The sequence below is a fragment of the Peromyscus maniculatus genome, chromosome 21 (assembly GCF_049852395.1).
Source record: "Peromyscus maniculatus bairdii isolate BWxNUB_F1_BW_parent chromosome 21, HU_Pman_BW_mat_3.1, whole genome shotgun sequence".
Classification (NCBI taxonomy): Eukaryota; Metazoa; Chordata; class Mammalia; order Rodentia; family Cricetidae; genus Peromyscus; species Peromyscus maniculatus.
The window spans coordinates 54,688,640-54,810,002 of NC_134872.1; the positions used below are offsets into that span (position 1 = coordinate 54,688,640).

Consider the following 121,363-nt stretch of genomic DNA (forward strand, 5'->3'; position numbering starts at 1 on the left):
TTTTTTTCTTTAGTCCCTGTTCACGGCGCCATTCTGTGGGGCGTTTACCCACCACCCCCACAGCTTCCCAGAGTTTTCTTGAGTGCGATCAGCAGGAAATATTAGATAGAAGGATTTATAGTGGAGAATGTTGCGGAGATAAACAGATAGAAAATAAAGGATAGCCTCGAGAGGGCCTGGAACCTATTCCAACAGGCCCTGACTGTCTCTGGTCCAGGGTTTTTATAGAGACGCCAAGGGGTGGAGCAAAAGACCTCCTCCCCCAGCACAGCCAAGTGCATGCCATCTCAGACACCTGCACTCAGGCCCGTGGTCCTGATCATCCTCTATTCGGACCTGCTGGGTAAAGCCACGAGGAACCCCAGAACGGGCTCCCACACTCTGCCAAGTTGAAAAAACTCAAGCAAAGTAGAAAGTAAATATGTCATGGAAAAATCACTGTCTAAAAATTGGGCACAAGATGCAGACCATAACAAATTCAAATGGCAAGGGCTCACCATCAAAAGCTTTATGGGAAGCAATACCAGACTATGAATCCTTCATCTGCTTTGAGGACTTTATGCTATAAGAGTGTCAAGGAGATCCATTCTCTGAGGAAGACCCCCAACATTTTCAAAGCTTTCCTTTAAGTGTTCTACCAGGTATGCACAGTGAAGATTTCAGGGGCATATAACCCTACCAGGCCTCCAGGAGAAGGTGGTGGTGATGCAGGAGCAGCCGTTTGTAATGTATGAGTGAAGGCTGTTCTACTTACAAAGGCCAGTCTTCAAAAACAAGCCCATTTCCAGTCCCTTATCTGAGGTTTGTAAGAACCTAACTGACTTGAGTGGATATGAACATCCAGCTCAGACTTAAGACCTCCCCATGATCGCCTACGTGCGCGCGCACGTTCTTTCCTGTTCTTCTCTGGTTATCCAGTGTACTCGTTGCTCGCACATGCGCTGCTCTTGGCTTCCCCCGGAGGCTCGTTTCCTGGTTGGGTCCATCCCATCCCCAGTAAGAAAAAGTGTCTTCTCTAGTGATCCGAGGTAGGGGCGTGTTTTTGCGTCCTCGTTGGGGTTCCCTCCCGCATGTCCCCCTCCCCCGCCCTGCCCCAACTGCCCGCCCCGACCGTCCAATGTAGCTTTGGCCGGTGTACCACGCCCGTCTTCGGAGGAACCCGAGTGTCTGTGTTCCTGGCCTACCGCAGCCAGTGCTTCCCAGGAGGGATCACGCGGGGCAAGAGCAGTCATCATGGAGCGTGCTTGGAGCCCCAGGGGGTTCTCGTGGTTTAGGGGAGGAGGGGCCTGCGTGTACGCTCGCGTGCCGATTTTTCTTTTCCACATGGAGAAAGGGACATAGGATTGCAGGAACAGGGCCTGAACAAGACTGGGCTTGTCAACATTCAGTCATAGATGGGGGACGGTCTCATAGGCCCTAGGCCCTTTCTAGGAAGGTATTGGCAGTTGGTGGCTTCTGGAACAGGGGGAGTCATTATCTTCAGAGATTTAGCCATTGGTGATTTGTCTTTGCCCCGGGGATCACTATACACATGACCATATGTGTACCTCAGATCAAACCCAGTGGTTCACTACCAACCGAACAAAAAGACATGAAGCAGGAGAGTGAGTTATTGGGAAAAGAGTTTATAATTCATGGGAGTTGGAGGGAAATAAGAGATTCTGAGATTGATTGTCATTAAAATCTATCAGATACTTGTATGAACTTATCAAAAAGGAACTTAAAGGGAAAAATCATGATAGTTAATAATTTATAAGCACAAAAGTTCAAAGTCTGAAGCATAAAACGTTTCCACTCACTTATGATTAGACAACTGTGAGGAAAAGTGAGTGGCCCATGATGATTTTACTGGGAATCCTGCCATGAAATAACATGTTCCTTTAAAGAAAGAACAAGGTTGGGCCATTAGTTGTGAAGTGATGCTAATTACTAGCTGCCTGCTTCTTCCATAGCAGGTTAAGAACACGTTCTCGGCTGCCTCTGACCATTTTTAGCATCTTACTGGAAGGAAGAGAGATTGGTTTACTAATTTTATTGTATTTATTTAGAGTCTCTATTATCCTTATTCTTTCTTACAGGACTAGAAAGAGAGCCTAATAAGAGGCACAGGTAGGACACCAGGGGGCTCCTAGTTAAATTCCATGGGAAACCAAGACTTTGCTCACTAAGTCCAAGAATCTGTCCAGCATGATGACGTATTTCTGTGTGGAATCGTCTTGTTGGTCCCCAGATCCAGGCCCTTCAGGCCTGTGGGCCATGCTACTGATGTTTGCTGGCTCCACTTGTTGCTTGTGAGCACAACATGTTCTCAGGGAAGTCAAGACTGTAGACAGGTTTAACATGTTTTGATCAGCATTGGCCAGGTCTCCAAATGATGTATCAACTTGATGGGAGGCACAGAGCATCTTCTCCAAGGCTTCTACAATATTTTCTTCACCTTGGCAGTCAATCTTGTCCAAAACAGCCTTGATGTTTGCTTTGTAACCAGCAGATGTGGTGGATTCTTTCTGTGTCTGAGTCAGAGTTTGAGGTAGAGATAATTTTTTTTATAACAAGGTTTACAGTAAGAAACATAAGACTTATCTATTTATATTTGTGCAAAATGTAATGAAATGGGAAGAGGGATTGAGCTTGCGACTTATCCTAGGCCACAAATGGAGCACAGGCTCCTTGTCATCTGTAGTTACAGAGAGTTTGGCTCAGCGCATGAGCCATAGTCCCACTGTACTCCATCAGGATTATTTCACAGGTTTGGAGCACATTCTCCTGGGCTGCTTAACATACAGCTTTCAGATAGTAACACACACACACACACACACACACACACACACACACACACAAAACAAAACACCCCAAAAAACTCCCAGACAATTTGGGGACAGTAAATTGATCATTGATTGACTGAAGGGACTGTTTCTCAAGTTTGTTCAAGTTAGTGGTAGAAATGCAACTGATGAGCTATTAGCACTGGTTCAAATTGGCACATTATCGCTTAGATGTGTATATGTGAGAATCAAGTGTAGGTGTAGAACAATGCTTGTGAATTATCTGACCAAGGTCTAAGGATGATTTTCCACAACAGTGTGGGGTCTTATGGGTAAGAGAAATATTTTAAGCATATGTGAACATAGCGTCATTATATATTTTCTCTAGTATTTCAAGGTTTATTCACTCCTCCATAACCAAAGAATGATTTTCTTTTAGCGTATTAGAGTTCTTTTCTTCACAGACCTTACCATATAGTATGGTAATTGTCTACTCTATGTCTATGTGCAGTGGGTAGCTGTTCCAGCTTTGACCTGAAAGTACTAACTCCCACTGAGGCTTCTGGTAACTGTCATGCCTATGAGGCAGGGTCGAGAGAGGAGCCCTTAAGACCCGAGATCCAGAAGTGCTGGTTCTCTTGGTTCCTGGATCCTGGACGCTGGAGGCAGACTGAGCAGAATTCTCCAGGGAACACTGCTGGACTGCTCTACAACTTTCCCGGACCCTGTAACCGACCCCTTTACTTGTAAGTTACCCCACAAAATAAACCTCCCTTTTAACTATGTAGGGTTGCCTTAATACTTCTACCAATATCTATGTCTATCTCCTGTTTTACATTTCCATGAACATGAGCCATTAGTGAGTGCTTAAACCAATAGACTAAACACACTTACCAATTCCTGGTAGAAAGAAAGCACTTGCTAGGCATCTGTAATACTGAATCACTGCATTTTTTAAAACTCAAAATCAAGTACAAAACAAGTTTATATCAAAACTCAAAATGAGTTTTCTTAGAGAAAAATAGTAATTTTCTACCTCTTATGCTATGCTTTTATTTGTATAAAATTCTTCTGAAGAGATGTGTTTTCCAATGAGTATCAGTGGAGTTTTTATTAGGAGGGCAGAAATTTAAAACATTTTTCACAATTATGTATAAACTATAGCAACTTTCCAGACTTCATTTTGATTGAACCATATGTAATCAAATGGTTAGCAACCATCTATATGACACAGAGGAAGGAGGGGTTATACATATCTCTTGAGATTGCAGGAAACTTCACATGCTATAGAGTTTAAAGGATAATTTTGGCTGTTGGTACGCAGATTCAACTTTATTTGAGACAAGGTCCTTTTTTTGGCTGCTGGATTCTTCTGCCTGTGGGAGTATTGCCATTGAAAACAAGCTTTCTGTCTAAACTCAAGTTTTAATGCTTTACTGACTGACAGGCATCTCAAGCCTCTTGCTGTGCATCTTTGATGTCTGATAAGGACCATGCATTTGTAGTGCATTTCACTTTTCAAGTGTCCAGTTCCCATATGGTACTGATGAGTACTTTACCTGCCAGTGTTAGAGAGTGCATCCTTATTCTCTTATCTAGAAAGACTTTTAAGTGCTTCAAGACCCCAATGAGAATGCAGCACTCAACAGATCCTCTGGATTCCTATACTCTCCAAGCAGTGTACCATTTCATAAAGTTGTTTGGTAGATCTGAGATAATTGTGCATTTTAAACTTACCTCTCTCCCTTAGTGAGAATAGATGACAGCAACAGAGTTGTGAGAAACAGCATCGCTGGGAAAGAAGCCATGACTGAAACTCATCAACAAAAAAGTTCCGGTTAATTAAGCAGTGGGTGGGACACAGAACTAACCAACACACTGACCGAAATATTGCCAAAGCAAGTATGTATGGCTGACAAATTCATAACAATATAAGGGAAGAATTGTCATGTGGGGTCCTGTAGTTTCATTGTGCTCACCTTGCCTCTACTAGGCACAATACATAAACTAAAGGACTTGACTGATGTCCCTGTTGTGAACTTGCAAAGGCTAGAGAATTCTTTCTTTCTGCACAGATCTATTCCTCTGTTCTTAAAAGGAAATGTAGAAAACAGATCCAGTTTCAATTTTCTTTTCACTTTGTACCACAGCAAGTTTTGCAATTTCCTGTGTATATTGGACACAAATCAAAATACCAGGGTTGTGATTATGCAGCTATAAACATACAAACATCTCAGAAGTGTCATCTGTGAAGAACCATTGAAAGTTATGCCAGTTTTGACTTATATTCATATCAATTTCCACTATTTTCCTTCAATTTGAAAATATGAACACCAATAATAATTGTATATCTATTCCATTTAATCTCACTTAATCCATGTTTTGTTAGGTGGGCTGTTTCATATTTTCATTAAGTTTTAAACACACTGCACTCATTGTACAAAACGTCCCTTCTCAATGAGTCACAAAATTGTACATCCTGAACGTGCTGTGAAAAGACCATTAGTGTGGGATGCGCTCACCTTCCTTCTGGAACTCATACAAATGGCTTACATGGTAAATTAAAGGTGTGGTGTCTCACTTTGTATACTTTGTGTACTTTCAAAGTCCTCAAAATCTTTTCTTTTTTTTAAAGTATGTAATTTGCTCAATCACAAGGAAGATCCATTATCGTCAAAGATCTAGTACACTTTACATTTTTATACCATTTCTCCTTCCCCTTCTTCTGTTCAAGCCCTCCCATATACTCCTTAATGCACTCTTTCAAACTCATTGCCTGCATTTCATTGCAATTCATGACTAAAATTTTAGTCAAAATGCCCCCACAGAAATCTGTTATGTCTTTTTCCTTGATCTTCCCTCATAGACACCAACAACTGCCCAGGATCTAGAAAACATTCCAGGTTACCCTGGATCTTCACACACTCAGTGTCCAGACCTTCCAGAATGACAGCCTTGATTCTTCTTCCTGGTAGACCAGTAGGAGTCAATTGCAAGGAATGCTTCTGCTCCCTAGGACACTTACTTTAGGGCCCAGAGTTTAGGCAAAATGTGGCCTCACTCTTCTTAATCATGGGCAGATGAGGAAGTTCATTTGAATTGACCTTTCTAGTCATGAGCATGGTGTGTTGCTCTGTATGACTCCTCAACTGCCCAGCTGGACAGTCCCTCCATTTCCCTGTCTGTTTCAAAGATGGAAGCTCTGATGTATCACTAACGCCACAATCTTAACCGGGTAAATAATGTCATCTTACCAGGGAACTTCTTTTCCTGGGCCACAGTCTTGGATCAGATTGCTTGTTCCAAAGGCTTTCAGTCAGGTCAGCTCCTGTTGCAGGCTCCTGTGCTTCTGTGGTTGTCTAGGTCTCCTCTTTTATTGGGTAGAGGGCAGGTCTTTAGAGATTTGTTTTCTGATGTGGCCATGCTGAATTGGCTGCTGATCCCAGCAAATCAATTTAATTGCAGATTTCTCTTGGTTTTTGCTTCTTTCTCATTAAATATTTAAGAGAGTGACCTTGGACAGCAGCCCTGAGTAATTTCCCATTACATTGGCTGTCTTTGCTCCAGAGGATCTTTCTTAGCTCGTTTTAAAAAACAAGATAAGGGGAGAGGAGTTTCACACTCTTCTCTACCCTTTGTGTCTAGACTTGAGGTACCACTTTGCTTTCCCCATTATAAATGAATACCCAATGCTTGTGTATTTATCTAGTATTTCTTAGTCTGTAAAGTAGTTTTTGTTATTCTTCCCTCATAGAAACCAATAATTGCTCAGAATCTGAAGAAAAAAATCCAGTTCACTCTGGATCTTTACACACTCTGTGCCCATACCTTCCAGAGTGACAGCTTTTATTCCAGTTTCTGGTGGATCAGTAAAGAATGAGTTATGAATAGTGTTCCTGTTCCCTATGACATTTACTTTAGGGTCTATGTTAGACAAATGTTAGACAAACTGTGGCCCCACTCTTCTCAATCATAAGGAAATTCATTTGAATCGAGTTTTATTGTCATGTACTAGGTGTGTTGCTCTATTATGTCTCACCTGACAAGTTTCATTTCTCAAGATTGCTGGGTATTTCACAGACTGAGGCTCTGACGTGTCATTGGACACTATACTCTTAATCTTAACATTGTAAATACTGCCCTTTTATTATGAAACTTGCTTTCACCCTCCACAATCTTAGCTTGAATGGCTTGTTCCATAGACTTTCAGTCAGGTCAGCTCCTGGTGTAGGCTCCTGTGGGTCTCTGGGTCTCTCTTTCACTGGGTAGAGGGCAGGTCTTTAGAGTTTGAGGCCACACATGGTTGTGCTGCACTGGCTGCTCTTCCCAGCAGGCTGGCTGGTGAGATTGCAGAGTTTCTCTTGGGTTCTGCTTCTTGCTCATCAGAATATGTGAGAGAGTGACATGGGACAGTGGCCCTAGGTAATTTCCCAGCATCTGTTAGGTGGGTCAGTGATCCACTATTTTACTTTTGTAGTCTTTGCTCCAGGGGATTTTCCTTTACTCCTTTTAAAGCAAGATATGGGGAGAGAAGAATCTCCCTCATCTTTATCCTTTTTATTTAGCTTGTTGGGTCCCAGTTTGCTTTTCCCATTATAAATGTATTATTCAGTGTTTGTGTTTGTTTATAGTCTTTCCTATACTGCTATTTAATGCACCATTACCTTGTCTTTCAATGATTCTCACATGTGTGATTACATTGTTTTCTTTTTCAGATTTGTGAGGATTTAGTAGGATATTGGTTGACTCTATTCTACCATCTTTATCAACAAATGTTTGTTGAAGGGAGGAATTATTTATCCTTGCCATTATTAGAGAATCCTGATACTGCATAGACACACAATTTATATTTGACAGTTCATTGTTGTAATATGAATGGTCCACAGGAAAAGAAAACAAAATAAAACAATTCAATTGAGATATTTGGAGCTTATGGAGAAATTCTGGGACATAATTAAAAAATATTTTGCAGAAAATAAAGGAATTATTCTCATTGAACTAAGAAATATATTCTTCCTATCGTCCATTTCAAAAAATCATGATCATTTTAGAGTTTTCCTAGATTTTAAGGTAATTTGGCAAGACATTCCATCAAAATTCCAGATACTCTTCATTCACTGTTTGCTTATTCAGTTATATGATTTTACTTAGCTTGTTGTGTTTGTTAAGACTAATGCTCCAATACTTGAACTCACACAATTTTACATTTCCTATGTATTTTATCAATTCTCCCACATCCTCTTTTTTCTTCCACAATCTGATTAAAAAATGCCTTGTTACATTCAATTGTCGTAACTTAGTCTCTAGTTGCCTACAACTGTTTCTCAGATTTCTTTATTTTTCATAAGTTTCAGTGTTTTTGCAATGCCCAGTCACTTTAGTAGTATTTTGAAGAAAATCCCACAATTTGAGGATGACTTACATTTTTAGCTTATAGTTAGACCCACAGTACCACAGTCTCTGAAGTCCTTGGAATTATAGCCCAAGTAAACTTTACAAAACATTTATTAATGAAGCTTTCTATACTATCTCCTACATGGACTTCAGGTCTTTGTTTAAAACACTTGCTGTACTGTAGAGGACAAATGATGAACTCATGCAACTGAATGGAAGTATAAACAAGCCAGTACAAAAAGCATTGGAAGAATAGATTAGAATAAAGTGTTGGAAAACCTGGTAAAGCTTAAGGATCTAAAAAGCCAGATGTTTCAAACCATTATCTGTAAAGTTAAATAAACAGAATTAAAAGCAGATTTCACTGTCTTCTACTGCATATTAAATCATGGTATTTGATACCCTGCCCTGCTAAGTTGAGAAATCTCAAGCAAACTAGAAAGTATACATCATGGCAAATTACTGTCTAAGAATTGGGCACAAGATACAGATCATGACAAATCCAAATGTCCAGGATCCACCATCAAAACCTCCTTGGGAAGCAATACCAGGATATGCATCCTTCATCTGCTTTGAGGGCTTTATGCTATGTGAGTATCAAGGAGATCCACTTTTTATGAAGACCCCTATACTTTCAAAGCTTTTTTTCAAGTGCTCTACTAGGTACACACAGTAAGATTTAGGAGGAATATAATCTTACCAGGCTTTCAGGAGAAGTTGGTGGTGCAGCAGGAGCAGTCATTTGAAGTGTAAGTGTGAAGTCTGTTCTGTTTACAAAGGCCTGTCTTAAACACTTTACTAGCCCCTTATCTGAGGTTTGTAAGAACCTAACTGACTTGGATGAATATGAACATCCAACTCAGACTTATTTTTCTTTTCCACATGGAGGAAGGGACATTGGATTGCAGGAACAGTTCCTGGACAAGACTGAGCTGATCAATATTCAGTCATAGATGGGATAGGGTCTCAGAGGACCTAGGTCTTGTCCAGAGAGGCATTGGCAGTTATTGCTGCTGGAGTAGGGAAGTCATTATCTTCAGTGGCTTAGTACCTGGTGATTTGTCTTTGTCCCAGGGATCACTTCATACATATGTGTGGTAGTCCAGGTTAAACCCAGTGAGCTCCAAAACATGAGACATGAAGCAGGAAAGTGTTATAACAGTATTATGCATGTGTTATACATAAAGCAGGAGAATAGGAAGTGAGTTTATAGTTCATGGGAGATGGAGGGAGGTAACAGTCTGAGATCTGAGTGTGATCAGAATTTACCATATGCTTGTATGCAGTTATCGAAACAGAAGTTAAAGAGAAAACATCATGATAGTAAATATTTTATAACCATAAAAGTTTTTAGTTTGAAGCACAACAGGTTTCCATTCATTTTTTTCCGTTTATAATTAGGTTTTTTTATTTTTATTTTACAACACCATTCAGTTCCACATAATAGCCACAGATTCCCCTGTTCTCCCCCTCTCGCCCCCCTCCCCCTCTCCCCAGCCCACCCCCCATTCCCACCTCCTCCATTCATTTTTGATCAGACAACAGTGAGGAAGTGTGAGTTACTCATGATGAGTCGACTGGGAGTCTTGAAATGAAACAGTGTGTGCATTTAAATAAAGGAGAATTAGGCGATTAGTTCTGAAATAATGCTAATTACTAGCTGCCTGCTCCTTCCACACCTAGTTCAGAAGACTTTCTTTGCTGGCTCTGGCCATTTTTATCATCTTACTGGAAGGAGAAGAGAGGAAGTTTTTGTGTGTCTTTATAGACTCCACTCTCCTTGTATTTGGGCAGTTCACTAAAGAGGATGTATGACATAAAAGAGATCCTAATAAGAGGTACAGCAGGAAGGACACTAGGATGCCCGTGGTTAACTTTAACGGAGAAGAAGCATAGTTATTGCTAAGTTTATGCATTCTTCCAAAGGGTAGAATAACAAATTTTCTTGTTGGTCTCTGTTCCTGTGGAGCTTATGGCCTTTGTTATTGAAGTTAATTGAGTTCCTTTGGTTCATGTAATCACAACATTTTCTCAGGGAATTCAAGAGTGTAGACCGATCTAACTTGTGTAGGTTAGCATTGGTCAGGTCTTCAAATGCTGTTCTGTATTGATGGTGTGCACAAAGATTACTCTCCAAGGTATCTTTGATATTTAGTTCACATGGGCAGTCAACCTTGTACAAGCCAGTCTTGACATTTGTCTTGTGATCAGTAGATATGATGAATTCATTCTGAGTTTGTGTCAGGACCTGAGGTAGAGACAATTTTTTATAACATAGTTTATAGTAAGAAACATAAGACCTATCTGTTTGTTTTGGTGCAAGATACAGTAAGAGGGAAAAAGGCCATGAGCTCATAACTCATCATAGAACACAAAGGAAACACTGTCTCCTTGTCATCTGCAGTTAGAGAGGATTTGGCTTAGTGTAGGAGCAGGCATCCCACTCAATAATCTACTATGACTGTTTCACAGATTTGGAGCACATTCTCCATGGCTGCTCAACACCCAGCTTTCAGATATGAACACACATGCACACGCACGCGTACACGTACACGTACACACACACACACACACACACACACACACACACCCTCCTCTATTTGGGGAGAGTGATTTAGTGAAGTGAGTGTTTCTCCATTTGTTCAGGTTAGTGGTAGAAATGCAACTGATGAGCTATTAGCACTGGTTCAAATTCACACATTATCTTGGAGATGTGTCTATGTGGGGATCAAATGCTATGGTAGTACAATGCTTGTGAATTGTCTAAACAAGGTCTAAAATTGTTTCTCCACAAAAATTGGTGGCCTATGGGTAAAAGCAATGCTTTAAGCACATGTAAACAGACAGTGTCGTTATGTATTTTCTGTTATTTCAAGGTGAAGGAATTGCAGAAAAAACAGATCCAGTTCAATTTTTCTTTCTTATTTTGCTATTCCATGTTTATAGCTTTTGTCTATACTGGATATAATTCAGGGCATCAGCATTGTTATTTTGCAGACATAAATACACAGACACCTTAGAAGTGGCATTTTGTGAATGGGGATTGCATGTTATTCTATTGTTTCTTATACTTAAATCAATTTTTATTTTTCTTCAATAAGAAAAATATAGGAACAATTAATGAATTGTATATTTAGTATATTTAAGTTTAATCAGTTCATCATTTGTTAGATGAATTGTTGCATATTTTCATTAAGTTTTTAAGCCACTCCACTAATTGCACAGAATGTCCCTTCTGTATGTGTCACCAAGTCCTAAATCCTTTAGATGATTCTAAAGACCACTTGGTGTAGGATGAACTCGCCTTCCTCTAAATTAAAGTGTGATGTCTCATTTTATATACTGTGCATACGTTTTAAATCTTCAAAATCTTACTTTTTAAGTATATACTTGGCTTCAAATTGTTATTTGGCTGAATGACAATGGAGAGCCATTATCAGCAAAGATGTAGTTTATTTTTTCTTTTTTTCGATTCATCTATTTCTCATGTATACAGTGTTCTGCCTGCATGTCAGAAGAAGGCAACATTTCTCATTATCACCGGCTGTGAGCTACCATGTGGTTGCTGGGAATTGAACTCAGGACCTCTGGAAGAGCAGAGCCTTTGCTCTTAATTTCTGAGCCATCTCTTCAGCCCCAATTATATATATTTTAAATACCATTTACCCTTCCCCTTCGATTCCTCAATCCCTCCCATGCACTCCATAGTGTTCTGTTTGAAATTCACTCCCTGTTTTTTCATTCTGATTCATGACTAAAATTTGACTCAAATGTCACTACAGAGATCTGTAATGTCTTTTTTGTTGGTCTTCCCTCATAGACACCAATAACTCCTCAGGATCTAGAAAACATTCCAGTTCACTCTGGGTCTTCTTACACTCAGTGCCCATACCTTCCAAATGATAGCCTTATTCTTGTTCTTGGTGGATCAGCAAAGAATGAATTATAAGTAATGCTCCTGTTCCCTATGAAATTGCTTTAGGGTCTAAATGTTAGGCAAAATATGGCCCCACTCTTCTCAATCAGGAGTACATAGGAAATTCATTTGAATTGAGTTTTATTGTCATCTGCTTGGTATGTTGCTCTATATTACTTCTCATTAGACCAGTTTCATTTTTCAAGATTGCTGGACAGTCCCTCAATTCTCCTGTATATTTCACAGACTGAGGCTCTAATGTGTCACTGGCCACTGTAATCCTAACATTGTAAATACGTTACTTTTACCATGGAGCTTGCTTTCATCCTCCACAGTCTTAGCTTGAATTACTTGTTCCATAGACCTTCAGTTCAGGTCAGCTTCTGTTGCAGGCTCTTGTGCTGCTGTGGGTCTCTGGGTCTCTCTTTCACTGGGCAGAGGGAGGGTCTTTAGAGTTTGAGGCCACACATGGTTGTGCTTCACTGGCTGTTACCCATGATGATTTGACTAGGGATCTTGCAATGAAGCAATGCGTGCATTTAAGCAATGAAACAATGTGTGCATTTGAATAAAGGAAGGTTAGACCATTAGTTCTGTAGTGACTAATTACTAGCTGCCTGCTCCTTCCATTCCTGGTCCAGAACACTCTTTCCTGCTTCTGGCCCTTTTAAGAGGAGAGGAGTTTATTGTGTTTAATACGGTTTTCACTCTCTTTGTATTTGGGTGGCTAACTAAAGAGGACATATGACTTGAAAGAGAGCCCACTAAAAGGCACAGCAGGAAGGACACCAGGAGGCTCCAGGTTAACATTATTGGGAAATAAACACACCTTTCAGTAAGTCCAATATAGTTTCTAAAATATAGAGATTTTTGCATGTGAAATTTTCTTGTTGGTGCCTAACTGTATTCTCTAGAGCCCTATGGACCATGCTCGTGAAGTTTACTGGGTCCACTTATTGCTTCTGTTCACAGGATTTTCTCAGGACTATCAAAACAGTACACAGGTCTAATGTGCTCTTATTTTCATTGGCTAGGTCTTCAGTCTATGTTTGATTTTGAATGGAGTCACACAGCATCCTCTCCAAGGCCTCTATGATATTTCCTTCACTTTGACAGTCACTCTTTTCCAAGACAGCTTTGACATTTGTCTTGTGATCAGCTGATATAATGGGCTCTTTCTGAGTCTGAGTCAGAACCTTTGGTAGAAGTAAATTTTTATAACAAGATTTATAGTAAGAAACATGAGACCTATCCATGTGTATTTGTTCAAGATACAGTAAGATGGGAAGAGGCTGTGATGACTCACCCTAGAGCACAAAGGAAAGAAACACTGGCTCCTTGTCACCTGCCCTTGGAGAGGATGTGGCTCAGTGAAAGAGCAGGGGCCCCACTAAGTACTCTACCAGGACTGTTTCTCAGATTTGGAGCATATTTTCCCGGCTTGGTTAACTCCCAGCTTTCACATCTTAACACAAATTTTTACAGGCTACTTAGGGATAGTAAACTGATCTAGAGAAATGACTATTTCTTGGGTTGTTCAGGTGAATGACAGAATTGCAGCTGATGAGCTACTAGCCCTGGTTCAAATTGACACAAATTATCTTGTAGATGTATGTATGTGAGGATCAGGTGTAGGTGTAGAAAAATGTGAATTGTTGGAACAAGATCTAAGGTTGATTTTCAGCAAGGATGTAGTGAGCTATGGGCAAGAGCAATACTTTAAACATATGTAAACAATCAGAGTGCACAGTGTCACTATATAATTTCTGATATTTTGAGTTGAGTTAGTCATTACAACATGACTTAAGATTGATTTTTTTAGAGTCTCAGAGTTCTGTCCTCACAGACCTCACCATACAGTATGGCAATTATCTACTCTGTGTCTATGTCTATCTCCTGTTTTATGTTCCCATGAACAAGGACCATTAGTGAGTGCTGGAACAAACACAATTACCAATTCCTGGTAGAAAGTATGCACTTGCCAGACATCTGTAACAGTGATTCACTGCATTTTATTTAAGCCAAAGTTCTCATCCCCATACAATTCCTACTAAACTTGAAATCAAGTATAAAGCAAATTCACTTCAAAACTCAAAATGAATTTACCTAGGAGAAAAGATAATAGTAATTTTCTACTTCATATGCTATCTTGTTTTATATATGAAAAATTCTTCTGAAGAGATGTGTTTTTAGGAGGTCCAAAAATTTAAAAATTATTGAGAATAATATACAAAATATATATCTTAAGAGTTTGTTTTGGGGCCAGGCGGTGGTGGCACATGCCTTTAATCCCAGCACTTGGGAGTCAGAGCCAGGCAGATCTCTGTGAGTTCGAGGCCAGCCTGGTCTACAGAGTGAGATCCAGGACAGGCACCAAAACTACATGGAGAAATTCTGTCTTGAAAAAAACAAAAACAAAAAAAAGTTTGTTTTGAATGAACAGTATATCCTCAAACTCAATTAGGAACCAAGTGTATGATGCAGGGGAAGGAGGGATTATTTATCTCTTGTGATTGAGGCAGATTTCACATCGTATAGAAGTTAATAGATAATTTTTGTTGTTTGTCCTCAGATACATCTATATTTGAGACAAAGTCCTTTGCTGGCTTTTGGATTCTTCTGTCCATTTCACAGTGGTAGCACTGCAGTTGATGACAAGCTGTTAATGCTCTACTGACTGACCTGTATCTTAAACACTTCAATGTGCATCTTTGATGTCTGGTAAGTACCCTACATTTGTTGTGCATTTCCTTTTTAAGTGTCCTGTTCCCATATGTCACTGGTGGGTACTATAGTTGCCAGTGTCGGAGTCTGCAATCTTATTCTCTCATCTCCATAGCCCTGTTAACTGCTCCTAGACCCTATGACAATGCTGTCACCTATCAGACCCTCTGGATTTCTGAACTACCAAGTAGTGTACCATCTCACATAGTTGCCAGATAGATCAGAAATGATTATCATTTTAAACTTACCCTTCCTTCAGTGAGCATTGATGACATCAGCAGAGTAATGAGAAACGACATCATTGGAGAAGAGGCCATGGCTGAAACTAATCAAAGAAAAATTCCTGGTTGAATTAAGCAGTGTGGGGGATACAGAACTAGACAAGACATTGATAGAAGGTATGGCAAAGCAACTCTACCTGACAAATTCATTAAGGATATAACAAGCGAAGACTTACCATGTGTGGCTGCTGTTGTTTCATTGTGCCTACCTTGCCTTTCATAGATCTAACACATAACCTAAAGAAGTTTACGGGTATCTGGGATGTCTACTTGCAAAGGCTGGGCATTCCTAGTTTCTTTCTGCATGTGTCTGTTCCTCTGTCCTCAAAAGGGAAATGTGGAAAAAAAAACCAGATCCAGTTTTTTTTTTATTTCTGTGTACCATCTCTTCTTTTGCTACATCCTGTTTATAGGTGTCATCTGCACTGGTTATGAATCAGGGTGACATGGTGCAGACATAAATGTACAAACACCTTAGAAGTTACAAAATGTGAAGAGCAATTTCAATCATGCCATTTTTCTTCAACTTGAATTAATTTTCATTTTTTTCACTAAAAACATACAAACACAATTAATGAATTGCCTATTGAGTCTATTAAAGCTCACTCAATCCATAATTTGTTAGATGGGTTGTTTCATATTTTCATTAAGTTTTAAATACATTGTTCATTGCACAAAATATCTCCTTTCAATGAATCCTCATGTCCTACATTCTTTGAATACTGCTAAAAACTTTTAGTGTGGGATGCATTCATTCACCATCCCTTTGGAGCACATAAAATTGGCTTACATTATAAATTAAAGGTATGGTGTCCCATTTTATATACTGTATGTACATTGAAAATTTTCAAAATACCTTTTAAATATATATTTTGCTTCAATTTTTCCTGCTTAATGGTACTGGGGAGATATTATCAGCAAATATCTAATACAATTTACATTTTTGTATGAATTCCCTTCACTTTCCTCCCTTCAACCCTCCCATGTAATCTGTAACTTAAATGTGTGACAGAATGTAGCCTCACTCTTCATTATGGGATGATGAGAAAACTCATTTCATTTGAGTTTTCTTATCATCAGTGTAATGTGCTGCTGTATATGACTTCTCACCTGACCAGATTCATATTTCAAGATTGCTGGACAGTCTCTCAGTGTTCTCATATATTTCACAGACTAAGGCTCTGATGTGTACTGGCCACTGTAATCCTAACATTGTAAATACTGTCATCTTACCTTGGAACTTGCTTTCACCCTCCACAGTCTTAGCTTGAATTGCTTGTTCCAGAGACCTTCAGTCAGGTCAGCTCCTGGTGCAGGCTCCTGTGCGGCTGTGGGTCTCTGGGTTTCTCTTTCACTGGGTAGAGGGAGGGTCTTTAGAGTTTGAGGCCACACATGGTTGTGCTGCACTGGCTGCTCTTCCCAGCAGGCTGGTTTGATTGCAAAGTTTGTCTTGGGTTCTATGTCTTCCTCATCAGAATATTTAAGACAGTGACATTGGACAGCAGCCCTGAATAATTTCCCAGTATCTTCTTGGTGTGTCAATTGTCTGCTATTTTACTTTAGCTATCTTTGTTCCAGCAGATTTTTCTTTTCTCCTTTTTGAAGCAAGATATGAGGAGAGGAGAGTCTCGCTCATCTCCAGGCCTTTTATCTGGCACTTTTTGTCACAGTGTGCTTTTCTCATTTTAACTGTACTACCCAATGTTTGTGTTTTATCTAGTCTTGATTATTCTGCTATTTACTCAATGCTCTCTTGCCTTTCAGTGATTCTCACATTTTGTTACTACATGTTTAATGTTTTCTTTTTTTTTTTTAGATTTGTGAGGATTTAGTAGAATATTGCTTACATCTATTCTATTACCATTATCAACAAATATTTGTTGAAAGAAAGAATTATTGATCCATCAGATAGGCTTACTCCAGTAGAAGATGGAATAAAATACAAAGACCCATAGCCAGATATTATGCAGAAAGTGAGACCTTGCAACAAACCACTTAAAATGAGATATCTCCGTCAACTCTCTCCCCTCAGAGCTCAGGAAAATGCATGGAAGAGGAGGGAGAATGAGCTCTGGGGACAGAGAACATGGAGGACACAAGGCCTTTTAAAATACCTCAACAAAGCTCATATGAACTCAGAGATGGATACAGTAATCACAGTGCCTACACTTGTCTCTTTCTCCGCATACATACCATAGCTTTCAGTTGAGTGCTTTTTTGAGACTCCTGAATATGTAGATGAGTAAGTTTCTGATTCTTGTGCCTTCACTTTGGGCTCTTTTATTTTTCTGTTGTCTTGTCTTGTCTAATTTTAATATGTGGGTTTTCATTTTATCTTATTATATTTTATGTTGTTAAAACTACAACATTCAGAAATATGATCTAATATGTTTTTTTAAAAAAAATTTATTTTATAATTAATTTAATTTTACATATTAGCCACGGATTTCCCTATCCTCCCTCCTCCCACCCCCAGCCTCCCTCCTCAATCCACCCTCCATTCCTATCTCTTCCAAGGCAAGGTCTCCCATGTGGAGTCAGCCCAGCCTGGTAGATTCAGTTGAGGCAGGTCCAGTTCCCTCCTCCCTACACCAAGTCTGAGCAAAGTGTCTAACCATAGGCCCTTGGTTCCAAAAAGCCAGCTCATGCACTAAGGACAGGTCCCAGTCCCACTGCCTGGGGGCCTCCTAAATAATTCAAGCTAATCAACTGTCTCACTTATCCAGAGGGCCCGGTCCAGTTCCATCGGGGCTCCTCAGTATTGTTTCATAGTTCATGTGTTTCCACTAGTTTGGCTACTTGTCCCTGTGCTTTTTCCAATCATGGTCTCCACGTCTCTTGCTCATGTAATCCCTCTCCTCTCTCGCTTATTAAACTCCTGGAGTTCCATCTGGGGCCTGGCTGTGGATCTCTGCATCTGCTTTCATCAGTCACTGGAAAAGAGTTCTATCATGACAGTTAGGGTGTTCAGCCATCCGGTCACCAGAGTAGGTCAGCTCAGGCATTCTCTCGACCATTGCCAGTAGTCTATAGTGGAGATATCTTTTTGGATTTCTGGGGACCTCTCTAGCACTCTGCTTCTTCTAATTCCCATGGGGTCTTCATTTATCATGGTATCTCCTTTCTTGTTCTCCCACTCTGTTCCTGATCCAGGTGGGACCTCCTGCTCCCCTAAGCTGTCTTTCCCCAGACCCTTGCCCTCCATTACCCCCCTCACTCCCAGTTTGCGCATGTAGATCTGATCCATTTCTCTGTCGTTGGGTGATCCCTGTGTCTTTCTTAGGGCCATCTTAACTAGGTAGCCCCCCTGAAGTTGTGAGTTGCAGTCTGGTTATCCTTTGCTTTACATGTATCCATGCTATGTTTGTCTTTCTGAGTCTGGGTTACCTCATTCAGGATGATATTTTCCAGTTTCATCCATTTGCCTGCAAACTTTATGATGTCATTGTTTTTCTCTGCTGAGTAGTACTCCATTGTGTATATGTACCACATTTTTATTTATATATTCTTCAGTTGAAGGGCAACTAGGTTGTTTTCAGTTTCTGGCTATTACAAATAATGCTGCATTGTTGAGCATGTGTCCTTGTGGTATGATTGAGCATTCCTTAGGTATATGCCCAAGAGTGGTATAGCTGGGTCTTGAGGGAGGTTGATTCCCAACTTTCTAAGACTGCACCATATCGATTTCCAAAGTGGCTTTACAAGTTTGCATTTCCACCAACAGTGGAAGAGTGTTCCCCTTGCTCCACATCCTATCCAACATAGGCTGTCTTCAGTGTTTTTGATCTTAGCCATTCTGACAGGTGTAAGATGGTATCTCAATTATTTTGATTTGCATTTCCCTGATGATTAAGGATGTTGAGCAATTCCTTAAATGTCTTTCAGCCATTTGAGCTTCTTCTGTTGAGAGTTCTCTGTTTAGCTCTATAGCCCATTTTTTAATTGGACTGTTGGGTATTTTGATGTCTAATTTCTTGATTTCTTTATATGTTCTGGATATCAGCCCTCTGTCAGATGTGGGGTTGGTGAAGATCTTTTCCTATTCTGTAGGTTGTCATTTTGTATTGTTGACTGTGCCCTTTGCCCTACAAAAGCTTCTCAGTTTCAAGAGGTCCCATTTATTAATTGTTTCTCTCAGTGTCTGTGCTACTGGTGTTATATTTAGGAAGTGATCTCCAGTGCCAATGCGTTCAAGACTACTTCCTACTTTCTCTTCTATCAGGTTCAGAATAACTGGACTTATGTTGAAGTCTTTGATCCACTTGGACTTAAGTTTTGTGCACAGTGACAGATAAAGATCTATTCACAGCCTTCTACATGACATCCAGTTATGCCAGCACCATTTGTTGAAGATGCTTTCTTTTTTCCATTATATAGTTTTGACTTCTTTGTCAAAAATCATACATTCATAGGTGTGCAGATTAATGTCAGGGTCTTCAGTTCAGTTGCATTGGTCCACACGTCAGGTTTTATACCAGTACCAAGCTGTTTTAATTACTGAAGTTCTATAGTAGACTTTGAAGTCAGGGATTGTGATGCCTCCAGAGGTTGTTTTATTGTACAGGATTCTTTTGGCTATTCTGGGTTTTTTGTTTTTCCATAAGAAGTTGAGTATTGTGAGTATTATTCTTTCCAGGTCTGTGAAGAATTGTGTTGGTATTTTGATGGGGATTGCATTGAATCTATAGATTGCTTTTGGTAAGATTGCCATTTTTTTTTTTTTGGTTTTTTTTTTTTTGTTTTTTCGAGACAGGGTTTCTCTGTGTAGCTTTGCGCCTTTCCTGGAACTCACTTGGTAGCCCAGGCTGGCAGATTGCCATTTTTATTATGTTAATCCTACCTATCCATGAGCATAGGAGATCTTTCTATTTTCTGACATCTTCTTCAATTTCTTTCTTCAGGGACTTAAAGTTCATAACATACATTTCCTTTGCTTTTTTAGTTAGAGTTACCCCAAGGTATTTTATATCATTTGTGGCTATTGTAAAGGGTGATGCATCTCTGATTTCTTTCTCAGCCTATTTGTCATTTGTATATAGGAGGGCTACTGATTTTTTTGAGTTAATCTTGTATCCTGCTACATTGCTGAAAGTGTTTATTAGCTGTATGAGTTCCTTGATCAAATTTTTGGGGTCACTTATATATACTATCATGTCATCTGCAAGTAGTGAAAGCTTGATTCTGGTACAGACATGTAGCATCAGTAGCTAAGGATGACACTCACAACCCTACAATATAACACAAACTCTAGGGATAAATAATTACCCAGTGTACAGTGTATTCAGAAAGTTCAATTTTGACTCACTGATAATAATAAATACAGTTTAAATTTGATTTTTCAGAAAATAGACTAGTTTTTGTTTCCTGTAACATTCCAGGGTAGACAAATCCTGAGGTCCTTCATGTTCTATGTTTTATGAAACACTGAAGTTAACTAGTGCCATCTGTGTGACTGCCAGTTTGGAACTGCCCATTAGAGCCTGTTGGCTTCATATATAGTTCTTCTACTGAAGACAATGACCACTCCTACCTCAGACTACATCAGCATGCAATAGTTTAGCATGGCGGGTCAGTGGTATTGTGAGCCATTCTTGATTTATCAGTGGCACGTGTCCAACCCATTCTGATACAGGCCGACCAAAAATGACCTCAAGTATCTTTAGTCAAGATTACAATGACTGTGTCATGCCAAGAAGATAGCATTTTGAGTCCTTCTCATGATTTCTGGTTCTTACAGTGCTTTTCTGCTCTTTTCCCAATGTTCCATGAGTCTTGGAGGACATGGCATAAATGCCTTCTTTAGGGCTGTGCATTCATCCATTACTTATCATCAACACTAACAACTATAGGTCTTTTCATTCACTGGTGTTTTTTTGTAAAGATAAACTTCTCTGATGGGAAGAGCATGTGCTGACACATTTATCTATGGCATCAACTTACATATTTAGAAAGCTCTAGGACCATGTCAACCTATTTACACAGCAATAGTAAGTCCCAAATGAGAATCTAAGACTTCCTCAAGCATGGTTATTTGACTGAACTTACAGCAGCAGGCATGAACTGCCTTTCATGGAGTAGGCCTCAAATACCACTAGAGAGCAGCTAGTTACACTATAGCAATCATACTATTTGTGCACAGGTGGGCACATCTTGCCTGACAGTATGGCATAATACAGTTCACTGCTGGTTAAGACTAAGGTGACATCTGTAATATTTTGCTACCAGATTATCAGCCTGAAGCAGGAAGCAAATGAAATACAATTTGTTCTTGAAATCAGGAGTTGTAGATTTACTTTCATTTATTCTAGTGATTGTTAGCTGTGAGACAGTCCTGTTTTATGAGAGATACTTAAAAATGTTTTCTCTCTAGTTAGATAGCTTATACACAATAAATGAAAAGAGAATCTATTACCAAAATGTTTAGAGGGAAATGATGTTTCTGACCTCTGACTCTGGACATCAAAGTCTGAATGTATCCTTCCTATGCATAGAAATCAGTTTGCCAAGCAGCAAGAAGGTGATATCTCTGTGGGTATGCTCCCCAATAGCTCCCATATTTTCCTTCTCACACAGCCTGCTCCAACCTCAAGACCCCTGCAGCCACCTAAGTTCCTCCTCAGTCCTCTGCAAACACCAAGCCCCATGACTGGTGGGCTCTAATGACCTCAGACAAGAAATCTGTCTCTGCAAGTTAGCAACTTCTGTCCTTCTATATCCAACAATTCCAAGGAAGACCTAAGCTTATAGATCTTCTATGAAAGGAAGCTCACCTTTCTTGGCAGCTCCTTTCAATCTAGGAACCCAATAAAGCTTGTAGCAATCACTCCATCAATTGTCACATTATCTCCACACTCCTTCAGGAGGAATAAAAAGTATCTGAATTAAAGTTGCCATTTCCCTTTCTTATTGGAGGCCACTATTTTCCTCCTATTCTAGGTTCCCACACTTTAGTTTGTCATCCTATCTATATGTTACTCCACCCACTGTCTTCAGCCAATACCCCTTAGGGTCTCAAGTTTTACACAATGTCCTTGGAATATCCTCAGAAACTGAATTATTTATGTGGCCAATTTAAGTCCATTGTGTTGATACACATCATACCATGTGCTATAGTTGACCATACATTTGGTACAGTTTATCCAAGCCTAAAAAGCTTCTCCAGGCTTCAGGTTCTTTTCCATGAACTACATACCTGCCTTAACCTCAGCCTGGGTGATCATCTCTGTATAATTTTCTGTGAAATTTACTCCACTCCTTTCCTGCATCACAGAAATCACCATTGATCTAGGAACACAGAACATGAAGATCAGATAGAAGAAAAAGACTAGTATTACAAGAAGTATTTATATGGAGGATGACATGACATGTGCATGCCATAAAGCATGACCTTGGGACACGTACGCATTTCTGCCTTGGCCCTCTAGAGGCATGCTAAGCAGAAGATCCAGAGGGGAACACACGGAGGGTTGATGGTCCACAATCTCTGGTCCCCTTTTCTCCAGTCTCTGCTAGCAGTATGTCAGGCATCTTATATGCCGTCCCTGGCAGGGCATAAAATGTTTTGATTGGCATGTCCTCTCCTCAGAGCCCAGGATGTCCACTGAAGTGGCCTTTTCTTCCCTGTGAACTGGAAAATTTTTCTCTAGGCAGTCAAAAGGACAAGTGAAGGCTCACATTTATTTCTTCTCTGTCTGTTTATGTTTCACAAATTCCAGTTATCTTTCAGTTGTTTTTAGGACAGTTTCTACCTTGTCCTTAAAATTCCTTGTTAATCTGAAGTGAAAATTCAAAGGGTTTTTAAACTTTTGACATTAATATTTTCTGAGAAACATTTAAGTTATAGATATTTTCATTTGGCGTTTAATTGTATTTTTTTCAAATATTTTTGCAGAACAATAATTTTAAAAGGGTCTCTTTGTGTGTATGTATGTGTAAATTGTGTGTGTGTGTGTGTGTGTGTGTGTGTGTGTGTGTGTGTGTGTGTGTCTGGGCACAATGCAGTGTTTCACAGCACATATCCATAAATCATAAGACAACCTTTGCATACCCATTACCTGTCTTTTTTCTTAAAATAGTGATTTAAGTAGGTTTTATTATTAGAGAATTTGAGATGCATTAAAAATTCATAATATAAGCATTCCCATATGCTCTTACCCACCAATATATACTCTCAATTTATCATCAATATTCTTCACCAAATTCTAAAATTGATGTAATCAGTGAGCCTATATTCTCTGTTGACATCTAAAGTCCTTATCTTGTGTATTAGAGTTCACTCCTTGTGTCATATTGTCTACTGTTTTTTTTGAGACAGGTTTCTCTGTGTAGTTTTAGTGCCTGTCCTGGATCTCGCTCTGTAGACCAGGCTGGCCTTGAACTCACAGAGATCTGCCTGGCTCTCTGTCTATGTTTTTGACCTGTGTTTTAATTGTGTCCGCCATTCAAATATCATGGTGTGTATTTTCATTGCCTTTAAGGCCTCACAAGTTGTGCCTTTTTTTTTCTCTCCTTTCCCCATAGCCCCTACTCCCCTCATTCTTGTCACAATTTCCACAGGTTTTCCCTATCCAGAATAGCATGCAGAATGTCAGCTCTGCAGACTGGAATCTTCCATTTAATAATATGCACGTAATACTCTCCTATATTTTTAAAACAAACCTGAGCACTCAATTTGTTTTAGCACTTAATAGGATTCTGTTGTTTAGACTAGCAGCAGTTCATTAAACCATTTGCTCATTGAAAGACATCCGAACTACTTCCAGGTTTTGTCAGTTATTAGGTAAGATATTACTAATAACTATAGAGAGGCTTTGTTGTAGAGATGATATGAAAATTTCTTGCTTGTATTCCAAGAGGCATGCTTACTGGATCATATGTTAAGACTTCCTTGATAAGTTCCATTAGAGATTGCCAAACTAAATTCCAAATGGCCTTATGTTTCACAATACCATCGTAAATGAATTAGCTTTCCTGTTCCACTATGTCCGTCACGGCATTTAGTGGGGCTGTACCTGGAATTTATTATCCAAACCTGTATACTGTTTCATTTTATACTTTCAATTTCCTATGGCATTTTCTCTGAGAAATATTCTCTGAGCCTTAGGCATGGGACTGTGTTCCTCAAAGCTTCATTTGATTGGTTGTGGTTTTCTGTAGTGGACTCTGTGAAATGAGAAGTTTCATTGATGAAGAGTGAACACCATTCTTATCTGTAATTATAAGAACTGATGTTTATATATTGTTTTTAGGGATTATGTTGTTCTGTCCTTGGATCGATCTTTCTCTCTCTCTCTCTCTCTCTCTCTCTCTCTCTCTCTCTCTCTCTCTCTCTCTCTCTCTCTCTCTCCCTCCCTCCCTCCCTCCCTCTCGCTCTCTCCCTTCTCTGCATGTTCTTGTGTCTGGGTGCAAATTTCTATGTGCCATGGCATATTTATGGAAATCAGAGCACAACCTTTGGGTGCCAGCTCTAGAACTTCCACTGTGTTTGAGACAGAGTCTCCTCCTGTTGTCTTTACAAATCTAGTGGACCAGCTAATTTCTAGAGCTTCCTGTGTCCCCCTCCATCACCCAGGGGGTCACACTGGGCTCATGGATGCTCCTGTTTTTCAGTCTGGCCTTTCTGGGGGTTCTGGTGATCCAAACTCAGGTTGACAGACTTAGACAGAGACAAACACTCTTATCCACTGAGCTATCTACCCTGTCTTCATTCCCTTACTATGTTTGGAGTTATTGCCTGTTTGGGATAGCAGTATTTTATCAAAATATATATTAGACATAGTTTCCGGAAATGTAGAGTGCCTTTTCTATCCTTTTGAACTAGTGTTTTACACAAGAGGTTTAGTTTGGTGAAGACCAGACAATCAATTACATTTTTGTGAGATGATACCTTCTGTTTGAATCAAGTAAGCAAGATCATTCTGGCTTCCTCTCATGCCTTATTAAAGCTCTTTTATACTGTTACAGTTGGTAATTATGATTTGATTTGAATTAACTTTTGTGGAGGATATGATGTCTAAGTCTAAATTCATCTTGTAATGCACATGTACACACAGTTATTCCAGTATCACTTGTTGAGAAGACTCCATCCATTACAATAAATGGCTTTTGTTCTTTTACTTAGGCATCAGTCTTTGTTAGTGAGTCTTTGTACCTGGGCTATTTGCTTTGTGTTTATTAACTTCTTTATAAATGCACAGTAGCAAAGAGTTCACTCCAGTCACACGTTTTTCCAATGTAGAAAACTAAAAGGGTGCTTCTGGGTGTTTTATTTCACCAGGTAAGATTGACGTTTTAAACATCTAATATACCAAGCTCTATTTTTTTTAAAAATCCTTTTAGAAACATACTCCTTAAGTTGAAAAAAAAAGCCTGCAAAATCCTGGACAAAACATACCCACTAAGATGAAACAGGGAAATACAAAGGTGAGCATGTGATCAGCTTGATTTCTCTACTTCATGTAGTCCAGGATCCCATGCTCATGGAACAGTCTTGCCCATAGTCAAAATGTGTTTTCCCTCATCAATGAACATAGCTAAAATAGCTTTACCCAGACATGCCCAGAGGCTTATCAACTGGTGACTCTAGAGTCTGTCAAATTGACATTTAGTTTTGACATGTTGAAACTTTTGTCCTTCTTTGGAATGAATCCAAGCGGATCACAGTGTATACTCTTTGAAATGTACCATTCAAGTTGGTTTGCAAGCTTTTTATTCTGGATAATCCTTCCAAAATCTGTGAGTGGATTGGACTGTTCCTTTTGTTGTTGTAAAATATTTTTGAGAACTTCATACACAACTTCCCTGGTGTCCCCATCCTTTTCCTAAATTCATACCCTGTCTTTGTTTCAGTGAATATACAATTGAGTCCATTTAACATTGGTTCTATTGACATGTGTCCAGGCCTGACCACTTAAAAGTAAATAACCTTTCTGGAGGACACTGACTCTCTCTCAGCCACCATTAACCACATGTAGCTTTTCATTTTCATTCCCTTCATCCTTTTTCACAAGGTTGGACCTTGTGGAAATTCCCCAATCCTTGTCAGCATGCCAGCTGGTAGTATCTTTATGTTGTGCTTATTTGGGCAATCATATTGTTGAGATTTTGTGGCTGCAGATCTTCTCTCATGTCTGGAAGCAGGAGATGCTCTGGTGTTCTGTCTCTTGCAGTCTTTCTGCGCTCTTTCTGGGATTTCCTTTGAGCTTTATGTTTAATCTGAGGCCATATTAAACATGTGTCAATTGGTGTTAGGTTCCTCATGGTTAGTTCTATGCATTCTAAACTGTTGTGGATCTCTGTAATAGTCTTAATCTGTTGCAGTAAGATTCTTCTTTGTCCATGGGTGATGCTATACTTACAAGTGAGTATAAAGATAAATATTTAAAATATAATTGCATTATGTTAGGAAAGGGTAGTTCTAGGTATTCTTCTAGGGTCTATCAACTCTAGATTCATAAAAAGGTGACTAGCTTACACTATAAGATGTGAATGTCCTCTTATTTCTTGTGCCTTATGTCCAATTAGACAGCTGTTGGTTGATCCCAAGATAAAAGTGTCACTATTGGATTGTTGGGTATATCTTGATGAACCAATTTTTATTGTGGTTTATGAGCTGTCCAGCTGGGAAGGACAGTTGGTTTGTTTTCCCCACTTGGTAGCTTGCATAACACCTTCATATGCTTGAAGAGATAGTCATCAGAGAAGAGGCTACCAGGTTTAGTTCCAGATCAGTTCTTTTGAGTTCTGTGTACAAAGAACATAATGTCTTCAGAAATACTTGTCCCTTTAAGTATTTGAAAGTCATCCATGCAATGACAATAGCCTGTAGCTTGAGTTTTCCTGCCTGGCCCACAGTCAGGACAAATCTCTCTCACCTGCCAGTCCCACAGCCACTCAGACCCAACCAAACAAACACAGAGACTTATTTTGTTTACAAACTCTATTACCATGGCAGGCTTCTTGCTAACTGTTCTTATATCTTAAATTAGTCCATTTCTATAACTCTATACTTTGCCACATGGCTCATGGCTTACCGGTACTTTACATCTTCCTTGTCCTGGAGGCGGCGGCTCCAGGCAGTCTCCTTCTGCCTTCCTATTCTTTTATTTCTCTTCTCTGTTAGTCCCACCTATACTTCCTGCCTAGCCACGGCCAATCAGGTTTTATTTATTGACCAATCAGAGCAACTTGACATACAGACCATCCCCCAGCACAATAGCCCATATTGTTTTGGGAGACAACTGTATTCTTCCAATCAAGAACCTGAGTAAAAGTTTCCCATGACTGACACTGGCATTTTCAGTAATTAGCCCATGGCCTTTGGTGAGAGTACCTTATGAAATGTAACTCCATTATATATACATATATATGTATATATATGCATGCATATGTCCATATGTTATCATTATTGTTTGTCTACACCATGTGAGAGTTTGAATGATAATTTCCTCCACATGCACTGGCATCTGAACACTTACTTTCCAGTTGCTGGTGTTCACTGGGTAGGTCCACGAGATGTTGCAGTGATGAAAGAAATAAGGTCCTCGGTTTAGGATTTGAGGCTTCAAAGACTTTCATCATTCCCAGTGAGCTTTCTCTGCTTCCTGCTTCAGTTCCATCTTCCATGACTCTTGCCTCTGCTCTGCCATCATGGACTCTTGCTGTGTGCCTTTGTAATTATGAACCCGAATGAACCCTTTTTATATCTGTTGCCTTGATTGTGGCATTTCATTATCAAGATAGAAATGTCAAGGTACATATCCTTGTGTTATTTATCTCTCCTCTCACCCTGCATTTCCCTTCATTCCCTTCCCTGTTAAAGTCTCCTCATTTTCCCCATTATCCTCTTCATTGCACCTGTATCATCCCATCCCCTTATTCTCTCTAGATCTCCTCCTCCCTTCTTGTCCTCATGGTCCTTTCTACTTTTCTAGATTCTTCTGTTACTTCAATTTATATACTTAAATCTAAAGATTAGAATTAGTATCTACAAATAAGCAAGAATATTTTGGCATTGGTCTTTCTGTGTCTGCATTATTCTCACCTGGTACAATATTTTCTAGTTCCATCCATTTACCTGTAAATTTTATGATTTCAATTGTCTTTACAGTTAAATATTAATTACATTACTTGTAAATAACATATTTAATGTCATTTTGATGTCTTCAGTGACCAACTGATCATTTCAAAAGATACTGCTTTATTTCTGTGTGTTCACATATTTTATACAATTTCTCTTATTAACTTATAGTTTCATTCATTGTAATTTGCTTTCTGTCAAAAAGATTTTCTGTTTTGGAGACAGTTCTGTGTTTCTGATGGATGTATTCTGCTGTTGCTGGGTAAAATATTAAGCCAATACTTACTGGCTAAGGTATTTTTATGGTTAATTATGACTGTGTGGTGGTTCTCACATCTAGTACTATGTGTTCTGTGGCACTGGTTGGACCACCATTCATTGCTTTCCTACCCTATCCCCAATCTCCCCTCAGCTCCTTGTCATGTGATCCCAGCACTCAGCTCCAGTGGAATTGTTTGCTTTGTTTTGTTTCTTTTGTTGTTGCCTTAAAAGAGAACTTCACACAAGAGCACTGTATTTATGTTGTTCCTGCCCCTCCTCCTCCCCCTCCCCTCCTTTCTAATTGATACACTCTTTCAGCAATGAATATACAACTTACTGAGTCCATTTATCATTGATTCTATGAACATGTGTCCAGGGCTGACCACTTGAAAGTGAATAACTTGTGCAGGAGATCATCTTTGGAGGACACTGATTCTTTCTCAGCAGCCACTGACCACCTGTAGATTTTCACCTAGGGTTTGGAACTTGTGGAAATCCTGAAATCTGTGTCAGCATGTCAACTGGTGGTACCATTAAGTAGGTCTTGTTCATGCAATCATAATGTTGAGAGTTTGTGGCTGGAGTTTTTGTCATGTCTAGAAGCCAGAGATGTTCTGGTCCTCTGGCTCTTAAAGTATTTCTGTTCCCTTTCTGTGATTTTCCCCAAGCCCTGGGTTTAGTGAAGTGTTATATTAAAGATTCACCACCTGGGGTTAGACATTTTACGGTTAGTTCTCTGCATTCTGACCAGTTGTGGCTCTCTTTAATAGTCCCCATCTCTTGCAGTAAGATTCTTCTTTGATCAAGAGTGATGTTACACTCATCAGTGTGTATAGAAATGAATATTTATCGTTCAATTATATTCTGTTAGGAAGGTAGTAGTTCTAGTTTCTCTTCTAGGGTCTATGACTTCTAGAACTATGAGGAGTTGGCTATGTTACACTACCAGATGTGAATTCCCTCCCACCAATTGTGACTTGTATACATTAGACAGCTGTTGCCTAGTCCCAAGATAAAAGTGTTACTGTTGGTTTGCAGGTATATTTGCTGAACCAATTGTTATTGTGGTTTATGAGCTATCAAGCTAGGTAGGACAACTGATTTGTTTTCCTCACATGGCAGCTTGCATAAAACCTTCCTACACTGTGAGAGATAGTCCTCAGAGAGAAGGCTACCAGGTTTAGTTACAGATCAATTCCTCCCAGTTCTGTGTGCAAAGAACGTGATGACTTTAGAAATACCAGTCATTTTCCAACATCTGAAAGGCTCCATGCAATGACAATAGCCCATATTGTTTTGGCAGACAACTGTATCCTCTAATAAAGAACTTGAGTGACAGTTTCCTATGACTGACTCTGGCATTTTCATTAGCTAGTTCATGGCTCGTGGTGGGAGTATCATGACCTCATGTAATGTATCTCCATTAAATACATATGCACACATGTGTATGTACTTATATTACCAGTATTTTTTGCCTGCACCCTGTGCTAGTTTGAATGATAATTTCCTACACAGGTTCTGGCATTTAAATCCTCGGTTTCCAGTCATTGGTACTGACTGGGGAAGTGCTGTAGTGGGAAGGAGTCACGCCATACAACAGGGCCCATGTGGGAGGTTTATTGATGGGAGGGGAGTGAAGGGGCAGAGAAGGGGCCAGAGACTGGTCCCTGTGGATGAAAGCAAAGGAAGAGAAAGAGAAAGAGATGGGAGGTGTACAAGGCCCACCTTATAAGGAAACATAACTAATGTGCACAGGGGGGTGCTTTTAGTGGCTGCCGCTGAGGTTTTTAATCCTATCAGGGCTCTAACAGCAGGTCAGTACAGATGCCCAAATGCTAACATGAAGTCTAGGAAATATGGCATTGATGGAAAAAATAAGGGAGTGGGGTCAGGGTCTGAAGTTGCTGAGATTCAAATCATCCTTTTTCTGCTTCCTACTTGAATTCCTTCTCCATGCCTTTTGCTTCTGCTCTGCCTTCATGGGTTGTGCCGTTGGAATTACAAGCCCTAATAAACCTTTTCTTCTAAGTTGCTTTGGTTGTGTCATGAAATAGAAAGGTAAAGGATGCACATCCTTACAGTTATTTATCTCTCCTCCCTCTTTACTCCTCTTCATTACCCTCCTGTCACCCCCCCAGTTAAATTGTCCACATTTCCCCATTATCCTTTTCTTAGCACCTGTATCATCCTTTCCCATTACCATTGCTAGAGTTCCATCTCCTTCTTGTCCTTGTGGTCCCGTTTTTCTTCCCTACCTTCTTCTATTACTTCAAGTTATATACCAAAATCTAAAGACTTGGAATTAATATTTACAAGTAAGAGAATATACTGGTAGTTGTCTTTCTGGGTCTGGATATATTCATTCAGTATATTATTTTCCAGTTTCATCCATTTATCTATAAATTTCATGATTTCAATGGTTCTCACAACTGAGTATAATTCCATTGCATGTACGTATCAAACTTAATGCCCCTTTGTTGTCTTTTAAAATCACTTTAAAAAGTCATTGTTTTATTCTATGTTTATATATTTTCTATAATTTCTCTTGTTAATTTGTGGTTTCATTATTTTTTTCTTATAACTTGCTTTCTATTTAAAACATATTCTAATTTGGAGAAAGTTCTAAGTGTCTGATAGATGTATTCTTCTGTTGCTGGGTGGAATAATGTTTCTATACTTACTTGATAAAACCATTTGATTTATAGTGTCGTTTCACCCTGAAATGTCCTTTTCAATTTTTTGGTGTCACTACTAAGGTATTTACATGATTAATTATAGTTCTGTGGTGGTGTTCACATCTAGAACTGTTTGTCCTGTGGCGTTGGTCATACCACTATTCATTGCACACCTTTTTACTCTCATTCTTCTTGATGTGTGTTCTTTCTAATGAAGTATAATGGCCTCTAGCTTTGCTCTGCTGCTTATGAGTAAAGCTGCTTCTGCTTGCTTCTGCTTTCCAGTTGCTTAGAAGGCATTGTCCTTCATGTTCTCTGTGTGTCCCAGTGAATGGTGCTTATTATAGAAAGTAAATAAAGCAGAGTCTCCTGTTGGTCAGCACAGCTTCCAACTCACTTTGTAACTAAGGCAGTCCTCGAATTTCTCATTCTCCTGCTTCTATCTTCCACCCACAACTTCTACAACTCCTCTGCTCCACCAGTGTCCAAGCAGGCAATTAGAATCCCAAGTAAGCCTTCCTTCTGTATACAGCCAACACTCCTTCAATGCCTGCCCAGCCTACCTCTATAAGTACCCTGGCCCACAACTCTGGAGAAAGCCTCCTGTTCCATCAGAGGCCATGCCAATTGCCAGAACCCCAGGTAGGCTGGTTGCATGTAGACTGGCCTGACTTTCTCAGTATTTCTACAGCCTACCCCCAACTGGCTACCCTCTCTTTGTCACCATATCCAGCAGAGGCACCCTGCTGGATCAGAGTGTAGTTCAGTCACTAGAAATGCAGGTAGCTAGTAAGTACTAAAACTGTCCCCACTCAGGTCTGGTCAGCATACCCCCAGTTACTCCACCCCTCACCATCGCCATATCCTGTCCTCCAACTCTTGTGGAGGCCTCAGCTAGAACAGAGGCCATGCCAGCCACAAGAACTTCAGCTCCCAACTCAGGTAGAGACCCTATACTCAACCACAGAACACTCCAACGAAAGAATCAGAGAGGAAACAGAAAACAAAACAAAACAAAAAACCCACCCATGTAACAAAAACAAACTTAGAATTCAGACCTTAGCCCTATAATTACTCCAAAACCCAGAGGCCTAGATGCCAGTGTAAGAACACAGTAAACAACAGCCAGGGCAATATGTCATCATCAGAGCCCAGCTATCCTACTACAGCAAGTCCTGAATATTCCAACAAAGCCGTAACACAAGAAAATGACCTTAAAACAAACTTTATGAAGATGATAGAGGTCATTAAAAGGGAAAACAATAATTCCATTAAAGAAATCAAGGAAAAGACAAACAAAAAAATCAGAAGAAATGAATTAATCCATTAAAGAAAGTCAAGAAACCCAAGGGGGAAAAAAAAGAAACACTTGAAGGAAATGAATAAAATTGTTCAAGACCCAAAAATGGAAATAGAAACAATAGAGAAAATACAAACTGAGGAAAACTGGAAATGGTTAACGTAGGGAGGGGAATAGGAACAGACACAGGCATCCTCAACAGAATATAAGAGATGGAAGAGAGAATCTCAGGTGTTGACAAAGCAATAGAAAAAATATTACACATTGGTCCAAGAAAAATGTTAAATCTAAAAACTTCCTGACACAAAACATCCAGGAAATCTGGGTCACTATGAAAATACCAAACCTAAGAATAGTAGGAACAAAGGAGAAGAATCCCAGCTCAAAAGCCCAGAAAATATTTTTAACAAGAAAGAGGAGGAGGAGGAGGAGGAGGAGGAGGAGGAGGAGGAGGAGGAAGAGGAGGAGGAGGAAATTTCCTAACCTAAAGAAGGGCATACCTATAAATGTACAAAAAGCTTACAGAACACCAAATAGATTGGACCACAAAAGAACGTTTCCTCACCATATAATAATCAAAACACTAAACATACAGAACAAAGAAAGAATATTAAAAACTTTAAGGATGAAGGTCAAGGCCAAGTAACATATTAAAGCACACCTATTAGAATTATATCTGGCTTTTCTATGGAGACTTTAAAAGTCAGAATAGTCTAGACAGATGTTTTACAGTGTCTAAGAGACCACAGATGCCAACCCAGGCTACTATATTCAGCAAATCTTTCGATCACCATAGATGGAGAAAACAAGATATTCCATGATAAAGTCAAATTTAAACAATCTGTCTTTACAAATCCAACCCTACAGAAAGTAATAGAAGGAAAACTCCAAGTAAAGGAGATATATCATATTAGTGAAAACACAGGAAATAAAAAAAAAACTACTCACACCAGCAAAACCAAAAGAAGGACCACACACACACACACCCAACATATTACCAAAACAACAACAACAAAATAACAGGAATTATCGATCATTGGTCATTGATATCTCTAAGTATAACAGGATTCATTTCTTAATAAAAAGACACAGATTGGCAGAATTGATGAAAACAGGATCCATCCTTCAGCTGTGTACAAGAAACATACCTCAACGTCAGAGATAGACATTGCCTCACAATAAATGGTTGAAAAAGATATTTCAAGCAAATGAATCTAAGAAACAAGGTGATGTAATAGCTGGGGATGTCTTTCTGTACACTTAATATATGTTGTTCCCATTGGTTAATAAATAAGCTGCTTTGGCCTATGGGAAGGCAGCTTAGAGGCAGGCAGGAAATTGAAGGAGAAAGACAGGAAAGAGAAAGGTGGAATGGAAGAGATGCTAGCCTGCTACTCAAGGAACAACATGCCAGCAGACCGGTAAAGCCACGGAACACATGGCAAAACATATATTAATAGAAATGGGTCAATTAATAGAAATGAGTTAGTTTAAGACATAAGAGCTAACTAGCAAGAGGCCTGCTGAAGGCCATACAGTTTGCAAATAACAGAAGCCTCTGTGTGTTTACTTGGGTAGGAGCACCTACAAGACTACAGGTGAGAGAGATTTGTCTGGACCATGGGGTTCAGGTGGGACCTAAGAAACTTTTGACTACATGTAATCATTCTAATATCTAACAAAATACACTTCAAGCCAAAATTAATCAAAAGTGACAGAGGAAACTTGATACTTCAAAGTTCACGAAGATGATCTTCCAATTCTTAACACCTATGCCTCAAAGGCAAGGTCATTCACATTTGTAGAGGAAACACTACTAAAGCTTAAATCACACATTGACCCTCACACATTGAGAGGGGAAGACTTCAATACCCCACTTTCACCAATAGGTACGCCATTCAGACAAACACTAAATAGAGATATACAGATATATAACAGATATCTACAGAACATCTCACTGAAACACAAAAGAATACACCTTTTTCCTCAGCACCTCACAGAACTTTTTTCAAAACTGACCACATACTGGGTCACAAATCAAGTCTCAAGAGATATAATAAAATTGAAATAACCTTCTACATCCTATCAGACTACCACAAATTAAATCTGGATTTCAACAACAGCAGGAACAGCAGAAAGCCTACAAACCCATGGAAACTGAAGAACCCTCTAATGAATGACTACTGGGTCAAGATAGGAATAAAGAAAGTAATAAAAGACTTCCTAGAACTCAATGAAAATGAATGCACAACACACCCAAACTTTTGCAACCCTATGAAAACAGTGCTAAGAGGAAGGGCCATAGCTCTAAGTACTTGCATAAGGAAAATGGAGAGATCTCATACTAACAACTTAACAGTGCACCTGAAAGGAACAAAAAGAAGCTAGCACACCCAAGACTAGGAGACAGGAGGAAATAATGAAACTGAGGGATGAAATCATTAAAATGGAAACAATAAGAATAATACAAAGAGTCATTAAAACAAAGAGTTGGTTTTTTGAAAAAAAAAATCAGCAAGATAGACAAAGCTTATCCAAACCAACTAAAAGACAGAGAAGGAATATCCAAAATAACAAAATCACAAGTGAAAATGGGACATAACAACAGACACCAAGGAAATCCAAAGAAATATTATGTCATACTTTAAAAATATGTACTCCAGAAAATTGGAAAATCTGAAAGAAAGAGGTAATTTTCTACATACATACCACTTACCAAAGTTAAATCAAGATCAGATAAACAGTTTAAATAGACCTATAGCCCTAAGGAAATAAAAGCAGACATTAAAAGTCTCACAAGCAAGGAAAAAAAAAATCCCAGGGCCAGACTGGTTTAGTACAGAATCCTGCCAGACTTCAAAAAAGAGATAATACCAATACTACTCAAATTATTCTACAAAATAGAAACAGAAGGAACATTGAGGAATTCCTTTTATGAGGCCACAGTCACCCTGATACACAAACCACACAATGATTCAACAAAAGAAAGAGAATTACAGACTAATTTCCCTCATAAACGTAGATATATAAAAATTCAATAAAGTACTCACAAATCTAATCCAAGAAAACATAAAGAAGATCATCCATCATGATCAAGTAGACTAAAACCCAGAGATGCAGGGGTGGTTCAACACAGGAAAACAGTAAATGTAAACGCACAAACAAACTGAAAGAAAACAACAACAAAACCCCCCGAAACAAAACACATCTCATTGGACGCTAAAAAAGCCTCTGACAAAACCCCATGTCACTTCATTATGGTGATTCTCCTGTAGGCTTTACAGTAGGTAGGGAAAAAATAATCAGAGTGAGGTAATAATGAGTCTGTGCTCAGCCCAATTTTATTGTAACTAGTAGTGGACTAGGACTTCTAGTCTGGCTCAGATCATTTTACTTTAGCCATATTCAAGCATAGCACAATTTTGGAAAAAGTATTCAGGTCCTAATTAATTTAGCCCCATGAGTAGAGCAAAGCTTAAGGCATGTTTACATTGAAGCTCTTAGCAAAGTACATATGACTTCTTTCATACAAATGGGAACTATTAACTCAGAGATAGTGCCCAAGATTTACGGTCTAGGGAGATTGACTGAGGCAAATATAATGCCTATGGGAGTCAGGATTTGCCTGGCCCTAAGATAATATAGAAAACACTTAGACTGTTTTTAAGTGCAATCCCATCTCTGATAGGGATTTATGGTCTAAAAGCAATGTACAAGATTTGGGAGGAATGGGTCTGAGATAAGAAAATACAAAAATTCTGGAAGATATAGACAGAGCCTGTCTCATCAGACAGTAAAGGATCAGCAGGATGTAAACTACATCATTCCTGGCATTCCTGGCTGAGCACCTCATTTCACTGAAGAGGTAAACTGTGTGTTTGACTTTCCAGGTTTCTCTGGTGCTTATCTGTGCACATAAGGCCTTTTGGCCCTTTACACTAAACGATGTAAGTCTTGGAAAGCTTAGGAATACAAAGGCCATGCCTAAATGTAGTAAAGGCACTTTACAGCAAACTGATAGCCAACATCAAATTAAATGGAGAGAAACATAGAGCAATTCCACTAAAATCAGGAACAAGACAAACCTGTCCACTCTCTCCATGTCTATTCAACATAACTGAAGTTCTAGCTGGAACAATAAGGCAACTGAAGGAGATGTACCAGATACAAATTGGAAAGGGGGAAGTCAAAGTATAGTTATTTGCAGATAATAGGAATGTATAGATAGATGATGCCAAAATTTCCATCAGAGAACCCCTACAGCTGATAAACACCTTCAGCAAAGTGGCTAGATACAAGATTAACAACAACAACAATAGCAACAACAACAGTACCCCTTCTATACATTTATGACAAACAGGGTGAATAAGAAATTAGGGGAAAACATTCTTCACAATTAATGTAATATGTGTTGGAGTAACTCTAACTCAGCAAGTTAAAGACTTGTACAACTAACACTTCAAATCTTATGAAGAAAGAAATTCAGAGGATATCGGGGTTAAAAGGTCTCCCAAGCTCATAGGTTGATAAGATTGACAACAAAAACAGCCATCCAAACAAAAATAATCTACATATTTGACTTAATCCCCATAAAAATTCCAACACAATTCTTCATATACCTTGAAGGGAAAATATTTAATTTCATATGCAAAATCAAACCAAAACAAAAATAACAGGACAACTAAAATGATTCTGAACAATAAAGGAACATCTGGAGGTATCTCCTTTCTTGATTTCAAGCTGTACCACAGAGTTATAGTATAAAAACCATATGGTATTGGCATAAAAACAGACAGGTTGATCAATGAAATTGAATCAAAGATCCAGAAATAAATCCACACAACTATGGAGACATGATTTTTGATAAGGAAGTCAGAAAGAAACAATGGAAAAAGAAAGCATCTTCAACATTATACTGAACTTGAAATCAGCATGTTGAATAATTTTGTGGAAAACTGACCCATATCTATCACCCTGCACAAAACTCAAGTGCAAGTGGACCAAAGACCTCAATATACAACCAGGAACACTGAACCTAATAGAAGAGAAAGTGGGGAATAGCCTCGAACACTTTGGTGTGACAGTGTGGGGAATAACAGAGAAAGAATATGGGAAGGATCACAAATCATCTCTCTGCTTCTTCCCTTCAATAGAAGAACGCAGTTCCCTCTGCAATTGTAACACAACTGGATTGAAGCTCCTAAATCCTGGAGCCCTGATAAAGATTTATTTATTTCTTTTAAAATGTTTTGTGTTTTTCTCCTGGTGAGAAAAAAAATATGACTAATACTCTTTGATTAACAATTTAAAAGAATTAATCTCAAAAACTGAAAACCCAAGGACACAAACAAACCCAGTGGGTTAGAATTTTACTAAAACATGAACTTTAGTTTTAAGCAACACAGAATTTATACAGGAAAAGATAGTGATATATTGTCATGTGAAAACAATGATGCAACTAATACTGTCAGAGAAAACAGGAAAAATCACAGTTTCATCAAAAATAGTACTACAAATTAGCCTGATGTTACTGATCTGGAAGGTTGTGGGCCTGTGTTGCATTTAGGTAAAAGTTGAAAAAAATCTCACATTCTGAACAGTGTGAGTTACATTTTAGAATAAGAAGTACTTCCTGGGTAATTTAGTCCTACTGATAAAATGAGTATTGATCCTATTTATTTGAAGAAAACCACTGTTAGCAGATTTAAAATCCTTGATTTCTACTTTCCCAATTTATTGCCTGTCATAATATAATATGTGAATGTCTATCTTCAGAATTAAAAAATGTGTTTAAAGCTAGAATTTAAAATACAAAATTAAACCAGGTTTCACTGTATTCTACTGCATACTAATAAAGCTTGGTAGTTGATATTCTGCCCTGCCAAGTAGAAAAACCTCAAACAATCTGAAAAAATCATTACATCATGACAAATCACTGTCTAAGAATTGGGCCCAAGATATAGACAATAAACAAATTTAAATGGCAAGGGTCCACCATCAAAAGTTCAATGGGAAGTGGTACCAGACTAAGAATCCTTCATCTGCTTTGAGGACTTTATGCTATGAGAGTGTCAAGGAGATCTGTTCTTTGAGGAAGACACCAACACTCTCAAAGCTTTCCTTTAAGTGTTCTGCATAGTATTCACAAGTAAGATTTAGGGGGAAATAACCCTACCAGGCCTCCAGGAGAGGTTGGTGATGCAGGAGCAGCCATTTGTGCTGTAGAGTGAAGGCTGTTCTACTTGCAAAGGCCAATCTTCAAGAACAAATACTTTGCCAGCCCCTTGTCTGAGGTTTGTAAGAACCTAACTGACTTCAGTGAGTTTGAGCATCCAGTTCAGACTTACTTTTCCAAATTGAGAAAGGGATATAGGTGTGCCTCAAGAGAGCCCGAGCTTGTCAACATTCAGTCATAGATGATGGAGGTTCTCACAGGACCTAGGCCCTCTCTAGGAAGGCATTGGCAGTTGAGAGCTGCTGGATCAGGTGGAGTCAATGTCTTCAGTAGCTTAGCCCCTGATGATTTGCTTTGGTCTATGGATCATACACACAACCATATGTGCAGTCTTGGTTAATTAAACCAGTGAGCTCCAAAGCAACAAAGCAAAAAGACATGAAGCTGGAGAGTGACTTACTGTGAAGTGAGTTATAGTTCATGGGACATAAAGGGAAATAGGAGAGTGTGAGATGTGAGTGTGATCAAAATGTATCATATACTTGTATGAAATTATCTTAAAGAAAAAGGGGAAAACATGATCATATTTTGTAACCACAAATGTTCATAGTTTGAAGCATAAAACATTTCCATTCACATTAGATCATACTACAGTGAGGAGGAAGATTAGACAGTGAGCAGCCCATGATGATTTTACTGGGAGCCCTGCCATGAAATTACATGTGCATTTATGGAAGGGAAGGTTCAACTAATAGTTTTGAAGGGATGCTAATTACAAGCTGCATGCTCTTTCCATAACTGTTTCTGAACACTTTCTTTGCTGCCTCTGGCCATTTTTAGCATCTTACTGGAAGGAGATGAGACTAGCTTACTGTGTTTATTTACAGTCTATACTCCCTTTGTATTTGAGTGGATGTATTGAGTCCTAAGGAGGATATAGGAGTTGAGAGACTGATAAGAGACACAGCAGGTAGGACATCAGGAGGTTCTAGGTTAACTTTATTGGGAAATAAATACACTTTCCTGTGGTGGTAATCTAATTGTACTGAAATATTATTTTGATTGTATGTTAATAAATAAAGTTGTCCGGGGGTCAGAGCTATTAGAGCCATAGCAAGAGTGTGGCGGTGGTGGCACACGCCTTTAATCCCATAGATGTCTGTGTGTTCAGGGATATAGCCAGCATTGGAGACATATGCCTTTAAGACCTAGGGGGCTGTACATTCAGACAGTGACGAGGCAGTCATGTGTTTGGGTTTACAACCAATGAGAAGGCAGAACAACATACTATAAAAAAAAACGAACAGACAGGAAGTAGGTCTCTTTCGCGAAGCTGGGACAGCAGGAGGAAGGGTGAGATTTTAGCTCTGAGCTCTGAGCTCTCGGCTTTCTCCTTTACATTGTTTCTGTGTTTCTTATTTAATAAGACGGTTAGTTACATTAATACTTTCCACCAGGTTCAAGAATTCATCCACAGTGTAGTTTTGGCATATGAAATTGTCTTGTTGCTGCCTAACTCTGGTCTCTTGAAGCCTAAGAGCCATGTGACTGACGTTTATTGGTTCACTGGATGTTTGTGTACACAACATTTACTCTAGGCTGTCAAGAAAGTACGTAAGTCTAACATGTGTTAATTATCATTGATCAGGTATTCACAAATATTGGGTCTTGATGGAATGCACAGAGCATCCTCTCCAAGTCCTCTATGGCATTTCCTTCTTCTTGGCAGTAAATCTGGAAAATGATAGCCTTGAAATTTGCCTTCTGCTCTTCAGATATGGTAAGTTCTCTGAGTCTGTGTCAGAACATGAGGAAGAGGTGATTTTTTTCCTTTTATTTTATTTTACAATATCATTCAGTTCAACATATCAGCCATGGATTCCCTTGTTCTCCTCCCTCCTGCCCCCCCTCCTCCCAGCCCACTTCCCATCCCCACCTCCTCCAGGGCAAAGCCTCCCCTGAGGACTGAGATCAACCTGGTAGACTCAGTCCAGGCAGGTCCCGTCCCGGAAGAGGTAATTTTTTTACAACAAGGTTTATAGTAGGAAACATAAGACCTATCCACTTGCATTTATGGAAGGCGCAGTGTGATGTGAAGAGGCTGTGAGCTCATGACTCATCCTAGAGCACAAAGGGAACACTGGCTCCTTGTCATCTGCCCTTAGAGAGGTCTGGCTTAATGTAAGAAGAGGCTTCTGAATCTCACCTACAAGGACTATTTCACAGACTTGGAGCACATTTTCCAGGACTGTTCAACACCTACCTTTCACGCACACAAATTAACACACACAAAAATGAATCTTATAGTCTATTTGGGGAGAGTAAATTGATTTAGGGAAGTGAATGTTTCTTAGTTTGTTCAGGTTAGTGGTAGAAATACAATCGATGAGCCTATTAGCACTGGCCCTAATTCACACATTATCGTGTAGATGTGTGTATGTGAGGAGCAAGTGCAGGGGTAGAAAATGCTTGGGAATTGTTGGAACAAGATCTAAGGTTGATTTTCCAAAATAATATAGGGACCCACAGGCAATATTTTAAGTGCATGTGAACAACCACAGTGCCATTATGTATTTTCTATGATATTTCTAGGTGAGTTATTCACTCTACCACGACCAAAGAATGATTATTTTAGAATCTCAAAGTTCCGTCCTCATTGACCTCACCATACAATATGGCAATTGTCTAATCTCTGTATATGTCTATCTCTTGTGATCTCAGGAGCAAGGACCAATAGTGAGTGCTTGAACAAATAGACCAAACACACTTACCAATTCTTGATAGAAAACATGCACTTGTTAGACATCTGTAATACTGACTTCTGCATTTTATCTAAGAAAAGGTTGTCCTCCCCACAATATTCCTACTAAACTCAAAACCAAGTATAAAGCAATTCAGTTCTTAACTGAAAAATAAGTTTTCTTAGAAAAGGTAGTATTTCCTACTTTATATGCAACCTTGTTTCATATATGAAAATTCTGCTGAAGAGATGTGTTTTTTGGAGGACCAAAGTTTCAAAAATTATAGAGAATTATATATAAAATATAGCATCTTAAGAGTTTGTTATGAATGAACAATATGTCATGAAACTTGATTAGGAACCATCTGTATGATACAGAGGAAGGGGGGTTATTGATCTCTTGAGATTGAGGCGGATTTCACATGCTGTAGAGGTTAAAGGATGATATTGGATACTGGTTCTCAGATATAGCTATATTTGAGAGAAGGTCTTCTGTTGTGTGCTGGATTCTTCCGCCCCAGACTCACATATCACAGTGGTAGCATTGCAATTGAAGACAAGTTTGTATCTAAACTTAACAATTAGTGCTTTACTGACTGACATGTATCTCGAGCACTTTAATGTGCATCTTTGATGTCTGGTAAGTACCCTGTATTTGTTGTGCATCTCCCCTTTCAGCTGTCCGGTGTCTACATGTCACTGGTGGATAGTATAGGTGCCAGTGGTGAGGAGTGCAATTTTACTCTCTTATCTCCATATCCCTTTTAAGTGCTCGAAGATTCCTTGAGAATACTGTCACCTATAAGACCCTCTGGATCCCTGTATTATCAAGTAGTATACCATTTCACAAAGTTGTCAGGTAGATCTGAGATAATTATCAATTTAAACTTACCCTTCCTTCAGTGAACGTAGATGGCAGCAGCAGAGTTATGAAAAACAACATCATTGAGGAAGAAGCCATGGCTGAAACTAATCAAAGAAAAGTCCTGGTTGAAGTAAGCAGTGCATGTCAGTGCAAGTAAGCAGGACACAGGGTAACCAACACATTGATAGAAGATATGCCAAAGCAACCCTACCTGACAAATTCATTAAGGATATAACAAGGGAAGAGTTGCTGTAGTTTCATTGTGCCCACCTCACCTCTAACAGGAACAGTACATAAACTCCACTGGTATCCCTGATGTGTACTTGCAAAGGCCAGGTAGGGAATTTCTGGTTTCTTTCTGCACATATCTATTCCTCTGTGCTTAAAAGGGAAATGTGGAAGAACAGATATAATTCAATTTTTTTTCTGTGTACCATCTCTTATTTTGCTATTCCTTGTTTATAGCTTTCATCTGTACTGGACATGAATCAGGGTGACAGGGTTGTGCTTATGCAGACATAACCATACAAACACCTTAGAAATGACAAATTTTGAAAAGAAATGGCAAGTTATGCCATTTTTTCATATACTCATATCAATTTTCACTTATTTTAAATAAGAAAATATAAACACAGTTAATGAATTACATACTTCATCTATTTAATCTCACTCAGTCCATCATTTGTTAAATGGGTTATTTCATATTTTCATTAAGTTTTAAACATACTGCTCATTGCACACAATGTCCTTTCTCAATGAGTCACCAGGTCTTACATCCTGTAGATGCTGCTAAAGACCACTTAGTGTGAAATGTACTCACTCACCATCCTTCTGGAACTCATAGAAATGGCTTATCTTGTAAATTAGATGTGGTATCTCACTTTCTATACTTTATGTAAATTTTAAATTCTCAAAGTCTTTTTTAAGTTTATAACTTTCTTGAAATTTTTACCTAGGTGAATGAAAATGGAGAAACTTTATCAGCAAAGATCTGATACATTTTACATTTTTTATGCTGTTCCCCATACTTTCCCTCATCAAGTCCTCCTATGTACTCTGTAATTCTCTTTCAGATTCACTCCCTGTTTTTTCATTGTAATTTATGTCAAAATTTGAGGTAAAAAATGTCCTCACAGAGATCTGTAATGTCTTTTTCCTTGGTCTTCCCTCTTAAACACCAATAACTGCTCAGGATCCAGAAAACATTCCAGGTCACCCTAGATCTTCACTCAGTGCCCACACCTTCCAGAATTACAGCCTTTTTTCTTGTTTGTAGTGGATCAGCAAGGAATAAATTGTAATTAATGCTTCTGCTCCCTATGATACTTACCTTCGGGTTTAAATGTTAGACAGAATGTGGCCTCATTCTTCTTAATTATGGGAAGATGAGGAAATGCATTTGATTTGAATTTTATCATCAGTGTAGTATGTTGCTCTATATTACTTCTCACCTGACCAGATTCATAATTAAAGAGTGCTGGGCAGTCCCTCAATGTCCTCATATATTTCACAGACCGAGGCTCTGACGTGTCACTGGCCACTGTAATCTTAACATTGTAAATACTGCCCTTTTACCATGGAGCTTGCTTTCATCCTCCACAGTCTTAGCTTGAATTGCTTATTCCATAGACTTTCAGTCAGGTCAGCTCCTGGTGCAGGCTCCTGTGCGGCTCTGGGTCTCTGGGTCTCTCTTTCAATGGGTAGAGGGAGGGTCTTTAGAGTTCGAGGCCACACGTGGTGCTGCTCTTCCCAGCAGGCTGGTGAGATTGCAGAGTTTTTCTTGGGTTCTGCTTCTTGCCCATCAGAATATGGGAGAGAGTGACATGGGACAGCAGCCCTGGGTAATTCCCCAGCATCTGTTAGGTGGGTCGGTGATCCACTATTTTACTTTTGTTGTCTTTGCTCCAGGGGATTTTCCTTTACTCCTTTCAAAGCTAGATATGGCGGGGGGGGGGGGGGGGTGGGGTGGGGGTGGGAAGAGTCTCCCTTCTCTCTATGCCTTTTATCTAGCATGTTAGGTTCCCGTTTGCTTTTCCCATTATAAGTGTATTACTCAATATTTGTCTTTGTTTCTGTTCTTTCTTATTCTGCTATTTAATACACCGTTTCCTTGTCTTTCAATGATTCTCACATGTGTGATTACATTGTTTTTCTTTTTTTCAGATTTGTGAGGATTTAGTAGGATATTGCTTGCCTCTATTCTTGGAATATCTTCAGAAACTGAATTATTCATCATGGCCAATTTGAGTCCAGTGTGTTGATACACATCATACCATGTGTTAAGTTGACCATACATTTGGCACAGTTTATCCAAGCCTGAAAAGCTTCCCCAGGCTGCAGGTTCTTTCCCATGAACTGCATAACTGCATTGACCCCAGCCTGGGTGATCATCTCTGTACAATTTCCTGTGAAATTTACTTCACTCCTTTCCTGTATCATAGAAATCACCATTGTTCTCAGAACACAGAACTTGAAGATCAGATAGAAGAAAAAGACTATCATTACAAGAAGTATTTATATGGAGGAGAACATGACATGTTCATGCCATAAATGACCTTGTGACACAGGCATTTGTGCCTTGGCCCTCTAGAGGCATGCTAAGTAGAAGATCCAGAGGGGAACGCACAGAGGGTTGATGGTCCACAATCTTGGGTTCCTCACCTCCAATCTCTGCTGGCAGCACATCAGGCATCTTACATGCTGTCCCCGGCAGATCATAAAGTCTACTGATGATACTGATACTTCTAGAACTAACTAGAGTCCTGAATAAATGTCTACATTTTTTATAGGTGTTGGTGTTAGCAAGCCAAGGTCAAAGAGTTCATCTCACCCCAAAGATAAATTCTACTCCAAAGAAGGGCTACAGGATCAGATATGGAGGGACCAATAGGTGAGTGGATGATTGACATCTCTACTAGGCCATGTCAACCATGGGGGCTGATATGAGCTAGGGTGATGGACTTTAGTTTTAAACAACAAAGAATTTATACTGGAATAGATAATGATATATATTCATGTGAGAAAATTGATGTAGCTCATTCACTCAGAGAAGACAGGAAAATCATATAATTTCAGTAAAAACGGGGCTACTGGTTAGCTTGATGTTATTGAACTGGAAAGTTGTATGGCTGAAGTGTATTTAGAAAAAAGTCAAAAGATGTTTACATTCTGAATAGAGTATGAGTCATGTTTTAGAATGAGAAGTGTTTCCTGTGTAATTTAGTGTTACTGATAAGATATGTATTGAGCCATAGTTATTTGAAGAAAGCCAATGTTAGCAGGTATAAAATATCTGATTTTTCACAATGCTAATATATTTCCTGTCATAATATGACATATGTATATCTATGTTAAGAATTTATAAATGCATTTGAGTCTACAATTTAAAATACAAAATTAAATCAGAGCTCAGTCATCGGCTGTATAATAAAGCTTAGTAGTTGATATTCTGCCTTGCCATGTAAAAAATTTCAAACAAACTAAAAGAAAAATCAAGGCAAATCACTGTCTAAGAATTGGACACAAGATACATACAATAACAAATTCAAATGGCAAGGGCCCACCATCAAAACCTCCACAGAAAGCAGTAGCAGACTATGAATCCTTCATCTGCTTTGAGGACTTCTGTGATAAGAGTGTCAAGGAGATTCATTCTCTGAGGAAGACCTCAACACTTTCAAAGCTTTCCTTCAAGTGCTCTACCTGGTATGCACAGTGAAGATTTAGGGGGAAATAACCCTACCAGGCCTCCAGGAGAAGTTGGTGGTGGTGCAGGAGTAGCCATTTGTACTGCAAGAGTGAAGGCTATTTTAAAAAACCTAATCTTCAAGAACAAATACTTCACCAGCCCCTGATCTGAGGTTTATAAGAACCTAACTGACTTGAAGGAATTCAGACTTACTTTTCTTTTCCACTTGGGCAAATGGACATAGGACTGCATGAACAGTGCCTAGGTAAGATTGGGCTTGTCAACATTCAGTCATCGATGATAGAGGGTCTCACAGGAACTAGGCCCTCCTTAGGAAGGCATCAGCAGTTGAGGGCTACTGGGACTGGGGGAATCATTATCTTCAGTAGCTTAGTCCCTGGTGATTTGCCTGAGTTTATGAATCATATACATGACAGTATGTGTAGTTTTGGTTAAATCCAGTGAGCTCCAGAACAACAAAGCAAAAAGACATGAAGCACGAGAGTGACTTATTGGGAAGTGATTTATAGTTCATGGGAGACAGAGGGAAATAGAGTCTGCAGTGTGAGTGTGTTCAAAATGTATCATAACTTGTATGAAATGATCAAAGATGTTAAAGGGAAAAACTATGATGTTTATATATTATAAACAAAAATGTTCTTAGTTTGAAGCATAGAACATTTCCATTCACTTTTGATTAGACTACAGTGAGGAAAAGTGAGTAGCCCATGATGATTTTACCAGAAATTCTGCTATGAAATAACATGTGCATTTAAGGAAGGGAAGGTTATGCCAACAGTTATGAAGTGATGCTAATTACTAGCTACCTGCTCCTCCTACACCTGGTTCAGAACATGTTCTTGGCTGCCTTTGGCCATTTTTAGCATTTGACTAGAAGGAGGAGAGACTAGTTTGTTGTGTTTATTTACAGTCTCTACTCTCCTTGTGTTTGGGTGGTTATCTAAAGAGGATGTAGGAATTAAAAGAGAGGCCAATAAGACACATAGCAGGTAGGACACCAGGAGGCCCAAGGTTAACTATATTTAGAATTCAACACATTTTCTGATAAATTCAAGAATTTGTCAACATTGTAGAGGACTTGATCTATAAAATTGTTTTGTTAGTGCGTAGCTATGCTCCCTTGATGCCTATCAGCCATGCTACTGAAGTTTAGTGGAGCCACACGATACAACATTTTCTCAGGGCAGTCAATACTGCAGACATGAGGTCTAACATGTGGTTATTAGCATTGGCCAAGTCTTCAGACAATGTTTGATATTGATGGGAGGCAAGGCGAATTCTCTCCAAGGCTTCTGTATTTCCTGTACCTTGGCCATCAACCTTGTCCAAGCCAGTCTTGGCATTTGTCTTCTGATCAGCAGATACGGCTGGTTCTTTCTGAGTCTGAGTCAGGACCTGAGTTAGAAGTAATTTATTATAACAAGATTTATAGTAAGGAACATAAGACCTATCCATATGTATGTACACAAGATGCAGTAAGATGGAAAGAGGTTGTGAGCCCATGACTCATCCAACATCACAAAGATAACATTGGCTCCTTGTTAACTGCAGTTAGAGAGAATTTGGCTGAGTGCAAATGCAGACATCCCACTCCGCATTTACCATGACAGTTTTGCAGATTTGGATCACATTCTCTAGGTCTGCTTAACACATAGTTTTCTGATACTAACACAAAAAGTCTTCCAGGCTGCTTGAGGATAGTAACTTGATCTAGTGAAGTGACTGTGTCTCAGTTTGTTCAGGTTAATGATAGAAATGCAACTGATGAGCTATAAGCACTGGTTCAAATTGACACATTATCTTGGAGATGTGTCTATGTGGGGATCAAATGCAGGGGTGGAAAAATGTTTGTGATTTTTCTGACCAAGATCGAAGGTTGATTTTCCACAACAGTGGGGGCCTATGAGTAAGAACAATGCTTTAAGCATAAGTAAACAGTCAGTGTAATTATATATTTTCTTTGATATTTGGAGTTGAATTATTAAATTCATCATGAATAAAGATTGATTTTTTATAATCTCAGAGTTTTGTCCTCTTATACTTCACCATAGAATATCACTGTTATCTACTCTATGTGTGTGTTTATCACCTGTTTTATGTTCCCATGAATAGTTCCCATTAATAGTGCTTGAACAAATAGATCAAGTAGACTTATCACTTCTTGGTAGGAAAAATATAATTGCTAGACATCTTTAATAATGAATCACTTTATTTTATCTAAGCCAAAGTTGTCATCCCATAGTATTCCTATTACACCCAAAACCAAGTATAAAACAAATTCACTTCAAAACTCAAAATGAGTTCACCTAGCAGAAAAAGCAATGTAATTTTCTACTTCTTATTCTATCTTTTTTTTTTTTTTTTTTGATTTTTCTAAGATAGGGTTTCACTGTGTAGCTTTGTGCCTTTCTTAGATCTCGCTCAGTAGACCAAGCTGGCCTCGAACTCACAGAGATCCGCCTGGCTCTGCCTCCCGAGTGCTGGGATTAAAGGTGTGCGCCACCACCGCCCGACATTCTATCTTGTTTTGCATAGGAAAACTCTTCTCAAGAGATATGTTTTTTGGAGGGATGACATTTAAAAATTATTAACATGAATATATAAAATATAGCAACTTTTAAGAGTTCATTTTGAATGAACAACATGTCCTCAGACCTGATTAGGAACCATTTGTATGATGAAGAAGAAGGAGGCGTTATTTATCTCTTGTGTTTGAGGCAGATTTCACATGATATAGAAGTTAATAGATAATTTTGTCTGTTTGTCCTCAGGTTTAGCTATATTTGACACAAGATCCTTTGTTGGCTGTTGGCTTCGTCTTCTGCTTCCTTAAATTTTACAGTGGTAGTACTGCAATTGAAGACAAGCTTTATGTCTAAACTCAACTGTTAATGCTGTTGTGACTGACAAGTATCTCAATCCCCTTAATCTTTGATGTCTGTTACACACCATATACTTGTAGTGCCGCTCTCTTAGTGTCCAGTGTCTGCATGTCACTGGTGGGTAAGTATAGCTGCCAGTGTTGACGAGTGCAAACTTACTCTCTCATCTCCATAGCCCTGTGATCCGAGAGCCCTTGAGAATGCTGTCATCTATCAGATGCTCTGGATTCCTGTACTCTCAAATAGTGCACCATCTCACATAGTTGTCAGGTAGATCTGAGATGATGATCATTTTAAACTTACCCTTCCTTCAGTGAGCATTGATGACATCAGCAGAGTAATGAGAAGCAACATCATTGGGGAAGAAGCCATGACTGAAAGTAATCAAAGAAGTCCTGGTTGAATTAAGCAGTGCATGGGACACAAAGACAAACAACACATTGATAGAAGATATGCCAAAGCAATTCTCCCTGACAAATTCATTAAGGATATAGCAAGGGAAGAGTGGCCGTGGGGGGTTGCTGTAGTTTCGTTGTTTCCACGTTGTCTCTAGAAAGCCTAACACATAAGCTGAAGAATTTTACTGGTATCCTGGATGTGTATTTGCAAAGGCTAGAGAATTCTTAGTTTCTTTCTATATATATCTATTCCTCTATCCTCAAAAAGGAAATATGGAAAAACAGATCCAGCTCAATTTTTTTTTCTTTTTCTTTTTTGCTGTGTACCATCTGTTATTTTGCTATTTCCTGCTTATAGCTTTTATGTATGTTGGACATGAATTAGGGTAACAGAATTGTGACTATGTAGAAATAAGCACACGAACACCCCAGAAGTTACAAAATGTAGAGCAGTTTCACTATGCCATTTTTTCTTCAAATCAATTTTCACATTTTTTCAATAAGAAAATACAAACACAATAATGAATTATATACCTGGTCTACTTAGCTCACTCAATCTATCATTTGTTAGATGCTTCGTTTCGTATTTTCAGTAAGTTTTCAACACACTGCTCCTTGCACAAAACATCGTTTCTTGAGGAGTCACCAAGTTCTACATTCTTTAGATACCTCAAAAAGCACTTAATGTGGTATGCGCTCACTCATCATCATTTTGGAACACATAGAAATGGCCTATATTGTAAAATAAATGTGTGGTAGCTCATTTTGTATACTGTGTATACATTTGAGTTCTCAAAATCTTTTTTTAAACATATAATTTGTTTCAATTTTTTCTGGCTTACTGATAATGGGAAGACATTATCAGCAATGGTCTAGTATAGTTTACATTTTAAAAAATCATTCCCTTTCTGTTTCCTCCCTTCAAACCATCCCATGTATTCTGTAAGTCTCTCTTTCAACTTCACTCCCTGTTTTTTTTTTTTTTTTTTTTTTTTTTAAATTGTGATTCAGTACTAAATTTGAGTCAAAATATCCCCACACAGGTCAGTAATGTCTTTTTCCTTCATCTTCCCTCATAGACACCAAAACTGTCCAGGATCTAGAAAATATTTCAGGTCACTCAGGATTTTCATACACTCTGTGTCCAGACTTTCCAAAGTAGCAGCCTTTACTCTTGTTTCAGTGGGCTTGTAGGGAGTGGATTGCAAATATTACTTCTGCTATCTGTAACACTTACTTTTAGGCCTGAAGTTTAGGTAATTGTGACCTCACTCTTCTTAATCATGGGCACATGTGGGAATTCATTTGAACTGACTTTTCTAGTCATCAGCATGGTGCATTTTTCTGTATTATTTCTCACTTGACCAGTTTCTTTTTCAAGATTGCTGGAAGTCCCTCAGTGTCCCTGTATATTTCACAGCCTGAGGCTCTGATCTGTCACTGGCCCTAGTAATCTTAGCAATGTAAATACTGTCATCTTACCATGGAACTTACTTTCACCCTTCACAGGCTTAGCATGAATTGCTTGTTCCACAGACTCCCAGTTCATGTCAGCTCCTGTTGCAGGCTCCTGGGCTTCTGTGGATCTTTGTTAGTGGGCTATTTATTTTGTGCTCATTAATTTCTTTAGGAAGTGCAGACTAGTAAAGTGACTCCAGTCACATGTTTGCCTTTTCGATGTAGAGAAATAAAACAGACTGAATGGGGTATTTCACTTCACCAGGTAAGATTAACTCTTTAAATGTCTAATATGCCTGGTTATGTTTTTTTTTTTTAAATTCTTCTTAAAAATGTGGGTCGCTTGGCAATGATACGAGGAATTATCCCAGCTATAGGAACTGACTTTCTTCTTCTTTTTTTATTAAGAGATTTCCTATTTATTTTACATACCAGCCACAGATTCCCCTGTCCTCCCTCCTCCCACCCACCAGCATTGTCCCTCAGCCCTCAGCCCCCCCCCCCTGCCATTCCTACCTCCTCCAAGGCAAGGTCTTCCATGAGGAGTCAGCAGAGCCTGGTACATTCAGATGAGGCAGGTCCAAGCCCCTCCTTCCTGCACCACGGCTGTGCAAAGTGTCCCACCATAGGCACTAGGCTCCAAAAAGCCAGCTCACGTACTAGGGACAGGCCCTAATCCCACTGCCTATGGGCCCCCCAAACAGTTCAAGCTGAACAACTGTCTCGCTTATCCAGAGGGTCTAGTCCAGTACCATGGAGGCTCCTCAGGTATTGGCTCACAGTTCATGTGTTTCTACTAGTTTGCCTAGTTGTCCCTGTACTTTTTCCAATCATGGTCTCGATGTCTCCTGCTCATAGAATCACTCCTCTCTCTCCTTGATTGGACTCCTGGAGCTCTGCCTGGGACCTGGCCATGGATTTCTGCATCTGCTTCCTTCAGTCACTAGCAGAATTCTACCAGAATTTCAAAGAAGAGCTAATTTCAATACTCTGCAAAGTGCTCCACACAATAGAAACAGAAGGAACATTACAAAACTCTTTTTATGAGGCTACAGTTACCCTGATACCCAAACCACACAAAGATGCAACAAAGAAAGAGAACTACAGACCAGTGTCCCTCATGAACATTGATGCAAAAATACTCAATAAAATATTGGCAGACTGAATCCAAGAACACATCAAAAAATTATCCACCAGGAACTGGGTTTTTAGAACCCATTCCCTATGGTGCAATGCCTTACTCAGCCATGACGTAAGGGGGAGGGGCTTGTTCCTGCCCCAGTTTGGTATGCCAGCCTGTGTTGACTACTCACTATGAAGAGGGCCTAGGGATGGGATGGGGGAGAGGTGGGGGGAGTAGGAGAAGGGGAGGGGGGGGAACAGGGGTTGGTGTGTAAAATGAAAAAAAAATAAATAAAACAAAAAACAAAACTTCTTAAGTAGAAGAAAAACCTTCAAAATACTGGATACAACACACCCACTAAGAGGAAACAGGGAAGTACAAAGACGAGCATGTGATTAGCTTGATTTCTCTACCTTTATGCAGTCCAGGGTCTTATGCTCATGGAACAGTCCTACCCATAGTCAAAATGTATCCCCCATCAATTAACATAGCTAAAATAAGTTCACATAGTCGTGCCCGGAGGCCCATTACCTGGGTGATTTTAGAGTCCATCAAGTTGATAATTAACACTAACTATTACAGCTTTATTGCATCCATTAGTTTTGACATGTTCAAACACTCTTGCTTCTTTGTAATGAAACCAAGTGAATCATAGAGTATAATTTTTAAAAAATGTGTTGTTGAATTTAGTTTGCAAACATTTTGTTCAGTATAACCCTACTATGACCTTCTACTTCATAGGAATATTACTTTTGTTGTTGCTTTAAACTATATTTTGAGAACTTCACACATGAGCAATGCATCTTTATCATTCCTGCACCTTCAACTTCCCCCCTTTATCCCTCCCTCTCCCAAATTTATAGCCTTTCCTTTCTTCAATTGCAGAGGGCTGTGGAAGTATACAGCAGGTGACAACTAGCATTTAACAGGTCGACCCACCAGACAGGGAGCCCCACTTGATAAAGCCGTGAGGTTACTGACTGTAAATGACCAATTGCTTCTGTTTGTAATTTCTCTCATGTGCCACTGCATTTCTTTCCTAAAAACAGCTATGAGCATTCTCTCCACTGCTTGTATATTTATCTAGTGATAATATTCCATCTATTGGGCACACTTATAGCTATGGATGGTTAGGAAGATGATTTCTATTTAAGCTGTATATTTTCTGATAAATAGAAATAATACTAGAATATTTTTCTTAACTGACACAGGAAAGGAACAGTATTCTCAGTCACAGAGATAGCTAATTTTAGACTTCAGAATCAATTCAAAAACAGACTAGCTGCCCTTGCAGAGAATACACAAAGATAAGTTCCCAGATGTTTATTGCTGAATCGAAGTCAAACATGAAGCAACTTTGGTAGAAATAACTCCCTGCAGTAATTCTCTTTCTGCGCGTATCCCAACCACTCAAGGTTCAGTCAACAAACTGTTATTGTGAAGTCATGAATTTCAATGTCATTCTCTGTCTGGGAATGCTAACCACTCAGGCTACCTGCTTGGCCAAACATTACTCACTGACAGGTCAATGTGACCTTCCTAGCCTGAGAGAAACTGTGTGATTCCTTCCGTATATCAGTTTGGCTCTGTCTCTGATTGTTTACTCACGAAATGCTTTGTGACCCTGAAAATATAACTTATATTTGGGCAGAGTTTGGCTGTGAGGGGACTTGTGTAGAGGTATGTGGGGAGCTGCTGTGTAAGGAAGAGTCAGTGTGTGTTAGAGTGCGTGTGTGGGTGTACAGAGGGAGCTGAGGAGAGAGAGCAAGGGAGATTTTCAGAGACGATTGTTTTAAGATAAAGTAAAAGAGAAAGTTACCATCAGAAAGTGTGTTTCCTTATTTTCCCCCAGATAGGAAAGGTCCAGCCCTCGCTGCATTTGTGGATTTTTATTTTTATTTATTTATTTATTTTACTACTACTACTACTATTATTATTATTATTATTATTATTATTATTATTATTATTATTATTATCATACCCTGGGTGCTGTCTTGGAGCTGGCTCTCCTAAAGAATGCTTTATTCAATGAATATACAACTTATTTATTCTACTTATCATTGATTGTAAGAACATGTGTCCTGTTCCGAACACTTGAAACTGAATAATCTATGCAGGAGCTCCTCTCTGGAGGACACTGGTTCTCTTTCAGCACCCATTGATCACCTATAACTTTTCATCTAGGGGTTGCACCTTGTGGACATTTCCCAATCTCAGCGTGTCTACTGGTGGTATCATCATGTAGGTCCTGTTCAGGCAACCATATCATTGAGATTTTGTGGCTAATGTTCCTGTCATGTCTAGAAGCAGGAGATGTTCTGGTCCTCTGGCTCTCACAGTCTTTCTGTTCCCTTTCTGTGATTTTCCCTGAGCCTTGGGTTTAGTTAGGGGTTATATTAAAGATGCACTAACTGGTGTTAGGCATCTTAGGGTTAGTTCTCTGCATTCTGATCAGTTGTGGATCTCTGTAATAGTCTCATCTTTTACAGTAAAATTCTTCTTTGATCAAGGGTGAAACTATACTTATAAGTGAGTATAAAGATGAATATTTAGTATACAATTTTATTATGTTAGGAAAATGGTAGTTCTAGGCGCTCCTCTAGGGTCTATGACCTCTTCAATCATCATCAGGGCTTTGCTAGGTTTCACTGCCAAATGTGAATTCCCTCTCTTCAACTGTGCTTTATGTCTAATTAGACAGCTGTTGGTTAATCCCAAGAAGAGAGTGTCACTATTGGATTGTTGGGTATATCTTGCTGAACCAGTTGTTATTGTGGTTTATGAGCTGTCCATCTGGGTAGGACAACTGACTTGTTTTCCTCACTTGACAACTTGCATAATACCTTCCTACACTCTGAGTGATAGTTCTCAGAGAGAAGGCTACCAGATTTAGTTCCAGATCAATTTGTTCAAGTTCTGTATACAAAGAACATGATGTCTTCAGAAATACCAGTCTTTTTCCAACATCTGAAAGTCATCCCTGTAATGACAATAGCCCATATTGTTCCAACCAAAAACTTGAGTGAAGATTTCCCATGACTGATGCTGGTATTTTTATTAGCTAGTTCATGGCTCTTGGTGGATGTACCATGACTTGTGTAATGTAACTCTATTAAATACATATGTGCACATACACATATATGTATATACACATACACACATACATGTATTATATGTATTATTTGTCTAAACCCTGTGGCGGTTTGAATGGTAATTTCCTCCACAGGCTCTGGCGTCTGAACATTCAGTTTGCAGTTGGTGGTTCTGATTGTGTAGGTCTAAGAGATGTGGTGTTGATGAAAGAAATATGTCACTGGGGTAAGGATTTGAGGTTTCAAAGACTTGTGTCATTCCCAATGAGCTTTCTTTGCTTCCTGCCTGAGTTCCATCCCCTGTGACTCTTAGCTCTGCTCCACCATCAGCAACTGTTTTGCCTTTTGAATTAGAAACCCTAATAAACCCCTCTTCTATAAGCTGCCTTGGTTATGGAATTTCATCACTAAGATTGGAATGTTAAGAATATACTTTCTTAGTGTTATTTATCTCTTCTCCCTTCCTCTCTCCCCATGTTTCCCTTCTCTCTCCTCCCAGTTAAAGTCTCCTAATTTCCCCATTATGCTTTTCAGAGCACCTGTATCATCCTATTCCCCTATCCTCTCTGGAGCTCCCTCTCCTGTCTTGTCCCCAATGTCCCTTTTTCTGTTCTTCTTCTGTTACTTCAAGTTATATACTAAAACCTAAAGATCTGAAATTAATATCTTCAAATAAGAGAGAACATGTTGGTATTTGTCTTTATGGATCTGGATTACTCACACTCAGTATAATATTTTCCAGTTCTTCCATTTACCTGCTAATTTCATTTCTTTTTACCTGTGAGCATTAATTCCACTATGTGTGCATACCATATTTAATGCCCCTTTGATGTCTTAAGTGACCTACTGATCATTTCAAAAGTCACTGTTTTACCTCTATATGTTCAAATACTTCCTATAATTTCTAGTTCCATTCTTTGTGGTTTTTTTTTTTGTTTTTGGCTTTCTGTCTAAAATGTGTTCCATTTTAGAGAAATCTCTGTATTTCTGATAGGTGTATTCTGCTGTTGTTGGTTGTCATATTATCTCCATACTTACCTAGCAAGGGTCATTTGGTTCATAATGCAGTTTAATTCTGAAATAGCATTGTCAATGTTTTGATATCAACGGTAAGGAATCCATATGATTGATTGTATTTGTGTGGTGCTGTTCACATATAAGACTGTTGTTCTGTGGAATTGGTTGCACCACCATTCATTGCATACCTATTTGCTATCATTTTTCTTCTTAATGTGCTGTTGCTTTTTTCAATATATAATGGCACTTGACTTTGCTCTGAAGGTTATGAGTAAAGCTGCTCCTGCTTTCTTCTGCTTTCCAATTGCTCAGAAGACAATGTCTTCATTTCCTGTGTGTGCCCACGAATGGTGCTTCTTACAAGCTACAAATAAAGCAGGGTCTTCTATTGGTCAGCACAGCTTCCAACTCACTTTGTAGCTAAGGCAGTTGTTGAATTTCTCATCTTACTGCTTCTGTCTGCCAGGTATTGGGATGATAGGTGTGTTCCACCATGCTTGGCTTCATTTTGATGTTTTCTAATCAAGGTTTTTCCCAATTCTCATTTGCTTATCATCCCCATGGTTTGTTATCTTCCTTTTTTTTTTCTGCTGAGAATTCATTTAATTGTATTTGAATGCTGTATAGTTATCCTGACTTCATTGAATTTATTTTGAGCTTGATAATTTTTAATTTCTCCTTTAATTCAAAAAGATAGATTTCTTGGATATGGTAATCTTGATTAGTAGTTGTTTTCATTCAATGATGTTCTGACTTTGAGTTTCTATTGAGATGTCTGCTGTCATTCTGATTGGTTTGCATTATAGGTCAAGGTACATGTCTTGAATTCTTCAATATTCTTTGTTTCCTCAGTCCTCTTGGAATTTTAACTGTATTGCAGCATGGGTAGGTACTTTACTGGTTATATATTTTTTGGGTTCCAGATGTCTCCTTTACCTGAGTAAACATCCAAATCTTCTGAAAGAAGGGGAAAATTTTGTATTTTTCCCAAATAAGTCTTCATTTTTTAATTTATATTCATTCTTATATAAGTATATTTGGTTCATACATTGAATATGCCTTTAGTTTATATTTCCACAGCATCTCCTACACCAATTTTATGTAATCTTGGTCCCTTTGCCATGTTCAGAAGATTTATATTTTCTATTCATAATTTCTTTGATCTTTCTTTCCTGCTGTTTGAATGCTGCAATTAATCAATAATATCTTTAAACACCAAAATTTACCTTTTGTTTGATCTGATTTATTGATAAAGCTTTCCCATGGATAGTTTCTGAATTGCAGAACCTTTAATTTCCATTTTTTAAAAATCTCTGTTTACCAAACTTCTAACACATATCTGGCATGCTTTTTTCTTAATTCATATAGTTGTTTTTGTATTTAAGAAAATACAAAAAGAAAAGTTCATCATCATATGATCAAAATAATTGTATGAAAAAATTTTAAATAAAAAACATCTTATTGAAAGTCATTTTTATATTTATTTTTTATTTTGTATGCTTATTTTTTACTACTTCAGTATCTATGGATATTTGTCAACTTTTAAGGGAGTCATGTTGTCTGTTCTGTCATTATTTGTATGTTCCTATTTTTATATTTATGCACAGGTTGTAGTAGATAGCCCTTCAACTTTCATGTGAAACTCACTGTAGGTAACAGACTGCTTTTAGTAATGTGCCCTAGGGCATCCCGGCATTATGAAGTGTTGAATAAACCTCCAATAGATGTTTTTAAAATTATTTTAACAATATTTAAAATTGTACTCTCTTTAATGGGGAGGAGTATGTTTTGATACCATTTAAGCTCTGTTGTGGGCAGATGAGTTCCAGGAATTGAGTTTTCTTCTTCTTCTTCTTCTTTTTTTCTCTTATTCTTTTATTTACAGCAGTCACTGAAATTTAAGCAGGATGAGTTGTATGTAGATCAAGGTATGATGACTCTAACTGGTCTGGGATTATAGTTTAGTGTCAGAGCATCTCCATGACATGGTCATGTGCTGAGATCACCAGCATCATTTCAAAAGGAGGAAACAAAGAGCTGCAATTGAAACAAACAGCAGTGAGGCAGACAGGGAAATAAAGGAGTCTACGAAGTGACTATGGCAGCGATGCCTCTAGCAGCAGCCACAACATGAGTGGCGAGGACAGAGAGGACACAAACCAGAAAATATTCAAAAGGAGTCAAAAATGAGAAGCAAAGAAACCTATGAGAATAAAGTCAGAAGTAGAAAGGCAAGGATACAATATTGAAAAAGTAAAAGGGAGAAATGAAGGCCATGATTGTGTGTGTGTGTGTGTGTGTGTGTGTGTGTGTGTGTGTGTGTGTGAGAGAGAGAGAGAGAGAGAGAGAGAGAGAGAGAGAGAGAGAGAGAGAGAGAGAGAGAGGACTTCCTTATTAGAATAGGAAGAAACAACAAAAGAATAATAAAGAAAAATTCTAACAAAAATTATATTAAAAGGAAATCACACACACAGACAAACACCGTGAAGTAATCAGCCAATCAGCAAATATTTCAAAATGGTTTTTAATAAAAGATGCTTTTTCCACTTGTTTGTTTGCTTGTTTGAATGATTTAGGAAGCACTGTCTTCATTGGCCTGACCATTTAGGGAAGAGAGTGCGTTACCTAGCTCTGCCAACATCCCCCCTTTCTGTCTCTGTGTTGGGAGGCTCTCCTTGAAGAGAACATAGCCTGGGAGCAGAGGCCCTGCCTCCTACTGTAATGCTGCATGCCATTCAGGTCTATGAATGTGAGTGTCTGAGAGCAGAGTTGGCTGGGAATTGGTTTCTTGGTACAAGGTAGCCCAGAACCAAACTTCCTTGGGTAGTGTTTACTGCATGTCAGCTCGGTGGTGTATTTTCAGTGCAGGGCTGATGCAAACTCCTGTCAGGCCTGCCTGTGTGAAGGGTGGGGCAACAAACTTAATTGAGCCCCAAAGGTTGAGCTGATCCTGTGCATTCCTCTCCAACACCCGTGCCTGCGGAGTCCCGGGACCAGTCCCTGCATGTAGCTTTGCATTTCTTTGTGTGTGTGTGTGTGTGTGTGTGTGTGTGTGTGTGTGTGTGTTTGGTGATAGGCATTCTAACTGGTATATGATAACATCTCATTGTAGTTCTGGTTTCCATTTCTTTCTTTTTTCTTTTTTTTTTCCTTTTTTTTTTTTTTTTAAATTTTACAATACCATTCAGTTCTACATATCAGCCATGGATTCCCTTGTTCTACCCGCTCCTGCCCCGCTCCCCTTCCCCCCAGCACACCCCTCATTCCCACCTCCTCCAGGGCAAAGCCTCCCCCGAGGACTGAGATCAACCTGGTAGACTCAGTCCAGGCAGGTCCAGTCCCCTCCTCCCAGACTGAGCCAAGCGTCCCTGCATAAGTCCCAGGTTCTAAACAGCCAACTCATGCACTGAGCACAGGACTACAGCCCTCTTTAGTGGTTTCTTAAAGAGAAAGCCTCACTCACCACTTCTGGCCCAACTCTCACTGCATATAGTTTTCAACAAGTTTGCTTCATCCATATTTAACTGAGGCTACCCTGGGTCCCAGGGAAAATGGTGGCTTGGATTACATGACAAGACCTGTGAATTTTAAGGAAATGGAAGATAAAGTTTTAACTCTTTCTAAAGTACAAGATAGTATGAGCTGTTTTCAAGATGGCTCCCTGTCACAGTACCAAACTTTTACAAAGAAAAACCAGAGACATCATTTACACTTTACGATGCCATTCTTCCAGCTCAGCTATTTTAAATTCAGACTGCTGTGTTATTCTGCATATTTCAGCATGAGATTCCCTCCCCCATACATCTGTGTTTACCTTTCTGCTTGCTCTCCCTCCCGCTGCACTGCCACTAGCTCTGCATCTCCCCCCCCCCTTTTATTAAATACAAGGGTCACACATGAAGCTTGGAGGAAACAGCCATGTCTTGGAGCCTTAAGGTGTAAGTCATTCCAAGGACCTGCAGGGTGGAGCTACATTGTGGATGCATCCAGGTGTGCAAGATGTCATGATGTAAGTATAGTAATAATGGATGTGATTCTTAAAAATAAAAGGAAGTTTTTTTTTAAAGTAATTTACCCCAAGATCCTTGTCATTCTTTCCAAGGCTTATCATTATTTTTGGCAATTTTCAAAACTTTTTTTTCTTTTATTTATTCTTCTCTCATACGGTACATTCTGACCATAGTCTTCTCTCCTCCCACTACTCCTGGTTCACCCCACCACCTACCCTCTCCATCAGACCCACTCCTCCATTTCCCTTCAGAAAAGGGCAGGCCTCCCAGGGATATCAGCCAAAATATATGGTATAACTAGATGCCATAAGACTAGGTACAAACCCTCATAGGAGGGCTGGGCTAGGCATGTCTAGGTAGGTTAGCTCTGTAATTAAACACACACACACACACACACACACACACACACACACACACACACACACATTAAACCAAATGAGGCTAATAGGCTTAGAGATTCTTAGACTGAACTACCCTTACTACTTTCATTCACTGAAAATTCCGTAATTAAAATTAATGAGTAATTACAATTATTCCATGATTAGAAGAATCTTGATTTCCCCTTTGTGCTCTTTTATGGATTCCACATGTACTTTCATTTGAATAAAAACAAATTATACAAAGAGATTTTTCTGATTATAAAAATAATCCATGTTTATTTCTCAAACATGAGATGGGCATGATATAACAACAACATGATACTAATTAAACAGGTCTTATTTAACAAGAAATGGTTTAGAAGATAAACAGGGTCAAATGCCACTCTGCTGTGTCTCTGATTCTGCTCTTCTATTCAGTTGTACTGTGATTTGGAATAGTATCTGTGAAAATCAGTGCTCTTCAATTCCTTGATGCATACATAGGATCCAATTGTCTCGAAAATCATGAAGGCTGAAACTGTAAGATGCCTCATGCTCTGGGACAGTCTCAGTTACATGTAGGTTGAATGGCGAACAGATGATTTCCACTGGTGTCTGTGTGTGTTGATTCCTGTGTGTAAAGCATCAAATGACACTGGGTCCTTTCTGTTGGTTTTAAATAGTTAAGTCACTTACACAGAAAGTATTCCTCAGCATCTAATAGTTCTAGTTGGAATCACATGTATGTTATCTCTGAATTCCTTTCCAGAATGCTAAAGGGAGAGTGTCCCAAAATTGTGATAAGAAGAATACACTTTTCTAGTAGGACTGAGCAACATCAGAATTGGCATGAGACGTTATTTCTCTTAATTCTAAGTCTCGGTAGAGAGTAGAGGATTGGCCAGAGAGCAGTGAAGAAGTTACAGGGTAAAGTCTCTGTGGAGTGTGGAATCATTGATCATTCCTCTGTTATCAGGAGTCCTATTGATCATGCGTACTGGGAGTGGACTGAGAATGCCACACTAGGTATTATACTGGTGCTAGGCACATACTGGGTACTGGTACTCTTGGGTGAGGACCCTACACTCCAAATTCAATTTTTATATAAGAAAATTCAGGAGTAAGATCTACCTTTCAGCAATGTACAGAAAGAAAAGTTAACACATTCTCATTCAAAAAAATCATAAAGACGCAAAAAATATGTCAAGTAAGTCCAATTGCAAGAAATTTCTAGAGTTTGTTGATTATCATGAAGGGGCATGAAAGATCGAGGTTGCTTTGCAAATAAGATATTTACTACTCCTTTAGGCTTTGACATGGGATGTAACTGGAGTGAAATGCGTCTCACACTGAGACTTTGCTGTTTTGTTTCTTTTTTTTTTTTTTTTTTTTTTTTTTTTTTTTTTTTTTTTTTTTTTTTGGTTTTTTCGAGACAGGGTTTCTCTGTGTAGCTTTGCGCCTTTCCTGGAGCTCACTTGGTAGCCCAGGCTGGCCTCGAACTCACAGCGATCCGCCTGGCTCTGCCTCCCGAGTGCTGGGATTAAAGGCGTGCGCCACCACCGCCCGGCGCTGTTTTGTTTCTTCTAGGTGTAGGTAAAATCACTGTGCAACCATGGTGCTTTCTAAGAATTCTCACCGGAGGCGAGCTGGAACCTCAGAAGAAAAGTGCTAAAAGCCAGCACAACCAATCAAAGGTACCAAATAAAAGAAATAATGCTACATCAGTGAAATTTATTATGGAAATCTCAAGAAGAAGAAATTATATGTAATATATTATCTGTATATATTATTCTTTGATTGCTCTTATGTATACAGTGAACTTTAGTTGTTTCCTCCCCGTTTCTTTTTCTCATCCCTCCTCCTTCTGAAACCCTTCTTCCCCTGAAGTCATCTTCCTGCTTCTGTGTGTGTGTGATAGAGAGATAGAGATATATAGAGATGAGAGAGAGAGAGAGAGAGAGAGAGAGAGAGAGAGAGAGAGAGAGAGAGGAAGAGAAAGAGAATGTGTTAATTATGCTTGCATACATGAGCATGGATCAGAGGTGATTTTTCAAGCATGGCTACTTTTTAGTGGCTACACCTCTGAAGAAACTGGCATTCCCTCCTCCAGCATTCCTCAATTAACAATAGTACCTCACAGAGGGGAAGGCCCTTTTCCCATCAAAATGAATGTTGTGGGCGTCCAATCCTATGGAAAGCTTGTACTGGTAACCATAGCTACCATGAGTTTATGAATTCAATTGCCATGTCATACTCAGAACACATCCTTTTGCCAAACACACATATACTTGTATTCCATTAAATTCATATTTTATGCATTAGATTTCTGCAAGAATATCATTATTAAGCCTGTAAAACAATAATGATAATGACAAAGGCTTAGTGGTGCGGGCTGGCGGGGATGCATAGATATTCTCTCTGCTTTGGTTTCTGGAGTTCCATCTGCAGAACAGATGGATGTATACAGCAATAACATCCTTGTTCCACTGAACACTTTCATGCCTAGGGTCACGAAGGCCCCTGAAATGGTTAATTTCTGTCAGGTGCTCTTGCAGTAAATACAGACTGGGTTCCCAAAACCCACATTATGGCTCACAACCATCTGTTAACTCCAGCTCCAGGAGATATGGCATCCACCTCTGGCTTCTGCAGATACCAGACACACATGGCAAACAATATGTTCAGGCAAAAGAACCATACACATTAAAACAAAAATAATAAATCTTGAAAAAATTAGTCTTTACTAAAAACAAAAACAAAATACATCTGACAATTTCAATGTTAAAATGCCTTGCAAATGCACCCAAAATGATACTTATTAACAATGTCTCCCAATTGGAAGCTGCTGCTTGCTTAAGTTTCTAAGCATGCATTTGTAAAACATGACCAGAATACAACAGAATAAAATCAGTGAAGCAGCTAGCTGTGTTTTCTGCAATATAGCTCAGCAAAAGAATGGAATGCTGCAACCAGAGTTTTCATTACACCACGTGAAAATTACCAGTATAGTTAATGAAGGTGAATTCAGGCATAAATGAGCAATTAAGATATAAATTACTTATTAATGTTGTGGCTCAGGCTGTGGATTTATTGCAAAATGGCTTAGTCACCACCAGATGGCTGCACTTTTATATGTGTTTTCACATATGTGCAATGATTGTAATACATATGAATTGCAATATTGCTAATACTACGAGACCTGTGAAGTGTAGTGTTTCTGCCTTCAGTTCTTGCTCCCTCTATTTACAGTCCCGGCTTCCCTTTTCTCTGAAATCATCTGTACTTGGTCTTCCTTTTTTCCTCTCGAGAAACATTTGTTCTTTCTTTCTTAACTGTCCATAGCAGGATGGATTCTGTCTCCCTATCATAGAAATATATTATCAAAATTCATGGTAATGGAATGGACTGAATCACATACAGATGGTATTTAAAAGCAATGGATAAGCCGGGCGGTGGTGGCGCACACCTTTAATCCCAGCACTGGGGAGGCAGAGGCAGGTGGATCTCTGTGAATTCAAGGCCAGCCTGGTCTACAGAGCAAGATCTAGGACATGCACCAAAACTACACAGAGAAACCCTGTCTTGAAAAACAAACAAACAAACAAACAAACAACAAAAAAAACACAAAAAAGGAAAAGCTATGGATGCTTTAAAAAATGAACAAACTTTATTTAAATATAATGTATTATACATTTGAAATAACTGTGCTTTAGCCCAAATTTGGACCTATTTAATTATTGGAGTATTCAGTACAAGTAATAGTAATTTTGTGAGTTTATTTTTCTGTAAGTCACTGAAACAATAGTTTCACATTCTAAAATGTTATAAAATATTGAAGATTTATTTTAATTCTAACTTTTTTTTTGAGACAAGGTTTCTCTGTGTAGTTTTAGTGCCTGTCCTGGATCTCACTCTGTAGACCAGGCTAGCCTCGAACTCACAGAGATCTGCCTGGCTTTGCCTCCTGAGCGCTGGGATTAAAGGTGTGCACCACTGCTGCCCTAAATCTAACTTCTAAAATAATTGCTTCTTATTGTAGCGTAAAGTTAAATATACTTATATATATATATATATATATATATATATATATATTTAAACCTATTGTAGAATCTGAGAAATACACTAAAGTGCCTTTTTCTGCCCATTTAATAATTAACTTTTTTATTTTAATCATGCTATTTTTTAAATTAATTTTGTGCAAACGTGAAAATAGAAATAAATTTTGTCTAGATTGCAAGTAAAAATTATGGAAGCAAATTTGTGGACAATAAATGTTAATCAAAAACCTTATATATGTGGAATAGTTATGAAAAATGTATGTTTGATATTTCTGAACAGTTAACTAACTTTCTACATTCCAATTAACCAAAACAACATTCAGTATGAAAAAAATAGAATAATTAATGGACTGTGTATTATGCTGGTAATGAACCCACATGTTTATGTCTGGTTTTGAAACTTTCTAACAATCATGTAGAAAGTTATTTTTCTTTACGTTGAGGAACATGAATACAAAGCAGTAAGATCTTATTTATGGCTAGAACTACTTTTTAAAAAAATGTTATGATACAAAATAGGCTCATGTAAATGTTTTTCATAGTTTCTATAAGTGTAAAATAAAATTTAATTTGGACCTTTTGTGTTAAAAGGACAATTTTATATATAAGCAATACTTCACATATGCAGAGTAATCTAAGTTTTACAATTTTTAGAACACATCACAGAAAATAAATCATCCAATTTTGAAATAGTAATATAGTTCTAATTTTTCCTATATGAGATTGATATATATATATATATATATATATATATATATATATGCCCACAGAATGAATATAGTGGCAAGGTTCTTTCAGAAATGTGGGAAATTCAAATATACAATATATGTGAATTTAGTTTGCAAGCCATAAGGTACTAAGAAAATGTGAAAAGTGTAAATGGCATTTAAATTTCTAGCTTTCTGTTTTCATTCATATATTCCCAGTATTGGAGCATTATTCCATTTCCTCACATGCAAAATGTTTAATGTCAGAATCACCCAGTCATTTGCACTAGAATTCTTTCTTACAAAGAGCTGTGAGGGTTAATTTTAATTGTCAATTTGATTGAGTTAAAGGACATCTAGGAAATTAATAAACCATAGAACTGTGAATTGCTGTGAGGATGTGTTTAGAGATACACAAAATGGTTAAACTCTACCTTAAATGCAGTACCATTCTATAATCTAAAATAAATGATGGAGAAGGAAGAAGGTAGTGTAGTACATGAATGTTTCTCTTTCCTTGGGCACCATAAAATGAGCAATTTGTGCCAAAATGACTTTCAACCATTTGTGAAGCAGTGTGATTGAAACAACTTCTTTAGGGATGGGAGGTTTGATTCACCTAGGCAATATAACATGCTTGGTGGTATTGTGTTCCCCAAAATATTGTACACCCTAATAAATTTATCTGGGGTCAGAGACAGAAGAGCGACTAGATACAAAGACTAGAAAATGGTGGCACTCACACCTTTAATCCTAGCACTCCAGAGGTGAAAATCCCTCTGGATCTCTGTGAGTTCAAGGCCACATTGGAAACGACCAGGCATGGTGACACACTCCTTTAATCCCAGAAAACAAGCCTTTAATCCCAGGGAGAGATGGCAGATAGCAGAAAGGTATATACGGCGTGAAGACCAGGAACTAGCAGCATTTGGCCTGGTTAAGCATTTGGCCTGGTCAAGCATTCAGGCTTTTAAGCAGCAGTTCAGCTGAGACCCATTCTGGATGAGGACTCAGAGGCTTCCAGTCTGAGGAAACAAGACCAGCTGAGGATCCAGCAAGGTGAGGTAGCTGTGGCTTGTTCTGGTTCTCTGACCCTCCAGTTCACCCCAATACCTGACTCAGGTTTGATTTTATTAATAAGAATTTTTAAGATTCATGCTACAACGTGCTGTTAGTGGAAGAAACATTTCTGAGGAGTAGATATGCCACAAAGAACAAAATAAAATAAAAAACCAAAAACCAGGTTGAGGCATAAAATGAAGGGCATCAGTGCAAGAGTTGAAAACTCAGTTAGAACTAATGTAAAGAGAAGTCTATATAGGAGTATTTCCTTTCAAGAGACTCCTTAGGCTGAGAATCATTCTTTAAATGATAGAAACACATGACAAAATAGCCAGGAGTATGTAGACACCTAGCTGAAGATAAAATTTTGAGGCCAGGGAGAAAGGAAGTGGACATTATTACCCTAGGAAGCCCTATAGTCAAAAGAAATTCCATTTTTTCCTAAGAGACATTTGCAAAAGGCATTACTTGAGTGTGTAACATTATTTGACTTCACACAAAAGGATAACATGTAAACATCTTTAATCACAAACTGTGATCTAATGCAGGCAGGCCAGCATTTTTTTTTTTAAAGATTACAATGTACTTTAAGACTACAAATGTAACTACAATTACAGTCGGTGGGTTACTTCCCCTTTTTTTGTGAACATTGGAATAAATAACAAATTTCCAAGGTAAGTTGAGAATTGGATGAGGGATATTTTTTCTCACCATGACTACAAGTATTTCAGAGATAATTTTTCATGTTAAAATTTGTAAGTAAACAACTATAGTTAATCTATAGGCTTTGTGTTGAAGACTAAAGAGATTTCTTCTTGGATGAGGGTTAAGCAATAGTTTCTTAGCTACAAGGATTGGCTTTTAATGAGTCACAGATGACCTTTAGACATTTGTGAGTTATTAAGAAAACACAATGATGTGTCAATCAGGTACCAGAACCAGATAAATCTATCAAATGTTTCTTTATTGTGTGAACCTTTATTTAATAAAAGTTAACAATTGTAGGAAGAAACTGTAGAAGGTAAGGCCAAAATGAGTGCCAAAGCAGTCATGGGTTGACCTTTATGAGACCAGGAAGACACCAGCACAAGGAGATTAGTGAGAACACAGTGGGGATTTATATCTTTTTGTCATACTGTGGCTTGGAACCAAGCCCAGCAAAAACAAACTGCCAGTTGTAAGAAATTCAAGTTTTATGTCAGGCATAGGAAGACAGGGATTTAGTGTTTCCAGGAGCATTGCTCTAAGTTCCTCATACTGGGATAAAATAATAAACAGTACAAAATAATTCTCTTCCTTCTTTCTAATTTACTTACTAACCAAATATTGTGATTGCCTAATGGCTAGTGTGGTTATTATTGTCCTGTGTTTGACTTTATTCCTAACCTTTTGAAAATGAGAATCAAGCTCATAAATTCTGTCTTACAAACTATCGCGTTCAACATAAAACATGTTACATTCATTAATTCTATCTAAACATTCTTAACCAAGCATTATTTTTCAATGATACACCTTTCCAAATAAATGTTTTTTGTTAAGTTAATTGATATATTTTTAAATAGAACACTGTCTTAGTTAGGGTTTCTATTGCTGCTATAAAACGCTGTGACCAAAAAGCAAGTTGGAGAGGAAAATGTTTATTTGGCTTAATTTCCGCATTGCTGTTCATTACTGAAAGAAGTCAGGAAAGGAACTCAAACAGGCCAGGATCCTTGTGGCAGGAGCTGATGCAGAGGCCATGGAGAGATGTTGCTTTTGGACTTGCTTCTCATGGCTTGCTCAGCCTGCTTTTTTATAGAACCCAGGACCACCAGCTCAGGGATGACACTATACTCCATGGGCTGTGCCCTCCCCCATTGATCACTGATTGAGAAAAATAACCTTACAGCTGGATCTCACAGAGGCATTTCCTCAACTGAGACTCCTTACTTTCTGATGACTCTAGCTTGTGTCAAGTTGACACACAAAACCATCTAGTACAATCACTAAGACCAGGAATAAATATATGAAAAGAGGTCTACCAAGAAATCAAGAATATGACCATAGATTAGAAGGGAGATAGATCTATGATAAGAAGTCATGTTTAAAAAATACTAAATTTGGCTGGGCGGTGGTGGCGCACGCATTTAATCCCAGCACTCGGGAGGCAGAGGCAGGCGGATCTCTGTGAGTTTGAGGCCAGCCTGGGCTACCAAGTGAGTTCCAGGAAAGGCGCAAAGCCACACAGAGAAACCCTGTCTCGAAAAACCAAAAAAAAAAAAAATACTAAATTTGGAGCCAGAGTTATGGCAATTTCAAGTGTTTACTGTACTTGCAAAGGACCTTAGTTCCCAGCACCCATATGGTTGCTCACATTCACCTGTAATTCCAATTCCAGGAGATCTGATGCCCTCTTCTGGCCTCTGTGAGCTTCTTCATGCTCGTGGAGCAGGTAAATTCATTCGAGCATCCATAAATAATAAATGGATCTTAAAAAAAACTAATGAGTTAGAGATACCTGTAGAATAAAATGCAAACCAGGTTAGATATTCAAATCTTCTATGGGAGCTGGACAAGTCTCTCATGAATAAAAACAGCTATAAGTTAGTTTGAATGAGAAACAGTGAATGAGAATTTAGGGGAAAGAAAAATAGGAGTGAGAGAGTGGTTCCCTCCTTACAAACATAAAGAGGTTTGATAGAGGAGAATAAAAGGTATGGGCCACAGCATGGATAAGTTTATAAGGAGCCAGACCATGGAGAAGTTATCTTACTCTAAGGACAGATTTAGAGCCTCAAGACACCGGTGACTGTGAGGTACATGAGCCCAAATGATACATCTACAAGGGAAACCATACACTACAGGCTCAGTAGACATCTCAGAGAAGAAGGCAGAGAGACTTCAAAAGCCAGATTACTGTGAGATTCTGTTTCTAACCAGAAGGAAAGATGAATCCATGACATCTTAATAATATTCTTGCAGAGAACCTAGGTTTGGCTCCCAGCACTGAAATGGTGACTCACAACTATCTATAACTAAAGCTCCAGGGCATCTGAAACCCTCTTTCAGCCTCTGAGGACACCTCACATATGTGACTCACAGACATACATGCAGGCAAAACACTCATACACATATAAATAAATCTTAAAAACAATTGTTGACAGAGCAGTACCAGCATAATGCTATCACCAGTCAACATGCCAATGTAGATGTGGAAAATTCAAGGCCCCACGCCTAGATGAAGAGCTACAGGCAATCAGAGGCTGATGAGAGAGGGAGAACAATCTTATCTAGGGATGAGTCCTCTGATAGGTTATCCAGTCTCAAGTAATCAGCTCTAAGTACATGTACATAAGGGTAACACTCAATAGACTCAGCAGGGTGTGTGTGTGTGTGTGTGTGTGTGTGTGTGTGTGTGTATGATAAAACAATAATTAAAGAAGAAGAAGTTATGAATTTGAGAGAGATAGTGGTGAAAGAGGAACATGGGAGTATCTGGAATGAGGAAAGGAGAGGTGCAAATGAGCAAATACGGTATTTATGTATATAATTATCAAGACTACTTATTTTAAATGTTTTAAGCCAAAAATCAGAACAAAAGGAGATTTGTTCTTAGTGAATATATCCCAAATATTCCATACTTAGTACTACATGAACACTGGTGATTAGAATACTTTTGGCTTATTTTTATTAATCTCTGTCTAGGAAGACATTACTAAGTCAAATGTAGATTAACTGTGGCTAGTAGAGGGAAAACCCATGAAGGTCATGAAACATGGCCCAGAGTGCTGCAAAGCAGGTGACAGCTATGTGAAAAGTTAAGGACAGCAAAAATTGGCCAACTGCTACTGAACAAGGGGAGCAAAATATTGATATTTCTAATAAAGTATGTAGTAATAAATAAAAGTGATAGACATCAGAGATGAGGCAGAGGACAAGGTGTTCTCATAGAAAATATGGAGCAGGATTTTTTAGTGTTCTTAAGATAGCCTTAGCATGTATGAACATTAAGAAGGTCATCACAAACTCTCTGGTTGCAGCCTGACACTAGATCTCAACCTAGGATTCTAGCCTATAAGACTTGTAATTCGTAGAATTTAGGAGGGTGAATTGAGGATAAACAGTGAAGCTTTTCATGCCAAAATAGAGAGAATGAGAAAAGATCTCAATCATGATTTTATATTATTTTAGTATTAGCAATGAGAGAAAAATACTTTGACAAAGTATTACTTGATAAAATATGCTTTAGATACCCCACATTTACTTTTAACTTTAAACTTGACTATGATTTTTGTTCTTAGTGGGGAAGTTTCTTCAAATGTAACTTTCTTCAGATATTTCAACATCATCATCTTTTAGAGTTCTTTTTACTTTTTACTTTTTGTTTATTCTTCTCTCATACAATGCGTCCTGACCTCAGCCTCCCCTCCCTCCACTCCTCCCAGTCACCCCACCACCCCATCACCACCTCTCCTCTGTTTCCCTTCAGAAAAGAGCAGTCCTCTTAGGGACATGAATCAAACACCAAATAACAAGATACAGTAAGATTAGGCACAAACCCTCATTTCAGCATTGCCTTTTTTGATGCTACATTATTTTTTTTTTTTTTTTTTGGTTTTTCGAGACAGGGTTTCTCTGTGTAGCTTTGCGCCTTTCCTGGAGCTCACTTGGTAGCCCAGGCTGGCCTCGAACTCACAGAGATCCGCCTAGCTCTGCCTCCCGAGTGCTGGGATTAAAGGCGTGCGCCACCACCGCCCGGCGATGCTACATTATTTTAAAAGACACTGCTTTCAAACATTTTTCTTGGCTTTACAATACCTTGTGCATTTAATAATGTTACTAATGTAATTAATAAAATAATTGTTGTTTTAAGCATCAAATGTACTCATTCTCAGTACGTCTCTGCCGTCCATGCTGTACTAGTTGATCTCCAATAAAATTATTCTATTTTTATTTTTTATTCTTCTCTCATATATTACATCCTGACTACAGTTTCTCCTCGATCCTCTCTGCCTAGTCCCTCCCCTAGCATCTTCTCTCTCTTCCAGATCTCTTCCTCCTCCTTTTCCCTTCAGAAAAGGGTAGCATTCCCAGGGATATCAGTCAAACATGGCATACAAAATAGCAGTAAAATGAGGCATATCCCCTCATATTAAGGATGGATGAGGCAACCCAGTAGGAGGAAAAGCATCCCCAAAGCAAGCAAAAGAGTCAGACACAACCCCTGCTTCCACTGTTAGGAGTCCCAAAAGAAGACCAAGCTATGCAAACCATAACATATATACAGAAGGCCTAGATCAATCCTGTGCAGTCTTCTTGGTTGTCAGTTCAGACTCTATGAGCCCCTATGAGCCCAGATTAGTTGATTCTGTGGGATTTCTTGAGATGTCCTTGACCCTCTGGCTCCTACACCCCTTCTTCCCCATCTTCTGCAGGACTCCTTGAGCTTTGCTTAATGTTTGACTATGGGTCTCTGCATCTGTTTCCATCAGTTACTGGATTGTAGCCTTTCTGATGACAATTGGGCTAGACTTAAATCTATGAGTATAGCAGAATTTCATTATGAATCATTTCATTGACTTTTTTTGCCAGTCATGTTTGGCCCTGTCCTAGGTCTCTGAATTATCTAGCCTCCAGTTCCTGACCCTCTAGGCAGTGTTGGGCATGGTCTCCCTCTCATGGCATGGCTCTCAAGTTAGACCAGTCATTCGTTGGCCACTCCCACAATATTGGCACTACCTTTACCCCAGTATATCTTGTAGGCAGGGCAAATTGTAGGTGGAAATTTTTGTATCTGGGTTGGTGTCCCAATCCCTTCACTGGAAGCCTTGCCTGGTTCACAAGATGGCTGGTTCTGGCTCCATATCTCCCATTATTAAAGGTCTTCACTAGGATCACTCTTGTAGATTCCTGGGACTTTCCACTGCACTAGGTTTCTACCTCTCCAAAAATGCTCCCTCAATTCTAGTAGTCTCTTACAGTACTTGCTCTCTCTATCCTCCCCCAACCTGATCACTCCTATTCCCATCCCCACCCACTCCCAGTCTACACAGGAAATCTATTCTATTTCCTCTTCCCAAGGATATTCATGCATCGCCCCCCTTGAGCCCTCCTTGTTACTTAGCCTCTCTGAGTCTGTGGGTTATAGCATGATTATCCTTTACTTTACAGCTAATATCCACAGCTAATGTTTTTCTCATCATGTTATTCTTAACTCAAACTACCTTCTATGGATCACTGCTTTCTTTGTGACATTTGAGTATAAAAGTACATTGCAAGTGAAGTAAGGTTGTCTATGGTGTTAGACTGTAGTCTGTCCCATTCTTTGAGGTCCTCAGATCTCAGGTCCAGCAGACAAGATCTGAATAGGTCAGCAAAAAGTCAACAGTTTTGTATCAGAAATATTTTAGATTTAATGTTTTCTTTGACTGATGAATCAATGTCTTCTATCATATCTTCTACTCCCAGGATTTTCTCTTCCATCTTTTGTATTCTGTTGGTGATGCTTGTGTCCATAGTTTCTGTTCAGTTACCTAAATTTTCCATCTCCTGGATTTCCACAGTTTGTGTGTTCTTTATTGCTTCTATTTCTGTTTTCAGGTCTTGAACAATTGTATTCATTTCCTTCACTTGTTTGTTTTTTTCCCTGGCTTTCTTTCAGGGATTTATTTATTTCCTCCCATTGTCTGTGTTTTCCTGGAATTTCTTTAAGGGATTTACTTATTTCCTCCAATTGTTTGTGCTTCCTAAATTTTCCTCTTTAAGGACCTCAGTCATCTTTATAAATTTGGTTTTAAGGTAATTTTTCTTGTTCTTTAACTGTGTTGGTATATTCAGATCTTGCTACAGTAGGATAGCTGAGCTCCACTGGTGACATATTGCCCTGGTTATTGTTGATGTTCTTATGCTAGCCTCTATGCACCTGGGTGTGGGGCAATTATTTTTTCCCTGAGTTTCTATTTTCTTTCTGGTGCTCTGGCTTTAGTAGCCTGTGGTTCTGGTGACTGGCATGCCCTCTAGTTCAGTAGATTACCTCTTTTGGGGTTTTGGCATCCTATGTGGCATCTGAGCTTCTGGATGCTGGTATTGCCTCTGGGGTTCTGGGAACTGGTGTGGCCTCTGGTAGATCAGGGGGCTTCTGCCAGAGTTTTGAGGTGGAATTCTGGGTACCAGCATGGCTTCTGCTGGATTTGTGGTCCAGATACAGAGACAAGAACACAGCTGCTGGGGAAAAGCTGGCCAGGCTCTTGTGAAGTGTTGGCCTCTTGAAGAAGGGGCTGGAGATTATTTCCAAATATGGATTTTTGTTAACTTTGAGAATTTCATATGTTGTATTTTGATAATATTTATCCTTCTCTAGCATTTTCCCAGATCACTCCCATTTTATATCCACCCAACTCTATGTCTATTTAAACTCATCAAGTCTTACTAGTTGCTTATATATTAATGGGTGTGTGGCCATATGCTGAAGCACTATAGGCCTAACAGTAGCCACATCTTTTTTACATACTTTGCTCACTCACAGAAGAATGTCAAACAGATGATTTCCAGCATCTATAAATCAACACGTTACCTATTCTAAGCCCCATTAATGTTTTCTGAGTATTCCTGAAATCTCATCATTAATATGGTTTCAATTATACATGGGGAATTATTAAAGCCTTTATAAGATACTTGGTAATAGTAAGCTATAAATGTGCATTAAGAGAAGAGAGCATTCACTAACAGCAACCTTGTATATACAAATGAAGGGTGGAGGATGGGAAGCTATTGCATTTTTCTCTGCCTTTTCTTGTACAGAAATAATTTCTCTTTCTGATAACCTTTAGCAACTCTATTTCACCAGTATTTTCTATAATAAGGGGAAAACTGCATGTTATAATGATTTATCTTGACTTTAGTCTTTGTTTGTGAGGTATTAAGTATAACTTCTTAAACAGAGCTAGAGAAATTCTGCAACTGGTTGTCTAGCAAATTAATATTAATAACTATATTTTTGTATTTAGATCAATGTATACTGTAAAAACACTAAAATAACCATAAATAGCAATAAAACATTGTTTTTAAAAGACAGCACATAATAACATTTTTTATTTTAGTGAGAATTTAATCATTTCTTTCTTCTTTAAAAATAGCATTCACATTTCTGCTATTACACTCAGTTGTGATGTCTCTCTATGTGTTTCTGTCTCTCTCCTCTATCTGTCTTTTATCTATTCATCTATCTCTCTATCTATTTACATGTGGATGTAAATGACATAAAGAAGACACTAGTAGCAAGAAGATGTGGGTACAGCTTATGTCCACACTATACAGGAATCTGTTAGGCTGTGTTATTTTTGCTCCCATTCAAAAAGCAATGATATACCTTTTATCTTGTTATAGAGCTTATATTTTTGGCATCAATACCTTGGGTTTTTATTAATTAATTAATTTTTTCTCCAGCCTGATTACAGTTTTGCCTCTCGCCCTCCTCTCCTCCTAAACCCCCTCCAACCTCCCCTGGCCACTCCGTTCTCTTCAGAAAGGGCAGGCCTTCCATGGATATCATCCAGCCATGGCATATCAAGTTGCAGTAAGATTAAGCACTTCCTCTCCTATTAAGACTGGACAAGGCAGCCTAATAGGAGAAAGTGTCCCCAGAGTAGATAAAAGAATCAGGAACAGCCCTTGCTACTACTGTTAGGAGTCCCACAAGAAGACCAAACTACACAAGTGTAACGTATACACAAAGGATCTAGGTCAGTCCCATGCAAGCTCTCTGTTGTCAATTCAGTCTCTGTGAGCCCTGATGAGCCCAGGTTAGTTGATTCTGTGGGTTTTCTTGTGGTGTCCTTGGCTTCTCTGGCTCCTGTAATCCTTTCTGCCTTTCTTCATCAGAATTCCCTGTGTTCTGGCTATGGGCCTCTGCATCTGTTTCCATCAGTTGCTAGGTGAAGCCTCTCTAATGACAATTGGGGTAGGCACCTATCTATGAGTATAGCAGAATATCATCAAGGATCATTTCATTGACTTTATTTTATTTGCCAGTCATTATTGATTCTATCCTATGTCTCTGGGCTGTCCAGCCTCTGGGTTCTGGCCCTCCAGGCCAGGGGTGGGCTCCCTCTCATTGCATGGGTCTCAAGCTGAACCAGTCATTGGTTGGCCACTCCCACAATTTCTGCAATACCTTTAACCCAGCATATCTTGTAGGTAGGATAAATTGGAGGTCAAAAGGTATATAGCTGGATTGATGTCTCAATCCCTCAACTGGATGTGTTGCCTGCTTAAAGGAGATGGCCATTTCAAGCTCTGTATCCCCCTTTGCTTGGAGTCTTAGCCAGGGTCATGCTCATAGATTTCTGGGAGTTTCCATTGCACTAGGTTTCTGGCTCATCCCAGAGATAGCCCTGATTCCAGTTGTCTTGCCCAGTACTCTCTCCCTCCCTCCTCCTCCTGCCTGATCCCTCCTGTTTCCATGCCCACCTCCATCTAGGCCCATCCACCTTTGATTTCTATTCTATTTTCCCTTCACAGTGAGATTCACATGACCCCCCCACCCCCTTGAGCCTTCCTTGTTATTTAGCATCTTTGGGTCTGTGGATTGTAGCATGCTTATCCTTTATTTTACAGCTAATATTCACCTACAAGTGAGTACATACTTATGTTTGTTTTTCTGGGTCTGGATTATCTCACTGAGGATGTTCTTTTCTTGTTCCATCCATGTGCCTGTGTATTTAATGATGCCATTGTTTTTAACAGCTAGTTAATACTCCATTGTATAAATGTACCACATTATATTTATCCAGTCTTCAGTTGAGGAACATCCAGGTTGTTTCCAGTTTCTGGCGACTACAAATAAAGAGTCTATGAACATAGCCGGGCAAGTCTCCTTGTGGTATAGTAGAGCATGGGTATATAGCTGAGCCCTGAGGTGGGTCAATTCTCAATTTTCTGAGGTACCACCATATCATTTCCCTTAGTAGTTGTACAAGTTTGCACTCTTACCAGCAATGTCAGAGTGCTCACCTTGATCCACATTCTCACCAGTATGAGCTGTTGCTTATGTTTGTAATCTTAGACATTCTGACAGGTGTATGATGGAATCTCAGTTTGTTTATATGGTGTATTACATTGACAGATTTTCTTATGTTGAACTATCCCTGCATCTCTGGGATGAAGCCTATTTGATCATGGTGGATGATTTTTTGATGTGTCCTTGGATTAGGTTTGCAATTATTTTCTTGAGTATTTCTGAATCAATGATCATGAGAAAAATGGTTCATAATTCTCTTTGTCGAGTCATTGTGTGATTTGGGTATCAGGGTAACTGTGACCTGATAAAATGCATTTGGCAATGTTACTTCTGTTTCTAATTTGTGGAATAATTTGAGGAGTGCTGGTATTAGCTCTTCGTTCAAGGTCTGGTAGAATTCTCCCCTATATTAACACTCTGAGGTTTTCATGACTGCAAGACCTCTGAGGTTTGGTATGCGAATGTTACCTCAGTGGTTCCAAGTACCTGTGTAGCCTCTGGGGTACTGGGTACCTGCCTGGTCTCTGAGATTCCTAGTATTGCATGGCCTCCAGTATAGAGAAGTTTCTGTGGAAATTGTGGACTAGGATATGGAGCTTAGGGGTAGAGGTGAATTGTTGGTTGTTGGGCCAGCTTTAGGGAGTGTTAGCTGGCTGTGCTCAATGTCTTACCTTGGATCTCTAGAACTGATCTGGCCTCAGTAAAGCAAAAGTCTTCTGCTGAAGTTGTGGGCTGCAATATGATGCTCAGGGGGAGGGAGTTCTGTTGGGGGATGTTGTTAGGGCTTTAAGGAGTGTTAGCAGGACATGTGTGGTGTCTTATCTTGGGTCCCTAGATCCATCCTAGCCTCTGGTAAAGCAGAAGTCTTCTACTGAAGTTGTGGGCAAGAATATGGAGTCCACGGAATGGGGTCAATAACATATTTTGTTTATATGGTTTTATCATTAAAGGTTTTCAGGAAAAGCCAGACTCATATGCTACAACAGAGCTTCAAGGCAACTTCACTAAGGAGATCATGTGATAGAAATGTAGCTGAACGACAGAGAACTGCAGTATGATCTGTAGCATAAGAAAAATTACCAGAGGGAGAAGAATGAAAAGGAAGTAAGGGACAAAGCCAAAATGAAACAAACAAACAAAAAGCAAAGACAAAACCAAGCAAAAGAAACCCTAGTGTTGACTAATGACTGTCTATTCCTTATCTAAGGAACCAACTTGCTTTTTCATAATTATTTTAAAGAAACACATCATCTTAAGAATCAAAGTAATATAAAATAAATTACATGAACCCATTTGTGCATGCCACACCTAGTGTTAAGACTTACAGTTATTTTAAGTATGCTTAAAACAATGAGCAGTTATTCAAAACATCCTAACTAACATGGATAGAGGAATCCTAGGAGGTTCCACCCATAGATGAAAAGGCAAGGGCAATTAATGACTGCTGTGAGAGAGGAAGAATAAGTCTTCTCCAAGAAGGAGAACTGATAAGTTAGATATAAGATATTTGATAACTTAATCAACACTTTATCAATTCCCAAGAAATTGGCTCTGAATTCTCTAGGTTTTATGTTTATATTTATATCTAGCAATAACAATTAAGGAATAGGGAACATGAGAAGGAATAGGGAGATACAGGAGGAACTAGAGGAAGGGGAAGGAGGAAGGAATTGATAAAAATACAATTATATATGAAATTCTCAAATAACAAATTAAAACTATCTAAAAATAAAAGTTCTGAAACTTTTCAAGATATTAATGGATTTTTTTCTGTTAACATTTTGTTATTTTGAGTATCTAGTTGTGAGCAAAGAGAATGTGTGACCTGACATATAGAATGGACTTTTATCAAATGCTTAATTAACAGATTTATTTATTTATTTATTTATTTATTTATTTATTTATTTATTTTTTGGTTTTTTTCGAGACAGGGTTTCTCTATGTAGCTTTGCACCTTTCCTGGAACTCGCTTTGGAGACCAGGCTGGCCTCGAACTCACAGAGATCCACCTGCCTCTGCCTCCCGAGTGCTAGGATTAAAGGTGTGAGCCACCACCGCCCGGCTTAATTAACAGATTTAACACTCATTACACATGTATAAACTACTACTGAGAAAGACAATGATTTCAATTAATGAAAACCAACAACTCAGGAGTTACGATGATGTTCCTAACACCAAAGTTAGAATGACAAATGCACCACGACAAAAATACCTGCAAATATTAAGAAAACAAAGATGAATGTGAACTCAAAACAAATAGCATTTAGCCTATCACTAAAATGAAGGGTTCTTATCATGTAATGAAGGTTTCAAGGCATTTTCATTGCTAATGACAGGGAGTTCTTGTAAGATAAGAACTGGAAATTATAATGGTTTTAAGACAGACTTTAGTGAGAATAATATTAATATATACAATGTTAAAGTTTTTTATTCTACTATGGTCATCTGTGTTGAAAATACTGCCATCAGTCATACGAGAACACTGCCCAAGATGATATGGAAAGTATTTATTAATTTCTGATTTTTAGATGATTTCATGTGTGTGTGTGTTTAAGTATGATAGTGTTGATTAACCAAGAAAAAATACATCATCATTTGTACATATATTTTGCTCATCTTTTATATCATCACAGGATTATCAACAGACATATTTCCTGATCAAGTAATTAAGCATGTATGTCTTCCTTCCTCATAGTTTTCAACAGCAATGAAGAGTTAATCTTGACTAATTGCTTACACATGTGAATGGAATTATCTTACATATTTAGAGGTAATACAGTGGGTGGTATTAATTTCTGTGCATCTAACCATTGGTGAGACAACAATTTCAGTGACTCATATAAACATCAAAATTAGTGGAGGCTCTTACACAAATGTCAAAACTCACAATAACATGGTTAAGTTTATTTTATTCATGTGTGAGAAGTAAGGCCTTTACCTCTGTGCCACCCTTGAGATATTACTAATTCCTAAGAGTCCACTATTTCTAGCATTAATTCAGTACCCAACTTTTAAAACTTTATTATAAAAATCAAGAATTAATATGTATCAAATTTCTATATTTAAGAAAGAATAGATTACTCTAAATAAATCACACCAAAGAAATTTTAAATGCGTATGAATAACTTACTGAGTAAGGACATTACATATGTATCTGAAATAAAATTATTAACTCATGAGAATAAGCCTAAACATATATTATTAAGTTAAGATAAAGTTACATTGATTATGTATGCAGCAGCATGTTTCTTTCATCCTGATTAACCCATCATTTAAGGAATATGTAACAAAAAGCTACCTGACCCAAGAAAATAGCTTCTTTCATAAGTATACTTACTAAGAAGATTGACAAAGGTAGCATTTCTAATAGAAATACACACCTTTCCCAGGGATGCTAAAGTACAAAATAGAAGTCTTATTAATTAATTTTATTAAGGCTCCAAATCTGTTTACTTGTCAATCGCACTCATCTTCAACTTTTCATATGCGTGTATGTTCTATTTACACAGATAGTGTCATTTAAATCTTTTTTATATGAAAAGAGCACATAACATACTATTTAGGCATATAAGAGCTTTTACATGTTAGATCTCTTCAGCACTTTGGAGACATCTTTCTCACACCATTCATAATTTTAGGTTAGTGCTGTGGGCTGAACGTATATGTGTGTGTGTATATATATATATAGTAGAGGCAGATATAGACAGATCTATGATAGATGATAGATAGATAGATAGATAGATAGATAGATAGATATAGATATACTTCCATTTCTCTCCTTTGCCTCCTTCTTCTTTGTTCTCCTCATGAAGTTAGGATAACAAACTATACACTGGGATGAGGTTGTTATTCATAGCTCAGTAAACTGCAGTAATGGCTTTTGGTACCTCTATAATGTACTTTTGTCTTAGTCCACTGGTGTTGCTAAGATAACAATAAACTGGAGAACTGTAAGTTACAAAGAAAAAGAGATTTATTTTGGACTGTTGTTGGAGAAAGAGAGAAGTCATATCCTGAGGTCTGCTGTCATCTTACTGTGGAAAGCCTGTAGATGTGGAAGTGAGATTACATAGAAAGAGAGACCAAAAGTTTACTTTGTGGCTGCACTGGCAGTTAATGATCCAATGTTGAGTCAAATTGTTCCCACAAGAAAAGCCTTGTTCTTGTTTAACTATGACACAGTTACACATACCAATCCCCAGTGTGTTGGGCAGTGGAGGCACATCTCATCATTTAGCTAAATAGACTGTATGGTTGTTGTTTGGCTAAAGAGACTGTGTGGCAAAGTTCCAGTTCTCATAACTTAGCTAAAGAGACTGTAGGACTGTTGTTTTGCTAAGGAAACTGCGTGACAAAGTCCAGTTTCTGGTTGAGTGGATACAGCCCCACTTCCTCCTTTAGATTTATTACTCAAAAAAAAAAATCATTTGTACAGTGGTTTTAGGATTCACTGACCTGTTCTCTTTGCCCTCAAAATGTTGATGGTCTGGGGAAGGAAATAAGATGAATAAATTTATTGAAAAAGGAATATAAAACCTATACATTTGAAAGTAGTAATAATGATGAGATGGCTGAACAGGATGTTCTAACTAGACCACAGAAATAGAGATGAAAATCAAGATGGAGAAAGTACAAAAAAACCCCATGAATGAGTTTGGCAACATTTTCTGCCTATTTTGTAGTGAAGATAATGCTTTTATAGATATAAAATGAAAAGTTGAAAACTAAGAATCAAGAAAAAATGATATGATTTCACATTATGAGTTAATCATTTGAAGATTATAAAAATAAGAAAGACAGGAATGTTGCAGAAATTATGTAGGTATATAAATTAGTATATATATATATAAGTTTAAAATAGATTATAGTATAATTTGATAAGAATTTTTGTTTTGCTTATTATAAGTTAAGAATTAGACTTTAACATTCTAATTGTCTGGCAACAGTGACCATGAGAAAACATTAAAGGCTTCTCCTGACTGCCCAGTTAAACTCTATCTGCTTGCTCCAGGAACTGTGATCATTGAATTTTATGATTATGACTTTTTAAAGATGTTTTAGTTCACATTGGGAAAATAGTCATGTATTCAATATTTTTGAAATGCAAATATAGACTGATGTAATCATTGTTGTAGGATAAAAAAAATAAACTCCGTGGCCCTGGGAAGAGAGAGATATACATATATTCTCTTTATATGCTGCCTCCTGAGCACAGTATCAAATAAAATAATCCTAGAGGCTCAGAAAAAATTCAAGCTGTTATATGACTTTATATCACCTGCTACATCTACATTTCTCAAGTCCTGATCTCTGCAGGAGCTGGTCCCCAGCAGGACAAGGATAAGCCTTATTTATATCACAGCAATTCTGAACAATTTGTACAGTTGGTGCTTTTTCAAAGCAGGAATTATACTGGTCTAGTAAAGTGATGGTAAATTCTCCTCTAAGACCCATGACCTAACTAGCCCTGGGTAGTTGACTAGGTTTCTAGTACCAAGCATAATTTACCTCTTATTGAGAGGTCTTTACTTACAATTCGATGTTGTTAGTTACAGCCTACATTAATAGTGCCACTATTGAACCTTTGAGGATGTCTTACTATGCTTGTCATTATTGTGGTTCATAGGCAGAACAGCTGATTAGGACTACTGATTGCTATTCTCCACTGTCACCTTGCACAGCAACTTCTGCAAGGAAGCTTTCAAATGAGAGCCAGTGAGACAGAGCCCTGCACCTGAAGCATGTGTTGTCTTCAGAAACAGGGACTTTCCTTTAACTTCTAGGCTGCAACGAAGGTCAACAGCAAAAAGCCTATATTGTTTTGGGAGTAACATGAACTCCCCTAACCAAAAATTTAACAGAACTTTCTAATGCCAGGTAATAGAGTTTTTGATAAATAGTCTGTGGCTCTTAGAGGGAGTGTATATATATATATATATGTGTGTGTGTGTGTGTGTGTGTGTGCGTGTGTCTGCCTATATATATGCTTATATATATTATATGCAATTTCAGAAAAATATGAAATAACTTGATTCATTAGAGTTTTTTTTCATTCTTCCTGTTATTTGTCCCTCCTCCCTCCTTGTTCTTTTAAACTGGCCTGTTCTCCCTTCTCTTTTTTCTCATTTCATCTTCATTTAAATATTCAATAATTCAATATGCATTACTGAAAACATGTTTGTGCTCAGCTTTGGATATGATAATGGGTGAGTTATGTATAAGATAAATGTCTTAACAATTCAATATTACCTTTGGGATATGTTCTTTTGTAACACTGCTAATGTCGTAGTATATTAGATTCTATTTGTGTATCTGAAAGGGATTACACAGAACAGTGGGAAGAAGGACTCTGAGAAGACTGTGTCCTCAACTGTTGTATGTGTTGGCCAGCAGGGTTGACTTCTGGCCCTGATCAAGAGATTTCCTTGGGTCACAAGTGCCACCTTCCAAGGAAGTCGCATAATCCTGGGAAGATATATTTACACACTGATATTTATAGTGACTTAAAATGTCTTTTCTCATCATAGATGAGAAAAAATCAATATGGCATGTTTACTCATTCAGTTATGTATTTATAAATGAATATATGAGCTATAATTACATGGTTTATTAAAAAGCCAGCTCTTTGGAGCTTATCTATCCTGAAAGTAGCATTTGTTTTCTCCAGTGACCTTAACGTTCTTCCTGACAGTTTTAAAACTAACACAAAAGAGAGCTTAAGGCCGTAAAAGGTAAGGTCAAAGATTAACAAACAAGTTACAAAATACACAAAACTATGGGTCTTTTTTTCATGATATAGTTAAAAGCCATCATCCATTTACTAAAAATACAGAAAAAGAAATATCATTTATCCTGTGGTTTTCTCTCCAGATCTGCAAATGGGGGGGGGGGGGGGGGGGATGATAGAAGATGATTTAGTGGTATAGGCACTTAAGCCTATCTTGTATCTTGAATCAGTTATCAACCACCAAGAGAAAGGACTTATTTCTCAGTCTGGTTAATGAGTATAATTTGATGGATTAAAAAACTGTAAATATGAAAATTATTTCTTCATCATTTAGATTATATATTTAAGCCAATACATGAAATTGCTTTAGCTCACTGTAACTCAGTGATTCTTAATGAGTGAAATTAGGAGTGTGGTGAAACTGTGGAAGGAAGTCCACTGAATATTTATATATTAAGAAAAATACTATAATTCTCAGATTATACATGTTAGATTTCCCTGCTGGACACTTATTAGCTGCTGAGTAACAGAACTGGGAAATAATTCCTGTCATTTATTTATCTATTTTTTTAGTAGAGAAGTTGTTTTTTTTTGTAATTATGTCTCAATATACCAGATATTTATTGTAATTCTACAGAATTTCTGTTTAAATATATTTATGAAATGTATAATACTTTGATTAAGAGAAAATCAATTTGAATTTGGAACAACTGTGAAAAGCAATGGTGCAGTGTAGAAGTTTAGAGAGCATGACCTAAAATACAGACAAAAATAATAAGCTCTGATGTCTATGGCATACAAAGGGATCACCATGATGGTTTACTATAGATATTAAAATAAATAGGAGATACAAACTACACGTTGAAAGAATGAAGTCATAATCATAAAGATAAAATTGCTGACTACTTTGATTTTATCATCTCACATTGCACACATGAATTGAGTTATCGTACATTATCCCATAGACCTGTAAATCTAGAAGACATTTTTTTTTTTTTTTTTTTTGGTTTTTCGAGACAGGGTTTCTCTGCGTAGTTTTGCGCCTTTCCTGGAGCTCACTTGGTAGCCCAGGCTGGCCTCGAACTCACAGCGATCCGCCTGGCTCTGCCTCCCGAGTGCTGGGATTAAAGGCGTGCGCCACCACCGCCCGGCTTTCTAGAAGACATTTTTAAGGGGTTGTCTAGAACATCAACCATTTTGATTGGAGTAAACTAGACTTCACCGAAATGCATATTGTTCTCTAGATTTTTGATATTCCATGTATAGATTCATTCCCTTCATTATAGCCTTTTGCTGAATTATGATTCCTTGTCACATGTACTCAGTGACAAGTTTTATTGTGACACTATTGCAAATACATATTGTGTAGACAAAGAATCAGTTTACCAATTTAACTTTCTAACCAAACAGTAAGCTGTAAGTTGTAGATTCTCTGGGGCCTACAATTAGGAAACATGTGTTATGAAAAATTAACACTGGCTATAACATATGCCAATGAAGAAAAGGTCACAAAAATAGTGAGAAATGAGGAAACAAAATTGACAAGAAACATCCAAATTGAAAAACTAATGTCGATTTGATGCTTGAAATCATGTGTGTTATTTCATGAACCACAGCATCCTTAAATAACATAGCATATTTAATGATCATAAAGTATTAAATTTACAAAAATTTGTAAAGCAGGAATCATAGGCCAGAAGATGTTTGCCTTTCAAGTTATTTTCATTCACTTTTTGTGGGAATTTCTCATGAAACCAGTTATTCTATATTGGTTAGTAAAGTAAAGTCATTCTCACGTTATTCATAGATGTTTGGAGTGCTTTTATTCATGTAAAAAAGAAAAGAAGCATTCAACACAGAAAAAAAGGTCTTGAAAATACAAGCTACATGGCAATGGATGATATGTACTCTATATCATCTTATCGCAAGTAAACTAAGCATTATTTCCCCACATATATTTCAAAGAGAACATCAATGTAAAACTTTCACCAGTGTTCATGAGAACTGAAATCTCAAGCTTATGACAATTTGCACAACATTAAGCAGCCATCAGGGTGAGGATGGAGACTGTTATGATCACACTCTTGACACATTCTTTCATAGGAAGCTGGAGACAGAGACAGCATATCTGAAGGTAATGTGATTCAGGAATGTTATTTACTTATTTAGAGCTTATATTTTATTTATTTATTTATTTATTTTATTTGTTTATTTTTATTTATTTATTTATTTTTTGTTTTTTGAGACAGGGTTTCTCTGTGTAGATTTGCGCCTTTCCTGGAACTCACTTGGTAGCCCAGGCTGGCCTCGAACTCACAATGATCCACCCGGCTCTGCCTCCCGAGTGCTGGGATTAAAGGTGTGCGCCACCACCGCCCGGTATTATATTTCATTTGTATATCTATTTTTATTTATTTATTTGTTTTTTGGAGACAGGGTTTCTCTTTGTGTAGCTCTGGCTGTCCTAGAACTCACACTGTTGACCTGGCTGGCCTCAAACTCACAGAGATTCACCTAACTTTGCCTCCTGAGTGTTTGGATTAAAGGGGTACACAATTACCACCTGGCTCTTACTTGTATATTTAAAAAATACACATGAGGAGGTGATGAAAGACAGTTAAGCAACCTGTGAACCTTTAATTTCTTATGGTCAAGTCCATCCTGAGCTTAAAGATTGTCTTATAAATGTGTCTATTAGGTAAGCCTATTATTAAATACAATTCAATCATGTGTTGAGTAGATTATCTTCTCTGGTACGTCTTTTTCACAAAAATCAGTGAACTTAAAGATAAGTAAGAAAATTAGAAGAGATTATTGAATTATGCATGACTTATTATAATGTATACGACAACATGAGCCTCTAGTAATGCCTCTCAGTGCTATGTATGTACTACTTGTGATTGCATAATTTATTCTTGCTTATTTATCAAAAAAGATTTCTTAACATCATTGCCTAGGAAACTTGTTGTTGTTAGTCTATCCTGCTTCATTTTTATGTAGTCGAAACAAGCTTAGAAATCACAAAATGTTGTGTGGATCTTCAAACTCAAATGATAGCAATTTGATATGTTGCTCAATATTGTGTTCAACTTCACTTTACCAGAAAATAAAAACTAATACCAGGGACCTTAAAAATACCAGAGAGCTCTGGGGTTCTTTTCCAACATACTCTGTAAGGCACTATCACATTGAATTTACAAAGGTAAAGGACACAATTATTTTCTAAAGCACTATGGTCCAATAATTAGTTATGGATGCTTTGGATATCTGTGAAGACATCTTGAACTCTCTAGAGGTCATAAAAATATAATCTAACCCTTATTCTCAAAAGAATTATTTTTTAAAATTATGCATATATATGTATGTATTTGTTTTGGTGTAGAGGTATATGCATGTGAATAAAGTGTTCAGGGAGACTAGAAGGTGTCAAGTCCCTGGAGCTGGAGTAACAAGCAGTAGTGAGACAAATAACATGGGTGGAAGAAACCTATTATTGTCTATAAGAGTATTAAGTTGCTCTTAACCACTGAGTCGCCTCTGCAGCCCCCTTAAAAGAGAGAAATACAGCTCTGATAAGATGAAAATGGGTTGGTTAAAAATTTTCAAAACATCTACTTTATACCTAATGTATATATATATATATATATATATATATATATATATATATATATACTCATTATAACACTAGATGAGCACTCAAGAGCTAGTAAATTTCTCTAATAATTAGTTTCTGATATCCATATACAAAGTCACCATATGATGTCAAAATTTCAGTTAGATGACAAGCTATAAAATCTGCCATGACAGATCCTGTGTCATACCTTGTTAACCAAGATGTGCTTGCATAACCAGACTGTGCCGGAACAGGAAATAGGTAGAGTACATATAGACAGTCCGACTCGTGTCTGTCACCACCTTTCTTCTTTCAGCAGAACAAACACCTCATTCAGCCCAGACACCAGCCGTAAGTAGCACTGTTTTATGTTTTAAGATGAATCTCCTGATGCCAGTGAATTTATAACTCATCAGCAGCAAAAGGTTATAGTTAATGTTTGCACATTTGGACTGTTGTTAGATATGTATTGATGATTTTGTTGAGTAAAATTGTTTATTTAGTTTTGTAAAGCTTAGTATACATGATTTAAGTAGCTTATTCTTAACCTGGAAATGCTTTTTTTACAGAGATGTGGGAATGAATTTCTTTATTCTAAATCAGAAATAATTTCTATGACTTTTCATTGTAGTTATATTAGAGATATCTTTACTAGAACTTCAATTATGATTTGCAGGAATTTTTCTGTGCACTAATGCAAATATTAGACTGTGGATGAGAAAGTAGCCTTGTTAATGATTTTAAATTCTCCAACTCAACATTATAGATCTGAACTTGAAATAAATATTTTATTGGTGATCATCAGAATACATATCTGCTCCATAAAATACACTCAAAACACACAGAAAACAAAACATTTTATTATTCTGATCATAGGTGAATATACTCAGGTAGCTTGTAGGTTCTGATCATAGGTGAATATACTGAGGTAGTTTGTAGGTTCTTTATATATATAAATAGTGTGTATATTTTATATGACAAAACAGTTTCCCTCATAGATATTTGTGTTTCTGGTAGACAAGTAATGATTCTGGAGAATATTAGGATATTATGATACTACTTAATATCAATTAAAAGGGGATTATATGACTTTGGAGAAGATTGTAATTCAAAGGATATTTATTGATGCTTTTCTTCATGTGCTGAAATGATGTACTCCTCTTTGACATCTGAACCTACAGTGTCTGCCAATCTGGCTTAACTTGTGATGTTGGATCAAAAGCAATAAAGTTACAATAAATGCCAATCCTGAGAGCTATTTAATAATAGACTGCTTTGTGGTAAATCTCAATCCTAAAGGTGAGATAGCTCATTTTACAAAAGGCAGGGGTAATTTGCATAAGTGTGTGTAGAAATTTCAAGTATTGTAGATCAGGCCCAGCTCAGAAGTCCAGAGCCACATCTTCGTAAATTCAAGGAAGCAAGGGTATTTATTCTTGGAAAATGGAAAAAAAAAAGAATGCTTTTCAGGAATTGACAAGGCTGTTGTTCTTACAGGATATTTGTCCAGATTGTGCCATAATGACTTCTAGCTGTTCTGTAGAATTTATGTTCTGTGCTGACTGATTCATAGCTCAGAGAAACATGACAAAGCAACCTGAGTGATGATTTAATACGACATTGGAATTTAGAAAATATTGCAGTAGATACTCAGGAGAATGTGACTAGCTATCGTGTGATTCTTACAGTAATGCACTCACCTCAGGCACTTCTGCTGGGATTTGATTGACATATTTCCTTGTCTACATAATCCCCTAAAGCACCACAATCTCTGGCTCTCGGAACTGAATGCTTTGACACCACAGAGCCAGTGCTTAGATTTCAGTTGTGATCTCAAAATTCTTATGACATGTCAGTATTAAATCTCTAACACTGATTTTGCTCATGTGTGAAGCAAGATATTGAGTCACAGTAACCCACTACAAGGTTTTTATGAGTTTTAAATGAAGCCCAAAGAGAGCCACATAACAAGTGACACCAAACATAGTCTATGCTGTTTTGTGTGTTTAAATTGGACAAAGGCTGCTTGGAAAATTTTATTAGAATTACCTATTTATGCATTGCATCCATGTATATAGGCCTTTATTTATTATAGAATAAGAAAAATCTTTCTTACTGGTTAGGAGAAATCATTAAAAACAAGCAGTAGATGCTAGCAGTATGTCTCAGTAGAAAATGCACTTGCTGTACAAGCATGGAAGCCAGAATTTAAATCACCAGAACCCATGTAAAAGCCAGGTGGGTGTGGCTGCATGCTAATAACTTCAGTGCAGGCAGAAGGTAGAGACAGAATACCCAGAGCAAGCTGTGCAGACAGACTAACTGAAATGGTCAGCTCGAGGCTCCCTCACAGATCCTGTCTCAACTTATAAGGTAGGGAGCAATTGAGGACACCTATTGTCTGCCTCAGGTCTCCACACATACACATATATATAGACATGCATACCAGCACACATTCAAGTGTGTGTGTGTGTGTGTGTGTGTGTGTGTGTGTGTGTGTGTGTGTGTGTACACGCATGTGTGTTTTACCTAATACCCTTAATAAACGAATGTGTTCCAAATTACTTAAATGGTTTCCCTATTGTTGAACATGACATTAATTTATCATACATTTATCATTATATGTAAAATATGATGATGAAAGTCTAAGATTTTCAAGGTTCAGTCTTGGTATTATGGACCAGACTTTGAGACTAAATGTGTTAGTATACTGAACACATTAGCCAAGTTAAGGACTTTGATTTAAAAATATGACAGAGTTGTGTGTGGTAATGTACAGATATGTCTCAGCACTTGAGATTAGGAGGCAAAGTTCTAAGTTTGAAGCTAGACTGGGCTACATAGTGAAATCTTGTTTCAAAAAGAAAAGAAAACCTTTTAATGAATAAATAGCAAACAAACATCCTATAATAGAGTAGGCAGAGCTTGAAATATCAAACAAGGTTTAATCATGTCATAGTAGTGCCCTGGCATGGTAATTGCTGGGTGCTTTGCTACTCTTGAAAGGATAAAGGAAGAATTCCTAAAATTCTAGACTCTGAAGAGAGGACCTCCATGGATTAGAGTGTGACAGGGGAGGAGACACTAATCACCCACATAGGTGCATGGTTCCAGGAGCTTCATTTAGGCATTTTGATTTATTCCTTATTGCACCAGCTGGCATCAGGCTTCCTGAGTTGATTTTATTATCATTTTGATGATATAAATACTGTGTCCTCCTTGTTACAGTGCTAGTAAATCTGGGATATGTTTCTCTTACTTCTGCCATACCTTCTGCATTACTCAGAACTCAAGGATTAAACATTTAAATGCTGATTTTTTTCTCTTCTTTGTTTCTAGACATGACATTCTTCCCATTGTTGTTGTTGTTGGCTGCTGTGTTACCCCCATCCCTTCTTCAAGATGACTATGAGGTATGGGTAAGGTTTAGTTTCTTATCAAAACAATTTAGGCAACTATGAAGGCTAGGAAGCCATCAGGTTACTCTTCAATACTATAAAAGGCCAGAGTGTGGAGTAAGTCACTTTGATTCTCAGCAACACACACACACACACACACACACACACACACACACACACACACACACCAGAGTTGTTAAGTATATCTGTTATGCAAACAATAAGTATGCACATGAACCAAATATTTGTCATTTATAACATGGTCTTATGCTTAGACAATCCCAGATGAGGCTCAGTCATCTTTAATGATGGAGTGTGTAGTACTTGCAAAGTTTCTCTCCCCTTAGTTAGAAAGCTACTAAAGTTGGAAGCATTGGGTGTTGCTGTAGCCCTCATACTTTTCTTTAGCCTCTGCATTGAAGACTACTAGAATTCCCCAAGAGTAAAGAGTGCCAATAACTGGATAAGCCTGTTTTGGAATATAAGTTATATGTCTTTTGTTACCACAATCAAATTAGTAATCTGGAGACTACTATCTAGGTGTTCTTTCAAGTTGTTTGAATTCTCAGTTTCTTTCCTAAAAAGATTGTATTTTATGGCACCTTTGAACCATCTATTCTCCTTCCCTTTATTCCTTCCCCTTCCCTTCTCTGTTCAGACTATTGATAGTCTTTATAAATTTTCAAGATCCAAACAGCAGAGAGATTCAAGCCAGGTTCTATGAATGAAGGCTTCTTTGATAGTTACCATGGAGAATTGATTCATCTCTCTGAATCACTTATTTGTTTTTTCTCTTGGTTTTAATTTGTGGGGTTGTAATTATTAGGTCACATTTCTATCCAAAACAAACCCTTTAACATTTTATCTCACATTTCAGTGTTTCTAGTATGTTTTTCTTCAATACTGTACAATTGCCTGTTAAGAAAATATAAGCATATTTAATGTTTTGTGGAATTTTTAGATACCATGGAAGGTAGAATAACAAGCAGAAAATAATAATGGCTTTCACAGAAGCCACACATTTTGTATTTAGAAATAAAACATTTTTAGATCAAGTTTTCAGGTTAAAATGAAACATCTGGGGGTGAGGGGTTGGAGAGATGGCTTGGTGGATAAGAACAATTACTTCTCTTGAAGAGGACCCTGTGTTTCCCAGCATCCACCTCAGGAGGCTTACATCCACATGTAACTCACACTTCAGGGAATCTGAAACTCTCTTAAGGCTTCTACTGGTACTGCACTCATCTACAGAAACTTGTACTTGAACTCAAACATATGCAGTTAATTTTAAAAATATTTTAGAAAATGATGTCCTTCCCTTAATAAATAAACATCTGGGAATATTGTTACTTTACATTAAAATAAAATGTGAGGATTTTCTTTTTTTCCGTTTTTTAATTTTATTTTATAATTTAATATAATTTTACATATCAGCCATGGATTCCTCCCTCCCACCTTCCCCCCCAGCCCACCCCCCATTCCCATCTTCTCTATGGCAAAGACTCCCCTGAGGATTGAGTTCAACTTGGTAGATTCAGTCCAGGCAGGTCCAGTCCCCTCCTCCCAGGCTGAGCCAAATGTCCCTGTATAAGCCCCAGGTTCCAAACAGCCAGCACATGCACAGAGGACAGGTCCTGGTCCCACTGCCTGGATGCCTCCCAAACAGATCAAGTTAATCAACTGTCTCACTTATCCAGAGGGCCTGATCCAGTTGGGAGCTCCTCAGCCATTTGTTCATAGTTCATGTGTTTCCATTCATTTTGGCTATTTGTCCCTTTGCTTTTTCCAAACTTGGTCTCAACAATTCTCACTCATACAAACCCTCCTCTTTCTTGCAAATTGGACTCCTGGAGCTCCACCTGGGACCTGGCCATGGATCTCTGCATCTGGTTCCCTCAGTCAATGGATGAGGTTTCTAGCACGACAATTAGGGTGTTTGGCCATCCTCTCACCAGAGTAGGTCATTTCAGGCTTTCTTGACCATTGCCAGTAATTTATTGTGGAGGTATCTTTGTGGATTTCTGTGGACCTCTCCAGCACCCTGCTTCTTAATATTCTCATGTGGTCTTCATTTACCATGGTTTCCTATTCCTTGTTCTTCCCCTCTGTTCTTGATCCAGCTGGAATCTCCCAATCCCCCAAGCTCTCTTTCCCTCGACCCTTGCCCTTCATTACCCCCACTCACGTCCAGGTTGTCATGTAGATCTCATCCATTTCTCCATCATTGGGTGATCCCTGAGTCTTTCCCATGGTCCTGCTCTCTAGGTAGCCTCCCCGGAGTTGTGAGTAGCAGTCTAGTCATCTTTGTTTTACATCTAGTATCCTCCTATGAGTGAGTACATACCATGTTTGTCTTTCTGAGATTGGGTTACCTCACTCAGGATGATTTTTTTCTCGATCCTATCCATTTGCCTGCAAACCTCATGATGTCATTGTTTTCCTCTGCTGAGTAGAATTCCATTGTGTATATGTACCACATTTTATTTCAGTTGAAGGGCATCGAGGTTGTTTCCAGGTTCTGGCTATTACAAACAATGCTGATATGAACATAGCTGAGCAAGTGCTCTTGTGGTATGATTGAGCATTCCTTGGGTATATGCCCAAGAGTGGTATAGCTGGATCTTGGGGGAGATTGATTCCCAACTTTCTAAAAAAGTGCCATATTGATTTCCAAAGTGGTTGTACAAGCTTGCATTCCCACCAGCAATGGAGGAGAGTTCCCCTAGCTCCACATCCTCTCCAAAATAAGCTGTCTTCAGTGTTTTTGATCTTAGCCATTCTAACAGGTATAAGATGGTATCTCAGAGTCATTTTCATTTGCATTTCCCTGATGATTAGGGATGTTGAGCAATTCCTTAAATGTCTTTCAGCCATTTGAGTTTCCTCTGTTGAGAATTCTCTGATTAGTTCTATAGCCCATATCTTAATTGGACTGTTGGGCATTTTGATGTCTAATTTCTTGAGTTCTTGATATATTCTGGATATCAGTCCTCTGTCAGATGTGGGGTTGGTGAAGACCTTTTCCCATTCTGTAGGCTGTCGCTTTGCCTTGTTGACCATATCCTTTGCTCTACAAAAGCTTCTTAGTTTCAAGAGGTCCCATGGATTGATTGTTTGTCTCAGTGTCTGTGCTACTGGTGTTATATTTAGGAAGTGATCTTGTAGCTTGAGTTTTCCTGCCTTGCCCACAGTCAGGCCAAGTCTTTGTCACCCGCCAGTCCCACAGCCGCTCAGACCCAACCAAGTAAACACAGAGACTTATATTGCTTACAAACTGTATGGCTGTGGCAGGCTTCTTACTAACTGTTCTTATATCTTAAATTAACCCATTTCTATAAATCTGTACCTTGCCATGTCGATTGTGGCTTACCGGTGTCTTGTCTTTACATGCTGCTTGTCCCGGCGGTGGCTGCAGTGTCTCTCCTCTCAGCCTTCCGCTTCCCAGAATTCTCCTCTCTCCTTGTCTCACCTACTTCCTGCCTGGCCACTGGCCAATCAGTGTTTTATTTATTGACCAATCAAAGCAATAGATTTGACATACAGACCATCCCACAACATGATCTCCTATGCCAATGCGTTCAAGACTACTTCCTACTTTCTCTTCTAGCAGGTTCAGAATAGCTGGATTTATGTTGAGGTCTTTGATCCACTTGGATTTAAGTTTTGTGCATGGTGACAGATATGGATCTATTTCCAGTCTTCTACATGTTGATATCCAGTTATGCCAGCACCATTTGTTGAAGATTCTTTCTTTTTTCCATTGTACACTTTTGGCTTCTTTGTCAAAAATTGTATGTTCATAGGTGTGCAGATTAATGTCAGGGTCTTCAATTCGATTCCATTGGTCCAAATGTCAGTTTTTATGCCAATACCAAGCTGTTTTTATTACTGTAGCTCTATAGTAGAGCTAGAAGTCAGGGATTGTGATGCCTCCAGAGGTTGTTTTATTGTTCAGGATTCTTTTGGCTATCTTGGGTTTTTTGTTTTTCCATATGGAGTTGAGTATTATTCTTTCCAGGTCTGTGAAGAATTGTGTTGGTATTTTGATAGGGATTGCATTGAATCTGTAGATTGCTTTTTGTAAGATTGCCATTTTTACTATGTTAATCCTGCCTATCCATGAACATGGGAGATCTTTCCATTTTCTGACATTTTCTTCAATTTCTTTTTTCAGGGACTTAAAGTTCTTGTCATATAGGTTATTCACTTGCTTGGTTAGTGTTACCCCAAGGTATTTTATATCATTTGTGGCTATTGTAAAGGGTGATGTATCTCTGATTTCCTTCTCAGCCTGTTTGTCAATTGTATATAGGAGGGCTACTGATTTTTTTGAGCTGATCTTGTATCCTGCTATGTTGCTGAAGGTGTTTATAAGCTGTATGAGTTCCTTGGTTGAATTTTTGGGGTCACTCAAGTATACTATCATGTCATCTGCAAATAGGGAAAACTTGACTTCTTCCTTTCCAATTTGTTTCCCCTTAATCTCCTTATGTTGTCTTATTGCTCTGGCTAGAACTTCAAGTACTAAATTGAATAAGTATGGGGAGAATGGAAAGCCTTGCCTCATTCCTGATTTTAGTGGAATTGCTTTGAGTTTCTCTCCATTTAATTTGATGTTTGCTGTTGGCTTGCTGTAAATTGCCTTTGTTATGTTTATGTATGTTTCCTTTCTTGCTGATCACTCTAAGACCTTTATCATGAAGGGGTGTTGGATTTTGTGAAATGCCTTTTCTGCATCTAGTGAGATGATCATGTGTTTTTTTTCTTTGAGTTTGTTTATTTGGTGTAATACATTGATGGACTTTTGTATGTTGAACCACCCTTGCATCCCTGGGATGAAGCCTAATTGATCACGGTGGATGATTGTTTTGATGTGTTCTTGGAGTCTGTTTGCCAGTGTTTTATTGAGTATTTTTGTATCAATGTTCATGAGGGAGATTGGTCTGTAGTTCTCTTTCTTTCTTGTATCCTTGTTTGGTTTAGGAATCAGGGTAATTGTAGCCTCATAGAAGGAGTTTGGTAATGTCCCTTCTGTTTCTATTGTGTGGAACAATTTAAAGAGTATTGGTATTAACTCTTCTTTGAAGATCTGGTAGAATTCTATGCTGAAACCATCTGGTCCTGGGCTTTTTTGTTTGGGAGACTTTTAATGACTGCTTCTATTTCCTTAGGGGTTATTGGACTATTTAAATAGTTTATCTGGTCTTGATTTAACTTTGGTATGTGGTATGTATCCAGAAAATTATCCATTTCTTTTATATTTTCCAGTTTTGTGGAGTAGAGGTTTTTGAAGTATGACCTGATGATTCTCTGGATTTCCTCATTGTCTGTTGTTATGTTCCTTTTTCAATACTGATTTTGTTAATTTTGATGGTTTCTCTCTGTCTTTTGGTTAGTTTAGATAAGGGCTTGTCTATCTTGTTGATTTTCTCAAAGAACTAACTCTTTGTTTCATTAATTTTTTATATTGTTCTCTTTGTTTCTATTTTATTGATTTCAGCTCTCAATTTGATGATTTCCTGGCATCTATTCTTCCTGGGAGACTTTGCTTCTTTTTGTTCTAGAGCTTTCAGGTGATCTGTTAAGTCACTTGTGTGATATTTCTCCAACTTCTTTATGTGGGCATTTAGTGCTCTGAATTTCCCTCTTAGCACTGCTTTCATTGTGTCCCATAAGTTTGGGTATGTGGTGTCTTCATTTTCGTTGATCTCTAGGAAGTCTTTAATTTCTTTATTTCTTCCTTAACCCATTTGTAATTCAGCTGAGCATTATTCAGTTTCCATGAGATTATAGGCTTTCTGTAGTTTTTGTTGTTGTTGAAATCTAACTTTAAACCATGGTGGTCTGATAGAACGAACGCAGGAGGTTATTACAATTGTTTTGTATGTGTTGAGATTTGCTTTGTGGCCAAGTATGTGGTCAATTTTAGAGAAGGTTCCATGGGGTGCTGAGAAGAAGGTATATTCTTTTTTGTTAGGATGGAATGTTCTATAGATATTGATTAAGTCCATTTGAGTCATAACATCAGTTAAGTCCTTTATTTCTTTGTTAAGTTTCGTTTTGGGAGCTCTGTCCAGTGGTGAAAGTGGGGTGTTGAGATCTCCCACTATTAATGTGTGGGGTTTTATATGTGGTTTAAGCTTTAATAATGTTTCTTTTACATATGTGGGTGCCCTTGTGTTTGGGGCATAAATGTTCAGAATTGAAACTTCATCTTGGTGGATCTTTCCTGTGATGAGTATGTAATGGCCTTCTTGATCTCTTTGGATTGATTTTTAGTTTGAAGCCTATTTTGCTGGATATTACAATGGCTACACCCGATTCTCAAGCAATAACTTTAACATATACATCCTTTCTGCCCTAGAAATCAGTAGCTGTGAGAGATCTCTTGGCAAAAGGCTTTCATTAGGGTCTTCAGATCTTAAAACATTAGGGAGACATGGACATGTCGCAGCCATTGGCAATGCAGTATGATTAGATCCATGGCTGCAATGTCTGCAGAGACTTGAGGGAAGTAAGACTGCAGGAAGTCTGATCCCACCTCTAAGACAAAATGTATGTGAGAGTCAGTCCATCAATAGTTATGCTGTATCATCTTGCTCTACACTATAAAACAGCACATTTTGGATTATGTTTATATCAGCAAGTGGCTCTTATATCTCTGCCAATTCATATAATATTACTCCATCCACCTGTCCCGCACAAATGAAAAAGGTAAATTTAAATATCAGCATCTGAGTTAACTTAGCAGGCTTATTGCTGCTGTCCAGTGAAATATAAAGTCAGTAGTGCTCGAGTATTTTCAAGAACCCATTGTCTCCAAATTGATTTGAACATTTTATTAGATAAAGCTGTCTTAGGAGTGATCACAAAGACTTGTTACATATAAAATTCTCTAATGTATACATGTATTGGCTCTGGGCCTACACATTATCTCACAAGTTTCCAAACTCTTGGTCAGAGGGCTATCACCTAATAAGGTCTATAATAAAAATTAACATTTATAGCCTTAGAAGAGTTTTTACTTTGACATGTCATGAATTCATTCTATTCTCAAAATTTCTACTTAAAGTGTTTCTAATGGAAAGTCATAGATTTTCTTTTATTGTTAAGAGTTGATGACTAACATCTGCCTAGTACTTTAACAATGACCTTCATTCACCTTAGATGACTCATTCACTTTTTTGTTGCTGGAGAGCTTCTCTCCAGGTTCCACCAAGCCCCACAGTCCCACAATCCACGTATAAAATAATCACTCAGACACTTATATTACTTATAAACTGTATGGCCGTGGCACGCTTCTTGCTAACTGTTCTTATATCTTAAATTAACCCATTTCTATAAATCTATACCTTGCCACATGGCTGGTGGCTTACCGGCATCTTTACATGCTGCTTGTCCTGGCGGTGGCTGCAGTGTCTCTCCCCCCTTCTTCCTGTTTCCCCAATTCTCCTCTCTCCTTGTCCTGCCTATACTTCCTGCCTGGTCACTGGCCATCAGTGTTTTATTTATATAGAGTGATATCCATAGCACCTTTTAATGCAACCTTAACATACACTAACATGACTTTTAATTTTATTTCCCTCTAGAATGAAAATCTTGAGAATTTGTCAACCACTAGAGAGTCAGTCCAAGAAGAGATTGTAAACAAGCACAACCAACTGAGAAGAATGGTTTCTCCACCTGGTAGTGACTTACTAAAGATGGTGAGGGCTTACAACAGGACAGTGCATTTGGAGAGCTGTGTTTGGAGCCTGAGGATAGCATCTGGCTTCTGCTGTGTTCTTTAAAAGGTTCTGCCTCTATTCTGGCTTGCCTTTAAAAAATATTCATTGTTTTGTTTGTGTGCATGTGTGTTAGTGTGTGTCCATATACTATGGCATGCACAGAGAGATCAGAGTTGGTTCTCTACCTCTATGGCTTTAGCTGTGCAATGATCAGAGGAGAATTTATTAAATTTCTTTTATAACAGTGACTCATTGGTATTATGGAGCTAAATCAATTATAATGACTGAACTAAAATCAAATCTTTTGACTCTGGTCTCCAGTGAATAGCTACCATGTCATTTTGGCTTACTCTTCTCTGTCCTAATCTAGGGTCAGAACATTTCTCCTTTAAGGTCCAATGACCCTTAATGTAAATAGTCTACTGTCTGGATCCAGAAGCAAAATCCTTGTGTCTCTTAAATTCATTTAATGAGGGAAAAATGAAGCTGGGATTTATGAAGCAACTTTTTACAGCTGTAAAAATAGTCTTAGTATTTCGTCATTTTTTTTTTTAAAGATTTATTTATTTATTTATTTATTTATTTATTCATTTATTTATTTATTTATTTATTTATTTATTTATTTATTTATTTATTATGTATACACCATGTATGACTGCAGGCCAGAAGAAGGCACCAGATCTCATCACAGATGGTTGTGAGCCGTCATGTGGTTGCTGGGAATTGAACTCAGGACCTGTGGTAAAGCAACCAATGCTCTTAACCTCTGAGCCATCTCTCCAGCCCGTATTTCGTCATTGTTAGTGATACTCGCTCTACAGCAATTACTCACTCTTTAATGATTTTGTGATTTCAATAAGTCATTAGACCATTAAAGGTTTTAGTATTTTTTTGTGGCCTTGGGAAGACAGACTACTTGTATTTATTTGGTACAGAAAAGGCCATAGATAAGAGGGAGTAACTTTGGACATAGGTTATGAAACTAGTAAGAAGATCAATGTTGGGGGTTGGGAAGGGACTCTAGAAGGCATGGGAAGTGGAAGGAAAGAGAACATGTGTGACATCAAATGGAGGCTGTGGGTGAGAGGGCATGCATGGGAGGATGGGCAGGATCAGGAAGATGGGGGGAGGAAATATGCAAAACAAACTTATTTATAAACGCTACCATGAACATTGATAATATATATGCTAACATAAAAATTTAGACACATACTATATTATATATTGATTATGATGAAATTCAGATGACACCTACAGAAAATGTGCAATGATATCAGCCTGTCTGCAAAGATCATGTGACTCTGATGTTTGCGTTACTACATGGCTATCTTCTTTCCTTTTCCTCTTTAGCAATGGAGCAATGATGCCCGAGTGAATGCGCAGAGATGGGCAAGCCAGTGCAGTTACCAACACAGTCCTCCAGAAGCCAGAACCACCAGTATGTAAATTCATTGTAACTTACATATGAATGAAGAGTTACACAGGAAAGCCAATTTTCTCACATTGTGCTAACAAGTATTGTAAATAAACACCTATTCTGATACTGCTTCTTTTAAAAGTTAAATATCTCTGGGGCAGAGATGACTCTGAAAGTCTCCAGTTTGTGTTTATTGGATGGTTTATATTTTACACAAGCCATCTTTCCTGATGCCAGTTTTGTGCTTTGCAACTAGTTTACAATTGAAGCAAGGTGTGGATCATCTCTTTCTCTGCTTTGAAGATTAGAAACTGATGTCTGGATGAAAATAATTACTAATTAAGGACTTATAAAGGAAATCTGAAATTAGAATCTCTTTTTTATTTTAAAAAGCAGGGATTCTGAGAGAGCACGCATGCATATCTCTCTCTCTCTCTCTCTCTCTCTCTCTCTCTCTCTCTCTCTCTCTCTCTCTCTCTCTCTCCGTGTTCTGTTTTATTTTTTACTCTCTTTGTGAGTGGTCTGTCTTTTTCCCTAGAGATAAGATGTGGTGAGAATATCTTCATGTCAAGTTATCCAGCATCATGGTCTCATGCAATCCAAAGCTGGTATGATGAAGTAAATGAGTTCAGTTTTGGTTCAGGTCCAAATACAACTGATGCAGTAGTTGGACATTATACTCAGGTAAGAAAAAGTACTGTATCTATAAGTTCTAGGCAAGAAATATTTTAAATTACTTGACCAATTTTGAAGAAGAATTTCAGGGAAGAGAGTTTTATTTTCTTTTTGAGACAAGGGCTCAATAAGTAGCTCATACTGGCTTTGAACTTCCTGTCTCCCTTTCACAGTCTCCCAATGTTAGGGAGTATAGAGAGAGTGCACACCAATCATATACCCTTGGGGAAGATCTTGAGTGGTTGGTTATGTATTTTTCTTGACAATCATTGGCTATTTGAGCTGCCATCTTCCAATGGCTTTTTTAATCTTCATAAGGGAACATACTTGATTTTTTTTTCCTAACCGTAATTTCTTGACTTGAGTCCCCTAACAAGGGTAATGGCCTATATTCTAAGGCACCTCTACAGACTTTAACAGCGCTGTACATTTGTATGGCTCCTGAGTGAAAAGGGGAAAGGTATCTCCTGGACTTTTTTTTTTTTTTTTTTAAATCAGAAACCCTGACAGCTACCTTCCTGATGGATCTAAAGGCCCAGGCCTCAGGCCCTTTCCTATCAAATATAATGACTCTTTTGGGAAGAATTATAAGATTGTGGCTCTATCCTTTCCTCCATCAAAGAGGGCCTTCCAAACCTAGGAGGAAGGTGATATGGGAATCCTGCTTGGCTAGGTGGAGAGAAGATCCTCATGCGGTATAGGCACAGGGCAACTCCAGTTCCTTGGCCTGTGATCCTGCAGGCTGAGAGACTTGAGCTGAAACACAGTTTCAGGAGGGAACCAGGAAATCTAAGACCACAGCTCTACCCAGAATCACCTGCCACATAAAACTTCTAAAATTTATGCTGAGTGTCAGCCTTCCATCAGGCTGAACCAGCAAGGCTTGCAGCCACTCATGATCCCTGGCCACCCAGAGAGGAAGATACTCATGATCACAGCTTAGTATCAAACTGAACAGTCTCTTCTACGATACTGGGAGGAAGTTCTGGTTCATCTTCCAAGGCCAGGGTTCTATGGACATAGGACACTTGTTTTTGCAAAGGCACTTCAGAGTAGTCACCAGCAACATCTTGGTCAGTTTGATGTCTGACCAGGAATTGACCTGATATCCTGATATCTAGCTGTTTATGGTCACATGCCAGTGGGGTTGGAAGCAGTGTTAAAAAGTTATACATCACACCAAGGTCCTCCTGGTGTCCATAGATTCTTTTATGCCTTTCATTTTGACACAAAGCTCCTTGGCCTCAGCCCAGCCTTCTGCATTCTTATTATCTTGGAAATTGTCAAAGATGACAAAGAAAAAGAAAGCTTCTCTGAAGGCTGAAGCCACTCTCTGCCTCTATAAACTCCACTGGGTACTTCCTGAAAGTTTTGCCAGACTAGCTGAACAAGAGCAGCCCCTTCAGGAGCTTCTAACATTTGTAGTTTGATGCAATCACTTAAATAAGGCATATAGAAACAAAGTATACCAGCAGTGTTTTAAATTTTGTATTTGTTTTTCTGCATGATTTTCCTCTCTGACCTGTGCCCTGTGTTCGTCTCTGGGTGTATAGGTTGTTTGGAATACATCTTTCCAAGTTGCCTGTGGAGTTGCTGAGTGCCCTAACCAACCATTGAAATTCTTGTATGTTTGTCACTATTGTCCTCCGTAAGTATCCACTTCCAAGTTCATTTTCAACAATGTCAAATGCAATTTGACATTTTAAAATTATTATAGTATAAAAGCAAATTAAAGATATATTTTACACATGGAGAGAAAAATAAAAACTTCTAAATATTCCCTAGAGATGAAACTTATTTAACTAAATCTTTGAAATGTCCATCTCATTAGTTCCATGAATCACACTAAGAAGCATTTTCCTTATCTTTAAAAATGATTTCTCTTCCCTCCTCCATTGCTGTTTTCTGGACTAATGGTGACCTCATGAGGACCCAAGTATAAGGATTGTCAATTCCTATTGTCAGTTCATGCTATTTTTATAGACTACAAAGCAAACTTTTAATAGTAGACCAGGAGTAAACATGACTGAGTGACACAGTTTAGTGATTATGGGGCTTCTAATTAATTGATCATACCCCGATTGTATAAGTTCTTGTATCTCTTTACTAAAATTAATTGTTGAGGCCCAGTAGTGGTTCACGCCTTTAATCCCAGCACTAAGGAGGCATAGGCAGGTTCATCTCTATGAGTTCAAGGCTAGCCAGGCCAACACAGAGAACCTCTGTCTCAAAAATTAAAAAAAATTAATTTTTTGTGTTTTGCAAATGTCATATAAGAGTACTGTATTTCCATCATTTCTACACTTCTCTCTCCTTTTCCAAATCTTCCTATTCCACACTTCCTCTCAAATTCATGATCTCAGCTTTATTATTATACACGCACAAAGCCTAACATGGACAAACATAGATGCAGATGTAATTAAAGTATTAAGAACAAATAATTAATAGACAGATTATGAATGTTCATTTTTCATGGGAATTTTGTTAAGAGCTCAAACACAGCATAGAATGAAAGTGAGTTTCTGGCTTTAAAATCAAGGTCTAGGGAATGGGTTTTTCATAATGTTTTAGTAAATTCTGAGGAGAAAAGAATTAAGATTATAGCTTTTTTTTAACTATTTGAAATATATTAAGGACCTCTCAAAGAGCCTTTGAAGTTTAAGGCATAATAAATTCTTACAGGTATAAGGTAGCAACAGAGGGCTGTAAAGCTGACTCAGTGGTTAAGAATTTTTGCTGTTTTTGCAGAGAATCCAATTTTAATTCCTAAAAACCACGTCAAGTAGGTCATAACTATTTTTAACTTTAGGACTAAGGACCTGTTCTGGCCTTTGTGGGTGTGTGGGTGTTCACATGCATAAATAAAGCAACAAATATTAAGCTTGGAAAAATATCAAGCAGGCTAGTCATTGTTATGGTTTTGCAGAAAGATAAAACTAATGGTTATTTCCTCCCTTGGCTGCTTACATAGCATCTTCTATTACTATGAGAGCTAATCTGTAGGAAGGAGGCTTCCAGGTCAATTCCAGCTCTATTCCTCCAACTCCTGTATCTGAAGTTGATGATGTTTTTAAAATTAGGGTTTTATCTTTGAGTTCAGGGAGACAACCAAGGGTGATAACAAAAGGCTATATTGCCCTGGATAAGGAGCTATGGGTAATCTATGGGTGCTGAGAAAGGATCTATTTTCTTCATGGAGGAGACTCCTGATATGTTGTCCAGTCCCAGGTTGTCAACCCTAAACACTTGTGGACACCAAAGTCATCAAATTCTGTGGAACCAGAGTTACAGACATCTGCAAGCCACCTGATGTGGATGCTGGTAACCAAACCCAAGTCTTCTAATAGAGGAATATGCGCTCTTAAGTACTGAGACATCTCTCCAGCTCTATTACCCTTTTTGTACAAGAAACTTATACAACACAGGTTGAGGGTCTTCAAATCAAGTCTTTTAAATGATTCATTTCTAATCTGTTTGTGGGTTGAAAAATAGGATGCTCAAAGACTTTTCAAGTATCTTTCTGTTGACCATAAGTAAAATACAAAGACGGAAGCCACTGGACTCCACCCAGCTGCCTGGTTAAACAGGTACCTGAAGCCTGGCACCTTCAAGTGTCAGATGAGTAATGAAGAGGAGCAAGTGACAGAACTTGTACACTGCTTTCTGCCTTTTTCATTCTTAACATTGCTCATACACCTACAGCTGTGTTCTGCATATAAAGGAGAGGTTCTACTGCAAGCCCTTGGGCATTGCACACACACCCCTGCCACCCTTAGTGCAAAGGAGGGTCTGACTTGTCTAATTTCCTGGGATGATCAGGGAAGTGATGTCCCTACTGAGGCATAGGCTTGGCACCTTCAGAGTACTGCACCCTTCAGATAGTTTGTATAAAGCGGTTTTCTCATTGATATTCTCATTTTGATAAGCATAGAAGTCTCAAACCCACATGCTACCTTCAGAAAAACCCAAACGTTCCTAAGCATGATGTCTTTCACAAGTATACATTTAAATACCTGAAACTCACTGCATCATTAATGGGACTTCGTCCACACTATAGGAACCACAACATTTTCTTGTAGTATCTTTCTCTATAAGAAGTATCTTTTATACCTAAGCAATATTCTTGTCTTAGTAATTTTCCAGGTTTATCAGGAAATGAAGAGAGTGTTTGAACATTAAACCGTGTCTAAATCTTTACTCTTATTTACTCTATTTCAGTTGCTCAGCTTCTGAGATGATGGTTGAGGGAAAGAGTGCATGGATTAATTATCCCATTATTTCACATCTATATCTGAGTACTCTTAGGAAATGTTAGGTTTTTGTATGGCATAGCTAAAGCTTTAATATGAATCCATATGTATATTTGATTACATATATATGGATATATATAGGTGATATGTGCAAGTGTTAGAGTGTACAGAGAAAAATTGAAAGTATTTGATGTTTTCCATTTCTATTTCAGTGGTAATTTTGTAGGAAGGCGATACATCCCTTACACAGTGGGAAAACCATGTGCCCTTTGTCCTGATCACTGTGAAGATGGACTATGCAGTAAGTTTTATTAACACACTAATATAATAATATAAAATATCAATCTGTTTTAAGATTTAATAGCATGGCCTTATTTTCAAGAGACAAAAATGTACTTAATATCATTTTTGGAATTACAAAAATTTTCATGTGTTTAGGATTAAAAAATAGGATGCTTTATGTTGTCTAAGGAAATATCTAAAATCAGTGCATATTTGTTACTATTGGTATTATTGCTATTGGAGTCTACAGAAATATTTCTATGGATATAAATCACTAAAATTTAAAGTGAATTTTCTTATCCTCAATGACAGTAGGATCTTAAGGTTGGCATTTTAAGAAGAGGAAGTAATCTAAGTAGTTGAGATAATAGAACACATGTCAGCTGAGTAGGAAGAAATATACTACAATTCTTTGCTCACCAAGGAGCTTAGTACAATAAATTCTCAAGCTCCTCCAGAGCATCATCTTAATTTTGTGGTACAATTTTATTTATTTGTGAATGGGTATTTCTCTTTCTCTATACAGGCACATGCATGTGTGCCATGGCTTCTGTGTGTGATTGTGTGTTGAGGTTAGAGGACAACTTGTGTGAATTACTTCTCTCCTTCCATGATAAAGATGTGAGAGATTTACCTCAAGTGACTTAGTGGCAAATACCATTACCTGGATCTACCTTACGGCACTAGATTGTTATTTGAATTTTTTTCCATTTAGTCATCAGTTACATGATTTTCTGCTTTTTAGCAATTTTCTGTGCATTTTTAGAGTCTAAATCAAATCTATACATATTGTGAGTTCATTAAAATGCTAGTATTTTATCACAGGAAGGGACTGAAATGAATGTCAGAGTATCTCATTTTTAGTATTATTATGAATACAAATATAAAGAAAAAATATAATCCCAACATTCTGGGGGCAGAGGAAGGAGCATCAGGATTTCAAATCCACTTTGGAATATTGATCAAACTCAAGGTTAGCTGAGGCTACATAAAGGAACTGTAACAGCAATAAGGTATTGTAGCTTGATTTTTCCGCCTCGCCCACAGTCACGACAAACCTCTGTCACCCGCCAGTCCCACAGCAGCTCAGACCCAACCAAGTAAACACAGACACTTATATTGCTTTCAAACCGTATGGCCGTGGCAGGCCTCTTGCCAACTGTCCTTATCTTGCTAACTGTGCTTTTATCTTAAATTGATCCATTTCCATACATCTGTACCTTGCCATGTGGCTGGTGGCTCACTGGCGTCTTCACATGCTGCTGGTCATGGCGGTGGCTGCAGCCTCTCTGGTCATTGCGGCGGCTGCAGCCTCTCTGGTCATTGCGGCGGCTGCAGCGTCTCCTTCTGCCTTTCTGTCCTTTTATCCTGCCTAGCCACAGCCGATCAGGTTTTATTTATTAACCAATCAGAGCAACTTGACATACAGACCATCCCCCAGCACAGCCAAGTGCAGACCATCTCAAACACCTGCACTCAGGCCCATGGTCCTAATCATCCTCTATACGGACCTGCTGGGTAACGCCACAAAGAACCTGAGAATGGGGTCCCACAGGACCTACAGAACATCCCACAGCAAGGTATTTATAAAAATGGAAAATAATATCAAAATTAACATGGGAAATTCTGGTGGCAATTCACTGCAATATTTGTGCCTTTTCCAGTGAATTACTGAATTCTTTATTGTGTATTTGCATAGATAAAGTTCACAGTACTAATGATATTAAAATTATACACTAAAAAAGGAGGGCCAAATATTCACAGCTCTGCTGAATGTGCCTTTAAAGGAGTCTATCCTAGCAGTAACAAACAGCCAACTGAAAGACTTTAAACAGAAATAGAAATGAAAAGCTCTTCATTTTTATTTTAGTAGTTTTTAAATTTACATATTTGTGGTTTAGGCTGTTTTTAGTTTGGATTTTTGTTTTAATATTTTGAGACAGGGTTTCTCCAAGTAGTTTTGGTGCCTGTCCTGAATCTCACTCTGTAGATCAGGCTGGCCTTGAACTCACAGAGATCCACCTCTCTCTGTCTCCGGAGTGCTAGGATTAAAGGCTTTTGCCACTACTGCATGAAAATGGATTGCAGAGAGAGAAGGTAGAATAACAGTACTTTTTTGTTAACTGTGCCTGTTTAGTGCTGATGAATATATACATGGACATGGAGAGGTGTAAAGGGCAAAAAGGCCCTGTGCACACAGATAAGCACCAGGGAAGTCAGGAAAGTTAAACATAGAGCTTATCTCTTCAGTGGAATGAGACACATAATTGCTCTTTCTGGAATGTCAGGAATTAGATGGTTTTACACCCTGGTGATCCTTTGCTATCTGATGAGACAGCCTCCACCGTATCTCCCAGAATTTGTCTCGCTTATCCTAAACCCTTTATCTGTAAATCTTCAGCAGTGATGTTAGGTCATAAAACCCATTCTTACAAGTGATGTCACTTGTGCATTTCAACAGCCTAAGTGACTTCTATGTCATCTTAGGGCCTCGCCAATCCTGACACCCGCAGGGGTTATGTTTACTTCAGTCATCTTCCTAGACCCTAAATCCTGGACACTATCTCTGAGTCAACAGTACCCATTCTTACGAAAGAAGACAGATGTACTTTGTAAAGAATCTCCATGTAAACATGTCTTCAATTGCTGTGTACTTGGGACTGAGTTAATTGTTATCACAAAACTTTTTTTCCCCAAAATTGTGCTGGACTTAAACATGGCTAATATAAAATGATCTCGGCCAAACTCTAGAAGTCCTGGCCCAACATTCTTACCATAAAATCAGGCTGACTTTCATTCTTATCTCTTCATGGATCATGTTTTTCCCCCTGCCAGGTGGAAAGCTTGCAGAGAACCACCACACAAAGTGAAAGAGGACTAGCCATGTGCCTGTAGTGGTGCTTCTCTGGAGGTGGAATTACCAGAGATATGTGATTGGATGGACTAGATTCTAGCCTAGGCAACACAATGAGACTCTGTCTCAATAAACAATAACAAAAGTACAGAGGAATAAGCAAGGTATTTTGAATGATTTTGTAATTATGAGTTTCCAGTTCTCTGAGACTGGGTGAGCTGAATGGAGGTTCATGAGCTGTCAATATACATTAAAGACATGACAAAGACTGTAGGGCCATGAATTTCAATTGGGTTTGTTGGGTTTCTGGTCACTGCTGTACATTTGAATATAAATATTTAATAATCAGAAGAGAATTCTCCACTACTTACTTTTCCAAGCCTCTGTTTTCATAAAATTAGCTCCTCTTTGTATGAAAAACAGAATCAAAGTCTAGGGCAATTTTGCACAGGAGAACATTCTGGAATGATTTAATGATCAGTATTTTTACATAAAGAGGCTCGCTGCTAGGCACAGTAGCTATAGAACATATTAATGAAACTTGATTTGCTGAGAATATAGAGTTTAAATATTAATCAACTCAAGTTTAGAAAGTACTTGCATAATGTCTGACATTTTAAATATGAGATTCTATTTTAGTATTTATCTTTATTTTATGTTTATAAATGTTTGTGTGCACGTATGTATTTATGCACATACATTTGAACCCAGTGACCATGAAGGACAGAAGAGAGCATTGGGTCCTATGGAACTGAATTTACAGGTGGTCTTAAGCCATGATGTGGATTCTGAAAATCAAAACTAGGTTCTCTGCAAGAAGAGCAAAAACTCTTAATCACTGAGCCATCTTTCTAGCCTCCAGATAGTTTAGTTCCTCAAAGAATCACTCAAGTTAATTTTCTCAAGCATTTTGTGAGTGAAGAAATACATTAATTCATCTTAAAGACATGTCATAAAGTTCTAATTTAAAGGACATCCATTCATTTGCTTAATCCCCTTCTCCCAATTCATATGTTTTATTTTAATACAGGAAAATAATAACAAAGCAATGAATATCTTTGTTCTTTTTTTTCCAGCAAATAGTTGTGAATATGAAGATCACTATTCTAACTGTGCAGATTTGAAGGCTTCAGTAACCTGTGACTATCCAATGGTTAAACAAGAGTGCAAAGCTACATGCAACTGTGAAGGCAAAATTCATTAAATTTCCAGTACAAATGAACAGGGCCATGTGAAGAAAGACTATATCTTCTACTTAGTCTTGTCACATTCCACCAGGAATTTAGAAATATAGATGCATTCAAATGATTCCAAACAGTAAACATTCCTTCATTCTGTATCATTCCATTTAGTAGAAATATTTTACATCCAAAGATTTTAAAATAACATAATCAATAATACCTTTGGATCTTGACCTCTGAATTCTGTGACACATTTATGGAGTTGAGTCAAACCCAAGGTCATACTTTTTGTCTGCATGACTAAGGTTACTGAAACTCCATCCAGAAAATAAGAATCAGGTCCCCAGAGCACAACGGAGTAAAGGAACAGCATATACTTCCACTGTAACTGTCAGTCATCTTTCCTAGCTCTGCCTAGCTATTATATCTGAAAACAAATCCCCATTAGCTTTCTTTGATTTCTTCCAACCATTTGCTCTTCTTCAGATGTGCTGGAATCAGTGGTTCAAATTTTAAATTTCAATTTACATTTTAGTTTTTGTGTTTTTCAAGCACCTTATAAAAATGTAGCTTTAATGAACAGAATTTGCATGTCCAGATGATTGCAATGACCTTGGTTGTTTTAAAAAATTTAAATAAATCTTACTATTTGCATATTAATCCTCCCTTGGTATTTGTTTGAATTGCTGATTTGGAGTTTGTTTTTTCCAGTATGGTATTACAATATTTATGATACAGTTTGCTTAATTTTTATTTACATTAAGGTTCTAGACTTCACAAGAGTTTGCATTAATCAGTACACACTTCAATTTAATAGCAATAGTAGAGCTGAGTTTGATAAATATTCCTGACCCTACCCTAGCATATCCAACCTTCAGGCCTAGCCCAGATCATGTATCCGCTATGCCCGCACAGACTGGTTAGTCCAGTGGACCCTAGATCACCTGTATAATCCCAACCTTAAGACATCCTGTGCACTGGGGTAACTCTGAGGTGCCCTAGAATTTAATCAATGAAGGAAATCCACATTTCCTGGTCAAATGGCTAAAACACAATATGTAGAGCCCCAGCAATGTGACCCTGTCCCACCAAATCCACTACGTTTACAGAAACATTTTACAATGAGAATGAACCTCAGGACACAGAATCTTTAAAAAAAATCATAAAGTTTTATTAAGGAATTTAAAGAGTTTAAAAAAGACATGAAATATATTAAAGGGAACTCCAACTAAAAGGAAGATGGAATTGAAAATGGAAGGACAGGTAGAATGAATGTAGTAGATGATAGGATATTAGGACTTAAAGAAAAGTCAAAAGAACTGGGCCATTCAAGCAGAGAATACAAAAAAATTAAACAGGCACACACAGGAAAGCAACATGCAAAACTGTGGTGTATAGTGGAAACACCAAATCTTGAACTTTTAGGCATAGAAGAAGGAGAATATTTTATTCTCCTTTAGTTATTCAGATAGTTTTGCTGTAACAATAGTCTAGGTTGACGTTCATGGCCAAATACATTGCACCACACTCTTCTGGTTTTACAGTTTCCACTGAGAAATTAGCTGTTCAATTGATGAGCTTTCTTTTATATTGACCTGTGGATTTATTTTGCAGCTCTCAGGATCCTTACTTTGTTCTGTTTATTTGGTGTTTTAAATATAACATTTTGTGAGTGTCTCTTTTCTAGTCTTGTGTATTTGGAGTTCTGTGTGCTTCTTCCATCTGTTTGAGTATGTCTGTCCTCAGTTTGCGGAAAGTTTTCTATGATCTTGTTGGAAATACGGTCTATGCCATTGAATTGAATTATTCTTCCTTGCCTCACGCCCTCCCCACACCAAGTCACTCCTATGTGCTGTCAACTTGCTTGCTCTCAAAAATTAAATAAGTAAAATCCCTTCAGAATATGCTTTATTTTATTTTAATTTTTGTAGATTACCTTATACTTAAAACCTAGGAAACTTCATACTGAATGTATGTTTAGGTCACTCTGATGAAGATCTAAATCCACTGTTTTTGTGAAACTGAGTTAGTGTTTTGAAAATATTTTCTACTAGAAAAATGATCAACCCCCCCATTGTGTCTATATTTTAAATGTCTTTTATTAAAGCATCAACAATAACATTTGGTTAATAATAATGATAATAAAAAGTTACATAAAATCTTTTAAAAATACTGGAAATAAAGACATAGATTAATACTAATTCAATAGTAAGAGTAATTTCAATACCCAACATTCTCCAGTAGAAAAGTCATTTAGAAAAAAAATAGAAACACCAGAATTAAGTGGCATCAAATATTAAGTAGAATATTTCTATAGAATATTTCACTGAACACAAAAATATGCACATATTACATTTAGCTTCTCTACAATGGGCACCTTGGGACACAAAACAAATCTTAACAGATTCACACTAACTGAAATAACTTCATGTATTCTACATAACTCATGCATCACAAGCTTAAATTCAACAGCAAGCAATGCTCTATTAATTACATAAACTCATGGATATTAAATAACACAATATTGTCTTATTCCTAATCATATTCTGCTACACTCATAGACTGATTCATAGTCTAATGATTAGCAAAGAGACTTCAGCCAGCAACTGATGGAAACAGATACAGACCCAAAGCCAATATTATGGTGAGATCAGGGACTCCTGTGGAAGAGGGAGAGGAAAGATTGTAGTAGCCAGAGGGGTCAAGGACACCACAAGAAAACCCACAGAAACCATTAACCTTGGCTTATATGGACTCACAGAGACTGAACTGCCAACTAGGGAGCCTGCATGGGACTGAGCCTTATATGCCCTCTGCACAAATGTTACAGTTGTGTAGTTTGATCTTCTTGTGGACTTCTAACAGTGGGAGCAATGGCTACCTCTGACTCTTTTGCCTGCTTTTCTGACCATTGTCCTCCTATCTATCAGATCACCTCATCCTGCCTTAATAAAAAGGGAGGTGTCTAGACTTACTGCAACTTGATATGCCATGTTTGGTTGACATCCATGAGAAATCTGCCCTTTTCTAGAGAGAAAAAGAGGAGTAGTGGATATTGGGGCAGAAGAGAGATGGGACAAAGGACCAGGATGAGAGAAGGAAGGGCAAACTGTCAGGATATAAACATTAATAATAAAAATACTAGGAACAGAAGAATCACTAACAAACTTCATCTACAAAGTTAGTGTTACCTAAAGAAGAAGCAATCAGGTAAAGAAACAATAGCAAGAGGATGAGGAGGGGAGGAAGAAGCACAAGGAGAGAGGTGAAAGAAAAGTATTATAATATTAATGATATTGAAGATTATGATAATTCTGGCCAATATCCCCAATAAACAAAGAGAGAAATAGCCTCAATAAACACTTGCAAACTGAATATGAGTGTATATCAAAAATAGTCATTCACCAGGATCAAATTGGCTCTATTTAGGAGACTCAGGGTAGATTCAACATGCATAAGCCAATACATGTAATAAATTATACAAATGACAAAAAGGTCACATGATCTTCTCCAGAGATGCAGAAAAAAGCCTTTGACAAAATTCAACATTGTTGTGGGATAAACCTTTTGTACACTGTGAAGAAGTGTTTCTCTTATTGTTAATAAAAAGCTGACTGACCGATGGCTAGGCAGGATTTTTGGGGCAGAGAGTATGTTGGGGAGAAGAAAGGTACGGTCTGAGGAGTCATGAGGAACTTCCATGAGATGCAGAGTGAGCAGGATGGGAATGAGCCTCAGAGCAGCATATAGATTTATAAAAATGGGTTAATTTAAGTTACAAGAGCTAGCAAAAAATGAGCCTAAGCTATTAACCAATCATTTATAATTAATATTAAGTCTCTATGTGATTATTTGGCAACTGGCTGGTAAAAAAAAAAAAGTCTGCCTACATATGACACTCAAAGTTGGGCAACTACATCCACATAAGACCCAAAAAAAAGCTTTTTAAAAAAGTTCTAAGCACACAAAAATGGAACCAAACATGGCTTCCTTGTTTCATGTCTCTCATGCTGATCCAAGTACAGAAGTACATCTCCCAGAACTGCCTGTGGGCATGAGCAGCCAGTGTGAGCGCTGCCAGAGAGAGCTCCACCAAAATGCTATAAACTAAGCCACATGGCGAATTTAAGTTTTGCTTATGCATACAGAAAAGATTACTAATACACAGTAACGACAAATCCAGACAGAGAAAAACCCCAAACTCTAAGTGGTTTACAGTGTGTTTAAAATGTACATAGGCTTGGGAGAGAAAAGAGAAATGGTATAGACAGTCATAAAAAAAATAGTAAAAGTAATAAAGTCTTTAAAGAAAGATTGGTGTAATATAAAAGAAAAAGGCATGCAAAAATAGAAAATACACAGGGAGTTTGAATCCTATGTTACTGTGTTGTCTTTAAATTTTTTTGACTGCTGATAAAGAAGCGATAGCTACTAAGAGACATTTGATTATGAAAGTTGCCAGATTAAACCAATCTACATATTTTAAAAATATCTTAGCTGGGCAGTGGTGGTGCATGCCTTTAATCCCAGCACTTGGGAGGCAGAGCCAGGCAGATCTCTGTGAATTTGAGATCCAGGACAGGCACCAAAACTACACAGAGAAATCCCGTCTTGAAAAACCAAAAAAAAAAAAAAAAAAAAAAAAAAATCTTGACTTCAAAATGGAAAGGTATGTGACTTTGGAGAAGAGGTTATGCTTTTATTTCCACAGGAAATGAGAGGATGTGGATTCATTTTAGGTTGATATGGACCAAGTTTTATAGGGGCAGAATCCTCTGAAAGTCCTCATTACAGACTTAAAGAAATAAACCTAGAAAAACTACAAAACAGGTAATATATATTTTACCTGCTAAAACATAAAACAAAAAATTGTCTTTGACTAATACGTACAATACAAGTCTATACTGTATTAATACAGACTTGTATGGAACCTTAAAAAGTTTATGTATTTTCAGAATAAGGAGACCAGACACCAATAAAAATAGATGGCCCAGGTCATCCAGCATCTCAAAATGCGTCTTTTAGTCCCCTCAGAATTCTGTGTCTCAAACAGCTATGAGGAAGCTTGCTGAGATGATCCAACCTCACAAATTACTCTAGTCAAGACCTAACAATTATCCTGATTTTCTCAAAGATACTAACATCCACAAATAACAGAAAGTAGTCTAAAAGATGATGCCCACATTCCCAAGAGATGGGTTATGAGTGAGTTTTTGTTATTCAATGGATTATGGATGTTTGTCATTGTTTATGGGTGTTGGTTACAAATTGTTATTACTCATAGTCAGAGAAAATGCTAACCAAAAGTGTTAAATTCAAAGATCTCTTCCTAGAGGAAAAAATGTGGATATGATACAGGAATGATAGGAAAAAGGGTAAATTATTTAATATACTTTAATCCAAAAACAACTATTAATCTCAAAATACATCAGTATGTTTCTACTTTTGTTTGGAATATTGTTCTTATGCAACTAAACTAGAAAAGTAATGTAAAATAAAAAAAATAGTCATCTATAATAATCAAACTTGTAGTCATATTAGAATGATTTCAAAGTTAAATAGATATATTTAGATAGATAGATGGTCTTTAAACACTTCAGAGATCTACAGAATATGGTATTCAGCATCTTTAATAACCTAAGGCTTTGCATGACAACATCAATTTACTTCAAAAGAGGATGATGGGCATTAAAGTACCTCCATAGGGAGCTTGCTTTCTTTATGGCAAAAACTAGCCATTTGGGAAAAGAATTTGCCATTGCCTCAATTGCTGGCAGTAAACTGTCCAAACTGGACCAGCAAGATGCACAAGGGAGCAGCTGTCAAGCTTTGCAAGGCATGGTAGGACAGTCTTTCAACTTCCTGCATCTCAAAAATGTCTGTCAGATTACTAGGGCTGTAAGCCAAAGTTGGATGTGCCAACATTATGGAAGAACCTAGGGAATCTGTCCAGGCAGCCAGTTGTTTTAGTAATCTCTTAATTTTGGAAGTTGCTTGCTCTGCTCTTTCTGTTTACTCAGGAATAATATATCCTTCTCTCGTCTTTGATGGGGTTGAAGAGTAGATAGTTACAGTTACAGTTCTCCCTCCCTAAATTATTGTAGAAAGTAAATTAGGTATGAAATTCTGGACTTTACAGTAGAAGACAGCTGATGGAGTATGCTCTTTATTTTGCCAAATACAAAAGGACTGGATATGGCAACTATAATTCTTAATTTATAACTTTTTTTTTTTTTGGTTTTTCGAGACAGGGTTTCTTTGTGTAGCTTTGCGCCTTTCCTGGAACTCACTTGGTAGACCAGGCTGGCCTCGAACTCATAGAGATCCGCCTGCCTCTGCCTCCCGAGTGCTGGGATTAAAGGCGTGCGCCACCACTGCCCGGCAATTTATAACTTTTTATTGTATATAATTTTACTCTGTTAAAGTAAAACCTTCCTTTTTAATTAGACAAAAGGGGAATTTCTGTGAAATAATCCTTCTGTAGACTGTGAAGATGTGTTGCTCTCATTGTTAGTAAAATGCCTAGGCAGCATTTTGGGGACAGAGAGAATGCTGGGGAGAAGAAGAACAGAGTCTGAAGAGTCATGAGGAGATGCCATGAGACACAGAGCAGTCAGGATGGGAAGTACGAACATAAGGTAAACGAGTCTCAGGGCAGCACATGGATTAATAAAGACAGGTTAATTTAGGTTATAAGAGGTAGCTAAAAATGAGCCTAAGTTATCGGCTGAGCATTTCTTTTCTTATTAATAATGTTTCTCTGTGGTTATTTGGGATCTTGCTGGTGAAACAGAAAAGGCCACCTACACAACATGGCTTCATGATAAAAGTCCTAGACAAAGTTCAATGGGAGGGAACATACCTCAACATAATAAAGATTCTATATGTCAAACACGATCAACATTCCTAAATGGAGAAAAACTCAGTTATTTGGTTACATTGGGAATAGGACAGGGTTGTCCACTATCCTCACACTTTTGCAACATAGTGCTGGAAGTGGTAGCTAGAACAATAAGACAAAAGAAAGAAATTAAAAGAATACAGATGGGAAAGGAGATCAATTTATTACTATTTTTGATGATATTATTTTATACATCAGATGCCATAAATTCCAGCAGAAAAGAACTAGAAACTATCAACATTAAAACAAATAGAGCACAAAGTTACCTTATAAATATTAGTAGCCTTTCCATAAGCCATGACAAACATACTGAGAAAGAGATCATGGGAAGAGGGAACACTCATTCACAATAGCCTCAAAAAGCAAAGAAAATTCTAGGGGAAAACTAAGAAACTGAAAGACCTTGACAATGAAAACTTTACTTCTCTAAAAGAGATGGGGGAAGACACTGGCATATGGAAAGATTCCCCCACCACACACATTCACAGATTTGTAGAATTAATATTGTGAAACTGATCAACCTACTTAAAGTGATTTACAGATTCAAAGCAATCCTACATGACAGTTATCATAGAAACAGAAAAACAAACCTCCAAAAATTCATGTGGAAACTCTAAAGACCCCAAACACCCTAAGCAATCCTGAACAAAAAGAGCAACCTGGAGAGATATCATACTAGTTTCACCACTCAACCAGCCTTATAAATATGCTTTTGAAATTTTTTTTACTTGTTTTCATTTTTGGTTGAAAACTTCAACTCAAGAAATACTTGATTTCTAAATCATACAAGGAGTAAGCAAAAGAAAGAAGAAAGAAAGAAAAGGGACAATATCATAACTCCTGAATCCTGACAGATATGTGATGTTCTCTTTGCTAGTATCCTGTGCTAGTCTCCTGCAGGAGGCAGCAAGCATTCTTTCACCAAAGTCTAAAAATTAATAAATAATTTAAGAACCCTATGCTAAGAGAAATACATGATTCCCACCCGAAGTAAGAATATATCACAATGCCTGACATCAAGCTGTGACCTCATCAGAAATATTTATCAAGGAAGGGACACATCTTATGCTACCTTGAATTAAAGACAATTGCTTTCAAATTTTCATCAGTTGCATTGCTGAGGATTTTAGTCAATAATGTAATTGGAGATTGGATGTGGGGAAGAGTTATTTATTTTTTTTGGTATTCTTATGGTTGGTTATACTTTTTAATTTCTTAGGAACAAAATATATTTGAAAGATGATGTAAAAACAAGAACCAGGAAGAAAAAAATCTGGCCTTCTGGCGCTTTTTACTTTGAAAGCTTTTTAATTTCCCATCTTTAGTGTTCAGCTCTCAGTTTTACTGTTTATTATTCTAGGATGGCAGTTTGAACCTGTACCAGGCAAAACTTTCCAAATCAAGATAGACAGGATCGTGGACCAATCATAGAGCTGGATTTCCTTTCAAAGTCTATTACTGGCGGTTGTGCGGGAGACTTAGAACTCAGAGAGACAGGGTGGGGCCAAGGCTCAAGCGTTAAAAATCACCACCGAGCAAGCCTCCTAGCAGCAGTAAAGAGGTTGTTCAACATACCATCAAGATGTCTCTTTCTAGTAAGTTGACTCTGGACAAAGTAGACGTTAAGGGGAAAAGAGTCATCATGAGAGTAGACTTTAACGTTCCTATGAAGAACAACCAAATCACCAACAACCAGAGAATCAAGGCTGCCATCCCAAGCATCAAGCACTGTCTGGAAAAGGGAGCCAAGTCCGTAGTTCTTATGAGTCACCTTGGCCGGCCTGACGGTGTCCCTATGCCAGACAAATATTCCTTAGAGCCTGTTGCTGCTGAGCTCAAATCCATGCTGGGCAAGGATGTTTTGTTCCTGAAGGACTGTGTGGGAGCTGAAGTAGAGAAAGCTTGTGCCAATCCAGATAATGGGTCTGTCATCCTTTTGGAGAACCTGCGCTTCCACGTGGAGGAAGAAGGCAAGGGTCAGGATTCTTCAGGAAAGAAGGTTGTCGCTGAGCCAGCTAAAGTAGAAGCCTTCAGAGCATCACTGTCGAAACTCGGTGATATCTATGTCAACGATGCTTTTGGCACTGCACACCGGGCCCACAGTTCCATGGTGGGAGTAAATTTGCCCCAGAAGGCATCTGGGTTCCTCATGAAGAAGGAACTAGATTACTTTGCCAAGGTCTTAGAAAACCCAGAGAAACCCTTCCTGGCTATCCTTGGTGGAGCCAAAGTGACAGATAAGATCCAACTCATCAAAAACATGTTAGACAAAGTCAACTTCATGATTATTGGAGGTGGGATGGCTTACACCTTCCTGAAGGAACTCAAGAACATGGAGATTGGTGCTTCCTTATATGATGAAGAGGGAGCCAAAATTGTCAAAGAGATCATGGCCAAAGCAGAAAAGAACGGTGTAAAGATAACCTTTCCTGTTGACTTTGTAACTGCAGACAAGTTTGATGAGCATGCAAAAGTTGGACAAGCCACTCTAGAATCTGGCATACCATCTGGCTGGATGGGTTTGGACTGTGGTCCTGAGAGCATTAAAAACAATGCTCAAATTGTGGCCCAGGCAAAGCTTATTATTTGGAATGGACCTATGGGGGTGTTTGAATGGGATGCCTTTGCTAAGGGAACCAAAGCCCTCATGGATGAAGTTGTAAAGGCCACCTCCAAGGGCTGTGTCACCATTATAGGGGGTGGAGATACTGCTACTTGCTGTGCCAAATGGGACACTGAAAACAAGGTCAGCCATGTGAGCACTGGAGGTGGGGCAAGTCTCGAGCTGCTGGAAGGTAAAGTCCTTCCTGGGGTGGAGGCCCTGAGCAATATGTAATTGTCAAAGTGCTCTTGCTTCCTATTTCCAGTATGGAGTCCTGAATCCAACTTAGTGCCTTTATATCTGAAGTTAACTTTGGTTAATGTCTACTCTGTATCAAGCCCCAGGTAATGAGCAAGTAGTGCACCATCTGTACAACATGAGCACACTTGTTAATTCTGTCATGCATTTGTTACTTTCTTCAAGATCTCATCAGGACTTGCCACTGAACTTCATAAGGAGGAAACATTCTTATGTCACCTATTAAAGAAGTGAGGCGAATCAGTTGAATGTGTCATCTTTCCTTTAGTTGAACTTGGTTGTTTCTCTCTGAATGTCGGAAATAACGCAGAATATGCTTTAGGGGAAGAAGGGGGTAAAAGTTGTCTAAGTGTTAAATCCTAAAATGACCAAAATTAACAGAATGTCATTATGCAAATGTGACTGCTAATTAGATCTCTATTAACAGTTTTTTTCTAAATAAGAAAAAGAAGTATTTAGTAATCCCAATAATTTTCTTTTTAAAAATGAAAAAGTAAAATCTACTGATATCTCCACTAATGAGGAAACTAAAAATCAAATGCAGGGCATGGATAAAAATTTCCTTGAGAAAACAAACAACATTTAGTAATATATGACAATTGAATTCTTACAGTTGGTTTCCGAAATGAAAATGTATGTATTTCAGTATTTAGAAAGATTTTAAAACCCATTTTAAAAGGAACAAAATATGTAAGAAACAAATACTTATTGGTTCTTCTTCTCGTCTTCGTCCTCGTCCTTCCCCTCCTCCTCCTCCTCCTCCAAAATCTGGATGGAAAGAATAGGAAGCTTTTCCCAGTTTTAACTGTGCACACCTGATAAAGCCCTTGGAGGCAGAACTGGTAAGTGTGAAGGTCTAAATACTGTTTCCATGTCTCACCCTCAGGGTTTTATCACAGGAATTCATTCTCTAGTACATCCAGAATCCCCATTCTGACACTGCTTCCCAGGATGTTTTCAGTGGTGGACTCCCACTCTTAGAACCTGTTGTTTTCTCTTTGCTGTTGTCTCTTGTTTCAATTCTGAGGCCGTGGTTTCCTCCTTATCTCAACTGTCTCCCATATCTAAGCAGTGTGTTTGCATTGTACCTCTTTGTAGAGCAGATATCAACTTCCATGTTCTTACATCCTCTAGAAAACATCACAATCTGGTTTTGCTGTTTTTTTTTTCTATTTTAAATTTTAGATTCTTAACAAATCTTTAATTTCCTAAGGTGGCCAGTCACATACTATATTGTGGGGGGTGGGATACTTACAGAATGTAAGCAGAGATTTTAAATCTGAAAGAAAATTTCTCCTTCAACTGTTGCTCACTATAAATTTCATGGTTACTTCACACAAGAGATAAGCATCATATTTGTCCAAAATGTAGCTCACCATTAGAACATTCTATTTCCACAATCTCTATTAAACCATGTTTCCTATCATGGTCATTTTGGCATGGGGTAAGTCAGTTTTCCCATTTGGAAACTTATCATCGATACACTCAGATGTTTATATCTTTTTTTTCTTGCTTAACACCTGAAACTCCCTGACTCCTTGCTTTTTTTTCTTCAGTAGCCATCTAAACCACTTCACTTTGTTATTTTCATTGGGTCATCTTTTTCTGCCCCCCCTTTAAGTTGTTTTAATTCGACAGACTAATTATGCTAGCCAGACTTCCCTTCACCATGACACAGATCAGAAACAATGGAAAAGGAGGACGGGTCTATGTAGGCACATGGTTTTGGAGGCTCTGATCTAGTCAGCTTGTAATGGCAGAGCAGAAGGTGTTCACCTAAATGAAGGTATGGGCTTTTTTCCTTCTGTTTGTTTTGTCCACTTTTGATGTGTTGGATCCTGTTTTGTTTCATTATCTTTTTTTATATATTTTTATTTTATAGTGTATAACTTGATTTCACATATCAGCCACGGATTCCCCTGTCCTCCCTCCTCCTACCCACCAGCCCTAGAAGAGTGTTTTCTCATGAGTGACAAAAAGGGAGTGAATCAAGATGGGAGGGGAGGTGGTGGGGAACTGGGAGGAGTAGAGTGGGAGAAAAATCTTAATCAGGGTAAATTATGTGAGGGGGAAAATATATATTTTCAACCAAAGAAAAAAATTTAAAACAAAAATTAAATACAATCTATGAAAATTTAATGAGTACCTATTTGGAAAGAAAATGAAAACAAAAGAGTGCCTGTTTTGGCAGGTCCTTCTTCCACTTTTCCTTCTGCCTGATGTCTGTGCTGCCCACAGCCAGGGCAGGTGCTGAGGTCGGCAGATCTTCTTAAGTAATTCCATATTCTGTATTTCAGCTTTTGCATTGCCCGTGGTGACACTTTTGACAAGCATTGCTGTCTAACACCAGCCATGGGGCACAGACTTTTTCCTAAAACATGAAAAAGCATCACCTTATAAGGTCACCAAAGTATATTGGGAGTAAGTGAATACATGGGTTTTTAAACCATTTCAGGAGGACCAAGTCCAAGAACCTACCAGAACTGACCCAGGAATAGTGGAGAACCCTCACCTGGACGAAGATAAAACCTAACACTACAGTGGGGGTGGCTCTCACCCTGTATGTGCATCAAGGAACTCAAGAGGCAGAGAATTCCCAACTCTACTATGGGTTTCAGCTCATTCTCCAGTATTGATATGACCTCCTTAGGTTGGTCACATGTCTATCCCTGCAGACATAATTCTATGCCTAGAATCCTCAATATGACCCAAGGATGAAGCCAGTTTCAACCCTATGGCCCTGCAGTGTGACAAGAACAATACCCAGGAAAGCATGCAGTGAATATGGTGGGTGTGTATTGAGGACTAGGGTTGGATATAATAGTAACAAATCCAAGAGCAACTTTACAACCAAGGAATCCCATGCTGTGGAAAGTAGCCCATAGACCACTAAGATAACATAAAATGACAATGTCCCCTGCTTCAAAGCACAAGCAGTATGCAGCCTATGTTATGACTCAGATTCACAAATATCCATTGCATTTACCTTGTAGTTCCACATCAGTGGGATAGGTAGTCAGGATCACAAAAGGGGGGGGGCAATGAATCTTGTTTGAGTGAGCTACCACTACTTTATAAATTTGCTGTCTGGGGTTTTCCACCTTTAAGTGAATGCAAATGAACCAGATAAGTAAGTACTTAATATTCACAACTATATGCTTATCTTTGCTATTTCCTCAGTACATAAATAGAATTAGTAGATCTATTATTATGTAAGCAGTAAATATGTTCAAAATGCAAGTCCCATGAAGCCTCAACACTGCAATTGTAGAAAAAAATAAACAAGATGCCCTACTCATGTATTGAACTTACATTCAAAGATTTTATATTTTCCACTTTTACATCAAGGCTGGCAGAACATATCCTACTTCATATTCTTCATAGTAACACAAACCACACAGCTACTGTATTAAAATAACTATGTGATAGCAG

At 38.1% G+C, this 121,363-nt stretch overlaps 3 protein-coding genes across 9 annotated transcripts; 2 read left to right on the forward strand and 1 right to left on the reverse strand.

Moving 5' to 3' along the window:
* Positions 1 to 949: 949 nt before the first annotated feature.
* LOC102904052 (cysteine-rich secretory protein 1-like) lies at positions 950 to 108,830 on the forward strand. 7 transcript variants are annotated; one of them, XM_076557866.1, is made up of 16 exons: positions 1,212 to 2,530; positions 3,277 to 3,511; positions 4,516 to 4,667; positions 14,648 to 14,796; positions 15,059 to 15,197; positions 40,218 to 40,349; positions 42,213 to 42,304; positions 44,338 to 45,064; positions 61,810 to 61,916; positions 89,726 to 89,799; positions 97,374 to 97,490; positions 98,862 to 98,949; positions 99,467 to 99,612; positions 101,157 to 101,251; positions 104,066 to 104,154; positions 108,066 to 108,830. In XM_076557866.1, the coding sequence occupies exons 10-16, from the start codon at positions 89,728 to 89,730 to the stop codon at positions 108,191 to 108,193; spliced, it is 735 nt and encodes a 244-aa protein (XP_076413981.1). In that variant the 5' UTR covers positions 1,212 to 2,530; positions 3,277 to 3,511; positions 4,516 to 4,667; positions 14,648 to 14,796; positions 15,059 to 15,197; positions 40,218 to 40,349; positions 42,213 to 42,304; positions 44,338 to 45,064; positions 61,810 to 61,916; positions 89,726 to 89,727; the 3' UTR covers positions 108,194 to 108,830. The 7 variants fall into 7 exon arrangements, with proteins under 7 accessions (XP_076413977.1, XP_076413975.1, XP_076413981.1 ...); XM_076557863.1 differs by lacking the exons at positions 42,213 to 42,304; positions 61,810 to 61,916 and having other exon boundaries at positions 44,964 to 45,064; XM_076557860.1 differs by lacking the exons at positions 1,212 to 2,530; positions 4,516 to 4,667; positions 42,213 to 42,304; positions 61,810 to 61,916 and adding an exon at positions 951 to 1,028 and having other exon boundaries at positions 44,964 to 45,064.
* On the reverse strand, positions 2,068 to 27,704 carry LOC121824658 (hemoglobin subunit alpha-like). Its single transcript, XM_076557093.1, has 3 exons — positions 27,557 to 27,704; positions 4,503 to 4,581; positions 2,068 to 2,523 (listed from the first exon to the last, which is right to left on the reverse strand). Exons 1-3 carry the CDS (start codon positions 27,702 to 27,704, stop codon positions 2,133 to 2,135), a joined length of 618 nt encoding a protein of 205 aa, XP_076413208.1. The 3' UTR covers positions 2,068 to 2,132.
* A 6,539-nt stretch (positions 108,831 to 115,369) lies between the features above and the next one.
* Positions 115,370 to 118,174, forward strand: LOC121826328 (phosphoglycerate kinase 2). Its single transcript, XM_042270170.2, has one exon. The coding sequence runs from the start codon at positions 116,654 to 116,656 to the stop codon at positions 117,905 to 117,907; it is 1,254 nt and encodes a 417-aa protein (XP_042126104.1). The 5' UTR covers positions 115,370 to 116,653; the 3' UTR covers positions 117,908 to 118,174.
* The last annotated feature ends 3,189 nt before the right edge of the window (positions 118,175 to 121,363 follow it).

Bases quoted from the DNA above. Each gene is read 5' to 3' on its own strand.
- LOC121824658 (XM_076557093.1), bottom strand. From the start codon at position 27,704: ATGGAAGATGGAACTGAAGCAGGAAGCAGAGAAAGCTCACTGGGAATG. The intron at 4,582-27,556 runs GTAAGTGTTCAG...TTTGTTGATGAG, and splicing joins TGAACACCAGCAACTGGAAA to TTTCAGTCATGGCTTCTTTC. The intron at 2,524-4,502 runs GTAAGTTTAAAA...TCTACCTCAAAC, and splicing joins ATTCTCACTAAGGGAGAGAG to TCTGACTCAGACACAGAAAG.
- LOC102904052 (XM_076557862.1), top strand. The intron at 99,613-101,156 runs GTAAGAAAAAGT...CTGGGTGTATAG, and splicing joins TAGTTGGACATTATACTCAG to GTTGTTTGGAATACATCTTT. The intron at 101,252-104,065 runs GTAAGTATCCAC...TTTCTATTTCAG, and splicing joins GTTTGTCACTATTGTCCTCC to TGGTAATTTTGTAGGAAGGC.
- LOC121826328 (XM_042270170.2), top strand. From the start codon at position 116,654: ATGTCTCTTTCTAGTAAGTTGACTCTGGACAAAGTAGACGTTAAGGGG.